The sequence below is a fragment of the Clytia hemisphaerica genome, unplaced genomic scaffold (assembly GCF_902728285.1).
Source record: "Clytia hemisphaerica strain Z4C2 unplaced genomic scaffold, Clytia hemisphaerica genome assembly, whole genome shotgun sequence".
Taxonomy (NCBI): Eukaryota; Metazoa; Cnidaria; class Hydrozoa; order Leptothecata; family Clytiidae; genus Clytia; species Clytia hemisphaerica.
The window spans coordinates 49,147-189,847 of record NW_027104405.1 but is presented as its reverse complement, the minus strand read 5'-3'; the positions used below and the strand labels follow the sequence as shown (position 1 = coordinate 189,847).

Here is a 140,701-nt window from a genome sequence, read left to right as displayed (position 1 = left end):
TTTACCCCCTGAGCATGTTCGTCCTCCTTCTATTTGAATATAAAATGGAATGGTCCATTTAGACTCACTTCTTGATCTGCCTTGTACAAAACATCTGGTGAAATTCACCACGATGACATTATTAACTTTGCTTTAACTTGAGATTCCTTTTCCATTCCTTTAGCGGAAGTAAATGTTGGAGATCTTGAGATCACACCAGTTTCTGCTGCCATTGCTTCTTATCTGGGAATCGACCTCAGTGTGGAAGGGAAAGCTGCACGAAACAGACGCGGCATTTGCATCATTGTTCACGGCGCGCCCTTTTCTGGGAAATCTGCGACTGCCAAAGAATTATCCTTAAAGTACAACGCCGCGCTGATTAACATAGATGAGGTTGTGGAGCAAGCTATTGTCGAGGGAAGGACTTCAGCTGGTACGTAACTCCCACTTTCGCTTCCTTTGTAGTAATTTTTCATAACCCACCCCTATCCAGGTGCGTGTAATCGTCATTACCTTAAAAGTATAACTATTTAAGAGTCACGATTGCGAACGTTTTCGCTTTTGGTTCAAAATTGGTAATTGTCTTTAGGGAATACCCATTAACTTTGTAAATACCTGGTGAAGTAATTACCATTTTTGGAACAAGACCTGCATTGATTTAATAAAACTGGAGAAGGTTTTACCTTTTACAACTCTTTGATAAAAACTTTTTCTTCGTAATATATGATCGCTACAATTGGTAATTTTTCATTTCAAGAAATAAAGTTTGAAATTTACTAGCTCTCTCGAGACGGACCCTTAATATTGTATTTCTAGCACTTCGAGCAAAAGAGCTTTGTGTGGTTGCCGCACGACTCAGTAAGGCAAATGCCGAAGCACTAGCTCTGCAAAAGGAAAACGAAGCTAAAGCTGACGCACAAGCCGTCTTGCAACAAACTGTTCGTAAACCCTCAATGATGACTAACCCGAAAGGCGGCCGCCAACAGAATGTTCAACAGGCGCCCTCCTCTACTGTTTCCACTCCGCCTCACATTCCAAGTTTTGTTTCGAAGAGGCTGGATTTGCCATCGCAGCTGAACGAGAACGGAGAAGAAGAAGATTTTTATAATTGTGTTCTACCCGATGATGTACTGGTGGAACTGCTCGCGGATCGATTACAGGTTTGATGTACCCCTTTCTTTTTTATCGCATCCTTTCAGATCGGAAGATTCGCAGACAAACGCATACACGCAAACAGCTCATGGGTGTCTTTGTATGATTTGCAAATTAGATGTTTGTAGATTCAGTCTGTTGTTGTCAGTAATACCTTACTCACCAATTGGCTCGATTTCAAATGACTTTTTAATGCCAGTATCCTCGTTCCCCAACGAAAACAAGAAAAATACCAAAGAAAATGAAAATTTTTCTTTCAATTTTAGATTTCTGACTGTCATCAAGGAGTTATCATCGATAGCCTTGATTCCATGTTCACCTCTAGCCTGTCTTCAGCGGCTACTATCTTGCTACGGGCCATCAACAACAGAAAATACATCTTTGGGGTAACTTTGAAATATGATTTCGAACGCATGAAGGTGTACAATGAAGAACAGGAGGTCGAGAAACGTAAGTTAGTTCTAACCACATAGAGTTAATAATTTTTCTGCATGTGTGTTGCAGTGGCAACCATTACTGTCGATACTAAGAATACATCGAATAAGTAAAAGTTTTGAGTGTGCCATCTGAAAGCAAGATTCTTTCGAAGATACGACTTACCATTTTCCCTCTCGATATCTTCCATTACCGTTTTTTTGTTGAACAGAAAAACGTTTAGAGCGTGAAGAGAAAGAGGAATGGGCACGACTGGAAGAGATGAGCGAAGATGAATACGATTCCTTACCCGAATACGAACGGAAAAGAATCGATCAAAAACGATTGAATGCGAAGAAAGAACGATTAAACAAACGACGTGAACAGAAGGAGGCAGAGGAACGAGAGAAGAGGGAAAGAGATTTATTGGAAGAAAAGAAATTAGAAGAGGAGAGCAAGTGAGTTCGATTTGAATGTTTATGGGGAAGTCGTACGGATTTACTTTACCCGGGGGATCGGTTCCTTGCATGTATGTATTTAATAATTCATAAAGTTCGTCAAGTTTATTTGGCCAATCAATTTACGAGATTTCTTTTTTGACCTACCTCGGAGGTCCTTTAAATTAACCTGTGTCCGTCCGTCCGTTTGATGCAAGCTTTGCACAGTGATGCAAAATGGTAATGTCCAAAATGTCACGGAGCCCGATTTTCGAAAAAAAATTTCCGGTCGAAAAAATGCCGAAAATATGCCGGTTCTAAGCATTTTTTCGAGATTTTATCATCAGTTTTTTCTGACTTTTTGCAAGGATGCGTATTAACAATGCCCAAAACATTTTGTAGGAAAATCTTTCCCGGCTGAAAATGCCAGCAAATTTTCATTGGATTTTTTCCTTATATTTCGTTGTTTTTTCACACGAAAACATTATTGATAACAATACCCACCATCAAGCATGATTGAATTGTCAATAAAACTGATTTTTGAAGCCGGAGCTTGTTTTTTTCCGTATGAAACAAAAATGTTTGTTTGTAAAATTATTATGTAGCTTTATAGTTCATAACAAACTAGTTGAAACAATAGATCATTGCAACTCAAAATATCATACATTTCTTTTATAAATCTTTGAATTTTGCCTACCCTTGCCTGAAAACGAATTCTCTAGAATTGCTCATAAACTATTTCTTGTATTTTTGTCGAATTTTGATGACCATATACGTTTCTTATTTTACTTCCTTTTCTATTTCCATTCTGTATTTATCATTGTTTTTTTAGCAAAAAGAAAGGACGCAAATCGACAGTGGTGAAAGACACAAAACCCAAGGAAAAGAAAAGTGCTGAAAAATTGAACACGGTGAAAGAAAGTGGAGGCACCGGTGGAGGGTTGAGGTTGTCAGATGTACCAGGCACTATTCGCCCTGAGACAAGCATGATCTCTGAACGGTCTGGTAGCTCTGATGATTCTGGAGAAAAGTAAGTCGTGGTATTTTAATTTTCAATTCAGGTAGTCTTTTTCTTTCATCTTAATGCCAACTTGGTTAGAATTTGAATGATTCACTTTATCTGCTGATATCTATTTTCAACAAAATGTTTTGTTGATAGGAAGGGAAAGAAGAAAGAACGCCAGAAGAGTGGTTTGAAAGACGCTCGGAATGTTTCCGTCATCACACCTATTTGTGAAGACGATAATTTGAGTGAAGAAGAACGTTCCCTCAAAACGTGGTAAGTGGCTATCTGTCTGATTTTGTTTCTATCTGTTTTTTCGAGTTGCCGTCAACATTGGCGCATCTTTTCAAACCTGTTCGAGAAAGATATGATTTCAAATGTTGCGTTTTTTTAATTTTTGTGTTTTCTTTTCGATTTTTAGCTTCCAACCATTCCATAGCACACTACGTGATATTTTCTTACTCTACGACACGTGGGACCGTACTACCGGCAACTTAGCCTCGGCTGAGTCAGAGAAAGGCAATATACCAGAAGCTCACGTCGAAGTGGAGATCCCCGTCGCACCTTCCGTGTCTGTCGCCACAAGTAAGAAGTCGGATAAGAAACATAAAAAGGAAGAAAAGGAAAAAGAGAAAGAGAAAGAAAAAGAGAAACTTAAAGAGGTACGCGCTTTATTTTTGATGATATTTTAATGTTGTTATACTTTCTAAATTAATCCTTTTTATTTCCAGTCCAGATTTTTTACTGTCAGTGAAAGGCCTAATCAGTATTTTCGTAGTTATGTCTTTCGTTATTAAAATTACCATTACAGATCTCAGAATCACCAGCTCCCTCCATCTCCAGTAATGATGTCTGTGATGAGACGGAGAAAATCAAAGATAGCATCGGAATACCCAACATTGTACTGGAAACGAGAACACCACACGAGAGTCAGTGCGATGAAGTCTTCTTGTTTGGATTGTTACCCATTCCAAGCGATGTATGAATTTTATTGTTATTTTTTAATTCAATTATTTAACCACAGTGACAAGTTATCGTTGGTTCAGTTAGAAAATTGCCAAATTAGTTTTTACTCCATTATACAGCTTTGATGAGCTTCAAGTTTTTTTTTCAGATAGAGACAACACCATATCGGCTCTTTTCACACAAGACACAGGCCTGTTGAAAAGATAAAATATTCTTCTTTATTTTTCAGGTAATGGACGGTATCGGAGTTGGTCCCTCAGGACCACCTGTGCCCCCCGAAGCCATCTTTTCTGTAGTCCCTTACCCGATGGACCGAGAGCTTCCAACGATGGGCGAAACACAACGTTATGCTTTCGTTTCCAAGGAACGTGTGGAACCAAACCACCCTTTTAATGATGAACCTTCAAAGTTAGATTTCTCATCTGATGTCTTGGAAAAGCCAGTCGTCGATAAAAAGGTACAACATCTACTCAAAATGATCTATTCTTTATACAATTTCGCAATCAGTTTAAGTAAGAATGGATTGTACGAAACCACACAACGTTCTTCCGACGTTCATTCATTATTGGGACGCTATGCACGTTAGATGGGCTTTGTGCCAATTGGAAGAGTGCAGGTATTTTTTTGTTCTGGAAAAAAGAAAATCCAGAAGTCATTGCTTATTACAAAAAGACATTGATTAGAAATGAATTTCTCTTTGAATTTCAGGAGTCTAAGAAGCGTGGCCGGCAGCCCTCAGCGAAACAAAAAGGGCGCCATAGTGCCATAGTGGCAGCTCCAAGTAAAATCGATTCACCGCCTCCTCTCAGCCCTGACAAAGATGTGATGGCAAGCCACAATGTGTCTAGAGCCAACTTGGATTTGTATAAACACAGATGGGTGATCGCTGCAGGAGATTCTGTTGACCTACGTATCTCTTTCGTCTCTCAAGACCTCGGTCAATTTGATCAAACCTTGAATTTCGAATTGGTCGGCACCCGAAGACGGTACCAACTTTTTTGTCGTGGTATTTGCTCCTTCCCGACTATCAGTCGTGAGCCGAGAATCGTTTTTCCGAACCGAAAGAAATTCAAAAGACCTGATGAGATTGTTCAGAAGAAATTCATTTTAAGCAACGAGATTTACGAGTTTGGACCTCTGCTTGCTGGTAAAAATCGCGAACGTTATCGAGAGGGCAGATACCCAGAAAATATGGAGCTCATTTGCATCAGTAATACCTCCCCGCTGCCTGCAGAAATCACCTTCGCATATCTGAACGATTCTAATGCTACCACCTTCCTGCTGGAACCACCAGCCATGAGTTTGAAACCCGGTGAAAATCAATTTTTACATATTTGGGCGTATCCTAAAACACCAGGGCGTTATGAAGATACCCTTGTTTGTTGTGTGAAAGAAAATCCCGAGCCAGTGTTGTTCAAAGTAGGAGCTGATGGTGTTCGTCCGGAGTTAGAGTTGGACAAAAAAGCTGTGGTGTTCGACCGTGTCCTTCTCCATCGGTGGGTTTATCTTTCCAAGGAATCTGTTCTTTACTTTACTTAACAACAACATGCAATTCAGTGTTTTTAATCTTCAGAAAATATCTTGTATTCATTTTATTCTCGGCCACTCTTCAATACATAGCTAGTTAATTTAATGTTAACTGATTTCGTGCATCTTTCCATCTTTTAGCAAAGAAACACGTACTGTGTATCTACGAAACAGTACACTCTTACCAGTGGGGTGGAAGCTGAGTGGGTTGGAAAACCTTGGGGACGATTTCTCCGTTGCTGATGACCATGGTACCATTGAACCCATGTCAGAGTTTGGATTGCATCTTCATTTCCGAGCCATTAAACCTGTCAACTTAAAGAAGATTATTCGTCTTGAGGTGTGTTTGTTACGCTCATTTTCTGTAAAAATAGATAGCGACAAATTATAATACATACACTAATCTGTATTCTGCCTAACCATCGACTAACGATTAAAGTAAAGTACGACATCTAAACTAAATCTAAATCTAAACTAAATAAAGTAAACTATATATCTAAATGGGGTTTTAGAGTGCCGCACGAAGATATTTTAGTGGAAATTTCATGCACTGAAACTGATTTTTTTTCAATATCATTTTCTTCGTTTCTTTTTGTAGGTATCTGACGCAGACAACGTGATGGGTTTGTCGCATGCAGAAAATATTTCTGTTCAAGCTGAAGCTTATGATGTCGCTCTCGACATGAGTTTCCCTAAAGGTGCTTTCATTTTTTTTGTGCCTGATGTGCTACAAAGTCCTTCTATAGGACTATCCTTCCATCCGTCTATTCAGTTTTTGAGATATGATTAATTCGAGTCACGTGATGGTTAATTTTCTGACATGATGACCATTGATCGTTTTGTAAAGTAATGACACAGTCCATCAGGAATCAGATCTGCTGACTTTCCTTTCGTCACTTTTAGGTGCGGATGGTGGCTTAGACTTCGGTGTGGTTCGCGTTGGCGAAGAAGTCAAGCAAACATGCACACTGAAGAACAAGGGCAAATACGAGATCTCCTTCCATTTCTACTTCGAAGCCACCGAACATTCGCCCACCAAACTAAAGGAACTTTTTTCCATTTGTCCGAGTCGTGGAACATTGATACAGAACGACCGACCCACACAAGTTGTAGTATGCTTCAAATGCAAAGATGAAATCGCCATCAAAGATCAACCTATTCTTAAGTGTCAGGTGAAAAATCATTTAAATGTTTTTTTTTCTGATTTTTAAGATAGCTTTGTTAAAAGTCAGATTTGTTTGTGATGTGCCTCACAACTCTATATTTCAACAAAATACCAGTAAATCTCATAAGATTGATCAAAGTAGAGCAAAATGAAAGAGCCTGGTAGCACTTCTCTGCCGACTATGATTACGTAGTAAAGTTCGCATCCATTTATACAACTTGTAAGTATGGCACAATTCAGACCACGTGATCATCTAAAAGTCGAGCATTTAATGAAATTTCAAGGGGCTAATTTTTTAATTTCCGGAAAGGGCATGACATCGAGTGTGGTAGATGCTTGATATGATCGAGTGGTTTATCGACATTTTAGATGTCAGAATACCTTAGTTCTTCCGTTCTTAATTCTTGATTGTAAATTGTAGATAATCGAACCAACGATGGGAGATCATGGTGAAATCATTGCTTGCATTCCCATCAGGATCAGCGGTCGTGCGACGTACAGCAAGTACTCCATCTACCCTATCAACGATCTGAACTTTGGTTCCATTCTCATCAACACCAAGAAATCTCGCACCCTCACCATCGAGAATAAAGGAGATTTCGATTTCAGATACAATATTTCCAAAGCTACTGTGCCGATCACTATGTACGGCATCCCGAAGTTAAACGCAGCGACACGCCTCATTGCTTCTACTTCTAGACAAGGATCCATGATTTCTGGACGATCGCAACAGATTCAACCTCAAAGATCGAGAAGAGATTCTATGAATAGGTGAGTAACCACTTTTCACAATATTCATTTTATTGAATTCGAAAAATGCATGGACTTTATTTTTGTTGAAGTAAAATGGAATTTAGTTCGAATAAATTACCTCAAAATGCATTGAAAGTTTGAAATTTGTTGTGAAAAGAAATATTAACACTCCCACCCATTATGAAAAGAATTTGTTGGTTAAAGAAATGAAGTGATATTATCTTTGCTTCTTCTCTCTTACTATAGAACTGAGATGCTTGGCGGAGGAGGTGGTGGTGGTCACAACACAAACATCAGAATGACAATGGGTATTTTCACTATCTTCCCAGCCTTCGGTATGGTCAACCCCGGATGCTCATCCACTGTCACAATTGACATGTCGTCCGAAGTTGCCGTCCTTGGTGAAGAGGTAATCAATGTCTATCTCTATCGAAAGGGGGTTGTTTTTACCGTCAACAAACCTTCTTATGTTTTGTATACACTGAACACGACATCATGATATCACCTTAAGAAATATCATAATATTCATATAATCATAGAATGGTGTGAAATCTTGGGCTTGCTTACCAAAATATCCAAAACAGGCTAAAGTATACCACCTAAACTGTGAATTTATTGTAGTATGTCCACTTCCTTCTTCTATTTTCTATACATCCAAATGTATATGATATTGTGTTGTTATAGGAATTCATGATCGATATATCAGAACGCAATCCAAAAGACAAGAGCGGTGGCATCGAGTATCGCTTGTTTGGTGAAGCCTGTCTCCCCAACATCTTAACCATTCCTCAGGGTATCACTACCATCTTCGAAGAACAACGTGTTGTGAAAAACCTCAACGTTTTCCGCTATCATGCGGAAGACTTGAAGCCGGGTAGTGGTGTTTACGGACAGGACGAAAACAAGTTCGTCTTCTATAACACCATTGTTGGACACAAAGCAAAAGCACGCTTTCATGTGTCTAATCCTTTCAAGGTTTGTCCTTTCAATTTTCATATCTATTTACCTAATCAACTTGGGTTGAATACTGATTTAAAAGCTGACTTCGTGTTTCCCCACAATTCGTATAGGCTCGAACCTACATAGCTTGAAAGTAATTTTTTTGCTACGCTGACTCTGTTTTTCCTTTCCCTTACTCAAACTCAACCGCTTTGGCTTTCGAGTTCTTGATGATTAACTGCATCTTTAACCTCCAACAATCATGATGTTTTTATCATGAACTGTTTGGTCAATCTTTTGCAGGTTCCTTGCGATGTAGTCATCAATTTGAAGCCACTTTCTAGCAAACCAGTGCATAGGATTACCGATATCTATGAAGTGGACCCTCAACGAGCATCTATTCAAGCGCACAGCTCTTGTTTCGCCACTGTTTCCTTCCAACCCTCATCTATGCAGGTAAAATATATTTTTGACAACTGACACTCTTTTCTGATACACGAGGAGACGGTATACGTGTAATTTATTCCCGTAATTAGACTTATTCTTGAGAGTTGTTTGCACAACAAAGATTGCACACTTAAAGCTTTACAGAAGGCATTATAATCTGTTACTACTATTTTCAATGTAAGACTCTTTATCTACGAACATAAACCCTAACGATACCTTGCTTTTGAGAATCATTCGAAATCTGTAGACAATCTCATTTTGCTTTTCTTTCAGTCGTACTCCTGTATTTTCGAGATCACTGTTGATGGATTGTCACCAAGCCTTGCCAAACTTCGAGGAGTCAATTTCGAAATCACAGGAGATGGCAACTTACCGCGAGTAAATGTTTTGAAACCTACAACCACTAACAAGAAAGGATATCCCATCATGCTTTTCAACAAGTAAGTCTCTAATTCCGCACCACTTTAAATCCCCGGTGAATTTCCTGTATACAAGCTTCTTATGAAAAAAGTTTTGTTAAGTATTGTTCACTCTAGCATTGCCCTAAAGAATAATACAAAAACAATTTGCGCTTAACTGAAAAGTAGCGATTGGTCTTAACTCTTTTAAAATTGCATCTTTTATAAAACAAATTTACAATGACAATGAGTCCTCAAAAATGCCAAAATAAGAACACTTTAAGAACAAACCATAGCTTGGAATTGCAGAATTGAAAAAAAAAGGGTCAAAGTTGAAAATTAGGTACCTTAATTCCATTAATTTTCGCGCGCCTTTTATTTTCGCGCCTTTAATTTTTGCGCAGCTCGTAAAAATAGAGTCCCAGTGGCACATTTATCATGAAAGGAGGTCCCATTGTATTAAAAGAGCCCTAAGATGAGATTTCTACACGTTCCGAACAATCACTAATTCGCGCACCTTTTATTTTCGCGCGGCCAAGTGCGCGAAAATAGGCCTATTTCGTGCGCCTTTTCTTTTCGCGCACGTATTCTGTGCGAAAATAAAAGGGGCGCGAAAATTAATAGAATTAAGGTACTGTAATACGTTTAAAACAGTTTCATTTTTCCCTTAGAATTTGAACAGGATAACAAAAAACTAAATAATAAGCAAGGCCGAGCCTGAACATAAATACACTGTTTCTTTAAAAAAAAGAATGTAAATAGGTTGTCTTCTCCATTTTCATTGGCCTCTGAGCAAAAAAGAAATAAGTTGTTGGAAAGACTGACGAGTCCTGTTATGATGTGCTGTGGTGTTTTACATTTTTTCCGTCACATGATAAACTATTTACATAGTACTAATAAAATATAATTATTAATACATAATATTATAAAATTTAAAATTTGAGCATATTTGCCCTTTGAATCTTGTTCAAGTGTCTATATTTCAAAAGGACAAGCAAGGTCTGAAGAAGATGTTTTTTCCCTCGCAATCTTTCTTCTTAATGAAAAGACAAACGTTCTTGTATTTGTCACCGTGCTGATCACAAATTGGTTTGATAAAGTCGGGACATGCTGTCTTGCAAAACGCGGCTGAAAAGATACAAAACGTTGCAATTAACTATTACGAAGAGACGATCTTTTAGAATAGTCTCGGGCTCAACAACAGATTGCTGACGTAATATAGGTCTTTTGTCGAAAGCATTATATAGATCGATTACTGTCAGGTGCCCAATAAACGGTCCCGTTTAATAATTTTTTTTATTTTTTCCAACCAAGCCCCCTCCCCCCCGGACCTTATTAGGACCCCCAGTTTATTGATTTCCGAAACTATTTTCAGCTATCAAAGAAGAGACCCTTATTTTGCTCTAAAAAGCCGGATTTTTTTCTATAATTACCTTATTTTTGGGGTATTTGGGGAAATAATGTCCTCCCCCCGGTTATTAGGTCCCCCTCTCAGTTTATTAAAAAGTTGAAGATTTTTCCAACCCCCCAGCCCGTTTATTCCGACCACCCCGTTTATTAGGCACCAAAAAACACCCTCTTGTTTCACCCCCCCCCCCCGTCCAAAAAATGGTATGGCAACTTTGTAAACGCCAATCTATCACGATGGTGAAGGGGACTTACATTTTTTGGTGAGAACAGCACCGCCTCCATCAGACATCATCGCTTTTCCGTGCACCAAACAACCCATCGCCAGTAAAACCAAAAGTGCCAACATTTTGCTCGTCGTCATTTCTTTCGTGTTTTTGAAGTTTAAACTTTGATTGTTCACTGCAAAGTAAATGGTAAAGTAAAACCTAATGTCACTGTGAAAACTTGAATCTTGTTAATTCGAAACCGAACGGAACTTTGTTAATGAGTTACGATTTTACGAGTTATACCATGATTGCGTCTTTTAATTAGACGATAGAAAAGATGATTGAATTGTTATTGCGAGTTTTTTTGAACACGTGACACGAACACGAAAAGTCCTAACAAAATATTAATTTATACGTTCTTGACTCGTTCAAAATCAAACTAAAAAAATTTCACATCAAAACTTCTACTTCCACAAACTCAAAACATAATTCTATACATTTTCCACATATACATAGTATCTTATACTTTTTTGTTCACTATCAAAACACTGACTTTGTTGCTGTTGTTGTCAAGTAGAAAACAAATTCTTATCCAATGAGTAATCTCTAAACATCAACACCTCACAAGTCACCTGATCCCAAACTTTCTTTTGTCAAAGTTTTGTATAGATGACAGCTGACCGACAAACTCGTGTTATCAGAGCCCTCTGTACTACATCTTGTAATTAAGCTTTCGTCTCAAAATATATTTAGTGCCGACGCGACTTTATGATATTTACTTTCTATACTTCAATGAAGTTTATTTCGTTTGACGTTGTTTCAATGTATCTATTTCAAGAGAATGTGTGATCATGTTGCTTTACCTTACTTTACTTAGGGATATTACCCTGGGTGCCGCTATGAGGGGCTTATTTTTTGAAATATTTAACAAAACTTGTTGCCTAGGATTTTCCTATCACGAGAGTACACAAGGATTTTTTTTCATTTCAGTGGTACCTTCCTAAAAAAACTTCCATTAGTCCTTTAGAATTAAAAAAACTGACTAATATTGGTTGCTGCATTCCTTCAACATTATTGAAAAACGATTTCTAGTTTACAGAAAAGCTTATCCTCTCAAAAAATAATACCACAAATTTCTATTTGTTTAAGTGATACTGTTAATGAAAGGATTCATATCTCGTCATGTTAAAAATACAAAATTCTCACGTCATTCTGTGGGTAACTGTAGATGAAAAATATTTATCTATCTTCTCTACTATCGTCTTTTCGTTTGCACAGATCTTCTAATTGCCAGTAATCTTGTTAATCCTAAATCTTCTAAAGAAAAGTTCAAAATACCATTAAGATCATTTTACGGCTTGCCAGATAGGTCAGCGTGTGTTATGTTTGTCACGTTTTGTGACCTTAACCGTCATTTTAGGTATTGGTATATTCCTGTGTCGAGCCATTATATCCCTTCTGTGCTTCTTTCACAGTATCGAATTTCACCGAGGTAAAATTTTGTAAAGAACCTCAAATATGGGTATATTGGACGGAGGATCGAGATAAAAATACCATAGAAATTGCTAACCAATTAACCTTAAATATGTTATGATTGCAACATATATTTTGATTATTTCTCATGACGTCATAGATTGCTGTTGGGTAGGTCGCAGATCTTACCAATTGAATTGAAGAATGACGCATTGTTGCCATGTGTTATGGAAATCAAACTCAATGATCCAAACCAAAGCTTCTCAGTTCGACAGAAGAAGGTAGACAATTCCCTTTTGTTCAAACAAGCTTTTTAAGCCCGGGTTACTAGGGTTGTGAGCTGACGGGGGTTGCTGCGCGTCTTTCGACCTTTGGACCCTTACCGGGACTAAAAAGGAAAAAACAAAGGAAAATTTTGGGAATTTTACGACCCTTAGCGGGACTTTGGAAATCCAAAAAAGGTAACCTTAAGGGCGGCACATACCGTACCCTCCATTTGCCTAAGTACCCCCCCCCCCGGGCTTTTAAGCAAGTATCTGCAGCTTGAATGATCCATACCTTGAACGAATCTAATTTTTCTGTGCATGTTCGAGACCGTTCTGTATGAGTATCTCAAACTCGATTCATTTGCTTTCATTCTCTAAGTGTCATTTTGATCCTGTTTGGTCTAGCCTGCCCCGTTCAACAGTGTGGACAAAACTTCTCGTACTTCGCTTCAGTGTAAAATTCTTTAATTTTTCATGTCACAGGTTTCTGACGATGATGGCGATGAAAAGGATGTCTCAGAAACAGCTCTTTGCACCGTTTCAACAAAGCCTGTCTCTAAAATATTCGAACTCGGTGTGGGTGCATCCATGAGTTTCTTGGTGGAATTTACACCACATATAACGGGCAAGATTGCAGCCGAGATACGAATCACTGTTGTGGATAATCCATTCGAAGATAACGTGATACAATTGGTTGGCGAAGGTTACAAACAGAGTGTGACCATAGATAATATCCATTGTCATGACAGCACACAAACAATGCAACGAGCTATTTCTGCAATTGAATTTGATGGGGATGAAGTCATTAGTAAGTTCAGAAATTCATAACACTTTCATAATGCTTTTTATAATTTGATCGTCATTTTGAATGAGGTGTCTTTCAACAAATCCTTATAAGAAAGTAAGTGATGATACATTGATGATGATAGAATAGCCAAAGGTTGACCTCCGTTTTATATATAGTATATACTGAAGTATGTTATTTACACGATTTTGATTTTTTTCGGTTTTCGATCGTATTCATTCTTCTTTTCTTTAGTTCCATCATCCAATCAATTATTGTTCGGTGACTGCATGATCAATGTCCCGAAAATCCTCAATTTCACGCTCACCAATCACTCTGCGGAGGAGACAGTTCGTTTCTCATGGGAGTCTTTACCTTTTATCAAGTTCTCTCCTTCGCTGGGTCACTTGCGACCGCATTGTGCACGTGACGTCACTGTGACCTATCAGAACGGAGAATCACATTCCATGGATCGGCAAAGTATTCCATGCAAAGTTGAAATCATTGTTCTCGCCCAAAACAATGCCACCAAAAAGGTAAACAAAATTTTAAATTGACACCAGTTTGAAAATTGTTATCGCCGCTCATTATCAAGCATTATCGATCATTACCAAAATTAATCTTTTCACACTCTCTATCTGGAATTCTATAATTGTTTTGTTGATTGATAATTTCTTGTATTTTGCTTTGATAAATTCAAAGGTTTCTTCATTCAAAACATACTTTGTATAACAATTGAATGAATTTCTGCACTGTATGTGATGTGTTTTCACTCCTCAAAACACCTATACAACCATTCCTTTTTTGCCGCTTCATGCTATTTACCGTCTCCGCCTTTCCAGGCTTCAAGCTGGGACAACACCAAACATGTTATCCAATGGGTGGACGATGTTGACACCCCTCCGCCACAACAAACAGCGCCTAAAGTAGAAGTCATTACATCAAATACAGATTCTTTAAAAAATGTGGTAGCTGCGAAAACGAAGAACGTACCCAAGAAGAGGGTGATCAGTGTCGAACCTGAACCTTCTTTCACAGCGCTTTCTGGCAGCACCAAAGAACTGGATTTGTTCGTCTCTGCCAATTGTAATCATGCACGTTTGAAGTGCTCCACTGATCGCGTTTACTTCAAAGATACTTACATGTTGGACACACGATATTATAGGTAAGTTAAACAGGCCTTCCTAAACGAGTTCAAAAATTCAAAAAAATCTTTGAAAATTAAAATTTGTTTTAACTTTCATATCGCATCAAAGTGACCCCTTCCCTTCCTTCTTGCCCCCCCCCCTCAAAAAAAAAATTAAGTCACGTGATTGCTTACCGTTCAAACAAGACGCTGTAATTCACTAGATTCAAAATTTAAACACATGATACATTTGAATGCAGTGTTTTTTTGTTTTGGTTTTAATACTTTTTTTTCGTTTAGCTTTACATTGAAAAACGAAGGAGAAGTGTCATTATCTTACTCGTGGTTAGTGCAAGCAGGAACTTATCGCCCTCCAACACCACAAGATCAAAAAGTGTTATCCAGTAAGAGTAACCGAAGAACGCCAGCATCACGAGCAGGCGACAGCGGTAAAACACAATCGTCACGTGGTCAGGGTGGTGCCAAAAGTAAACAAGAACAAACGCAGAGAAAGTCACGTGTCGAGAGGGACGGACGATCTTCCACCAGCAGCGAAGCGCACCGCCCTTCGACTATGGTAGGGCGTGTTTCTCAACTAGCGCATTCTAGTGACGGCAGACCGACCAGTGCGATGACACTCGCTTATGATGCAGGCTCAACTATGGACCCAACACGTGGTTTGTTTAGTTTTTTGAGATATTTTGGCTTTGTCAGTTGGATATTGGTCAAAATTTTCCAAGAATGGAATTTCGGTTACGTGCGCCTATTAGAAAGCAGTTAACTCACTGACCTTCCTTTGATTAAATATTTTGAATAACTTATTGACCAGTCATCTTCCGGGGTAAAAGTGGCTCAATCTGATTGGATTCCCTTTTTCATTTTATTCTGTTTACCTAGGAACAGTTCGGGGTACAGAAGAACTACCGTTCACGATTGAGCCTTCAGAAGGTCACATACAGAGCGGTGAAGAAGCCACTTTGACTGTCCGATTCTCACCACTAGAAGTGTCCGAATTTAATGGAATATTAACTTGCAAGTAAGTGATCACATTAGCTGGCCTTCATATCTGCGTTACCTTTTGTAATGATAATTGAACTATTTCTACAGTTGGATGATGCAATCATGATTAATAAACTTACTGTTAAAATTTTGAATTTTTCCAATTAAAACAGTTAGAAATACTTACATAACTACATTCATAATATTCAAATTTCTTTTTCCAGTGTTGAAAATCTTTCTCCGCAAAACGAGCGTCCAATCATCGCTCTCCACGGATTGAGTATGCTGCCATGGTGTCATTTCGAACTTACTGAATCCAACTACATTCCGGAGCGAAGAAATCCTGAATTGAAAGGGCCGAACGGATTGGGTGCTGGTACACCTCTTGATCCAAACACCAAAACTTTAGAATTCGAGTTCAGTGGGCTGGCCAATAAAATTACCAGGTAAGTTTTCGTCAAAGAAACTCCCCGCTAAATTTGATAATTGTTTTCATGTATAACTATAATACTTGCCGATTTTGCCCCAACTCTTGCCCCTACTTTTGTGCCTAAAATACCTTGTATAAAAACAAATAATCGTTAAAAAAAGTGGATTCGACTTGTTTCGTTCAAAATTGGATTTTTTTTTTGACAGACGTTTCTTTGTGACAAATCCGACTAACACATCGTACACTTTCCAATGGATACAAGATTCCATGGATGGCACTCTATCTGGCTTGAATGACAACATGGTATGTACCACGCCCAAAGGGATCGTCGAAGCTGGCAAGAAAACTGAAATGGTGTTCGAGTATAAAACTGAAGTGTTGGATTTGGTGGAGATATTCTGGAGATTTGTGGTGGATAATCAAAATGTGTCTGTTCCCTTTTTATTGGTGGCTTACGGTTCGGAACCCAATGTCTCCCTGGATCGATCTCATATCAACTTTAAAGAAATATTGATCGGTACGTTGCATTGTTATAAAGTAGTTGGCAAATTTAGAATAGGCAACACTCTTGAATATTCTCTATATACAATTCCCTGTCAATTGAATGACGTTCCCTCTCAATTTGTTAAAAGGTTGTGCAGCACAGGAGACGTTGACCATTTTCAATGATGAAGAAACTCCAATCACTTTCTACATCGAAGAAGCTTCCCGTCATGCACCGGGCCATGTCGCAAGCCTCCTTTTAGAACCAATGAAAAGTGTTGTGCCTCCCAAATCAAAGTGAGTATGAATTTTTTAGTTTGAATTACTTTGATAGATTTGGATGAAAAGAGTTTTAGATTATGGAATCAATCAAGTTAGTACCATTAATACTGGTGAACTTGGTCTGTACCTAATGATCTGAGTCAAAGCTTTTTACGCCTGGATTTGCTATTTCGTTATCTTATATATGTATGTTATTTTTTCATAGACTACCAATCATCATCACTTGCAAACCAACCAGCGAAACAGAGATGAACTTTAATGTCGTTTGTCGCGTCAAGAAGAAGCGCACACCACTCACCATCAACGTCAAAGCACAGGGATTCAAAGTCAATATGGAAGTGGTGTGTGAAGACTCCAATGGTCATAAAATCAAACTTTCTCAAAGTGGAAATAATGTCATCAATTTTGGAGACGTAAGTTTTTTATTGCAATGGTCTTTCCTTTCGCCCACTCCTAGTCGTGTTCTGATGATATTGAAGTTTATTTTTCTTTCGTACAAAGGTTGAATTAAACGAACGCTCGACGCGCCAAATCTTTATCACAAACATGGGTAACTTCAACATTGATTTCAATTGGCAAATCAATGGGCCATCCAAACCCAGACTGTTGGGTAAAGAAGCATGGAAGCACGATAACCCTCCCGTCACCATTAGTCCAGACGCTTCCAATATCCCCAATAATTGTAAACGTCGTTGTTTGCTCATCTTCTCGCCTCCATGTAAAATGAACCTCAAGAATTGCACACTGGCTTTGAAGGTAAGTGTCACCAGCAGTTTTCAGTGTGCCGCTTAAATGGGAAAGCTCGTTTTAACTTAAAACCATTCGTGTGTTTCCCCCATTTTTGATGGGAAGCATAATAGGGATGCATGGATAGTTAATGAATCGTTACTTTTTACATGCTTTATAAATTTGTTTAATAGTGTGTCATGTCTATAGTTATCTCATTGACGTCTTTTTTAATACTTTGATCATAAATTTTCGACAACAGGTAATGAACGGTCCCACATACAACATTTCACTGGTAGGATCAGGAATCATTCCTGCGTTACATTTCTCCTTCTTACAACACGACTTCGGTGCTTGCTTCATCTACAGAGCTGGTCTTCCTGTTCAAAAGAAGATTTTGACCATCACCAACAATGACACCAAAGATATCAGGTACGCTTCGTCACCAGCTTTGATGATATGAGAACATTTTGAGTGGTACAAAACATTGAGTCCAATGTGAAAGCCCCTTACAACTTGGAACTCAAATATTTCTGCAATTCGAGATCCATACTTCAATATTTTCGCTATTGCTAAAATGTTGATTTTTTCTTGCCCTTTTAGATAAACCACGTCTTTTAGTTGAAATTACAATCAATGAATACCATTTAGATTTGTATAATTTCACTCGATTTAGTGTTGCTTGCGCTGCCGCTTGGTGTAAACCAAGAAATTTTCAACTCTCTTTTTTAGTGTGGAGCAATTGTTTAAGAATACGAATTACTTAGAAGTGGTATCCACTCCCAGTGTGGTGGCACCTGGTGACAAGAGAGATGTGGAGATCTTATTCTATCCACGAGAATTGAAAGTGTACAATGAAACGGTGGCATTTGAATTGAACGGTCTTTCGGTGGTCAATGTGCAGATCACTGGTCGTGCCACCGAAATGAAGGTTCGTCTTTCCGCTCTCCAAGCTTAAACTAAAATTGTGTTGATTTCGATTTCTTTCTTTTTGAGACTCGGAAAATGACAATGCTCTTTCCTGTCCTTTTGGGGACGATATCTGACATTTTTTTATCACTTTTTGCAGGTGGAAGTGGCGGACCCAAAGGAGCGTAAAGTGAACGTTGGAACCATCCAAGTTGACGAGAAGCTGAAGCGCGCTGTACGAATCATCAACAATAGTTTGTCTACCATCGACTTCAACGTGACCATCACTCCTTCACTGCAAGCTCTCCAAAACACCAATGTTCTCACCGTCATGCCCACATCTCAACTCACTTTGAAACCCAACCAAACTACTGATGTTATTGTCGTCTTCCAACCGAGAAAAAGAATTGCCAAGTTCTGTGAAGAGGTAAGTAGACCTGACTCCTACTTACCGTCCACAATAACTGGTCAACGAACAAGTTACATTGATTTTCTTCTCTTTCTTTCTTAAAAAATGTGCATCGTCAACATCAAAACTTTTATGTAGATCTCATTTACATATTTTTTCAAACCTTCTGAATTTTGCAGGTCATTTTGGAGTGTGCAGGAGTTTCCAGCCCTCTATTCACTGTGAGTGGAGCATGCCAAGGTCTTGAAGTGAAATTGGACAGTGATGCCATTCCCTTTGGTTCCGTCATGTTGGGAAGTAAAAGTTCACGAAAGTTGGTCATGTTAAACACGGGCGATATGGGAGCTGCGTTCAGTTGGAATGTGGAACAGTTTGCGCCTCACTTCACCATTTCTCCCGCAAAAGGATACATCACACCGGGAATGGAAGTTCCCTTTGAAATCATTTTTGCACCAACTTTCGTCAATGCTGATATTCGATGTGATGTAAGTCTATACAAAAAATAGAGAGGTTGAACATGCGAAAGTTGATTCTAATTGGAGGGTGGTTGCTAAAGTAGTTCGATTTAGAAGTCCATTTTGATTTATATTTGTTTTCAGGACCTGCGTTGCAGTATCGAGAACGGAAGAGCGTTGAAGTTGATCCTAACAGCTAGCTGCATCGCCCAAGTGCCACAAAAAGAGGTAATTGATTGACTAGTCATTTCTAATATACTAAAACCTCTTACTTTTGCAATCAGTGAAATCAGTCCTTGCAAGACAGAAGGAAATACTGAAGGATACATCTTTCTTTTTCAGGTGGTTTACTTCACTACTCACGTTCGAAACAAAGATACAAAGAACATCATGCTCAACAATAAAACTAACCAGCTATGGACCCTTCGGCCTGTCATCGATGGCGAACATTGGTCTGGTGCCGAGACCTTGATTGTTGAGCCACAGCAAAGCAAAACGTATGAATTGGTTTACAGGCCATTGACGATGACTGCGGATAACAAGAAACATACGGTGAGTGAGAAGGACTTCTTGCGAAACAAATTTATTCAGTTGTTTTTAATTCTATGTTTCTTGACCAAGTATGGACTTGTAAACGGTCCTACTTTGACCTTCTCTGATAAGACGTTCCAAATGAATGGATAAAGATTTAGAAAATCCTTCCATTTATAGGGTTCGGTGTTCTTCGCGCTACCTGATGGTAGTGGCTTGTTGTATTCGTTGGTGGGAAGTTCGGATGCTCCCAAACCCATTTCTACTATACTGCGTGATATCCCATGCAAAATGAATTATACCGAAGTACTCACTGTCACTAATTGGTTACGCAAGCCTCAAAGGTATGTTCCCTTCTTTATTTTTACATTTTGTAGAATATTGCGATCAGATCACATAGAGATATATCTGTTCAACATTCAACATAGGGAGCATTTCTGCAACAACTTTCGTATTCCCCTGTGAAGAACAAGGAAAATGTAGTGGTTGGTTTTAGGATCGGTGACTATCAATAAGCTCAAACAAATAAATCAATGAACATGATTTTCATTTTCAGATTTCGCGTTATTACGGAATTGTTGAAACCAGAGAAGCCAGACCCAGGGACGACGTTCAAAGGGTTGGATTATATCGACATCCCTTCATCCGGAAAGAAGGATTACAAAATAAACTTCTTCGCACACCGTGAGGGAACCTTCAGCGTCAAGGTACTAGGCATTTCTAACAAAAAACTCAAAACTTAAAATAAGATTTTTCAAATTCAAGAAGAAGAAGAAGATGATGCACCAATGGAAGCTATGGCTAGCAGAAGCTGCAATGAACTTATGTTTCGAGATTTCTTTCTGTTTCTAGGTAACTTTTAAGAACGAACAGACGGGGGAGTATCAATTTCATTACATGACTTTCAAAGCTGGTAGTCCTGGCACCATTGGATGTATCGAACTTAGCACGCCAGTTCGACAAGGTGTGTCACACGTCATCACCATTCACAACCCTTTGGCCAGTATGGTCAATTTTCAAACCAACTGCAATGTTCAAGATATCAATCTACCGCCCCAACTGACCATACCGCCCCAATCTGAGGTACTTATAAATTGAATATCAACGAATGAATACTATTTCTGGTGACTTTGTCAATTTATCATTCATTCAGGCTTTTACATTCATAGATACTTGACAGTGTATTTTTAACATATTTATAAGAATTTTAAACGGGTTTCACGTTAATAGGCTTTCCGAAACAAGTTTCATGTTGTTTTTATAAGCAATTGATCGCCCTTTGATCAGGCTCGTGTATGCTTTAGGCTTTCAAAGCATCCAGGCATGGTGTATGTTTATGATACGAATTATAATGCTTTTAATCCACCCCGAGCTAAGTTTTTGTTAAACCACAAAATTATAATTATTTGATTCAAACAGCGTTCAGAGCTTTAGAAGTAAGCCGCGTAATCTTTTTTACTTGACCATTTTCAAACCTTTTTGAACAGAAAAAAATGTATGACTTGTTATTTCAGGCTGTCGTATATGCTAAATAAATCTACAAATCTCAGTCTTTATATACTTTTAAGCTTTATGACTATAAAAAACATGTAGTTGTTTTGTTTCCTTTAAAAGTGTTCATACTGTATCTACCTTTCAGTCTATTTATTATTTTTGTTTTACAGGGTTGTTGTACCTTTGAATATTTACCTTTAAAAGCGGGCGCCAACACCGGCAAGCTTACTTTACAAAGCGTTGACCTTGGCGTTTATTTGTATGATTTGAGTTTAACAGCCACGTCAGCTGCCCCTGAACGCACCGTTCACTTCATAACTACCCTTGGAACCAGTCAACTGCTACCATGTCGTTTCACAAGCTACGCCCGAACACGCGTCGAGTATTCTTCCAAGGTATGTAAATTGTTGTTCTCAAAAGAACTGACTAATTCTCACTTGCTGTTTGTAACTATGACAAATTTTGAATGCGACTAATTTCGTCTCCTTTTTTTTCTTTTCACAGATCGATTCCACAGACTTTCTGGTTGAAAAAACGGTGAACGCGGCATCTGCGGCTTCCAGTGGCAGTGAAGTCAACGTGGATGTTACTTTCGAACCTTCACGCCTTGGTGATTTCCAAGCAAACCTCTCTGTGTCTTCAACAGTGGGCGGTGAATACACCTTCCCGCTGATTGGTCACTGTTTACCGCCTAAACCTCAAGGTCCTTTTACCATCAAAGCGGGTGGTACAACTTCAATACTATTCAAGAATATTCTGACGCAAACTACATCCTTCACATTTCATGTCGATAGTCCTGCATTTTCCGTCAAATCAGGAGAAACGATTCGTGCAAAGAAAAATCACCATATTGTTGTTGGTTTCGATGGTAACCAAGGTGATTCGAAGGCCGTTCGTATGGGCCGCCTGTTGGTTTCGTGCCCACGCATGCGCGATGATGGTGGCAATAGTTTGGTGTGGACTTTTTATTTGAAAGGGGTAACTCCTTAAATAACATTTGAAATATTTTTAATACAGATGTTTATTTTTTTATTTGTGTAAATAGTTTACTTCCTCTATCATTGAAATTTCGCCGCAAACTTTCGAGCAAAACTGTAAAGCAAAGCAATAATCTTACTAGATTTTATTGTTCTAAAGCATTATTTTCAAAGTAATTTTCACTATAATGACAAAAGGTTTTGAAAAGTGTATATTTTTTAATTTATTCACGCGATGTAATTATGTTATTATGCAAACTTAGTGATCGATGGTTTCTTAAGATAATTTTTGAACAGAAAATGCTTCAAATTTTCCTTCTGGGTTGTTTATCGATCTTATTCGAAAGCACAACAAGATGTCCTGGAGTCACTCAAACTCCACCTTTACGGTCGACGGGGACTTTGGTACTGAATGGGAATTTAAATTTAAGCAAGCATAATAAATTGGTATGCGTAAAAATATATTTGATGGAAAATTGAAAATACTTAAAATAAATTACATAGTGAAGTTTTGATCGCAGGTTTTTTTTGTTCCTCTTCTTATTCGATTGTTGGGTCAACTATTTGTCGACTTGGTTACCTGCATAAGTGAAAAACACAATTTTGTTAAGAAACATCCAAAATGTAATCGAATTTCTTTTAAATTTGTACATTTTGCAGATGGGACAAGCTGGAGTTTTTACAGGCTCTCGTTTGATTTGGTTGGTCGTTAACCAGTAATAAAACAATTTTGTTACTTTTTCTAAAGAACGCGTCATAGGCTGCGTTTAGACCAACTGGCATTTGTAATTTGGCATTTGCTCATGAGGGATTCGATTTTAATAGCTTTTCCATTGTATTTTCTGTCATGGCATTTAAGGAATCGTCTTTTTAGAGTCATTACTGAAAAGGTGATTCCCTCAAGTTCAACTTTGACAGATCAAACGATGAAAAGCATGGAATTTCTCAAAAACTGCAGTCATTAAGACTGAAACTTTTTGCCGCAGGGCTAGACTATGGCAAATCTTGCAAATTTTACAATCTGAATAAAAAACGTGCAAATACTTTAAAAAATCAAAAATGTAATTTTTTCTCTTTGTTTTGGCTCCTTTGTTTGATTTGAAATGTTAGAAAAGGGGATTCCTTTGCTCAAGATGGCATTTCAAATGCCAACGAAATGCCAACACGCCGGCATCATTTGGTATTTGACAAACCGAACAATTGCGCGGAACAATAGAATTCAAAAGAATACTGCAAGCAATTACAAATGCCAGGCTGGTCTAAACGCAGCCATATTTATTATTTCAAATGACCAATTAGTGAAACATCTTATAAAAACTCCAGCTTGCAGATAGCTAATTTTCATCACAATACATTTTTTACTGATATAGTACTCTGTTGAAAACGTTCGAAATAAAGATAAATTTCATAATGAACCAGAAGCAGTTTCTGTTATTAAATCTTTCACTCAAGATGTATGGAAGGATCGATTTACTTAATCAAAATGCAATTGATTAACTGGAAGTGACTTACAGTGAGTTTTGGAGTAGACGTGTAAGAAATACTTGTATTTCTGTGCCTCGTTCATATCGGCCAAGTTGTTCGTTTCAAGTTGCATGATAAAAGCATGAAGTTTCTCGAATTCGGACAATTCTTTGAAGTCTTTGCTCAACGTTGCTTTGAGATGCTTGAATTCCACATCACTGGTAGCAAAAGATGCTCTAAGTTCTTCGAATTCCTCCGTCAATGTTTGGTCGATAGCTGGGTCCACAAAAAGTTCAGTGCATAAAGTGTGTTTTCCTGTTTTGAAGTAAATAAAAGAGGTTTAAAACCAACGAAGAGCGCTTTTTTAAACTTAGAATAATGCTATTATTCAGATTATTGTTACCCCTGTGCCACAGACCTACTGGGACCCAAGCCCCACCGGTTGGTTGGGGCCAAATTTGGCAAAAATTTCGTTCCCGGTGGGAAAACACCTGGAATTTCAGCCCCACTGTGAAAATGACCTTGATTTCATCCCCATTGGAAATTCAATCGTTAAAAATTGCACTCCAAAACCTTGGAATCTTTAGCCTCGGAACAATTGCTTATTGGAATTTCAATAGCAATTTTTGACCACACTGAGAAAAATGTGGCACCGGGGCTGTGAGACAGGGTGTATTGTTCTACTCTCCGTCTTGTTGAATCTGGTTGAATGCATAGTTTAAACTGAAAGAAAAAAATGTACCTGATTTGACACGTCGGATTTTTTCTTTCAACTTTTCAGCATTGGTCAACATGACGGCTTCATTGTCGTTGACTTCAATCTTGAAAGCGATGAAAGAGTGACTGTTCTCCACTTTAGCGATGCATTCGTCGATTTGTGATTGCATACCGCTTATCCGGTAAATCATTCCGTTACCTTGACGTATGATGTGATTGAAATCCTCTTCGCTTAATTTACCTGCAAAAAAAGGAATGTTCAAAATGGTTACGAGAAGGATTTTAAGATTACATTTATATTAAATTAGATTAGTTTTTAAATAAACAAGTCACCAGTCGCACCTTCAAGTTCGATGGCCATGGAGAAGGCTTCATGAAAGTCTTGGCTATCCATTTCAGCAGCAGCTTTCAAGGCTTTGAGGGCGGTCAAAGCAGCAGAAAGGTCCTCTTTCTTCTCAGCATCTATGGTTTCAAAGAAAACGAAAGTGAAATACGAACCATTCGATTTCAGCATGCATAAAACTATTTTTTGATAAAAAGGAAATTCTTTTTCTATACTCAAACTCAACTACCCTGAGTGAGTATCAGAGGTTGAGTTTTCAAAGAACATATTAACCTCTGAGGACCAAGTAAAAAGATTTTATCGCGCATGTGTCAATCTAATCGCTGTAGAAAGAATCAAAGATGAAGATCAAATATTACCATATTGATGTCTAACAGACTTATATCAGTATACATGTTTACTATTGACGAATTCTCCAGAAACCTCCAAATGTAATTGAAATGAGTTTCTTTCAAAAGAAATCTTCTACACGATTCCCAAATGTATAACAGTAATTACTAAATTATTAATTATGGTAATGTTACTTCAATGAAATCGAAATAATAGACAAATCTTTATGTTATGATTCTCTATCACTGACTTTTTTTTAAAAGTATTTATGACATTTTCAGTTGCGTTTTGAACGACGAGAATAAAAATCAACTTTGAACTTAATCTAAGATCTTCGATTGTCGTCATGGTTACTTTTCTTTGCGTTGATTGCGCGCTGAATATATGATTTCGGCATGTGCTTTTTACGGTAAAACTCAACATAAAAAAAAACTTGACAGAAATGGATAATGTTATAGAGAAATACCTTCGATGGCCAACTTTTGAAGGTTGAGCTTTTCTTTTCGAATGTGCATTCTCTTGGTGATGGAGTTGAGCCGTTTGACGAGGGCGTGTTTGACAGCAAATTGGACAGCAGCCACCATACCACTGGCACTGATATCCAATTTCAACAAACTCTTCTCATAATTGAAGCGTTCCACCTCATTTGCATAACATTCTTTATCACAGATAGATGTCAATAAATTTTTCAATGGAGGTATTTTCGTTGATTCGAAGGTCTCGAACATAGTTTTGTAGTCCATAAACTTCTTGATACAAGTTGCATCAAAAGCTTAAAGTGATCAAAAGAGAAAATTTCGTTTTTTTATGCTTTTAGAAAGGTCATAGCTGGTATGAAGAAATGGAATAAAGAAATTTCAATTTTCAATGTTTGGGTTAAAGTTCAACCTCATTTGAATAAATCGGGAAATTAGGTCCCACTGCATTAAAACTTTTTTTCAGGCGAACTCACTTTTGCATTTTGGTTTGAGGTCTTCGACACCTTCCCATAGCACGTGAAACTCGCCCTCAGCTGCTTGGAAGTCTTGTTCGTAACATAGTTTGTCTAATTTGCATTCGAAAGCATTTTTCACTTTGTTGTAGTGAACCATGAAGGCGTCGAAGGCTTTCTTTAGCGTTTCCAAATCATGGGTGAGATCCAATCGATCAGCTTTTGTTAAGATGTTTAAAAAGCCCCCTTCGGAAGCGAACCTGATGGTCATTTTCTTAAGATTATCGTTGATGAAAGTGCTGGCTTGTCCAATTACTTGAGCAATAATGGAGTATGTACTGTCGCCAGTTGGATTGATGTATGCTTGTAATTCAGCTTTCGTCCTCTCCACTGCAAAGACAAATGGACGGGTTAACGATGTTTACATTCTCTCATTGGCATAAAATGGGAGAGAAACACAGAAAAGAAGATTCAAAGTAGTTTTAATATAGAAAGAATAGCTAACAGGTTACAAGAAATATTGAGTCTGCGGAATGTACTAAAGACGGGAAACTTGGTAAGAAAAGATACAAACTTGTGAGTGTATCATTGACGTCCCGGAGCATCTTCTTATCGTCAGCAGTGAATGCCTCCAACATGCCTTGAAACGTATTAATTCCATCCATGATATCTACGCAAAAAGAGAAATGTAATGAAAGAAGACTTAATTGACACTTACTGAGGACCATTTGGACATTGATTTGTTGTGAAAAAATATCAATATTATCTTTAAAAAAAATGGCGGAAAGAAAATTCGACAGGTTTGGATCAAGTTCCTGCCAAATTTAATTTATTTCATGTATTTTTCTGAATTCTAACTATTTAAGGGCTCAAAACAGTTCCTTATTAAAACGGTTTTGGCCAAACATCTCTCAACCACAAAATCAAATTCACGCCCAGTTCATTTATTCCAGCCATCACCAAATCAGATTCCCTCTGAAATTTTTTTCGGAGCATCCGCCAAATTAGATTCCCGCTAAAGTTTTTTTTTTTTAATAGGTATCATTCAACTATGGAACCCTTAGATTTAGTCATTTCTAAATTACAAAGTCCATGAAATATTGTATATGATTTTTCTTTTGAACAGATGAATTAGTGAAGTGCGAATTAATCTTTCCTCACAATTCATTTTTTGGAATTTATCAAGGTATGAAACCCTTTTTCGGACTTGCTTTTTTACTATTTTGCATGGATCGCTACTTATGGAAATGTAAAGACAAAGTGTTGCACACTTACCATTTTTGATTGTTGCCGCATCTAAAATAAGCAAATGGTGCACGGTTAGTATATTTGATTTGGAGAACCTCGGGACAATTTTATTTGAAAGTTAAAGCTTATCCAAAAATTAATGAGAAAAAAGGAAGAACATTAATTGGTAAAAATCAAAGTGTATATGATACAGAAAGTCGATTAAGTTTTATTTCAAAAATGAATGAAGCGAAAAGAAAATCACCTCTGTCTTCTTGTCCGAACCCTTGTGCCGCCACTAAGGCCAAGCAGCCAACCAACAGTATCAATACTTTCTCCATTTTGATCATCTCTTGATATCAATTTCTTTTGCATAGTCGCTTTCACGTGTCGAACAATTTTATATCAAATGGCGAACCCAAGGGAAGGAGATTGAAGGTCTTTTCAATATCTATATAAGGTCTTCATCCGCTCTCCTTTCCTTCATTTTCTTCACCAAACGTCACTGTTTCGTAATATTGATCACACCGGTTATCCATTTGCATAAGTCACACAGAAGAGATCTTCACTGTAATGGAGATTGTGTTGCAGGAAGCGGGTGAGCTTTTCATGTCAATAAACATCCAATGCATAAATGAAGAGGTATGGTACAGGGGAAGTGTCTACAATTAAATAGGAGATGTTGCTCATTAAGAAAGCTTATCTATATCTGTATGCCGCTAATTAGCAAAACTTCTTTGATTTCACATAGTCATAATTTCTTAATGATACCACAAAACAAAATACTTTCCCTCATCTACAACCAATAAACTCATCGCCTTACGTTATGTAATGTAGAGTATTTTGACCGAGCCTGTACTGTAATGTTCTTATTGAAGCTCTTGAAAAATCTTAAAAATAACCATGTATGACCTTCTATCGTTGATCATTTGAAGTAGCTAATTTCCTGTTATTTGTAGGGGAAGAAAAGTACAGTACAGTAATTACCAAAACTACACCAGGGGATAACAGAAATTCATGTTTCCGAGGTGAAACAAGATATAGCTTGAATAGGTAATTTTATCAGCTTTCGAATGAGAGGTAAAGTCAATTTTCCTCAACAGCAGAGGATGCAAAGTCCAATTACAGTTGGCGTTAAATCAAAATGAAATTCAACTAACCTAGTAATTAGTTGGTAGATTATTAGCATCATGCTGAGACGGTTTTCTTTTTTTTGTTACATAAAGGCCCTTGCATCCTTTTGCAAAATACCAACAGGAAAAAATAAACTTCTGACACCACTTTGCCAATACTTCAATAATTTTTAATCATTATCAGCTACTAAAATAGAAAAATAAAAAACTACAGATTATCGTAAGTGGGGAAAATTCTTTTGGTTAATAATGTGACAGGATTTTTTTCCAAATGTAAAGAGTTTTCTAACGTTCAGAGAGAGACAAAATATGGATCATTACATAAAATTACACAACGTAAAAAGTACTTATTATATTTGATAAAAATACATAAAAGTTCAAGGAAGATTTTGATTGTATATACAAAATTCAAATTACTAAAAATATAAAGGTCTATTAAAAAAATCAGGAAACAATTTCTATCTACAATGTACAAATGAAGTCTTTAAAGTTTCAAAAAGGACTGTATTCAGACATAAAAAGGTATGGAAAGTCACGACCATCGTGCTATCTATCCTTCTTTGTTAAATTTCGGGTGCGTTATTCAAGTAATAAAACAAGGAATACTCTAAGGTCCCGTATAGACGTCCCCACCCCACTCGGACCCCCCCCGTTCTTATTAGGACCCCCCCCCCGTTAATTAATTTTCCAGTTTTTTTGTTTTTGAGTTGAAGTGTAAATCAGGCTTAAACTATTTAATTAGGTAATTATGAATTAGGTAAAAGGAAAGTTCTAAAAATTTAAGCCCCCCCCTTTATTCAGACCCTCCCGTTTATTATATTTTGCAAATATTTCGGACCTCCCCTTAGAGTACGCCGATGGGAACGTACCGCTCGCTGTAAGATATTATCTTTTACGTAAAAATTGGACCGTTACAAATGAAATTTGGAGCACTGACAGGCAAAATTTTGACGCAAAATTCACCCCTGATATAATTTTGACTTTAATTGGGTTATTTTGCAGCTCTATCAGATATTTTACGATTCTGAAAAAGTAACTTCCCAGTTAGCCAGTCACCCTGTTTGACTCACACTTAAGGTAATTTGAAAAGGAACTTGATAACAAGTCTAGCTAATTTCACACTCTCAGTTTTAAAGGTTTTTCCTGAGACCTATACGGTGTCTCAATTAGCGATCCGTTATCGCAGCCCCTAAAAGGTTTCGTTGCAAATCAGACTCTAGGGTCTTGATTCAAATAAGACCCTTAAGTAGTGCCCATCAAGACCACGTTTGTGTTCTGAAAAAGACTTTTAAGGGTCTGGGTTTAGACACCCATGGGTCTTGTTTGAAACGAGACCTCCGTAATCACAACACCTAAAGGTCTCATTTGATATTTAAGACCAATTAAGGTCTGCTTCTATTCCAGACCTAATGGTCCCATTTGAAATAAGACCCTTCAAAAAGTTCGTTATCGCAGCCCCTAAAGGTCTCCTTTGATATTTAAGACCAGTTAAGGTCTGCTTCTATTCCAGACCCAATGGTTCCATTTGAAATAAGACCCTTCAAAAAGTCCGTTATCGCAGCCCCTAAAGGTCTCTTTTAAAAGGTCTGTTTTAAAATCAGACGCTAATGATCTTCTCTCATACTTCAGGTAATGTACGTAACGAGAGAAGATGGTTGGAATCAATTTGAAAACAATTTTTTTTCAAATACTTCTATTTAAAATTAAGAATTATGAACTGGAAATAATAGATCCAATTTTGATAAATTAAATGTAAAATAATCAGTTACATAATGGAAAACATATAGTAATAATAGTTTTTATAATAACAAAATTTTCTTTTTTATATTCAAAAGTAAATATTACAGCGATCTTAAATATTTTAGCAGCGGAATGTATATCATTTACATAATGGAACATATAGTAATAAAAAATGGTGTATATTACATAATAGTTTATGTAAGTACGACTGTAAACCAGATTGTCAAACAAACGTCCGTGTCCAAGAGTTGAAAATTGAATAGACGTTTGTTGGTGACGGTGACACAAAACTTTAATGAACTGGATAGTTGCGTACTAACATGAAAGCTGGATAGTTGCGTGCTAAAAAATTCAAGAGAAGTGAGATAAAGATCACAAAACTGGTTTTTAGGCCTTTTACTTCATCAAATGTCATCATAGTATAAGAAAGCCGCGGCTGGAATGATAACATCTGAATTTCTGTTATTCTATCTCTGTCGTATTTGATGACTATTTGTTGATCATGAAATCAGTAATGTAGCATATTTAATGGTAAATTTTATTGGTTTGTCGTTAATAGCGTTAATACTTACTTCTCAGTGCGTTTTAGACATTACTGATATGCTCTTGATAATACACTTGCATCATAAAATCATTGTTAAGGAAAAATCAACACTAAGAAATTTAAACAAGCACAAAATGACTGAACTGAAAGAACTCAAAAATTAATGAGGTGCCTCGAAATGCCTTCGCAATATTTCAGTGAAATCTTTTAAGAAATCAATGAAAAAGTACATCGAGATAATACTGTGAAAATTTCAAGCCTGCACCTTCAAAATTTATCATATAAACTGACAGGGAAGTTGTCATCTTGAATATAGTTCTTATAATTTCAATTTTAGCGAAAAACTATTGTTTCCACAAAATACCCCTAAAATATGTCCAAAATTAGTTCAAGTGTTCTATTGGGTACAGATTCAAAAATATCTAGCAACAAAAAAACTTTTTGTGAAGGAAAATAAGAGAAAAATTTCAAAAACTATCTACCAATAATAAACTGAGCATCTTGATGTTCTTATAAAGCTCCGAAAGCTCGGAGACAGAGATGGAACAGTAATTAACTGAAAAGACAATGCGGTACATATTCCAGCCGCGGCTTTCTTATACTATGATGTCATTTAGAAAATTTGAAAAATTCTTTACTTTTGATCCAGCTCTTCAAAGTTTTCCAGAAAAAAAAAACAATTTACCTCAGCAGAGAGTCGATTTTGTTCTGGCCATACTTTAAACAAACGTTTAGAAAATGTGATGGTGGGATTTACAGCGACAGTGACATGGGCTCACATGATGTTGGGTTAGATTCGTTAATGTCGAAGCTGAAAAAAATAATATAATAAAAGATTTAAAACGAATATTGCACAAAAAATAAAATAAAATTTCGTAAAAGCCTAGCTAGTAGGATCAATAAATCCAAGCACAAAATTCGATCGAGCCTCGACAAAACTTTCCATGGGTGTATTTGCAACAATAAAGCTCCATGTTTGTGGAAGAAAAAAGGATTCATCCGATCAAAAGAATAATAGCTCCAGTTGACAAAAAAAGGATTTTAAGAAATTTTATTACACGTGAAGATTGTGTTACTTACTTTTTTTCTTTTTTTCTTCAGCAGACCGTCTTCACCCTTTTGGCTCCAAAATTGTTTTGATTTTATTTTTGCACTTTCCAATTTTGAACTTTTCGAATTTCGAACGACGTTCGAAACATTCGAAAATTCGAAAGAAGTCGTTACACTGCTCTAGATTTTTTAAAGCGCGCGAAATCGAGACCTTTAGAGGTCTTCATAAAAGCCCTTTTTATCGTGTCTATTGGATGTTCACTATCGTGTCTATTGAAAAGGCTTGTAAATGGCAGACCTAAAAAGGTCTTGTTTCAAACCAGTGAGCCTTTAGAAGTCTTGAAGGAGACCTTTTTGGCGACCTTTTACAGCGCGCGAAATTGAGACCTTTAGAGGTCTCCATAAAAGCCCTTTTATCTTGTCTATCGGATGTTCACTATCGTGTCTATTGAAAAGGCTTGTATCAGGCAGACCTAAGAAGGTCTGATTTTCGAATGGACTTAATCGAGACCCTTTCCATCGCGTCTATTACTTCTTTGCTATCGTCAACGTCGTTCCCTCCTGCGTCTTATCAGCTTTTTTATACTAACTGATAGCGCTAGATAATACCCTGGCATTTTCTGGTTTTCGAACGCGTAAGATCGTTCTTCTTTTTTGAACTTTATAACGTCAAATTTTTTTATGACGTATTGTTTTGAGAGAGGGGGAACTCGCATCAGCCAACACCAGGGTATTCTCTGGCTTCTCTGGCGTCAATCAGTAACGTAAATAAAAGCCTGGAATACACGGGGACGAGGTTGTGCTACCGTGTCTATATCTATTAGAAAAGCCTACTCCGGGGAGACCTGAAAAGATCTGATTTTCGGATGGACTTAATCGAGACCCTTTCCATCGCGTCTATTACTTTTTTGCTATCGTGTCTATTAGAAAAGCCTACTCCGGAGAGACCTGAAAAGGTCTGATTTTCAAATGGACTTAATTGAGACCTTCGATAAACCTTGTGAATTCCACTCTTCGAAGGTCTTGTTTTAGCTTACAAAGAGACCCTCTGGTGTATGAAACCAAACCATATTTGAAATGAAACCTCTTAAGGTTTCTTTCGGAAATAGAAGTGTCTTGATTGAGACCTTTCATGATCTGATTGTCCAAGCTGGTAAACCAGACCCGCTAAGGTGTTGTACTGGAACCTTAAAGGTATAGATTCAGACTTGTAAAGTCTCGAATGATATGAGACTCCAAAAGGTCTCATTAAAAACCTTTAAAACTGAGAGTGCAATGACTTACTATTTCAAGTCTTACTATTTCAAGTCTTACTCCATCTACTCATCATACTTGATTTTTCCAAGCCAAATTTCAGTTGTCGTTTTAAAGTTTAGAATCGAATATTGCCATGATATGTAAACATCGACCACAATCTCAGCTATGGCCGATTGAATAACCAATATTGGTGGACAGCTCTACTATAGTATCACGGCCTAAGCAGTTCAAAACACATGTGTTGTGACATAATATGCCTAGATACCGGACCCCATCACTGGAACTTTCCGAACCACTATTTTACTCAAACTTTACTCGAACTCTAGGTATGTTAAAAGTTCGAGTAAAGTTCGAACGAACTATCCTGGACTTTTCCTTGGTCAAACTTCTCCAACTCTTCTTCAATTGAGCTTTTCGAACCTTTCTTCAATCGAACTTCTCGAACTCCTCACAAATTTTTGAAACCTGTTCGATTAAGTTAGAGTAGTCTGATTCTCCAACTGTTCGAGTAATGGGGTCTGGTAGATAGCTTTAAGCAAATCCAAACATCATTATCATCATCCTTCGATGTAGGTCTGTGAAGAATTCAAACAGATTGTTCTGCAATTTGTTGCTCCGAATATGACGGTACTTCATTTTCCACCGGTTCTTCATAAGATGGAGGGTCAGTGTTGAAGCGTTCTAATGTTTCTCTATAAGAAGGTAATCTCAAAGGTTTCATCAAATTCCATTGTTCGTTCACCTCCTCCTCCTCCTCCTCCTCATCTTCGTCATCATTCAAAGGTTGATCTCTTTCGAAAATACGCGCCGCCACTGTATTAATCTCTACGCGGTCCGCGAGACGCTTTTTGACACGCCATGCGATCAAAGCGAAAGATAAAAGCACAAAAGATGAGGCCAACACGATGGTAAGTGTGAAAGATGAGAAGTTCTTCTTTTCCGATCTTTGAGCTGTCGTGGCTGAAAGAAAAGAGATAAAAGTTCACGCAACCAATCCACCATTTAAACCCTTCCAATGCACTCATTGTGCGTTACAGAGGAGCACTTTCTTACCTGTTTCCGGCTCCACACCGCACCCAACATATACAGTTTGTTTGTAATAACCTGTTCCGTATTTGTTGTATGCAGCAACGCGGAACTGTAATTTCCCTGGAACGGGTGGTGAGCATTTGTATCTTCTGCCGTCCATCCTCCATTTGTCCTCCAAGATACGTTGCTCGAATCGAACTGTCTTTCCGTGGAAATCTACAATACATAATCAAGGAACCACTTCAGTGAGTGATTGAGAAAATCCATTAAGTAAGTCAGGGTAAGTGAGAGTTCTTGTGTAGTGAAAGAGTTCTACGACCCTTACGAAACCAGGGAAAAACATTTACTGACAATGTATGTGTAATTTGGTTCATTAGAAGGAAGAGGGGAGACGACATACCATAAGAGAACATACGGTCGTGGGAAGGGATGCAACATGAGTGCCATACCCTATCACTCAACGAACGATAATTGACACAATAACCATCAAGCGGTTCAGCAATTTGACTCCATGTCAACACCACACGATCTGTACATCTTTCTAAGTGCAAATCTCTCGGCTTCGATAAATCTAGTGCAAGATAATTCAAAGAGTTATGTTGATATTTCTAGTTCTAGTTCTTTGAATTCTATGATAATTTAGGCATTTAAACGTGGTGGTTATTTCTATGCTAAAAAATACATGTCGCGCGTATAACACTTTAGTCTGCAGCGAAATAATTTGCAGTGAAAATGACTGGAGAATTGCCGCGATAGGATGCAGATAGGTAAGGAATTTCGTGTAGAATATCACTGTATATAGAGCTCAGTGTTGAGACTGATCAACTATTTTAAAATCCGCAAAGTTATTTAATGTGAGATAATATTTTGCTTTTATATCTTCAGTTTCAATATTTTATTTCATTCGATAATATTCTACTCATAAAACATCTTTTCAACGATATAAAATCACCATTATTCGAAACTACATTATTCGAAGCTACAGGCTTCCACTGAAAATTATTCTCAGACATTTCAAATTATTCTCATTCATTTTAACCGAATCAAATTTACCCAGTTAAACATAAAGACCTACTTTTAAATTGTGTTTTTACTTCAATGACAGGGCTCCATTCGGAAAATCGATATTGGTTGTATGATCGATATTTAACGAAAACGATGCTGCCACCGGCTAAATGGTGACATTCGAATGAAAAAGAATGTTCAAAAGTCATCTCGTCTACACGATTGATGTCTTTCAGTAAAACATCGAATTTCTTGAAGTGGCGTGGACGGTTGAAAGCTCTTTCACACTCTAGAGAGAAGAGAACACCAACAAGAGGTAACAATCCCTCTTCTTCTTCCATCCTCCATTCAAGTTTCAAATGATCGAAGCGAAGCTCTGGTAACTGAGCTACTGACAATATTCTCAAAGCTGACACTAAAACAAAAGATGAATTTTTGAGCTTATAAACCACCCATGTGCTTTGAGACTAAATTGTAGCTTTGAAAACTGTTAGGACATATAAATAACTTTTCTTAAGATCTTATTCCGATAAAGTTAAGAGGTATCTGGCAACCGTTGAGAATGATCGTTACTGTTCTTATGTTAACTTACTGTCAATGGAATAGTTTGTACGAATGTTGTGTAGGTAAGAGGGAGGACCACATCCCATCCTCCTTGTCATCACACAAACACTGACAGTGTACGAACGATCCTTCTCCAAATCAGAAAAAGTTGTTTCCACGTATCTTTCACCTTCAATAGAAATGTTGAGAACAAAACATCTATCAAGCCTAAACCATCCGACTTTTGAGAGGACAGGCAGTGAATTTTAAAGGAAAAATTTAAATGACTAGAGTTCGAAATCCTGTGTAAGGCAAATTTTGGCCTTTTACGAAAGTCTTTGCATTTTTGTCCATCCAACAGGTTAATTTCTTTCTGCATATGAGAGTTATTTAGATAGGCATTGGAAGGCAGCTAAAAGTTAGCAAAAATCAATTGCTAAATTTAATTTTTAAAGTTAACCGCCGAATTAAATTCCCTCTGAAAAAACGTTTTCGGCCATCCACCAATTTAAATTCCCGCCAAAACTTCTTCCTTTAATGTATGTAAGACTTCTTTCAAGAGAGACTTGCCCATTCAGTATTGAAAAACTTTAGAGAGCTTTTTAAAAAGTAGGAAAGAAGGCTGGTGTTGGCTAAACACATCAAAAACCGACTTATTTTTGAATCAGCTAGCCTCTAACAACAATTTTTCGCAAAATTTAGATTTTCAATGTTATTGTCGGATGGACACACTCATATTCTGAGCTTGAGTCGCGTTTATCTACATTTTCAACTTTTAGTTCTAACGTTGCTTAAGATAAATCAAGATCAAAATACTCCAATAGTTGCTAAAACGGCTAAAATTTCTGTTTGAGAAGTCAATTTGTTTGGTCTGAATTTTGTAACAGACCCGAGGGGGGGGGGTACTCAAGGTAAATGACTTACCAGACGTGCGGCATTAAGGTTCGGTTTTTCAAGGTTCAGCTACTGCACCGTAGGGGTTTTTACCAGTGCTGCACTGTAACAGTATCTTTTACCTGTACCTGGACTGTGAGGGTAGTAAATTACCTTTAATTACTAATTTTCAAATGAAAAGTTACCTTTTTTAAAGAAAGGTGCTCCAATGAAAAGGTCTGATGAAGAGAATGATGCACTGTAAGGTCGGTTTAATTTCATAGCTTATTTCTGCACTGTAAGAGTCCGATTTTGAAAGTCAATTTTGGGTCGAACGTATAGTCCATTTCAGAACGAGTGCCCCCCCCCCCACCGGGACCCGTACCAATCGTTCTATACCTGTCAGAATACCCCCTTGAATCTCAGGGGTTCTAAAAGTATGCCTTCTCATTTAATTCACTTATGTTTGTATCCCACGCAATAGGAAAAATTTTGTATTTCTGAAAGTGAAAATGGCGGAAAATGGCCACAAAATTTGGCATTTCAAGGGTTTCAAGAGTATAAATCTTGCACCTCAAGGAAGGGTATTTCAGGGAATTCAAGGGTCGCTGGCCACCATGACTTCATAAAAAACACTTGTGAAAATGCAGGTACCCCCAAACATATCAGGTAGCCCCTAAATTTAAGAAAACTTTTTTAACACTTTCTTTTTGAGGTACCCCCAAATTTCTGGGGGGGGGGACGGTAGACCTTATGTGTGTTGAAGATTTTGCATTCGACATGTGATGCTTACCTTTAGGAGTACTGTTTAAAATATACCAGTTCCTAATACCAATCTCCTTTTCCCAGTTGTTTTCGTTAGACGATAAAACTACTTTGTAACTCTTGACGTGGAAGAAACCGACATTCAAGCCAGCGCCGTGGATAGTGATCTTCTCCCATTGCAATTTAATTGAAGTCTCGTCTTTAGTGTTGCTGGACACTATCAAATCTTTGACTTGTTTGGGAAGATCTGTGAATAGAAGTTACATATCGATAGTCGGAGTATTCTCCATTTTATTAGAAGAAAAAGTTAATTTCTTGGTGTTTGACAGAAGGTTATTGAGCAGAACATTTTCGAAAAAACATCATGAAACCAAACAATAAATGAGGGTTTTCGAAAAGGTGTTATAAATATTAGTGGTATAATACGTATGTGTAAGAAATTTACCGGTAAAAATAGATTGGTTAACTTGAGCTATAAGAAGTCTTCGATTACCATCCCCGAAGCGGTTGTATCCGTAAACAGAAACATCAAGAGTAGTTGATGGCGGTACATCACCCACAAAACAATATACCCAAAAGTGTGTTTCATGATCACGTTGGCAATCACCCGATCTCAATAAAGTAGAATTCAAATAAACCTTCACTTTATAACCTAACACTTTTGCATCTCCATTTTGCCCACGAGTGAGCATGTTGAATCTCAACGTTATGGATTGATTACTTTGACTCTTCAACTGCTCAAGACCTTGCACGGCAGACGGCTGACCGATGAATCCAGCTTTCAAGATGACAGAGCTTGCCTGAATCTTTGAAAAAAGATTTATCTTTGCAATTTGATCACTAGATAATCCAAGTGACTGGTTATATTGGATTACTTGATACACAGCAATCTTATATAAAATATGTTCCAAACCACCAATAAAGGTTTCATTAACTGCATGAACAATTTTTGACTCCGTATTTTCATCAGAGTTACATCGGTATTTAGGACAAAAATCGATAGCATAAGTGAGGCGTGATAGTTGTTGCTTCCAATCGATATGGATGGCAGTTTTATCGCCATTATAAAGTTGACGGATATTCTCGACAGGAAACAGTTGGCCTAAATGTTGACCGAATTATACAATATAATACTGGCTTCTTGACGCACCTTTATTATTGAAAGGTGGTAAGTATGAACTTGTGCTCGCTAAAAAATGTTCTCCTTTCAATCATGGCAGATATTCAATACATGTTTTTTTTTGAAAGAATACCGAAAATGGAAGTTCATATAAAAAAACACTTGACCAGCTGTAACAAAAAAGGAGGATACATACATATTAATGCCCAAGGAAAAATGCCTACTAGTAACATTAGAATTAGTGAATCGAATCATCTAAAATCATGGTAGTCTTACCAACATACGGTTTTAAGGCTTTCAATACTTTAGACATTTCACCATAGCCCCGACCATACAGCCATCCTTGGAGTTTGAAGTAGTAAACATAATTGTTTGAGTATTCAGTAAATGAGTAATATTCAACTTCGTACAGACGCGATGGTTCCAACACTGTGGGATCGATATAGATCTGACCCTTCAGTCCATTAATGTTCGTCCACCAATAAAGCTCATAACCGTGGTAAAAATGGACATGATCCCAAGAAAGTTGTATGGTATTGTTAGAATCGAAGATGAAATTACCCCAAAATCCATGTTTGTCTCCATTTATCAACTGTCGGAAGTTTGTGACTGGTTTCGTGTAATCTGAAACGAAACGAAACGAAATGGGCACAATGCCTCTCGTGATATCTTTTTGCATTCGAAACTGTATAATTTCATTCAGGTCATTCAGAGGTGTTTTTCTAACAAAGAAAGGGAATAAGACATCAGATATAGCAAGAAGAGTGCTTTATCCTTCTAAATTCAAATCCATTGCCTGATTTTTTCTCAAAGTTCCACTCTTCCAAGTTGACCTTTATACATTTCTCATTTTCAGTAATCATAATTTTAGCATAAAGGCTTTTTAAACCTTCTTTTTCTTCCCAGGTCACGCTCTACTTACTGGAAAAATCGGCAAATGATTGTCCTTTATTTTTAAAGAGAGAAAGATTTCACCCTATCGGAAAACTATACTTTGGTCATGAAGGCAGGGGCTTTGAGAATTCCAATTATAAAAATCTCTGCCTAGTTAAAACAGAACAATTATTTTACCCTTTTACCTAATTATTTTTTGAATTTTAAGGGAAGGAAATCATAGAATGAATAAAGGAAAATTAAAAAGTTAAATAGAAATGTTACCTGCTGACAATCCAGTGAGATAGACAAACAAACAACTCAAAAAAGTCCTGGTATGATGGTACATTGTCCCTTTGCTTTATCATAGGTACTCATGTCCTTGTTTTCAGAATGACTAAAACAATATAAGATAAAAATGAAGTAACCATGAACGTATAATAGAAATTAGAGGGACCGTTTATTGAGTAATTTTTTTCTCTGTCATTAAAGTTCAAAAAATCAATTCAAATCGGCTTTCTTTATTATCGAATCATTGTCAGAAAGACAAGCCTGTCTGTTGCAAAAAGAACGAATTTTTTGGCTTACTCAACTTAAATATATCAAAGCTTTTAAAGTGTGAGTAAAATGTGTGACTGACAGGCAGACCACAAAAAAAGTACATTTAACAACGCAAAAGTATGTACATTTAACACTTTTTGGAAAATTCAGCCTTTCTTCTTTCAAGTCTAGGAGATCACTTTTCAATATCATGTGGTTTACACTTACACAAAAAACAAAAATATTTGAGCTTCAGCCTGCTTTAGCCACAATCATATCTCCACGTTGAGGTCTATTGCCCTATGAAATTTCTATGGCTGACTCAAAAAATATGAAGAGCTATTCCAAAAAGTTGTTTTTCAGCATTTTTTACAATATCACACTATTTTTGATTAGCATCAACATATCAAAAATTGTCCAAAAATTCACGGGTTGAATTTTTTGAATTTTCTTTTATTCTTCTTAAAAAACGCTTTAATATGTGGTAGTAAAATAATTATAACTCAAGTATGGAACAGCGATTTCAATGTTTTAGTATGTCATTTTTAATAGATTTCTTGTCTTAGAAATGTAAATATATTTCGATTGATGCAGGATTCCCCCAGTAGCAGCAGCCTTTAAATATAGGGGGTTTTCAACAAAATCTCCAAACTTTTACTAATATGATCAACGATGCTATAATTTTTTCAATAGGGAAATCAATGCAACTTTCATCTTTTCATTCAAAATACGTTGAAATTCTCATTAAGTGAAAATAAAAAAACAAAACAACATTGGCCCTATTAAAAATGAGTTTTCAGAGCTTATTTTGAAAATTTTCATGCATTTTTAAAACAAGTCTACAACTTATTGTCCGAGATTGTGCGTCCAGCTGAAACTGCCCTAGAATCACGATTCTAGCTAGATTATTTACCCCTGTCTTATAAATTTGTAGTTGAGAAGAATATTTTAGTATTGTTAGTATTGGTTATTATTTCATTCTTTAATTGAATCAGTAATAATAGAAACCTTTCATTCCCCCTTTTTATAATTGGATCAAAAGACCTGTCAATCAAAGAAGAATACAATGCAAACAATATGTTCCTATAATCACTGTCCCTTATCAGTATAGACTTTTAAACTCTTATATCAAGATTGCAGGATTTGCAGTGCAGGCCGATTATGCTTTCGTTTTCAGTGGTTTCATTTTCAATTTCAAGCCAACATCTTAGCAACGAGGTGCTTACCCATAGTTACAGGGGTTTGCACAAAAAACTTAACATAGAAAATTTTCCAGTTTCCCCATTTCTATTAAAACAATAAAAAATGAAACATTTCCACCAATTATTCAAAATTAAAATATTCAAGATTTTAAGTTCTTCTTTTATTCAATGACTTTTTACGGCATTTCGTTGACAATCTAATCTCTTGAGCATCAAATTTCCGCTTTCTTCAAAGAATCGAAGATAAGAAAAAGATTGCATTCAAAAATAGAACCCCAAAAAGTGAGGTTTTCAATCACAACCACTTTTTAGCCCACAGCGTTGACATTCTTGTGGCTGCTGTGTAGTACAAAATTCCATAAAATAAGGAAATTGATGAGCTTTCCAAAAATGTGGCCCTCTTCGAAGTTGAGTGATTCAGTCTTGAAATATAAGATGGCAAAGTGAGGGCAGGCTTTGTGGCTGTATGTCATGTGGCTCACTCAACAGGTTAGCTTATATGTGCTGTCCTGCTTTAAAACTTCAATATTTTTTAACCGCTTTTCTTGAAATTGGTAGTTTTAGGTCTGATAAAGATACTTATGGGTTTAATTTGTGGCTGCAGGGTTTTCAATAGGCTTAAAATGTGACTTCAATCATACTTCAATCACTAATTTATCAATTTACACATTCCAGGTTGGGTTTTGTTTTCGAAACATGAATATTTGCAAAGCCTAAAGCAAAACAAACACAATCTGACACAATACAGTGTTATTTTAAGAAAGAGTGTACATTTTGTGGCTGCAAATACCATTTTTTGTAACTATAACCTTCTGAGCTGTTACATTAGTTATTAGTTGGTATTTTTACTCATTGAACAAATTTGTGGCTGCTGTTTTATCAACATAGTGTTTTTCTTGATTTGTGCCGCAATTTTGGCCCATTTTACAAAAAAAAAATTTTCAACCTACAGTACTTCAACCTACTTTAGAACCAATATTTATTGTGAAGTTATGTTTGAAAAGAGTTATTTTTAAAAAGGATATTCAAATTTCTTTTTTTTTGCTGTTTTTGAAAACCTCACACAATTTTTGAATGCCATCAAAAGTGTACATCTCTGTATACCTCAGAATCACAGATTGAAACAAATAAAAGAGGTGGCACACATGCACCGAAAAGAAGGGCCGTGTGAAATGGGGTTGGTGTAATTTAAGATGCACGATCTAACGATTTACGATTCACGATGCGCGATCCATGCATAAAGTATGCTGATTATTCCTAATAATTATCATAAAACTTAAATTATATAACATAATTCTAAAACAATGGCATAATCTTTTATCGCTTAAATCGGTAAATTTATGCAACAAAAAAGAAATGAGTAAGTAATGGAACTACAAATAATTATGTTACTGTTAAAGTATGAAAAACTAACTTACATAATCATAATGTTGATAATGGAAGCTACCCTTGTGAACGTAATCTTACAATAGACAGATAGTGTAAGTAATCAATGCACAAGAAATATTTTTGCTCTCTCTTAATCGAATATAGGAATTTCTTTCTTAAAGCAAATAAAAGAATATATTGGCAAACAATATGTTTTGCGGACCGTAATGTACAAAGCAAAAAACTGGTGCTCTATTATGAGAAAGAATTTTCTTTCGGTAAACAATTGATTGAATATTGATTCAAGTTATGAAAAAGAGAAAGAGTACAGAAGGTGAATGCACATGGTTTTCACTTTCTTTTAATCTATGACTGATTTAAATATAATTTGTATAATCTTACATAAATGATGTTTTCAAAAATAATTGAGTTTAAGCGAATGAAAGTTTGTAAATTGCCTAAATATTTAATCATAATTTGCATAATTACGCATGAATTAACATATTTTATGCACGGATCGCGAATCGTGCATCGTAAATCGTTTGATCGTGCATCTTAAATTACACCAACCCTGTGAAATGCGGCAATCTTATTGGTGGAAATTAAATAAACAGTCCGTGAAGGAGCACCACGAAGCAATCAGTAGAAGAAACCACTTTCGTTTTTGTTGCAGATTTCAATATAAACTTCTCACAGTCCACAGACAACAGAGATTACTTGTCAATGTGTTGTGTCAACTTGTTAACATTGTATTATTGCAAATAGAAAGATAAAAAAAGTAAGACTAACCTAGTTTCTAATCCTGATAGACAGTTAAGTGTTTAAGATAAAAACGGCAATTATAGCTCTTTTTCGCAATTATTGCCAAAAACAGCAATTTTTTTAATGATTAAATGCTGAATATAAGCAAGTGTCTTCCTTAAAGGGCAAAGATGTCAGAGGTGTTTGAAAATTGTAGAATTGCATTGAGGATAAGTAAGGTTTTTCAGATTTTTAAAAGTGATGTTTTCAATTTTTCGTTCCTCGACAAAATGAAAAGTTCTAAAATAATATGTAAAAAGATCCTGCATTGATGCCAAAACACAGCCAAGAGAAAACAAAACCCCGTTGTATGTTTGTGTAGATATGACTCCATTTTGCTAGTCTGTGTCACGTGTTCAATAATAAAATCACTTTTTCCTTCTAATAACTCGGCAATAATTGCCAAAAACGGCATTTTTCATTTATTTACATTTTTAACTTTTCTGCTGATTCAGCATTTCACCAACTGTAGGAGTTTGAGTCTTGACTGCTTATAGTCAGTACTGATCCTATTTTCATGATAGTGCTCAAACGACACCTCCTCCAAACAGTGCTAAGTTCAGAATAGTTGTTTTGGCGAGCACAACAGTCTTTTGAATAACTAATTACTCCACTGCAGTTACCTAGAGACAAGATAATTTATCATGTTTTTATTGGCTGGGGGAAAGTAATCTAGTGTATGTGGAGTAATTAGTTACCGTCAACTGCTCTAACTTGAGACTATCTGACAAAACATGGAACGGCAATTCAGCCACCATTTCACCGGACCTCTCATTTGATTTTAGATAATGAATGCAGCATTAAAAAATACACAATTTCTCTTTCACACCAAGTACATATCCCTCAAACCACTGACCAATCAAAGCAGCAAAATTTCAAAGCAAATGAACTAACGCAGCTCCGCTTGCAGCTCTGCTCGCAGCTCTACTCTACCATTTTTGTTTTGATTTAAAACTTTATAGTTTAAGGATCAGCCAGGTCGTTCATTTGAAGGGCTCTATACATGTTAGCCTCCACTGATGCAAGTTACCTGACTTCATGGTAGGCTTTTAAATTGAAATATGAAAAAAATCCATAGTGGAACACACGCAAATGTATGGAAGGAAGAAGACCAAATCAGTGGTAAAACGATGGAGCGTTTGATGTCACTCACATGGCAAGTAAGTTACACAGTGGTTATTTGTTAATCCCATCAGGCGATATGCGGTTAGGCAGTGGGCATTCTCTTATTCTCCAATCGGCTTCCGGTCATTTTGAATGAAAACAAAAAAGTTAAAAAGGGTGCGCTATGTATCAGAGTGACGATCAGTGAAAGTTCTTGTGACATGTTATGACAGAAAGTATGATTGATATACTTGGTGGAGTTATCAAAACAAATTTGTTGTCAAAGAGATTCAAGAGTAAGTGAAAATACAGGCCAGATATCAACAATCCCATGTTTCGAACACCGCCCCAACAATCTAAGCTTTTAAACTCCTATATCAGGATTAGAAACTAGGCTAGTCTTACCTCTTTTATCTTTTCCTTTACTGTACAACAATACAATGCTGACAAGTTGACACAACACATGTGTACATGTACATTGACAAGTAATCTCTGAGAGAAGTTTTTATAGAAAGCTGCAACAAAAACGAAAGTGGTCACTTCTACTGACAGGCTAGCTCTAAAGCTCTAAAACAGCATCTAATAACATGAAAACCAGAATATGATTCTTCAATGAGAATCAAAATCATAAAGTGCACTTACAAACATCAATTTGTCAGATCTAACAAAATTAATAACAGCACTGTCATCATTGACAATAAAACAAACGATTTTCTGTCAAGAGCCTTGGAAACATTCTAACAACTTCCATCAAAATGATCTATCAAAGCTCAGTCTACCATTTTTAGCGCAGTCCGAGGATTGAGCCGAGAACGCTCCGCGAGCTCCTGCGCGGGTGAAAAACTTCAATCTGTCAATCATTTTCTCAAGCGCAGAGTACGCGAAGCGATTCTGGCTTTACGATAGTGGCCCAAATCATCAATGGATAGTATTCAATTATCATTATCCCTTTATTTTCATTCCTAGAACTTTTGAAAAAAAAAAGGAAAAATAGAAAAGTCGTATTTTTTACTGCTCTATTCACATATGTACTGAATTTGAATATGTGGCGTTTTTTAGCAAACTTTAAAAAACTGATTTTTGTCCCGCCTTTGCAGGACTTTGGCTTAAGTGCTTGAGTGCAGCATAGGGTACAAAGTCCAAACATGCGTTTTCCGTAACTTTTGTTAGGTCTACACTGACTGATGGCTTCCCAGCGCTCCTTCGCAGCTGTTTATCAAATTTCCACCAATGAGGTTGCCACATTTCAAACAGCCCTTCTTTTTGGCACCTGTGGCCTTTCGGTGCCTTGCACAACGGGCGGCTGTAAAATCCCACCCTTCATATATTTGTTTCAATATGTGATCCGTGGCTTAGGTTTTTTCTCATCTTCAATTTACTGAAGAAAGCGGGAATTTGATGCGAGAGTTAGATTGTCAACCAAGTGCTGTAAAAAATCATTGAATAAAAGAAGAACTTAAATCTTATTAAATATTTTCATTATGAAGAATAGGTGCAAAAAAGTGAAACATAGAAAAGTTTCATTTTTCATTGCATTAATCAAAATGGGGGATTTGGAAAATTTTCTACGTTTAGTTTTTTGCACAAACCCCTGTAACTAGAGGCCCGGAAAACCCGAGTTACAAAAACTCGAGTTACAAAAACCCGAGTTACAAAAACTCCAGTTATGACAAATGTGACGTCATAAGTCTTAAATTTCCGCTTTAGATTCAAAAGAAATCTGATGTGTATATATATTTCTTTTGTGATCATCTAGAAGTATTTTCTCTTATACTATAAACTTTAGAATTTTTGCCAATTTGGTTTTGTCTAAAGATAACTCGAAAGTTCGAATGTTGTACTACAATTTCGAGTTACGTAACTTGAAATTTGGAATTTGAAGTTTATTTTCGAGTTACGTAACTCTAAAACAAAATTTTAAAATAATAATTCGAGTTACATAACGACAGAAAATAACTTTTTCGAGTTAAGAAGTCCCCTTATGACGTCATAATTTGAGACTTATGACGTCACATTTGCCGTAACTCGGGTTTTTGTAACTCGGGTTTTTGTAACTCGAGTTTTTCTAACTCGGGTCTTCCGGGCCTCCTGTAACTATGGGCGAGCACCTCGTTGCTAGGATAGCAACTCCAGAAGATTTTTCAAATTTTTTTTTTTTCAAAACCTATCCTATCTTGTAGAGCTTTGAAAAAGAAAGAAAATATCATAGATAAGTGATCAGAGGATAAGTGGTTGTAAAGATATTCAAATTTTAGTGTCAAAAATTTGACTAAAAATGTCAAAAAAAAGGTTAGGAAAATAGCTTGGAAAAATTCGAAAAATGTGTCAAAAAAGAAAAAAAAGATATTTCCCAGGCTTCTTTAATTTTGCATATCTCTTATTGTAGTGTAGCTAGAGACCTGAAATTTGGAGGGAGAATTCTTTGATGGTGTTAGAATATTATTATATATATAGAAATATTTGTAAAATATTTAGTATATTTATAAAAATAAAGAAAGATATATCTTAAAAACATTGTTTGTTAATTATCTAGAAGAGAATAACATTTTTAGTGACTCCCAACATGGCTTTCGACAAGGTAGATCTTGTTTGAGTCAACTCCTTGAACATTATGATACAATACTATCATACCTTGAGAGAGGTATTAATGTCGACACAATTTATTTGGACTTCAGTAAGGCATTCAACAAAGTTGATCATGCAATTGAATCGTTTTTGAAAGGCAGAAAACAATCTGTTGTTGTAAATGGCTTCAAATCCGAAAGTGCCCCTGTCATATCAGGAGTACCTCAAGGAACAGTACTTGGGCCAATTTTGTTTCTTCTGATGATTTCTGATATTGATGATAATATCAGGTATTCAATCCTTGCAAGCTTTGCTGACGATACTAGAATGCTTAAAGAAATCCAAGGAATAATTGACACGTTCAAGTTGCAACATGATCTCAACATAGTTTATGATTGGACTGAGAACAATAACATGAAACTAAATAGTTGTAAATTCGAACATTTGAAATACGGTAAAGATACTGAATCAAAAAGTTTATCAACCTATTTCACTAACAAGAAAACTGTAATTGAAAACAAAAACTCTGTCAAAGATCTTGGAGTGTGGATGAGTAGTGACTGCTCATTCACTGATCACATCAATAAAATGATAGCAAAAGCTAAGGACATTTCTAGTTGGATTTTGAGAACATTCAACAACAGAAGCAGTGATGTTAGTTATGATAACGTTATGGAAATCCTTAGTTCTCCCTCACCTCGACTACTGTTCCCAGCTTTGGTCACCAAACAGCATCCACCAAATTGAACAGATTGAATCCGTACAAAAGAACTTCTTCAATAAAATCAAAGGCCTTAGTGCTTTCGATTATTGGGAACAATTGAAAATGTTGAAAATGTATTCTCTACAAAGGAGGAGGGAGAGATACAGAATTATTTATATTTGGTCGATACTAGAGGGTATAGTACTAAATTTCAGCCACACTGAAGGAGATGGCACTGTAAAAGGTGGTGTCTCGTCTTCAACTACAAGCCGTCATGGTAAAAAATGCCAACTACGAACAATCGAACGAAGTAGCTTTCGCAAATTTATTTGTGAGAGCTTAGCTGTACAAGGTTCAAAACTCTTCAACAGTATTCCCTCTGACATACGAAATATCACTGGCTGTTCAAAAGACTCATTCAAGAAACGACTCGATAAATATCTGTGCTCTATACCCGACGAACCTCACACTACGTCGCGACAAACAAGATTAGGACCCTCGAACACGCCCGGATGCCACCCGGAATATTCCGGGCGTAATCCGGGGGCTAAGATCTATTTATCAAAAACGCCCGGATGGGTTATCCGGGCGGCATTTTTCGAAAACTTTATTTTCGATGTCTCAGTCCTCTAATAATTCACTTTAAAAGTCATCTGAGACATTTGACTAAAAACATGTTGAATTTTACCTAAAATGCAGTTTTATTATTAAAATATATGAAAGCATCAAAATATTTAAAATCTGCAAATTGCCTTTTTTAGGCGCCCGGAGGCGGCATGGTCCGGGCGGCATACGGGCATTTTTGAGAAATCAGGGCGTGTTCGAGGGTCCTACTCGGGCTAGAGGGCAAATTGGTAAAGTGCCAAACGTTTTTGCAACATTTTTAAAATTGTTTTCCGACGGGAGAAAAATAAGTTGCAACTATCGATGAACAAATGTTTCTGGAAATGGAGGAAAATGTAGTTTGAAGGCTGAAACTTTGATTGTTTATCAGAAAAAGGGTGAGGAATTCAAAAATCACAATCGCTAATTTCATTTCTTTGATTTTCATGTAGTTTTTTTCACTTTTTTGCTTCTTTAGCATGGGAACGTCCCAAAAAAAAGTTCATATTTCTACCGAAATGGATTTTCTTTTCATTTGGGGTTTCTCCTTTCAGAAAAACTTATTCTTTACTTATAACTTTTTGTTCCTCTATTTCCAGAGGCCCCTTGAAAATGGGTCCTATCACCTTTTTTGACTCATTTCAACCTTTTCCAAGCTATTTTTTTTCAAAAACAAAAATAAAACAATGCAATGTCTTCTTTTTTCAAAAAAAGATATACTTACTTCAGTATACTTCAGTTTGATTTGATGATATTCATCTGTCCAGCTCGTTGAGCCCAACACGTATAATTTGATCGAAAAGAGCATTTGATTCAGCCAATCTTGTCCTGGAATTTCCCATCATTTTAATTTCCACTTTCACTTTCATACAACACGAAGTCCTATACTAAGTCCTCTAGATTCTTTTATTATACCTATCTGTGTCAGTTTTGTTTGTATAAGTTTCTTCCATCCCTTTTATTCTCTGCCTGACCTGTGCTGTGTGTCCCGAGTGTGTCTGTTTTTTAGAATCTATGCCTGAAATATTCCCTTGCTCAGTTTGTACTAAGAATGTCAGTGAAAAATGTAACTCAATCCAATGTGATATTTGTGACCATTGGATCCACCAAAGAAAATGCTCTGGTCTCACGTTAAAACAATTTGAAGTCCTTTCCCTTTCTGGGACCTGGTTTTGTCCGAATTGCATCAATTACTCCCTTCCTTTTCCTGTTGAATTAAACATTAATAATTCTAATGGTGATGCTCCTGGTGACATGAGTGATAAACTTCGTTCCTTAATATCTGATCTCAACAAGGTCGTCACTAGCCTTAGTGACGAAATTGATGATGAGCTTGAATTTCAGTTTCAAGCTCATAGCTGTAGTTATGTTGACTGCGATGAATTCAAATCGCTTGCAGCCAACACTCCATCTAAATTTTCTGCCTTTCACCTGAACATTGCCTCACTCTCAAAACATTTTGACGACCTTGAAGATTTGCTTGCCCTCCTCAATTCTAAATTTAGTGTCATAGGGATTTCAGAAACCAAAAGCCTTGTTGACACCGAAACAGAAAGTCCTCTCGAAAAAAAAGAGGACTTTGCTATACCAGGTTACGAAAAATTTTTTACACCAACTGAATCTTCTAAAGGTGGAGTAGCCTTATATATTTCACACTCTCTCTCTTACAAACCTAGGACAGACCTAGACCAAGTTTGCTATTCTTCGTGTAGTCTTGAATCATGCTTTGCTGAAATTATCCTACCAAACAGTACCAATATCATTGTTGGTACTATATATCGCCATCCAAAAATGGTTGGCTTCAATCAAGATTTTCTAAAACCTCTGCTTAATAAAATTTCTTCTGAGAAAAAGCAACTCCTCCTTCTTGGAGACTTCAATCTTAATCTCTTAAAATGCGAGGATGATTCAGAAATAATGTCCTTCATGGATATCCTCGATTCTAATCTTATACTTCCACAGATCCTTTTACCAACAAGAATAACTGAGGACTCAAGGACTCTCATTGATAATATTATTTCTAGCCCATCTGATAATGGAACTGTATCTGGCAACATATGCTTTTCCATATCAGATCATCTCCCCCAATTTTGTCTCTTTCCATCATTTGAAGGTAAGTTTCCCGGTAAAGATAATACTTTTTTTCAGCAAGACTGGTCTCGTTTCAACCGAGAAGAATTTATTCTGGATTTTCTTGAAGTTGATTGGGACACCCTTTTTTTGAGATTTGGTCATAATCCAGACTCCTGTTTCAATATTTTTAACGACAAAATGAAAGTACTTGTAGAGAGACATCTACCCACAGTCAAACTTACCAAACGTCAAGTTAGATCAAAAACAAAACCATGGATAACGCCAGGAATTTTGAAGTCAATCAAAAAACGTGACCACTACCAAACAAAACACGCTAAGGCTAAAACTAAGGAGTCCAAAGATCGACTCTATGAATTATATCGTAGATATCGAAATATGATAGTCACTTTGACTAGGCGTAGTAAAAAAAACCACTACATCAGATATTTTGATTTCCATTCTAAAAACTCTAGAAAAGTCTGGTCTGGTGTTCGCGATATAATCTCAACAAGGGCTAACTCAGAATCACCCATTTCAATCATCACAGGTGACTCTTTGACATCAGATCCTGAGAAAGTAGCCAATTCCTTCAATGATTTTTTCACTACTATAGCTGATTCTATTCGTGAAAAAATGCCGCCTTCTTACAATCACTTCAGCAGTTTCATGAAAGATCCAAATCTGCATTCCATCCTCTTAGCACCAACCACTCATCAAGAAATTGCGAAGGTGATTGGCTCTTTCTCAATAAAAAAAGCAAGTGGTCCTCATAGTATTCCTATAAAAATCCTTAAACTTTTAAGACTTGATATTTCTGTGCCAATATCGGCGCTGATAAACTACTCCTTTCTCAGTGGTATTTTTCCCTCTACTCTCAAAATATCTAAAGTTGTGCCTGTCTTCAAACACAAAGGTTCTCCCCTTGAAGTCTCTAATTATAGGCCTATTTCACTTTTATCTAACATTGAAAAAATTTTTGAGAAAGTGATGTATTCACGTCTCTCTGATTTTCTTGAAAACCATAATCAAATCTACTCTCGACAATTTGGTTTTCGTAAGGCTCACTCTACTGAGCATACTCTAATTAATATTGTCGAACGTATCCGAAACTATCTTGATAATGGTGGGTTTGCCTGTGGTGTATTTGTCGATCTACAAAAGGCTTTTGACACAGTTGATCACGAAATCTTACTTGAAAAACTTGATCACTACGGAGTCAGAGGCATTGTTAATGACTGGTTCCGATCTTACCTCACTAACCGCTCCCAGTATGTTTCTCTTGCAGGCTCAAATTCCCTTTTAAAATCTATTAATCATGGAGTTCCTCAGGGTTCAGTCTTGGGTCCTCTGCTGTTCTTGTTGTATATAAACGATCTTCACCGCTGTATAAGAACCTCTGAAACATATCATTTTGCTGATGATGCTCATTTACTAAATTTTTCAAAAACTGTATGGAGTCTTTGTGGGAGGGTTAATGCTGATCTCAGAGTTTTAGTCAGCTGGCTTAATGCCAACAAAATTTCTTTGAATGCTAGCAAAACTGAGTTTGTTATTTTTCGTTCCCCTTGGAGACAGATGGACTGTATTCCAAGAATTAAGCTTTGCGGGAAAATTCTATCACCAAGTAAGAGTGTGAAGTATTTGGGTGTTCACCTTGACAATCATCTAAACTGGAAGGTTCATACTTCTTTCGTTGCAGCTACATTGAGAAGGGCAAATGGGGCAATATCCAAACTTCGTCACTATGTTCCAATTAACATCCTTCTAAACATTTATCATGCAATTTTTGCTTCTCATGTTCGCTATGCTAGTCAACTCTGGGGACTGTGTGACAATACTGTCACACATAGAATTCTTACTCTTCAAAACACTGCACTAAGACTCATGACCTTTAGTGAACCAAGAACTTCTGCCACTCCCCTGTTTGCTGAGCTTAAATTACTCAAAATCTTTGATCAGGTGAAAGTAATGAATATCTTATTTATTCAAAAATATCTCCAGGGTAATCTTCCATCTGATGTCCTATCAACACTTAATTTTGATGAAATTGATCACGAAACTGGCACCAGGAGCAAAGCTATTAAACTACTAAAACTTTCAACGGTCAAAACCACAAATTTTGGACTTAACTCTTTCTCTCGTCTTTCGTCAAAACAATGGAATGAGTTACTAATAAATCATCCTGACACTGATTTTCACAACCTTGATACTGATGAACTAAAATCTTTAGCTACAAAATTCTATTTAGACAAATATCAAGAAAAGAAAATTAACCAAATTTGCTTTTTACAATACTTTAAGTTTCATGTTTCCAATCGTCAGTTGTAAACTAAATGTTGAACAAAATTCTCTTCCTATTCATACATCGTACAATAATTAGAGTAATTAACAAGGGAATCAATACGTGTCGTAAAATTTGAAAAAGAAATTCTATTGGGAAATAAAAAGTTAATCTTTTGATTTATAATTTGCCAATACATATTTGTTAATATGGCGGCACTTCGCAATAATAATAATAAAAGATGATTGGGCAATAAAAGATGATTGCCCCCTCGAAGGAAATTGCCAGATCTCATCGGTCATTTACAAATGTGAAGTTACCGGGGAAAACGTACCCAAAAAGGTCTACTTAGGATTAACAGAAAGGACATTCAAAGAACGTTACAATGGACACAAATCATCATTTAATAATGAACGCTACAAAAATAGCACCACACTCTCGACACACATCTGGGATATGAAATCAAAAGGCGTGATTCCCACATTAAAATGGTCAATTGTTTCCCAAGCGAAGGCATACAATAACATTTCCAAAACATGCCAATTATGTCTGAATGAAAAACTCGAAATCTTAAGCTATAAAAACAAAAAGGAACTCTTAAACAAAAGATCAGAAATTATTGCGAAGTGCCGCCATATTAACAAATATGTATTGGCAAATTATAAATCAAAAGATTAACTTTTTATTTCCCAATAGAATTTCTTTTTCAAATTTTACGACACGTATTGATTCCCTTGTTAATTACTCTAATTATTGTACGATGTATGAATAGGAAGAGAATTTTGTTCAACATTTAGTTTACAACTGACGATTGGAAACATGAAACTTAAAGTATTGTAAAAAGCAAATTTGGTTAATTTTCTTTTCTTGATATTATGCTCCTTCGGTAGAGCACTCTTTGAAGTTACATTTAACTTTCTACATATATTTAGACAAATACAAAGCTGAAGACGAATAATCTTTGTGTGTGTGTGTGTGTGTGTGTGTGCGTAATTGTGTGCGCATGAACTTAGTGTGTTTCCCCAGGGTGGGAGGGGGTGGGTTGTGTAACAGGAAGAACTTTATAGATAAAACACTCAAAGAAATTTCATAAAATAAAAGTAAAAATATTTCTTATATTCATTATTTTGTGTCACTATTAATATTATGATATGATAATCGTTTATTCATTTTTTCTTTAGTTCTGTAATAATTTTTTCATTTTCTTCTAGGTTCCCCATTGTATTAGAGAAATCTATTTTTGCGAAGCGAATATACATGAGCGAAGCAGTTTTGCTATAGTGTGTGCGTACCTTTAAACTCTATATACCAGGGAAGCGCAGAAGGAAAATGAAATTTTAGTTCCCATCTGTTAAATGTAGATAATTATTTCGTTCAAGGTTGTGTTTCTCTTCCAAATATAGGTATCAATCTCGGTTTGGTAGATGGTTTCGTTAATAAAGTTGATCTTTACGGCACCGAAAATGTCCGAGTTAGGGCTTTTTTCCAAAAGAGACATTTCGTCGTTTCCGTATATTTTGTATCTCTTCCTTCACCTACGAGACAGCTGATTGGTTGATATTTTCGTACTATCAGACAACTGATTGGTTGATATTGTCGTTGTTATGGTTTCGATCTTTTTATTTTTATTTATCGAAACCATTTTGTGAATTTTTTATTCGAAGAACATTTACTGGAAGAATTTTATCGACCTGGAAGCTTCTGGAAAACTCTACCAACTAGCTACCAGTTTAGTGAATTTATTGCTCTGCTGTGGCGATTATCATTTGGAAAAATTATATAATCAGTTTCAAAACACAACACATAACTTTGTGCACCAACAGGGAAGTATATATCATATATTTGTTGACTTTTTCCTCACTTTTAGCAGTGGGAAGGAAATTGCACTCCACCTTTAACAGTCATAGTTTTCTTTTCACTTGAGAGAAATTTTTCTTGACACAAGAGTTAAATTTCCCAGCATCCTGTCTATCTGTCTGTTACTATCTGATCTGATTAAGAAATATCAACACCGACAGACCGACACTTTTTAAATAAAAAATTTGACGTCCGACTAAAACAGAACAGTCCTAAATATCCACTATTTCTATATATCTCTCATCGTGTTCGTCAAAATGTCAGGACAATCAAGACTTTTTCCACTAGGGGCTAAAAAATTTGGGCCAAAATGGCCAAAATTTTTTAATTCTGTTATTCAAGCATTATATTCTGTCGAAAGTTTTCGTGACTTTGTTTATAATTTTGACATTAACTGTGGTAACTCAGGAAAGTTAATGATTAGGGAAATGTTTATCGCTATGTCAAATGCACCGATTGAAACATACCATTTGATTCCTTCTTTTTGTCTTGGGATGGATTATGATCACAGTCACTTTCAACAGTTTGATGCTCAAAAATGAAAAAATTTATGATTTAAATCTAAGTTCTGCACCAGAAGAATCTGTTTTTACCATATCTAGCTTAGAGTGTATATTATGTCAAACATTTTATAATGCTTCAGAGAAAACTACATATGAAACTATCTGTCATATTGAGTTTCCTCTAATCGTTTTAACCATCATTCAATAAAAAAGGAAGTTTCAAGATTAGTTAATGCCCCACATGGACAGTTGCTTCAAGACTTGTATGATTCTGCAAATTGTCCATCTCGCACAATAGCTACGAAAAGTAAAACAATTATCAACATATCTGAATATTTGATTGTCTCACTAAAATTATATAATAATATAATTTTAATAATATAATTTTATATATATAAAAGTTGCGAAGCGATCCAGATAGTATAATTATGGATAATTGTCAACCAGTGTCAACATACTTGAAAATGTTCTTAACTTTTGCCATGAACTTTTGAACCTTCCTTGACATGCCTTTTGTAAAACATGGAAAACTTTTTTTCGTCAACTATAAAAATTTTCCTCCACATATCTGTTTAAAATGTGAAAAACCTTTGTTGCTTATGAGTTAGTTCATCTGATCTTTCCAGCTCACCCAAATAGAGACTTATTTGCATGCATAATTTTGCGTTCTTTTAAACCACATGTAGTAAATTCATGCCACAAAAAATGATGAATGAATCTGAAGGGGTGGTACAGTTACTTTCGGTCGGGGTTGTGGATGGCAAAATATGTTGTTCTTTGATTAGTTAGGGTTTGTTGTTCTTTTTTTTTGTTGCTTTTTAATAGATATTTGTCGTTCTTTTTAGATGGACTGGAAATGTAGATTAAAACAGTCTCTTTTCTCCTTTTTGTTCGCATACCTTACAAATGTGGAAATAACTTCTGTCTTGAACTTGGTACCGTGAGATTGGGTAACTTGCATCAGTGGATGCTAACATGCATAGCCCTCAAATTAATGACCTGGCTGGCTGACCTCTAATTAGCAGCCCCAGCCCCCGGCTACTGTAACTTGGTCTAATGTCAACATCCCTCCTCTAATTCAACACCCTTTTTATGGCATGTCGATATTAGATCAACTTACGGTGTTAATTAGCAGCCCCAGCCCCCGGCTACTGTAACTTGGTCTAATGTCAACATCCCTCCTCTAATTCAACACCCTTTTTATGGCATGTCGATATTAGATCAACTTACGGTGTTAGGTACCCGAGAGTATGGGAAACTTTTGTTGTCGACTTAAAGTTTTCTTCCACATACGTTTTTTTTCCCTTTGGGCATTCTTTCAGATTACAAAAATGTTTCCCATAAGATTTTTTTCCCTCCTTGCATAATCTGTTGGAAATTATGAATATGAAATTGCTTTGTTCTGTTTTGAAAGTTTTTTTCTTTTTTTAACATAACATAATGCAAAATGACTTATTTTTTTTGATTATGAAATTTTTTGTGAAGGTGAAGCGTGACGCTACAGATCAAATCTGTGTTTTGACTGGACTCACCGACCTTTATGATTATAAAGGGTACAGTCAAAATGCCCTGAATGTGTTACTGTAGTGTTTTCATCTTACTTTTCTTATATTGTTGTTTCTTTAAACTTTTTGCTATTTATTCTAGAAAATTAAAAATAGAACGGTTGAAGCTTCATTTTTCATCAATGAGAGAATCTACAGATGTCATTTTTTTATAGAGAGGGACTATAAAATTTTTGCGAATGATAGGATATTCGTAAAGACTCCAGCGAATGTATCAAGTAAAACTTCACAAATGCCATTGAATATACAGTGTTTGTATGTCTTAAATCTTTTGCTTGCAACTTGCGAATCGAGGAGGCTCTGGATCGCTTCGCAACTTTTATATATATACGGCTTGTTTTTTTGTAAGGGGTTATCCTGCTGTGTTGCAGCGAAAATATATTCAATTCAATTCAATTCAATTCAATACCACATCCGTTATAAATTCTCTTGAGAACAAAGAGTGAGCGAGTGACCAAACAGATGTTGTATATAAAACACTAGATAGAGATATTCTTTCCTTGAGATATCGGCAAAAAAGCTTCATCTAGTGTTTTATATACGATATCTAATAAGCGACCTCGATTTCAACGTACTTGAACAAGATGTTCCATAAACATTCCTTTTGGCCGCCATTTTTAAGGAACCCTGCTTCTGGTTCACACATCGGGAACACATCGCTCATTATCCAGCACGGTTTAGGTTTGGTTGCTCATTCCCTCATTTGTCATTTTCAGCTTGTTTTGAATCGTAGAAGGGTAGAATTTAAACAAAATGAAGCTTTTGATATTGATATCGATCATTAGTTTTGTGGCTGGAGAAAGCTTGGTCTTGACAAAAGACAATTTTGACCAACATGTAATGGACCCATCTAAAAATGTTTTGGTTGAATTTTATGCTCCATGTAAGTCCTAAATCTTTGTTCTTCTAAATATAATTTTTCTTCTAGTTGTTGTGTGTTTAGGCCAATGGAATTGGATTTCAAATTTACCGTAAGATCCACACTTTCCAAATTTAGCGACTCCCCAGAAGTCAGGCAACTTTCGTTGACGTCAAACCAAATGTTTCATTTTTTTCTATGTATGCTAAAGTGTTCCGGTTTTTACTAAAAGAAAGCCAGTGATCTAAGCTTTCCAGCAGTATACACCGTGAGAGGTCCTAAATCCGACACCACTGCCTAATTCCGACCCCCCAACACTTGCGTTTGGTTTGGGAACGCGACACGTGCGTTTGGTTTGGGAACGCGAAACACGAACGCAAACTACCCATGTCTAAACTTTTCAATATATCTCCAGAACTAACAGATTTTTTGAAATTATGGGGTAAAATGGAGAAATGCGAAAATCGAATTTGGCAAAAATTTTTTGAAAAATGACCCTACAAGATTTGACTATATCTTTTTATTCCATGAAGAGATTACTTTCAAATAAAAAATGTACTAACAATGAATGGGTAATCTTTCTAGAAATCCAAACATAAATTGCATAGCTTTTACCAAAAAATAGCACTTTAGGATCAGAAACAGTCAAAAACCAGCTTTTTCCAATTTTCTTCGAGTTACAGGAATTAATTCCTTGTTTGTTTTGATCTGAAATTTTCAGTAGGGGTGGCCTACATGGTTCCCTTGCTCATATCAGGGGGGCCCGAGACGGGGGTAAGAGAATTAAAGTTTTTAAGTAAAATCTTAATTATCACCCAAAAAAAGTGCCTTTTTTTGTCCATATCTTTTAAATAGATTGTCCCAGCCTTATCCCTCTTTCAGTAAAGCTTCCTATACCTTTTGTCCTTCAGAAAAAACAAAAATATTGGCCTTAATTGCTTGCTTTCAGTTCTTGTAGCCAGTAGTGTGACCCCCTGTATTTCTATTTTGTGACCCCCTGTATTTCGCGCGGGTTTTTAATAGAGATGTCTCACATGACTCAAATCCCGCAGTCTTATTGGACTAGAGAAAGCGAAAGCGAAAGTGAAATCGCGCGATCTGATTGGATGAAAAAAGACCGCGGGAGCTGGAAAAGAATGGAATTCTCTAGAATTCTCATTCGAAAAACAAGATGGCGGCGAGAAAAGCACGTCTTTTGCTTTGGACGAAAGGTTGTAAATTCTGGTTGATTTTAAGGTTTTATCTTATCTCATCTCATTTACTTTAATTAGTAGAGGCTTCTTCAATGTTTGGGGATGGTAAGTCTGTAAAAGTTATTTGTTTTTCGGTGGAAAAAAGTGTTTAAAAAAGCATTTTTTGTGCTCAAGGTTTATTTTTCTTCGCAAATTTTTGTCTTCAATCTTAAATAGACGAACGAGTATTTGACTGATGGTTATGATTTTTTCACAGAACGTAGTAAAACTATTCAGGAACTTAGACCTTTTTACAGAATTTCAAAAAATCTGTTAGTTCTGGAGATATATTGAAAAGTTTGCGTTCGTGTTTCGCGTTCCCAAACCAAACGCACGTGCTGTAATGTCAAGATGTCAATTAATGTAATTAAAAAGTGTGAGTGTTGTAAAAATAATTACCCTTTATTCTGGATCAGTCATAAAACGATAACAGTCTTGTAATAAAAGTGACTTGAACAGGAAAAATACGAAACAACTTGGACTGGTTTCCATCAAGAAACAAACAGACTAAATTGTAAAAATGGCGCAAAGTTGAAATAAGGGCGGATACGGTAGCACTTAATTTGAATAACGAATATCGAATCAATGAGGCGGCAACTATCAACGCCCTCTTTACCACCCATAAGTCCGGATGTTTATTTACAGAAGGCTCGCAATCAAGCCTAGTGTGAGTTTAAAGTAATAAAAACCAGGCTTGATTACGTAACGTTTCAAAATGAGCACGCTCGTACACAGACCTCTTTTATATTTTCGTGTGCTTTGGAAAATCAAAACATCTCATTACTTTTTATGATGTTGTTACTACTGTTGTCATTTATGACGTTGTGCATATTGCAATAAAAAAATATGTTTTGTTATAAGAAGCAATTATTGTTATTTGGTTCAGTGTATCAAATGTCTCAGTTTAGTTGACACTTTGGTATCTTCGTTGCGTCACAGCGAAAGGTTTGTTTTTATTTTAGTTTGTATCTTTGAAAGACCCCATCGGATTTAGGCAGTGGAGTCGGATTTAGGACCTCTCACGGTAACACTGTGGACTCGGGCTAGACAGCAAATTGGTAAAGTGCTAAACGTTTTTGCAACATTAATTGTCTTCTGACAGGAAACAGAATGCCCGCAGAACAGCCGCGGAACGCCCGCTCGGGAAAAAAAATAAAATAAAAAATAGAAAAGTTGTATTTTTTACTGCTCTATTCACATACTGAATTTGAAAGATCTTTTATATGTGGCATTCTTTTGCATACTTAAAACTTAAAAAAACTGACTTTTGTCCCGCATAAGGTACAAAGTTCAAATATACGTTTCCCGTAATTTTTGAAGAGTTGGTTCTATACTGTCAACATAGTCAGCGTTTTGATCATCAAATGTTTTTAAGATTTTTATCCGCAATTTTTCAAGGATTTTTTGCATTAAAAAGTGCTATACAACTGCTTTTGGCACGGTCATGATATGTAAAATAATGACATTACAGCTCACGAACTTGACGATTCGGTTAACCTGACAATTCTTGTCGCCTGAACAAACAGTTACATCAAAATACCTTGAAAATGTCAATATGAAAATTGCGTAATCAGAGAACGTATGTCTCGCTCATTATAAAAAGGCTGAGACAAACTTTGAATAATTGGATTGTAACATCGAGTTAGTCTCTTTTGTTAAGTCACCGGGGGTAAATAAAACAGACCTTGATACATTTATCGTTCGTTTCAACTCGACGATTCGTTTAAAACTCAGCCTCCTAAATATTTGGGGTAGGTAAAATATGTACAAAGAAATTCATACTTTTCCAACCCGGTGAATCTTTAAAAAAGAAGCGAACAATAAACCTTTTTGCTTTTCCATCCGCCATCTTGAATTGTATGCAAAAATACAGGAACGAAAAAGCCGTGGTTGGATTTAGTTGGAAAGTATGCAAAACATATGCAAGTTTACACAAAGATTAAAAAGACAACAAAGCATCTTATAAATATAAATTTTATAATCATTAGAACAGTAAAAGATGAATTTCTTAATCCAAAAAGAAATCTTTACCGAACAACAAAAGCCTTTTAGAAATTTGTTCTTAAAGACATAGCATATTTTGTTTTCATGGCATTAAAAAATTTCACGGAGACGGAGTACACACATTAACTTTCAAAACACGCAAACTGAAAGCAGTAATTATGACGTCACGCATTCAGCGGGTTTAGATCGATGTTTTGATTTGATCGTTTGGCGGTTCTATTCCCAGGAGAATAATTTACCGTCAGCCTTATAAGGATTATTTTTGTACCTTCGCGGGTGATTTTTCAGCTTGAGTTTATGTCTAATGTTATGGTTTTTTGAAGTGCTTGTTCTAAGAGATGGGCGAATTTGACTATTTCTAGTTTTCAAAAGAAGCAAATTTAATCCTTCTTCTACAAGATTACACTTTAATATAATGCCAATTATGCATGTAAGTTTTATATTAATACTTTCTGTTTGCATATGTTTTGCATACTTGCTAAGGGAATTTCACCACGGCAATTTGGCCACCATAATTTTTGCACACAATTCAATATGGCGGATGGAAAGGCGAAAAGGTCTATATAATTACCTTAGTTCCATATAAGCCTCTTCGGTGGCGAGCGTCGTCTACTCTGACGTAATTGTAAAATTTTTGTGATGGGAGTTTGGCATATGCTTGTACTCTGTGCATTTACATTCGTTATAGTGTAATCTTGTTTGGGGAATTATGAAGTTCTCTGGAATTTCGATTGCATTTATTCAAGTTGATTTTTTATGACTTTTAATGGTACTTTTTCTAACGAGTTTGATTACTCTGTTCTCACACTTATGTCTTTTTTTCGCGTCCTTTTCCGTGATTACTTTTATTTATATTTTTAAAGACAGGTAAAGAAGGCATATTGATGTAACTGACAAAGCTATGTTCAGAGCGCATTTTCCCTATGATTTAAGCACCCCCACGACCCCTATATTCAGAGCGCATTTTTACAATGATTTAAGATGCCGACCAACCAATCGACTGTCTCATATTTTGTAATAGTCTGAGAAAAAAAGAAGAAAAGTTTATTATTTTGCTTTCTCTCAAGAAAATTAGAAAAATATTTTTTTGTATTCATACAAAAAGTTTGCATGACAAATGTCATTCTTTTGGTCAATGATGTAGCTAAACAAAAAAACTTCAAAAGAATTCAGCTTCTTAGTTTGAGCACATAATTTCTAAAACAGGCAAAATATCTAATCATGGTGGCCAGCAACCCTTGAATTCCTTGGAAGTCTTGAAACGGCCTTGAATTTTTTCCTGACCTTGAAAATTTCTTAGAAACCCTTGAAAAATCAATATTATTTTAGGGACCCTTGAGGTGCAAGATTTATACCCTTAAAACCCTTGAAATTTCAAATTTGGCCATTTTCAGCCATTTTAACTTTCAGAAATATTAACCTGTTAGGTGCTGCTGGAGTTGTATGAGATTGTGGTCGTGTTACAAAAATACAGGCTGTTTTTAGGATACAAATAATATCTCTGAATATCTATCTGAAACTTTCTCCAGACCTTCCCCATAGGATGCTTATGCCTCAGGAAAAAGTCACCTAAAATTGCCCGCAGCCAAACGCCCACGCCATAACTTCTCCAAAAATCTTCTTGATACATAGAAAGGCTATTGTTTTCGCTAGATGCGAAATTAATGATATAATATGTTATATACAATTAAATTGATATAATAATAGTATACCAAAGCTATTCTGCAAGCTAAATCTGCTCTGAATAATTTTAAAATTGGCAAAGATTTTTAAACAGAGCGCGGGCTACATGTGCTTTTCTGCCAGAAATGGCAGAAATACCTTGAGTGGATAAATTTTGGCGTGGATTTAATTTGGCGATTGGCCAAAATACAAATTTTGGCGAGGATTTAATTTGGCGATAGATCAATTTTGTAAAATTTGACGAGGATTTAATCTGGCTTATTGGAAATTTTTCCACCTGAAATAGTGAAAATTACTCAAAATTATACTAAAAAGTTGTGATTTTTGTTAAATTTGGAGGGGTTTTAATTTGGTGAATTGCCGAATTTGGAAATTTTGGCGAGGATTTAATTTGGCGAATTTTGGCTGAATTCGCCAAATTGGCCAAATTTAATCCCCGCCAAAATTTATCCACTTAAGGTAAATATATTCATTTTTTCACCAAGAGACACTTTGAAAATTCTTTTGATTGCTATAAATTGGCAGTTCACAGCTGGAGTAACATGTTGATTATCACATTTGTGATATTTATTGCTCTGACAGTTTTTTTTGGGTATTTCATTAGGTACTTCATGGATGGGCTCCATGCTTTACAACTACCTGCTACTAATCGCACTGACTCAACTTCAGTATTTTTATTGTCTACTTGCATGCTCAATTGTAAAATTGATAGATAAAAATGCAGCTACAAATCAGACCATTTTTGAAGTCTCCAGCCTGTCCCAAATTTTTAAGCCAGTCTGGAATTGATGCACATCACGCCGGATTTATTCAAGCCTAGTGATCAGGCCCTCTAAAATCAGGGGGGGTACAAAGGCAGGGTACTAACCCATAGCCGGCTGGTGGTGTCTATTTTTGCATTTCAAAAAAGTTAGTACCCGGTACTACTTTAGGGGTGGGGGTGTGTAATTTTCACTCTTCTAGCAAGTACAGGGTACTATTTGGGTACTTTTTCACAGAGTTTTGCTCCTTTTTCAATAAAAAAAGTAGTCTTTTGTAATATTTTGACTTTTTTCAAATATTATTTTTTTGATTTGAAATTTTTTTTAATTGAGAAACTTTTTTTTACTCTTTTGAGAATTTTTTTGATTTTTGTGAAGACAAAACTTCCGAAATGGTCAAGAAGTGTGTTATTAAAATCAAAGGACAAAAGCCTCTGACTTAATCAATGATAGTTTGTTTGAATTATCTGTCCATTTCAGTCAGAAAAACTAACATAGTACGAGGGTAATCTAATCTGTAAAATATAAGATTTTAGGGGATGGTGTCTCTATTTTTTACAGCAAAAATGAAGTAGTACCCGGTGCTAAATATGGGTGGGTGGTACTAAAAAAGAAATTGAGTGAAAAATCAAGTTAGTACCCTATGGGTTAGTACCCTGCCTCTGTACCCCCCCCCCTGCTAAAATCAAAAAAAAAGAAAATAGAAAAACGACAGCGCCAAAAATTCACCCAAAACTGCCCAAAAGGATCAAGTGTGCAAAATTTTAGCCAATTGGACAATTTTTGAAGCTCCTCAGTTATCTCTAGGATTTGACAAATAGTCCATGAAAAAAAATAAAAATGGGCTGCCAATTAGCATCTTTTACCGTCTTCACACAATCACGCAATTTTTTTTCGAAATTCACGCATTCACACAATTTTTCCTCAAGTTTCACGCAATAACCCAATTTTTCAGGCAATTGGGAAAAATGGGAAACATTGGAAAATCAGGAAAACTGCACATGATCGGTGGAAAAAAGGGAGTATTCACGCACAAAATAGCCCGGATTCACGCATTCACGCGATCAAAAAGTGAATTTGCACGTTCACGCAAATTCTTTCAATTCACGCATTCACACATTTTTTTTCCAAATTTCACCCATTTACGCAACCGAAAATGCCAATTCACACATTCACGCAAACCGCTTAGAGGGCCCCTTCAATTTGTTGGTCAATAACTGCAGGTCTTAATGGTCTGAGTAAGAAAGTAACAGTATGTTTTCAGTCATGTCCGTTTTTTTTCAAGAGTAAAAAAATATGGTTGGCATCCCATTCAACAATTTTTTTACATTTACAACTTCTTCATTTCGATTTTAGGGTGTGGTCACTGTAAAAATCTTGCTCCAGTATATGAGAAAGTAGCTGAAACATTCAAGAATGAACCAAAGGTATGATCAAGATTAAAACCTGTGCTTCACTACCACCATGGCTCCGAATGGGGTTCTAGGTCCCCCCAATAAATTTAGGTCCCCTCTAAGTTTTAGGTATTTAAAATCTGAAGCCCGATTTTCAAAAAATAATTTTTTTAGGCAAATTTTGGCCAAAATGGGGTTTTCTGGACTTTTGCTTCATTAGTTTTGTCTTATTTTTTTGGACTGCTCACTACACTTTCTTGCTATCTTGTTATTTGTCCTATTTTTATCTGATTCTCATCATCAGGTAAGTCCATTCAGCATGCTCATTGTTATTTTGATTTTGCACCTTTTTTAGACCTACCCCAGTGGAGGTAATTAATCTTTGTCCGTTCGTTTGTTGACTCGTTCGTCCTTCCCTCTATTTGTCCGTCTGTTACCAGCTTTTCTCAAGATTGGCTCATTAGTTCTTTCTGATTTTTGGCACGAAGATGCAAAATGGCAATGCCCAAAAAGTAGTGATGGTTTTCGAAAGAGAAAAAAATTGGGCAAATTTGGTCTAAAAATCACCCTAAAATAGGGTGACTTTTAGATTTTTCAGATTTTTTCCAGAAAGATAGGTTTTCGAAAGAAAAAAAAATTAGGCAAATTTGGTCTAAAAATCACCCTAAAATAGGGTGACTTCTAGATTTTTCTGATTTTTTCCAGAAAGAAAGAGGGCAATTTGTTCCAAAAAATGGCCAAAACGATTTTCCCCGGAAAATTCTTATTCACCGTAAAAAGCCTTATGTGACTTTTCTCCAAGATTGCTTAAGTCAAAATCATGAGCTTCTGAAATCATGAGCTTCTGAAAAATCACCAAAAGTAGTTTTTGTTCGCTAAGAGTATAGATGAAATAGTACGTATCAAATTTGTTATCTCTTTTGTCGAAATGTTTGGCTACACACATCCAATATTAGGTATATATTAGATATATATCTTGACTAGGGGATACTAATCGTGTATTAACTTCCCGTCTGAGAGTTACCTCCAATAACCTCTGTCAATTGAAATTTTAAATATCTATTCTATAAAACTTACTAATCAAGTTAATTAAGTTTCTAAAACTCAAAAGACGGGGTAATTTCTGGATGGGAATTTTATACACAACATCCATCCCCTAAATCAAAACAACAGAGGGGATGCGTGCAGCCTAGTGAAGTGTTTAGACCTAAACTATAGATCGAACAAAGCACATTCAAAACTCGAGGATAAATAATTCTTCTCTCTGCAGTTCTCCAATGGTTGTGTGTGAAAACAAGGGAATTACTTTTTTCAAGCTAGCTTCAAGCCAAAATCATGAGCTTCTGAAAAATCTGCTGTACCACTGCAAGTAGTTTTTCTTCGATAAGATAATAGATCAAACAAAGCACATTTCCAATACACCTTTTCGACCGTAGCCGCTAATTGTCCGTTTTACCACCCTAAAACCGTCTCAGTCTTTTTTTGCACCTATAAACAATAGAAAGTTTCAAAAAGTATTGGATCGAGTTTAGGGAGATAATATTAAATAATAAAGTGGCATGCACCTGTCCGCGCGGCTACAGTCGAAAAGGTGTATTCAAAATTTTCTTGCATACAACAGTATCATTTTTTCTATCACCTTTTAACCATTCAGTGATGAATGGCGTGCTTTTTATTTCAGTTTTCCTTCCTGCTTCTGTGCTGGACATTATCATCTTTCTTTTCTAGTTTTATTTCTACTCTTAGGTTCCAAATAAACGCCCCCCTGCTTGTTAATTTTTCGAAAATTTTACACCCCCGACCTTATTAGGACCCCCCCCGTTTATTAAGAATATTTTCAGCTGTCAAAGAGAAGGCCCCTTATTTTGCTCTAAATAGCCTGATTTTAGCCTATATTTACCTTATTTTTGGGTTTTCAGAAGTACAATTTCCAACCCCCCTGGCAATTAGGTCCCCAACCCTTTCATTAAAATCTCGAAAATTTTCTAACCCTCCCCCCTGTTTAGTTTATTCAAACCCCCTGTTTATTTGGAACCTTAGAGTATCTGACTCTCATCAGGTAGGTCCATTCAGTAAGTGGCTTGTTTTAATTAACATTACACATGTTACATTTTCTAATCTTTTGGTATTATATTCAGTAACAAACTTGACAACTCCAGTAAGGACACAGTATAGACAACAACGTGAATGATGTAATAATGTCTCTGTTGTAAAAAATTCCTGCTTTTTTTCAGTGTATTGTTGCGAAAGTTGATGCAGATTCTGAAAAAGAAATTGGCTCACGGTAACATTTCTCACTTTATCCCCGTCCCAGTTTTGTTTAAGTAGCTGAAAGATTCTTCAGTTTTCTTATCATTCTGTAATTTGACAAAATCTCATTACACAAGCTTGAAATAGCAAACTTTATTTTCAATAAATTGCAAAGTTTCTTTTTGTCTTTTCAGATTTAGTGTCAGTGGTTTTCCCACCATCAAGTTTTTCTCGAAGACCAATAAAGATGGAGAGGAGGTAAAAGGTTGTTTTTAGTTCATGAAAATAATGTTCAATTTTATTAAATCACAGAAAACTCAACCTTCGAATAACATGGAGAGAAGTAATGTCTAATGTGGATTCATTCTCATCTGACTGATTCTTTATTTGTATATTTGCAATTTATTTCAATAGTACTCTTCTGGACGATCTGAGCAGAATTTCATTGACTTTTTGAATGAGAAATGTGGCACCAATCGTGTGTCAGGAGGTGGTATTGATGATAAGGTAATTTAAATTGAAAATCCACTATTTCTATTTTGTCTCTGAATGTGAAATTAAAACCCATTAGCCATAAGGAGTGATTGGGAACCAAGAAGAATGGATGGGGGAAGGTGGGATGGTTAATAAAGGAGGATGGTTAAGGGAGCTCTGAAAAGGAAGAATCATTTCGAAAGATGTGAAAACTACTTACTTTAATTATAGCATGCAGTTTCATTTCTTTCTAATTAGCGAGTTCTTGATTAGCTTTTGTTGGACCTACCTCAAATAAATTCCTACCTAAATTAAATTAACATTTTGTTCGTTTCTATTTGTATGTTCCTCTGTTACCAGCTTCTTTAAAGATGGGCTCCTTTTTAGTTTTTTTCAGTCAATTAGTTTTGATTTTTGATTTTGGGCAAATTTGGGCTAAAAAGTGCCTAAAAAATTAGTATTTTTTGACAGTGGCTGTGTGAAATTGCTTTATTAGTTTTTTGGCATTAGTCTGCTTTTCGACAATAATTCTTTTTGGGCAATTTGGTCCAAAACCTGTTTTTCAAAAGCATAACATGGCTCCGAATGGGGTTCTAGGTCCCCCCAACAAATTTAGGTCCCCCCACTTTTCAGTAAGCTTCAGGTCCCAGTTGAAATATGTGTACCACCCCCTCTCGCACGCAGATAAAAATAAAACGGTAGAATATTTTAAAACAGAACATTAAAACCAAACAAAAAAAATATTTTTACAATTTCTTAATTATTGTAATTAGCCCCCAGAACTTTGGTGCAGCCCTTCCGGTCCCCCCACTTTTTTAGGCCCCCCCCACCCACTTTTAGGCCGATTTTAGATTTACACCCCCCCCATAAGTTGGGGGGGGCCGGGCCATGCATAACGCCGCCTCCTTTGTTTTTTTCTGATTTTTGGCCAAAAGATCGGGGGCAAGGTACTCTAAAAGATGACTGAAATTATTATTCATCTTGCAATATGGATTCTTGGGAAATTCCCTTTAAAAAATGGTCAACTGGGAAATCACGCTACAATATATTCACCCCATGTAACAGACTTTATTTCCTGGTATGCATCTCACTCATAATCAGAAAGTGCTAATTTGAAATTTTTACCAGTGATGGATAATGATAATTCAAATTAAACTTTAATCGTTTTGATAAAGTAGATCCATTATCCATTATGCTTTATTGGAAGATCTCAGTTGACATAATTGCTTTTCAGATTTTGTCTTGTTTCTCCTAGTGTTTATAAGTATTTGTAACTCATTTGTTCTTTAGCCATTTTTTAAGGTCTTTTCCATTTTGATTAAAACTTCCATTATGAGGTAGGTATAATCAGCATTTCACTTTACTGAATCTTCCATTTGGTTGTCTTATCTTTTTCTCCTACATTCGATTTTAAGGTGCATTGATAATCATTTCTTTTTTTGAAGGCTGGAAGAATCGATGCTTTTGACACAGCTGCAGAAACCTTCATGAAGAATCCAGTATGAGAACACTAAAGATAATATCACCTTTAGCAGAATTGAATTTTTTGAAGATTTCCTTTTCTCCTTAATTGAATTCTTTACTTTCTTTTCATAAACATTAGGTAAAGTTAATAATAGAGTTTTATTAGGCCAAAGATGAGTGAATTGAGTGATTGCTTCGAAAATTCAAGCCTTTATTTAACAATATAAAAATTTCTGTGAGAGCTTTCTACTTTCAATTTTGAAGGATGAACGGGAAAGTTTGATCGCACAATTGGCCGATACTGCTGCTGGTGAAAGTGATCCCGAGTAAGAAATTTTGTTGTTGTGGACGTGACCTTTCAAATTTTTTAAATATATACCGGGTGTCCCATAAATAACTTTTCATGAATTTAAATGCTGATATCTTAAGTTATCTTTTTCAAAGGATATTGAAATTGTTAGGGTCTCTTAAGAATTCATACTTACACGTTTGTGTGAAATTTCAGGAACATTTGAGATGTCAATCAAGAAATATAGGTCAAAGATTATCGCAATGGCTATTACCTGCAGAAAACCGCAGAAGAATGAAAAAATGACGTCAATTTGCAGTTTTTGGACCTACCCTCCCTCCGGGTACCCCGGTGGAGGTCCTATGAATTAACCGTTATCTGTTCGTCTGTTCGTTCGTCCGTCCGTTCGTCTGTTACCAGCTTTTCTCGAGATTGGCTCATTAGTTTTTTCTGATTTTTGGCACAAAGATGCAAAATGGCAATGCCCAAAATGTGATGGAGCCCGATTTTCGAAAAAAAATATATTTTGGCAAATTTGGGCCAAAAACTGCCTAAAATAGGGTTTTTTGGACTTTGTGCAAAATCCTGTCATTAGTTTTTTCTGATTTTTGTACAAAGATGGAGGGCAAGATTCTCTAAAGAATGGCTGACGGATTTTCGTATTTTGGGGAAATTCCCTTTAACCAAATAAGAAAATATAGCTTTTCTCAATGTTGACTCATTATTTTTTTCTGAGTTTTTGCACAATGGTGCAAAATGACAATACCTAAAATGTGACGAAGCCCGATTTTCAAAAAAACATTTTTTTCCGGCCGAAAATGCCGGAAATATGCCGGAAAAACTGGTTTTTTGGCATTTTCTCAAGATTTTATCATTAGTTTTTTCTGAATTTTTGCTCAAAGATGCGTAATAACAATGCCCAACACATGGCCGAGTTCGATTTTTGAGAATTTTTTTCCGGTTGAAAATGCCGGAAATCGCCGTGTTTGCAGATTTTCATTGGACTTTTTCCTTATATTCATTTCTATGTTTTTTACACAAAAACATTATTGATAACATTGCTCACCATCAAGCATGATTCAAATAAAACTGATTTTTGCGACCAGAACTTTCTATTTATTTTTTTCCCTACAACCCTTCCCTCTCAACAATCAATGATGAATTTATTGCGTTATGCATTTTCGCTAAACGCTATATTTTCTGACTGATTTTTTTTTTCATTTTTCTCCTCGCATTGCTATCTAATTTTCACCATCAGGTAGGTCCATTCAGCATATAGCTTGTTAAATCTGCATTTCAGAGAAAGATGGCCCTATTTCTCCACTTTTTAACACATATGAAAAAGGCGGATTCTATAATAGATTACCTTGATTTGACCAGAAAAGCGACTTAAAAAAAATCCGCTTTGTCTCTTTCTTTGATACTTACTATCATACGTATAGCTTAATTAAAAAATTTTCTTTGGTGGCTAGTTATTATACCTACGGTATTAAAGCGTCGCAAGGAGAAAAACTAGTCTTCAAACAAAATGTGGGTTTTTTGAAAATTGAGATAGCTAGAGGAAGCCAAAAAACCTTTTATATCGAATAATTGCTTCGAAATTAAAAAATGTCAGTGAAGAATGCATTAAAGGTATAAAACCATCGGCTACTTTTTTGCGTCACTTTCTGTGGGTTTCAAAATCTATCACGTATCAATGATAGCATAAAAGTTTATAAAATGAGATTGAACGAATGTTTTGCTCTCAAATTTTGACAAGTGGTATAGAATAAAAATCCTATCGTGTGGTAAATATCTCAAACTGATTAAACAACAAAATGTCAGTTTATAAATATTTTTTTGCCATTTAAATTTTTTTTCGGACACCCGGTATTTCATCATTGCAGTGGTCAAATTTCTCTATGGTCCAATATCGAAAAATATAAATCTTTAACCGTTCATTAATTTTTTGACATTTTTTTCAGCTACAAAAAGTCTGGTGAATACTATGTCAAGGTTATGAAAAAGATTCAAGAGAAGGGAAACGAATATGTCACTAAAGAATTAGCTCGTCTTCAAAGAATGCTTGGTGAGATTATTTCTTTGTGATTTTCATTATAAAATCCTAAAAAAGTTTTCTTGTGAGTTTTTAATCACTCACGCGCCTTGATCAGTCTATACAGTCTCAATGATTTTTTAAGCTCTGTTTGGTTCTCCACCCATCATGATATTTCATTTCTCAATGGTTCAAACATATTTCATTTGCAGAAGGCCATATGACATCTGACAAAAGAGACACCATGTTCAAGCGTAAAAATGTCTTGAGTGTTTTTGCAGAAGCAACTCCATCAGCCAAAGAAGAATTGTGATCTTCTACAGTCTAGATTTTTTTATTATGTCACTTTTTTCATTTTAATTCACGGTAATTTCTGTCTGTAAAACTATTTTTCAACTAGCATTTTTTCACCTATTATAATTATTGGAATGCAATTAGGTCATTTAACATTTTTAGCGTTTTGGATCATTTGTTATTTATGAAGTTTAGATAACTAAAATAAATAAAAAATCCTTTCCGGCTTTGTTCTTCAATTTGTTCATTATGCTCGATGATTTTTAAGTGACTTTATTATTTGCGTTTGTGTTTTGTATAAAGTTTCCTTTTATACACTTTGAAGGGTCTGTCATGTTCCATATTTGAAACTGATGAAGGTGTATCTACTCAGATTTTAATAAATTATCTTATTATTTTCAGAACAAAAAAATACTCAAAAAATTGAAGTAAAAAAAGTAAAGAAAACAAAAAAAAATTATAGCACAGTTGAAAAATGGATTTCCCGCAAGCAATTGTTGCAATCGTTATGTTGGCAGTTTGTGTCTTGCTCGGATTGCCAGTCTGGTGGAACACTACCAAAGTTTATCGGGCATCCCTTCCACATTCTAAAATTGAAGAATTAAGTCAACTACGATGGAAAGCTGTTGTATCGGTCAATCTTATTGCGGAAGGCAAGGATATTTGGTATGACACTATCAAATCAGAAGCAGATTTTGATAATGAATCGTTTGAATTTACATTTACACAAATTGAAGCTAGGTTAGAGCGCTCAAATCTGGATTTAGAAAATATGTGTGGACAACTTGATGCTCTGGAAGGGAAATCCACCCTAGCGGTCAATATGTTGATCTTGAATTCAAAAGACGAAGAGTTTTCTTATTTTTGTCAATCCGGGTTTTCTTACATAATATCTGCAACTAAAGAACAAACAGCAAGTTCTATCTTGTCCGTGTTGAAAGTGATGTTCCCTATTGGTGATGTGAACTTGTCGGGTGTTAAATCAAAAACCAAAACATCTCAATCCTTGCCCTTGTCCACTGGTTATGACATGGTGTTCACTTTAGCTGTCGGTGAATCTTCTGCTTCTCAATCATTTTGGGATATTGAAGATTCAATCAAATCTTTGCTAAATCCATTTTTAAAGAAGTTGGAGTTTCTTGGACCGTTCCACGTTTCATCTCAGGTTTTGTATCATGCGGATGTTGGCATCGAACCGAAGTTTTTGTCTGGTGAAAACAATAATACTTTTCATTATTACACCAAACAAAAGATCTCTTTGATCATGAATCCTTTAGAATCGACACTTAACACCTATACTTCAACTGATGCTGGCATCAACTTCATCATCTACGTTCCTCCTCAAAAACATTCTCCTCTTTTCATTAAGAATGCAAATTCCGCGAAAAATAAAGCCTTTCACAGCCCACGTTGGGGAGGATTACAAATACATAATCCCACATCTTATGATAGTCTTGATATCGAGACAAGGGAGCACATGAAAATATTTATGAATCAAATACAACAGTTGAATGGAGTTGATCCTGAGACGTCTACAAAATATTTTCCTAAAAATCAACCAAGTCTTGTTGCCGAGCCAATTCTGAATCGTCTTAAACTCTCGTTTCTGCTGAAACGTTTGAAGACAAGTATCTTTACATTATCATCACTATCCAAACTTCTTGATGAAATTGCCAACATCGTTATTCGTGATGATATCAAAGACCTGATTGAAATTGCTGTTGATAGTATTGAGAAGTCTATTAAGAGTTTACAAACAGGCGACATTGAGGCTGCCTTAAGTTACTCAAAGAAAGCTTACGAATGCTCAGAGAAAGCTTTCTTCGATTGGTCACTCCTTGCTCTGTTATACTTCCCAGACGACCAAAAGTATGCAATATATGTTCCACTGTTTTTACCTATTTCGTTGCCGATATTTTTATCATTTTTCAATGCTGTGAAATTCCTCAGATCCAAGAAATAATTAATTGAAGTAATTAATAAATTGTCCTTAATATTTCATTTTAGAATTTTGCTAATCTGTTTTTTTGTAAAGAATATGACAGGGAAGTTCTTTATCTAATATGTGATGTGTGTGATGTATTATTGAGCTTTGTTAACCGGTTACTTACATTTCTCAGTACAGCCCTCACTAACCGGTCATTATTGTATTAATAATAGGTACTACATATTGTTTGAATCAGTCGGTCCATTTTTCGCATAATTTTGTCATTTCTTACAAAAAAACTTAATGGGTAATAGTAATAGTAATACTACATAGGTAGTAGTTTTGACTTTTTTGATCACTTTTTTATAGACAAAGTTGGATAAAGATTGTTAACCCTTTTTCATAGTGCACCTGGCATATTATTTGTAGTTTCGTTACCATCAGTATTTTTTATTTACGTTCATACTCTTCCACTAGATAAAAACGATAACAATAAGAATTGAATGTAAACAAAAAGAAATGGGAAAACATAAAGATAAACCTAAAGATCATGACAATGGTATGAACTTTTCCATGAATTTTAAGATTTTTAAAATTCTTTTATTCGTCCCAAATAATTCTTTACACTACCGCTCAAAAAGGTTTTCGGATAATGATTTTTGAATAGTTCTTACTCTCGGGTACCTAATAACCGGGGGTTTTGAATAAGTGGGGTGGGTAGAAAAGTTCTCAAAACTTAACAAGTGACAAGGGGGGTTGAAAAAAATGTCCTGGGTGGAAAATCTTTGGAAATGAGGCTAATACAGCAGAATTAGGATAAAAGGGGGAACTTTTAAAAACATTTTCCCAAAAATTAATTAGCGGGGGGGGGTTGGAATAAGAATGTCCTGGGTGGAAAATTTTCGAAAAATTAATTAGCGGGGGGGGGGACGGCTATTAGGTTCCCGAGAGTACTCGAATCCCATGCAATAGGAATATTTTCTAAATGTATTGTTGGAACAAATTTACCGATCAACCATTAAAGTGTGATGCGAGTGGGTAAGAGTTTACCATGAACAAGGATCGATTGCGTCTGAAGTTGTTGCGTTGATTTTTTCTACAGACAAAAGAATTTTGACGTCATTCCTTCCTGGTAAACTCTAACCCAGTCTCTCTTCGTACGTTTCTTAAGAGTTCATAGGTCTAAGAAAACACATTTTTTTTGTCTTCTACATTAGATTCTACCAGCAAGAAGAAGTCAAAGAAACATAAGAAGCATAAAAAGAAGCATTCACGAAGCACGCTTTCTGACGCCGAAGAAATTGACGTTGACGTTGACGTAGATGTCGTTAATAATGATGAGATGTCCTGCTCTTCACAAGACGAAGGGAAAATAAAACTAAAGATCAAATTTGGTGGACGAACCATATCCACCACAGAGTATTTCTCATTTATTTCACTGCGGTCATCTTGAAGATTTGGCAGAGTCTACATGAATTGTTATAATTTTCACTTTGAGAAGGAAAGACCATGGTTTTTACCCCCCCCCTTGAAATAAGGTGGAAGTAAAAAAATGCCTTTTGACAAAGGGGAGATTTTTGTCTTTTTTTTTTACAATAAGGGGGAGTTTTTATCAAGGGCTGCAAGAATTTATCGAAACAAGAAAAAAGGGGGAAATAAAATTTGAAATTTTTTGATTGAATTACCAATCTGTATCCTCTCTTCCCTTTTTCTTTATTGTAAAAATTTGTTTGTTGAAGGGGATTAAAAAACATCTTAAGGGGGGCTGCTTTTTTTTAAGGGGGGACTGGGGGCATTCTGGTAATTTTTGTTCGATTTAAGGTGGAGTTTTCTTTAAGGGCAAAGTTGCATTTTAAGGGGGGAGGGCTGAAAAAGTAGGCAGAAACCATGAAGACTACGCGAGTTCTTATTTCGCTTTAAAGAGGGAAAGGCAACGTCCTCATGTTCGTATAATTTAATCGTATAAAATGGGAAATTTCCTTTATTAGGGTACCGTCAGACAATACCGGTGAACAAGGAGATGATCAAGATGAAGATGAAGAATTGAACAAGAAAGAAGCCAAAAGGAAAGCTCGCAGGTTTCACTCATTTCTCATAACGCTTTTGTTTGGTCTGCTCGTCAGACATTTTGTAGACCCCCCCCCCTCGCACGATGCGGAAGTGTAATTATTATTTTCTTGTTTTTGTACAGTGACAAATTAGAGGAAGATCGTTGGCTGGAAGCTCTTGAGAAAGGCGAGCTGGATGATAGTGGTGGCCTGAAGAAAGTGAAAAACAAATCACTCATGACTGCTAGACAGGTATTTTCTCTTAGTTTAGCAAGTAGCTGAACAACTTAAAGAATAAAAAAAAGGGCCATAGTGTGCAGAGGGGTCTGAACCCCCCCCCCAATTTTTATTTCATCCCCCAGTCATTCAAAACCAAAAACATTGAAATTTGTATTAAAAATATAATTATCAATTGTTTTTTAGTTGTCCTACACCAAATCAATATAAAATATGATAGATATTTTGACCAAACGTTGTTTCCCCGCTATTTTTACTTGACCCCCCTAAAATCTCAAACCCCCAATTTTATTCGAAAGATTTCTTATCCTCCCTATAAAGCACTTCTGGAAAAGTTGGATCCCTTCCTTAAAAAGGAGGGCAGGGGGTCACACTATTTTTATTAAAGCAAACTATATAAGAATATAAGGCTTCGATGGCCAAAATGTTAAGAACAAGTTAAGAACATTTTAAGGTTTTGTGGTCAAAAATACTCACAGAATGGTCAAAATAAGAACATGTTAAGAACATTTTAGGCTTAAAACTCAAAAAGTTAAGAATATCCTAAGGCTTCAAAATTTTTGGATGTTCTTCTAAAACAATGTGTATCTAGAATGAATATCCACTAAATATGTGAGGTTTTTTCAGAAATGGAAAAATGATGATGAAATAGAGGTCCATAAAAGTAAAAAAACTAATGATAAAAGTAGCTATAAAAAGAAGAAAGCAACTCAAAAAAGTCAAGATGGAAAAAAGCAGCAGCAATATGAGTCAATAGGTAATTTCAAAAAACACATAATATGCCCCTAAGTTATCAACCTACACAGGATTTTTGCTATTCCCAAAATTTATATATCGTCTTGTTTGTTGTGTCTTTAAAGTTAAACAAAATAAAAATACTTCACTTGTTCTAGAAAGCGCTGCACGGGGACGCAAAGGAGACAGGGAATTATCTGATGCAACTACCAATGTGTAAGTGAAGAACAAAAAGCATATTATCATTTCTGAAAAAAATAGTAGCGCTTCTTTTTAATAATTCATATGACTTGTGAAAGTGGCTGCCTAGAGACAAATCAGGACAAGAGACTTCTCTAACTCGTCAATCAGACGAACCACTAGAGGAAATTCTTTGACGATTTCTTTGCACCGTAACCAGTCGAGCACGACTAACGTCATACAACTTTTAATGGTTGCATTTCCTCGAGTGTTCAAATAAGGGACAGTTTGTGCTTTTACAACTGCATAAAATGAGAGACATCAATTACTTTCTTCTTCAGATCCTGAACGAACGGAAGAAGAGAATGAAGAGTTTGAAAGGAAAAGGAAATTGCGCGCTAAGAAAAGAAAACAACAAATGCAACAGCAAATCGAAGAGACAAAAGTAAGCCATTTTTCCTACGTCATTCGTCGATCTCTGGAATCAGTCTTACTTCTACTTTAAAAGGCAACCCTTCTACCTCGTTTTAGGAAGTGAAGGCGCCAGTTTCCATTCTTTACTTGAAAAAGGTCGAGAGAAGTCATTGTATTGACGTGTTCTACAGTCGAATTTCCAACTTTCTTCGAACACGCGATCAAGAAGGGCGGAAAGCTGGTCGTCCAAATCAAGTCTTAAATCAGGCCTGTTTAGTGATTTTTATTGATCAATTTTAACAAAACCTTTCCTTTATTTTCTTTTAGACTCAAACAGTTGAGAAGCTGCTTACGAAGACTCAAAAAGCAAGCAAGAAGGATAAAGAGATAAAAGTAATTTAACGTAATTTTCTTGTGTTTGGGAAATGGATTGAAATCCCTTAACAAACATTTTTGATGAACAAGCATAAAAATACTGTGTAACTATATATTGTTTTCTCTCTCCAGCAAACAAGTGGTGAAGACAAGCAGCCACACATTCGATACGTAGATCGTGTTGATGGTCCAATAACCCTCTCTTTCACCCATGAAATGAATTTCCCGATGTATCCAAAGAAGGCTAAGTAAGCTTTGTACTAATTCATCGAATCTCGTCAATGGATAAACATTCTGAAAAAGATTTTGTCTATTTTTTTTCGCTTTGAATTTATTATGAAAGAGTTTGAAAGGAAATAAAGCCTCCATGGGAATCCGATTCAGTGTAAGTTTGAGAATTACTCAAGCATTAAAAATGGCTTTAGCGGGAATCTTTTTTGAATTCCTCGACCTCGTTTTCATCTTCATCATAGTTCTGTAAGCAAATATAATCTTGCTCTTGTCTGGACCCTTCGAACCAGATCTCATAATAGTCGATGTTGCTCAAATTCTTATGTTTAGTGTCATAAAACACTACATAGCAATGGTCGTCGTCGAATGTCTCATTGTTCGATTTCAAAGAGTTGCGCAGGATGTCGATATCATGATTTACGTTTTCCTCTCGGTATTGTTTATGAAAATATCCGGCGTATTGTATCCGCTTGTAATCCCTCCGAATGAAAATGTCTTTATGTTGTGGGCCGGGTGGATCCTCAGTGAAATATTTAGAGATGGGCATTGACACTGTGAAGTCCTCCTTTTGCCTGTTCACCGAGATGCTCTTTCGCATGGTCACCGGGCATGTCCTCGGAAGGCGGTAGTCCCGCTGGTTTTTACCTTTGAAATACTTTTCTAAGCGAGGTTTGGTAGATTTCCAACTATCTTGAAAGGAAGAACCATTCTCAATGGTTGAGACCCATACTGTTTGCGAATAGTGTCGTGTTGCGTAGATACGGTTGTAATCTAAAGCAGTGAATACTGGTCCGTCAAGATTCTTGTAAAATTTCGGTTTGTGGAAGACGTCTTTGTGCTTACTATTGTCATGAACCTTGACTGTTTCGTCGGAGAAGAAACTGATAACGGCCCCCATTTCGTCGATCGCTCTCCTCTTTATGAAATGAGTGAAGAGAGAAATTATTGCACTTCTTTTGATTTATTTCATCTGTATGTTTTCCATCTGAAGTCTTCACACTAATTCCCCTCTTTTTAGTGCTTTGCTCCTTTGGACTAAAATTGCAATAAAAGATTGCGAAGAGAAAATGCTGATTGTTTGATCAGATAAAAGACCTCCTTCATCAGATCTTTTTGCCGTTCAAGTTATCATTTCTAGTGTGTGGTTTTTCTTCAGCTTTTCTGTGCTCTTTTCACATTTTTCTGTTGTTGTGAAAATGGTTTTATTTTGATGAAGTAATAAGGAATAATTAATGAAAAGCATTTCTCTTTCCTGTGAAATGAACTGTGCGAAAGTCCTATTTTTATTTTGAAGAACTTTAAAACTATCTGTTTTTTACTATTCGTTATCTAATAAACTTTTCAACTTCGCAATGGGAAATTTCACCTGACTTCACTCCTCTCTCTTTTTCAAATCATCATTCGATTAGCTAGAACACTATTCTAGTTTCACTTATCTAGTTTTCCAATTGTGATTATGACTGAAAACTGTCCCTCATAATTAACTTTTTTTCAAGCATGTGTGACACCTCTCTTTCGCAGATTGATTGATTATATCTACATACATTTTAATACGCCATTGTTCTAGAAATGGATTACGTAGCTTTTGCATCACTAACCATTTTTTTAAGTTGGCGACAGTTTTCTTTGCTTTCTTCTTCACATGCAATTCAATTCAACATTTGAACATGCACTCGTCAGAGTACTCATTCCTCTTTACTGTTTATGTCAGTTATGCAACAGTTTTAATTTGATAATAGATAAAAGAAAAGAAAAGAAACACAAAGAGGTGCGCAAGACTGGACATAAATTAAAATTCTAAAGTATAGTGCTGGTAGTGCAGTGTAGCAATAATCGTCCTTCCAAACAGGAGTCAAGGGTTCGATTCCAACTGCTGCATTTAACTTGACAAGTTCATTATTTTTGGACCTACCTGGAGGTCCTATAAATGAACCTGTGTTCGTCTGTTACTAACTTCTCTCGGGATTAAATCATAGGAATTATTTGGTTTTTGATACAAAGGTGCAAAATGGTGATTACCAAAATGTGTCGGAGCCCAACTTTCAAAAACAAAATTTTTTGGCCAATTTGGGCCCAAAAATGACCAAAAATAGGGTTTTTTGGACTTTGTTAAAAATCTGTTCATTAGTTTTTCCTGATTTTTGCCCCGCAGGGGCTTTTGTTGCTTCACGTAGCGGACCTGCTCGCCAGAAAAATATTCATGTTTTTTCCGATTTTTTTCGTGATATTTTTTTTAACTTTCGTGCATTTTACACAGAGCATTTGTGAAAGCGAGAAATCGAAAGTCCCGTCTGCACTGCCAGTCCACACAGCTATAAGCTTTCACAAACAACAAACAGCACACAAGATTTTTGCTTGGTTAATATCTTTTTAACGTAGTTGCTCAACTGGATTTACTTGAGGGACATTGTTTGCTACTGAATGAATAACTATCAAACTACTGATATTGGATCAAACCTTATACGATTGTAAGAATGGACGACGGACATCTTCATTCAATGACAGTGTTTTATTACACATACAGTGTTATGCGCTGCTCTACCGAAACCCTACTGATATTATAAACACATAGACAAAAGGGAAATTGACCGTTAATTCATATTATTTACCTATATAGTGACTTCATGTTGAAGGAAATTAAATTGAAATTTTTGGTGGAAATACGAAAATTTCTATCGAAATTCTAAATTCGAGTTAAAAAAACCCAGAGTACTACTACCCTCTAATTATAATGCAATGGATAATTGCATGCGCCGAAAGTAATTTTTCAAAGAGTAAGCCTTGTGCCAAAACGTGCCAAAAACTGGTACCAACATTGAGTTTCTTACAGAAGGTTTAGTGAGTGAGACATGCCAATGAGAAAATACTTTGACTAACATGAACTGATTCATTCTTGTGGACATTTGAAGCACAGTGTTACAGCAAAAAATGGTTGAGCATGGGAAGCAGCGAGCAGAAAAATGTAAACAGAAGCGGAACAAAAGCCGAAAAACAATGGATTATGGAGTATTTGATGCTATTTTGTGAATAATTCTTTACTCCAATATTGAAGCTTAAGTAAACTTTGAAAATGCTGTTTATGTCACTGTGCCAGAACGGTACTTGGATATGTATGTACGCCGAAGATTTTCAGCCTCATATTGTGAAGAGACTCGGACACTCTCTCTACTAATACCACCATGGCACACTGTACCGTATTGATGTTGAACACAGGAGCATACTTTGCTCAAATCAAAACTGAACAAACCTTTTGACCTTTTAGAACCAGACGTCCAATAAAATACAAACACAATGTTGTACCTACCTGTGAAGTGAAAAGTTTTTAACCATGTTGAGGGTGGTTACAACAGGACACGGTTTCTGAAGTTCCCCTGGCCTTTATTTTCAAAACATATGGATTGAAGACAAGATGAATCTGTTTTTATGAAACAAACAAACACACTTGGTGAAATATACCGTGAGATTGGGTAACTTGCATCAGTGGAGGCTAACATGCATAGCCCTCAAATGAAAGACCTGGCTGGTTATTAAAATACAACTACGCAGCTCCGCTCGCAGCTCTACTCTGCCATTTTTGTTTTGATTTAATTTTGTATTTTAATGACCAGCCAGGTCTTTCGTTTGAGGGCTATGCATGTTAGCCTCCACTGATGAAAGTTACCCAATCTCACGGTACAAAGTCTGGCACTACTTTAATTGGATCAGTTTATATTTCGTAGGAATTACCTTAAGAGTATGAATTTATGCGAGGACAAATTAATGCAGGATTAATTAATGCAGGATTATGTGTGCAGTGGTGGATTAGATGATGTTTTAATATTTTCATGGTGACTAACTTTCGCTGAAGGCCCCTTTTCAGATTTTCCTAGGATTTTATTTTATGGTCTTTCGTAAATAAGAACAAAGGCTGTGAAATCTGGGAAATTTTTAATCCCTGAAAATTGATTCAACTGCCAATTTTGAGAGCAACTATCAAATTCATGTCTTTAGTAACCATGAAGAAATTTTATTCTAACTGAAAACTTTTGCAGAAACACGTATGAAGATTGTTAAAGTTTTTCAGATAATTTTCAGTAACCTTTGATACAAATAAATTATATCTACAGTATGCCACCAGTCCAAAGTTACTCACTTTTTAAATTTCAAATCAAATGACTGAAATTGTATTCAATTTCCTTTTGGAATTCACCTTTAATCTGCATTATGTACCTTAAGTGGATAAATTTTGGCGGGGATTAAATTTGGCGAATTTGGCGAATTTTGCCAAATTTCGCCAAATTAAATCCTCGCCAGAATTTCCAAATTCGGCAATTCGCCAAATTAAACCCCCGCCAACTTTAACAAAAAGAGAATTATGTGAAAAATCACAACTTTTTAGTATATTTTTGAGTAATTTTCACCCATTTCAGTGTGACAAAATTTCCAATTCGCCAAATTAAATCCCCGCCAAATTTTACGAAATTGATCTATCGCCAAATTAAATCCCCGCCAAAAATCGTGTTTTGGCAAATCGCCAAATTAAATCCACGCCAAAATTTATCCACTTAAGGTATTCTTTATGGAAGGGAAGGACAGTACACATTCTTATGTTTGGGTTTTCAAAAATGATTTTTATTTGGTGATTGAAGAAAATCAACTCTGATATCATTCTTGTTCTTAACATGTTGCGAAACCTGTAATGGTTTTAATTTAGGTCACTTTGCATCAGAAAGTGTAGATTAAACATGTTTTTTTTTGGATTGACACTTTTGTTATGTATGGATCTTACTGAGAAAATTTTAACCACATCGGCTCGTGTTTCTTAAAACTTTAAACAGCTCTAGTAACATTGAGCACTTTTTATGAAGACTCATTTCACCAATTTATAGTCTGATTATGATTCCCTTGCTCTCTTCATGGCTAAGTTCCTCTGGGCTAATATCTGCTATCGGCGGGGCATTCATAGCGACAGCTACTTGCTAGTTTATATAAAGACATTAAATTAAATTGTGGTGCTAAATATTTTTTGGCACCAACTTGCAAAATTTTAAATTATTCAGTTTTTCTTTCTACATTGCCTTCATTATGCCTTTTATTATTTGTTTTATAAACAGGTAGGTCCATAAAAGTATCGCTTGTCTTTTTCTACAGTAGGTCAAGCCATACCATCTGAGGGCACCATAACTAGTTTTGGAAAGTTCATTTATTTGGGACCGACTCTCCCTAACAGGGGTGGGCTCTTGGGTCTTTTTCCTGATATGGATGTTCTGTGGCAGTAAAGTTAAATTTAAGTTTTGAGTTACTGAAAGGCTCTTACCCCTACTTTGCCCCTTCTTGCTTGCCTGCTAACTGTCAAGCAACTCTCTTTTTTTCAGAGAACCACCGAACATCGTTTTATGCAGTGTGTCAGGTTGTTGCAATCCAAAGAAATATTCCTGTTCGAAAACTAACTTTCCCGTCTGTAGTTTGCAGTGCTACAAGACCATCAATACTATCAAAATGGAAGAGGTAGTCACTTGAGGGTAAGATGAAGAGGAAGAGGATGTAGTCGAAGAGGTATCTCTATCTTTCGTGGCATATTAGGTGCTCTTTCAGCAGGCTTAGTCCTAACGAAAAGGTAACTATTAATCGAAGCTATCAACTGAAAACAAACAACATTCATCTAATGACGTTGCAAGGAGTTTTATTCTCGGTCAATTGCTTTTGGTAAACCAATAAGAATCAACAAACAACAAACAACACTGTACATAATGAAAGGAACCATATCAACAAAATGGACTCGTAGTGATATGTTTCCAAAGTTGTAGATTGTCCTTCTGGCCTTCACAATTACTTGCTATAGATGTTACCCACTAATGATTTAAAATTATGAAAATATATGAAATCTACTCCAAAAAATTGGCAGTCTGTACGTTTTTGCTCTTGATGGAAAAAAGATATTATCGAAAGTAATACCTTGCTGGAAAGATAATATTTAGTGTATGTAAGACTAGGAGAATGTTAAAAAAAATTTGAAGATGAAGATGAACAAATGAGAATGAAAGAAAAGACTTGCTCTACTAACTTGATCAAAAATTTCCATTGTATGCTCATTTTTCTTAAACCTCTATATATTCTGCTTTTTCATCTCTTTTGGATCGTAGTCTCTTGAAAAAGGTCCATCTCGACCGTTTGTTTCAATTTATCGACCATTTGGACCTTTTTTGAAGGGCTGTAGCTTTTGATCTAACAAAGATATGAAAAATCGGCAATTTCCAGAGTTTAAAAATATAAAAGCTAAATTTTGAATCAATCGGGAAAAATCCTAACTTCCTTCATCTTCGTTTTCAATTTTTAGAAGATTCTTTAAAGCTTTCAATTACATCAATGTACTAAAATCTAAAATTAATCCATCCAACATATTTTTATATTACTTTTTCCTGTAGAGCGATGATAAAAAAGTGCAGACTGACAATTTTTTTGGAACAGACTTTAGTTAAGGCTCATTTTTAGCGACCCACCTATTTTTCATGTAATGGGGAATTGTTTATATGAAGGCAATTGAATAAGGGACCAATCTTATCACTTCATTTTATCATTACTATTGAAGTTCCGTAGTGGATTTTCAATATGGTTAAATGTCAGGTCTTATTTGTCTCAAATAAGTCTCTGTCAAGCAAATAAACTGATACTATTTGCTTTGAATTCAAGAAATATTTAAATAATCAAAGATATCACCATGTCGGAGGAGTATGGTATTTTGAAGGTGGACAAGGATCTGGATAAGGATGAGCATATGTTGCCAGTTCACTTTTTGCCTGAAGGAAAGAAAGCTTACGATTGGATCAACGAAGATTTGAAGAAAGACGAAACTACCAACCATTCTCTTCAATACCAGATATTGTAAGTCAAACGAGTTTTATACTTGAATCTTTTCCTAACTCGTCGTTGATAATTCGATAAGTTGTCCTCCTGGCGGTATGATCTGGTGGTCCTTTTGCGGGAGGTTAGGAACCTTTAATGTCGTACTATTTGTTCGTGTTACCTATACTATAGATAATTAAAAGAGATAAGTTGTACGTAAGTATCCCAATTCGTTTCACTTTTTAGGAATCGAGAGGAAGACAAGCCACCGGATACTTGTAAAGGGAAAGCCTCCACAGTAAACAGCGTCGTCTATCACCAAGCACACATCTCATCAGACCTCTCCTCCTCATCACCTATAAACGAAAGACAACTAGTGCACTCCTTACTATCGGGTGCTGAGCGAGGTGATATAGACACAGTGACCAGTATACTAAAAGACCATCCTTTGATCATTAACAAAACGGATAGCGATGGCTACACTGCGCTCCATCGTGCTTGTTATTCTGGACATGACGAAATGGTGTTGTTGTTGATTCAGAGAGGAGGGAATGTTCATAGTTCAACTGATGATGGATGGCAACCCTTACACTGTGCTGTCCGATGGAGTAAGCGGTTACCAAACCTTTATAAGTTTCCATTGATCAAATCTCCTTGGAAGAACATAAAGTTCCTTTCTAGCCAACATATTTTCTTCTTTTCTTTTTCGCAGATAATGTCACGATATGCAAACATTTGATCTCTAAGAAAGCCGATATCAACGCAACCACCAACGGTAAACAAACGCCTTTACACTTCGCTGCTTTGACCATAGACAATAAAGACATTTTAGAGATGCTTTTACTTCAACCAGAGATTGACCTCAACATACGGAACGCTGCAGGGGATACTGCCTACGACATTGCACACCGTTCTGGTGCACAATTTCAACTTTTTGAACTGAAAGACAATGGTTTGAAGATTTGACGATGAGAGATTTTAAGAATTTGGACCAAAGAAGCGGTAGTATTTTAGAATATATACACGAACAAGGTGTATATGTTTTCATCGTTTTTATCTATTTGGTAACATTGATGTTTTCATTTGATTTCTCTCAGTCGAGAATTTGAACTTCTGCTCCTACAAAGATGTACTGCCGCTGCAAATTCTACTTTAGCAGTCTTCTTCTTCATTTCGATCTTCCTCTCTGGAAAGTTAATCACTTATGCCGGGGTTGGTTCATGATCGGAGAGCTGACTAAACCCTACAAAAATTTTACCTCTTTTTTTATTTACATACATTTCTTTTTTAAGCAACCCTATTATTCGGCTCAGGGCTGGACTAAGGATTTTCCAAAAAGTTGCTTATGGATTTTGAGCCAAAAATGTCTAGCAACTAGCAACAATTTTGGCTTTTTATTTCATTTTTTGTCCAAAATACCGTAGGTATTTTCGGTTGCTTTCCCGGTTCATGCTCGGTTTCAGGGCTAGGTTGCTTAATTTTCTAGTCATTTTCAGGGCTGGGCGCTTAGCAACTTGGTTGATTTTAAAAAACGTGTCATTAGTTTTCTTATTTTGTATATTATTAGTAAAGTCGAAAAAAACAGGGTTTATTCGTTCAGTTGCTCCCTTCGGTCGTTCTCTCGTTGAAACGAGCTACCGGGTGCGCCACAAAAGAGTTTCTCTCTTTAAAATTAATTTTGTCGAAATCTAAAAATTTTAAAAGACCATTTATATTTCATTGGAAAGAAGAAGAATAAACTAAAATTTTGACGGATCATCTATCAAATTCGATTTATTAGATCATGAACATATAAACGGCTGGATATCTATCTCCTTTGTATTTTTGTAGAAAGCACTTCTTGCTTCGTTGCCTCCTCGTTAAAAACATAACATGAAACAAAAAATTTTGATGATATTCCTCTTGAGAATACCTTGCTAACAGCGTCAAAACTTCGACGAAAGTCTTTGTTGTTCTACTATTCTCAAGTATCGTTATCTTTATCATAATAAAGATGACAGAGGCAATATCATCGTCAGCTTGTCAAAACTCCGACTCCGACTAATATTTTTAAATTTTGAACTTTTGAGTTAAATGATTTTAGAGAGTGTGGGACTCAAATTATGATATTCTTATGACACAGGTTCTCAGCTTTGGCATACTATTTTTTTCAACTCATAAAGAAATTATTTGAGTGACAAAAGTGATTCAAAAGTTGAGATTCTGCATTTTTAATCATTGAATACACCGAAAGTTTTAGCGGTTCATTTTAGTACCTTTAGAGGTTATAATAATCGCGTTTACCTTTAGATAACAAATTCGTCTCTTTTCGGGAATAGATATATTCCTTTAAGGATTAAAATGATACCTTCTGTGGTACGATTTTAAAAAACACCGTTAAGGTAATTTTAAAACACCCCGTAGGAATTATTTTGTACGTTTTGAGTGATTTTCGGGATTTCCAAAAATTCGAAAGTTAACAAGGTATAATATAGTAACCGTAGGGGCAGGAAAAAAGCCTTCGAAAGAATTCTGAAGATCCCCTCAACGTTAAAGGGATCATTATGTACCTCTTAGGTATCTCATAAACAATAAAATATAATAAAATTTATTCATTCGACGGTATAAAGTAGAGTGTCAAGATTCTCATTCACTCAGTAGAAAGACCTTTGGATGTCGTTTGAAAAAACTTAAGATTTAACGGCAAGACCTTGAGGGTCTTGGCATGAACGAGGACACCGTTAAGGTAATTTTAAAACACCCCGTAGGAATTATTTTGTACGTTTTGAGTGATTTTCGGGATTTCCAAAAATTCGAAAGTTAACAAGGTATAATATAGTAACCGTAGGGGCAGGAAAAAAGCCTTCGAAAGAATTCTGAAGATCCCCTCAACGTTAAAGGGATCATTATGTACCTCTTAGGTATCTCATAAACAATAAAATATAATAAAATTTATTCATTCGACGGTATAAAGTAGAGTGTCAAGATTCTCATTCACTCAGTAGAAAGACCTTGGGATGTCGTTTGAAAAAACTTAAGATTTAACGGCAAGACCTTGAGGGTCTTGGCATGAACGAGCACGCAAGACAGGTCATGAAAGGTCTTTAATTGAACATTTTATGCTCTGTGTTAGAGAACTGTTATAATCCAAGACTCTGATTATCCTAACCGTATTTCCGCTTGAAACGCTTTAAAGCTCAATTAATTTCACTTTTGATAAAAGCTATCCTTTAGCCTAAGGTTGTTCCATAGATGTTATCATAGTTTGGAGTTATGCTACCTTTGAAGCCTCGGGGAAAAGGCGACAAAAATACCTTTAGAGGTAATTTTAATCGCGTCTATGATTCTTGCCTAATCGTGTCTATGGAGCTTCGCTACCTTTGACACCTTAGAGATACAAATTCGTACCTTTTGAGGTATTTTTGAATATTTTCTTTCGGGAAAACAGCCGGCAAAAAAATACCTTTAGAGGTATTTTTAATCGCGTCTATGATTCTTGCCTAATCGTGTCTATGGAGCTTCGCTATCTTTGATACCTTAGAGATACAAATTCGTACCCTTTCTGATAAAATCGATGCTCTTTGAGGTATCATCCCAGAGTCCTGGGACGGAGAGAACGACGGGACGTTGTGAGAAAATGACAACAATCATATTTCCGCGGTATAGTTCCAGCACTAGAAAGAGTAAATTCTCCTTAAAGTCTGAGAGAAACCCAAACTCCCGCCTCTTTCAAAAATAAACTTTTTGATTGTGCCGCTCATTTGCGCTTTGTCTGTCAATCTGACAGGTCGAAGCTCTCAGCCGCAAATTATTTAAAGTCCGAATTTTAGTCGCTCGCTAGATTCTTTATTAACTATTATTTTGCGATGCTGAAGAAATCCAAAAAACTTTTGGTATTGGTCAACTTTCTCCCAAATATTCCTGCTGGAGAAGATCAAAATTCGGTTCAAAAGCACATTGCAACTCTCAAATCACAAACCTATTGCTCTAAGCAAAAAGAACGACTCGTTTGGAGCTTATCCTGCACGATCGACGAGCAAAACTGATCAAGGATCACATATCCGTCAAAATTCTGATTGAAATATACCCAAACCTTGCAAATGGTGAAAAGGTAAGCATAATTCGGCTAATTGGATCCGGCGAGTGGGTCAATAAGGCAAAATTGGATATGGGGACGTGTCATTGGTCAAAGTCCCTTTTTAAAGACTCTTAAGATATCTGACAGGGTCCCAAATTAACTGGAAATAAGAAAAATTTCAGTTTTTCGTTCTGATAGGGTCCCAATTTTATCAAAAATTCATATCTGACAGGGTCAACTTCTCAAACTACAGCGGCACGTCCCCGTCGGCCGTCAAGGTCAGTGCCCCGGGCATCTAATATGTTACTTTGCAACATGCGTATAGAATCATTGAAATATCATTGAAAGTAAGAATATAATGAACAAAAGTTTTACAGAATGTAACTTTCTTTTTCAACAGATCGATGTGCTGTTGTGGGAGTATTAATCTACCGGTACTATTTCGAGAAGATACCAAAAATTACTATGGAATCGAGAACGCGCTCACTCCTCGAATCGGCCATGCTAACCCTGACACTTTTGAGGATCAAGATTTCTTCATTCACCTGAATGGCATCACCATAGGAAAGTCATGAGATCCTCTGACGGCGTTGCCCTATGAAATTGCTGTCTTATACAGAAAAAATGACGGCAGTGAATAAATTATAAAGATTGAATAACCTTACTGAATAGTAGGAAATACTGTATGATTATTTAGGTGATATAGAATAGGCCTACTAATTTTTATCAATTGTAACTTTTATTTAATTTGGCTTTCTTCTATATTTATCAACATTGTAAATTTCATTTAATTCAATCTACAAAAATAAATATAGGAGCTTTGATCTCCCGTATTAACTTTATGAGTTTTTCGTTCAATTAGTATTCGCTTATTCTAGTGAAGAAATGATAGGAAATTCAAAATACCTAGGAGATAAAAGAAAAATACCTTCTTCGCACCATCAATGTAAGTGATGAAAAACAACCCCGTGGGTAAAAACTAAAACCGCTTTTTCGGCACTTTTGAATCCTTTTGGTGGTGTTTTTAAAGCACATTAATGGTATATCAGACTAATTTTACCCTAAAAGGGTCGTTTTGCGGTATCGTTTGAAAACTACCTTTCTGGTGACTTAAAAACACCTTTTCGGGGACAAAAAATTCTTTTGGAAGTATTTTTTCATACCTCAAAAGGTACCTAAAAGTACCTGTAAGGTATCAATGAAAAAATACCTTATAGGTTTTTTTTTAATTTGTACCTTTAAAGGGTCGTTTTGCGGTATCGCTAAAATAAACCTTTAAAGGTAATAAAATGAACCGCTAAAACTTTCAGTGTAATGTTGATAAATATATTGCAAACTAATGAAAAAATTTAAGAATAATTCTTCTGTTAATTACGAGTAATGTTTGAGATCTATCAATCCTTTTTAATTCAAAGAAATAAAATTGTGACGGAATATTGTCGGGTTTTTTATACCAATTTTGAAATAAGCGGCAACGAAGCTCGCTTCAAAGTTATCTGGCACTCAGATGCAGAAATTTTCATCCGACACGCTAAAAGCTCTGGAAGGTTTACGGAATTTTGCAAGACCCCATCAAGGATTTGATACCCCAGGTCTGGCCATCGGAATTTTAGATAAGCTTTGAATGAAGACACAATGGAAGATAGACTCCCAGTCATTTATTCCTAGTTTCCTGATTTTTGTTTAAACTGCCAAGTAGAGTGTTGTTGAACACATCAAAGGATAATAAAGTGCATAATTATATCATTTTTATTTTAAGTGCTGATTGCACAAAAAGGGCAAATATCTGGAAAAACAAAAACGAGAATATTTTGAAATAAAAAAAAAAAACAAAGAAAATTTTATATTTTCGAAAAGAAATGGAATATCTCAAAAAAATGTGTCAAAAAAATTATAGTATCCTAAAGATGTTTTTTTTTAATACATGTCAAAAAGAGAACAAATTTTCAAAACAAGGAAACAATCTCATATATACTGGGAAACATTTTCACAATCCGAAAGAATGTGGATAGGAAAAAATTCCCCTTGCAGAAGCCATTTTATCATTTCCAAAAGTATGCTGCAAAAGCAAAAAATGTCCTATTCTTGGAAACATCATAATTTCCAAAAAAATAAATGTCAAAAAGAAAAAAAGTTGTCATGCCAGGAAATCACATGGAAGATTTTTGTCAAAATATTGAAGAAAATCTCCAAATTCATAACAAAAAGAAAAGCTTTCCACGTTTTAAACCAGGCCAATCTTGCACTTATTTCTACCATATGTGTATTTATGTAAAAATACCGTATGTGTAGATATTATAGAATCCGTAAATCTACTATAGTGTGTAGATATTGTAAATCTACCATGTAAAAACCCATAAATCTACCATATTAGTAGTTAAGGCAGGGCCGGCGAAACGGGGGGGGGGCCATGGCCCCCCCCACTTTTTTTCTAAGAAAAAAAAAACCAACCAACCATAGGTGGCGCCTCCTTAGACACTTACTATTTGGCCCCTCCACTTTCAAAATTGATTCGCCGGCCCTGGGTATAAATACTATCCAGACAATCTAAAAAGAATGACAAATAACTATTAAAAAGCGACACAAAGAACGACAAACCTTAACCCTAAATATAAAAAAACTACACATTTCAAACCCAACCCCAAACCCTAACCCTAACTATCAAAGAACGACATACCTTAAGGGAAGAAATTTTCGCGGAATTTAATTTCGCGAATTTGGGCGTAATTCGCGAAATTAAATTCCGCGAAACACACCAAAATTGTTAAATCGCGAAATTAAATTCCGCGAAATTCGATTTTTTTCCTTCTTCTTTTATTTTTCTGTTTTTGACCAGGTATTACCAAAAAAGATGGACACAATTGATTATTTTAAGCATTATAACGTGTATTTTTTATCAAATATAAACAAATACAAACAACTCCACGATGCTTAAAAGTTAATCTAAGTTGATAACTTCTTCTCAATCGCGAAATTAAATTCCGTGAAACTTTTGAAATCGGCTCATTCGCGAAATTAAATTCCGCGAAATTTGCCATTTTGAAACTCTGATTCGCGAAATTAAATTCCGCGAAAATTTCTTCTCGCGAAAATTTCTTCCCTTAAGGTATTTCTAACCCAAACCATAACTCTAACTAGGTATCAAAGAACGAAACGACATATTTTGCCGTCCACAACCCCGACCGAAAGTGACTGTAGCACCCCTACCGATTCATTCCTCATTGTTTATCACGGGAATTAACTGCGTGTGGTTTAAAAGAACGATGAATTACGCATGCGCATAAGTCTTTATGTTAGAGCATTTACCGTATCTACACATACGGTAGATTTACGATTTTTACAAAAATCTCCAAACTTCATAACGAAAGTTTCCACGTTTTAAATGCACGCGGAAGAAAATCGGTATAAATTAGTATTTAATTATAACTATGTAACACCAACGTTAAATAAATCAGAAAATAAAAATAAAAATAAAATAACATACACATTATGCATATCCGCCGTGGTGTTTGGGTTGTCAGCTTAAAACGTTGGAAATTATAGCCGCAACAAGATTTCCCTCACAAAAAGTTTTCACTAACTGTCACTTACCAGTTAAAGTCATTGTTGTAGAAAAAACACCAAGGAAAATTCAATCATTAATGAATCAATTTTGCTTCATGTTTAATTTTTTAGCACAAAGCTAACCAGTTCAACAATTGGGTGCATACAGGGGGGGGTCGGTAGTAAAATTTCAGACATGTATGAGTATTAAAAGGATTTTTACGAATTTTTACATACCACCACCCAGACTCTTGGAAAAGGTATTTTACTACCCTGGTAGTACTAGCCCGATTTTTGAGAAAAAATATATTTGGGCAAATTTGGGCCAAAAACTATCTAAAAATAGGGTTTTTTGGAATTTGTGCAAAATCCTGTCATTACTTTTTTCTGATTTTTTGTTCAAAGATGGAGGGCAAGATTCTCTAAAGAATGGCTGAAGTGGTTTTTCCTGGAAAATTCTTATTCGCCTTAAAAAACAGGATTTTCGTATTTTGGGGAAATTCCCTTTAACCAAATAAGAAAATATAGCTTTTCTCAATGTTGACTCATAATTTTTTTCTGATTTTTTGCACAATGATGCAAAATGGCAATGCCCAAAATGTGACGGAACCAGATTTTTTAGGAAAATTTTTTTGGGCCAAAAACAGCTTTAGAGGTTTTTTGGGCCTGAATGGTTTAAGTGATTTTCGTATTTGGGGAAATTCCTTTTTACCATTTTACATTATTCAACACACAAGCTTTATTTTTCCATTCTGAATTTTTGTACAATTATAATTGTCACTTTTTTCTTATTTTCATCTGATGTTAATCATTAGGTAGGTCCATTCTGCATGTTGCTTGTTTCCAATAGAAAAGGATTAGTTCTTTCAAAAATATTAGACCTCAAAAAATTCACTTTAAAGAGAAAAACTTGTTTGTGGTGACCCGGTAGATATTTAGACCTAGGGACATTGTTGAAGGATCATTCAAAAAAAATTTAAAAATTTGTCAAATGTCAGAAAAAACGTCGAAATTTTTTTAAAAATTTATTTATAGGAAGATTTCTATCCAGATGAAATTGATTCCTTCCCACCATTAGATTGTCTACTAAAAGTTTTGAGGCTGATCGAGGATATGAAAATGCGAAAAATCCTTTGTTTATCTGCTTTAGTAGTGACGCGTATAAACCCTTCAGGTTCGTGCAACGGAGCATTTTGCATTGAGCAGATAACAAAAAAGAAGATTTTTTTAGTTGCTTAAGGGCTAGCAATTGTTTTGGGAGCAATGGATTATAAGTACATGCACTCAACAACAATTGTTGCTCTTCGAAAACTAGAGGGAGAAGATTTTAAACTGTGCATTCAGAAGGTAAGGTTGTTGACTGAAATGAATATTATATCAATATAATAATCCTAAGGGAGTACGAAAACACAGGATATTCTCTCTAATTTTCCTCATCTTTTATTTTTTTAGAGAATAATACAAAAAATATCATAAGAGGAATCAACCAGGAAGAATTGTTCTATTATACCGTATTTCCTCCGTTTATTGCCGCCCTCAAAAGAGCGCCACACCTAAAATCAGAAAGCGGTGCATATTGAAATTTCCTTGGCTCACTGACGAAAATTTGACTTTTCGATAGTTTCGTATCCTTTCGAACTTAAGGAATTTGAAGAGAGCACAAACTACTTGTAGTAAAGGTGCTCTTTCTTTACACCCGGACTTCTTTTAAAAAGAATCATTTCAATTTTGAAAAGAGCGCCAGCCTCTTAAGATCGCTACACCCAAAATCTTTTAAATTTCAATAGGGCGGCGGCGCTTTTATGAGGAAATACGGTATCTCCGAGTGGACAATGACCTTTTTATTTACATTCAGTAACTGGAAACATGGAAGATATTCAACCGCTCTTTGACAATTCTTATACATTTATAATAACCGAGGAGTTTCCGCCTAGCCCACCCTCCACTCCGCCCTCCACTCCGCCATCACCACGAGTCTTTGGCGTACACAACCAAATAGAAGATGGTCAAATTGAAAAATCGTATAATGAAATGAACAAGGGAAGTGCTCCGATCTCAGAATCTCAAAATACGAAAAGCTCGAAAAACTGCGAACAAAAAACATCAGTGGAGCGAAACGATGAAACGAGGGAAAACGATCATCCGGCAAGCCATATCTGTATACGTACACGATCGAAAACCCTACTGCATAAGCGAAAATCGAAAAGTAAGAAACGTAACAAACGATTAAATAAACCTGAAAGTGTTTTGTCTGGTGGAGACGTGCGCTCCTTGCTACATAGGATGATCTCGCAGTTGTAGTGTCATACAATGACTATTTATGGAAAATGCTCTACTTTGGTGTCATTCCAAATCAAAAGTTTTCTAAAAGATTTAGTGACATAGTTATGTGTGCTACCTCGCCGACTCCGGCGACTTCTCACACTTTGGTCAATGCTGGAACAGACTGGTTCTGGTTTATGTTTCTTTCATGTACACGCATTTTTATAGGCCTATACATTTCATTAATAGCTTTAATATCAGGTAAATGAAATTCTCGAGTGAGGAATCAGACCTGTGGCTTCAACCATCTTCGCACTTGCAAATTAAGATTCTTAAGGTTGAGTAACAGTATAGCTAATTTTTCTCCCCATCTTCAATCACCCCAAAAAAAATTAATCGTATTTATATTATGAAAAACGAAAAGATTAAGTGATCTTGTAAATATTTTTATCATCATTTAAAAAAAAAAGATTTGGATTTTGAATTTTACATATTGTATTTATTTTATGCAAAATCTTTAGAATACTGAAAAATAAAAATAAGAACTGCCTCTGGGAGGAGCTTGGTAATTGATCATGATTGGATAGAAATAAAGGAAAAGTCTGGCAGGAATCCAATTTTGTGGATAGCTGGAAATAATGATTTTTCGAAAATACTTCAGGAGTTTTCTCCACTGGCATTAGAATTCCCCCCCCAAAAAAAAACAAAACAAAAAAAAACAGTTTGATCTGCGATAATGGGTCTTCATGAAGGTGAAGGTTTGAAAGTTCACCCCCGATGAAAGTTTTTTCCATCCTTGTCGAGTATAAAAAAACATCCTAGAAATATCTTGAACAATATATAAAAATCTTTCATCTTCATCTTTTTTCCAGTTAAACATAAAAGAAAAATAAACGATAAAAAAGTCTTTATTGATTTATTGATTATTGATGAAGTGATATGGATCGCTTATCGAATCTCTGCACCGTCAACATCAATAACAACATTGACAAAGCCGTTCTCCAATGGACGTGCATTCGATGTGTAGAGAATGAGTCGTCTGTGCTCATCTCACCTCACGGTGAAATCTTCCGTGACGCTGAACATGTCAAACTTTACTTCCAACGGATGACAGGCATACATTGTGGACTGGGTGACTTCGTTGGATTGCTTGAAGAGCTGCCAGTCATGCATGTGCAATCTGGAGATCAGTTCAACGAACTTTGTTTAAGAATCGTCACACGTATAAAAGGCGACGATAATGGAGTTCAACTCGAAGAATACCTGGAGAAACATCAGGTGACAAACTCTCTGTTGATCTCTGTGGTTGGTTTTCCATCAACTCTCTAAGGGGGGTGGGTACTCGATTTGCGAGGTAACTTATGTAAGACCTCCCCTTCGAGAGACTGAATTTCGAAAATTGCCTCTTTTTTGACTTTTTTACGACCCTTTGAGAGAATTGTTTTTCAAATCTTCAGCCAGATTTTCAAACTGCGTTATCCAAATTACGAAAATATTTGACCCTGTGAGAGAGTCGAATTTTTATATTTAGTGATTTTTTGACCCCGGAGCTTGCATATTATTGAAATATAATGGTTCTGATTTAAACTGCTAAGGAAAAGCTGTGCTGCGATACAGCAAGAGTTACACTTCCCTCAAAGAAGGTAGCCCTGTGATCATCCTGGATCTTCACCAAAACTTACGTGAATCTTCTTTGATTTTGTTTCAGGAGTCCATTTACATCGAGAAGGAGAAGACATTGTCACAGGTTGATTTCAACGTGGGTGACGAACAAATGGAGAACGGCGAAGAGGGAGAAACGCAGGAATCTTCTCCCGGCTATGAACGACTTAATAAAACTGAAGAACAGCATTTTTGTGTTGAATTGAAAGAGAGGAGTGTTTCTCAATATTTCATGAAACCCTGCTTTGTTCGAATAGAAAAATTAAATTATGTCCCGTCAACTGTAGGAGCATCCCCGTATGGGCAAACGCTTTCTCCAACGAATGAACGACCGCATGATGATACCGATAAACCTAACTTGATTGAAAATATTTCCATTTCTACTGCTTCACAATCTCAAACATCGCCTTATTTTCCCATCACATCACCAAAGGATCGGAAGATCACACGTAGAAAAAAAACTAAAACATCGAAAGTTGGTTTAAAGAAACTGAAGGCGGGATTTAAAAAAGGAAAGACTAGACGATTTGAATCTTACCATTTAAAAAAATCTTCATTTAAAAGCGAGCAAACGGGGCTATTTTTAGAAAATATTATTTATAGTGATGTATGTGAAAGGACTAGATCGAAAACAGTTTTCAAGACCAACACTGTTGGATATGGTATGAACAGAAATAGAAAATTTTCTCCGATGAAAATAAAAGAGGAAGGAGAATGTATTGTAAAGCTGCAGAGGAGGGAAGATAAGACTTCTTTGGAAATACAGCCTCAAATTGTGTTGAACGATATTGCCATTAAGAAGGAAGTTGTAGAGGAAAACAATGAATTCATTGTTCAACCAACCGTCAAGTATTTGAACAAACATGATTCGGCCCCATCAAGTGAAGAACCTATTTCTGATAATATTGCCTCTTCATCTACTATGGAACGCAAGGAAAAAATGAGCTCACCTGTCGATGGGTTATTAACGAAAAAACTATCCGTTAACCTTCATAAACTATTTGATATAGGAAAAGCATGCGACGCCTATGCTAAAAGGAAGGTGAATCCTTGTAACATCTCAAAAGAGGATAGTGAAAAAAGAGCCAGCTTTGCCGTTAAACCTGTCAAAGTTGTGATTGAACCATTGAAGAAACAATCTTTAGCTGCCACGACCTTACCTTCCATTGGTTGTCATACAAAGCAAAATATTTCACGGCATAAACATCATCAAACAACAGTGTCAATCAGAACTGGAACAGATTGCATGCAGAGGAGAAACAAACCGAAAAAAAATCCGAAATCCCTCACCAGTAGTCCGTATTTTAAGAACACTGGCAATGGGGATGGGTTGAGAGGGACTTTCAAAAAGTTTCAAGGTAATGAAACGCTTGAATTGGATATCTTCTCAAATCAAAAACCCTAAAAATAGCATTAAGGAATCATGTTTTTTGAAAACTGATACCTCAACAGGGTTAAGCTCATTTTCGGTTCATATTTAACAGACTTTCTCACAATGAAAAACGCATTGTTTAGTTAAATATGTGGCTAAATAGAAATATCTAGCCTCAAATTAGGGTTGAAGGGAGGTTGAAGTCACGAGGTTCACTGCGGGGGGGGGGGGCAGTCAGGCAAATTGACCGACGGGTGCGGCGGTCAAGGGTATGTTTTTCAAAATATCAGAAATGCACTGTAAGGGGGGAATTTTGATAAATGCACTGTAAGGGTGGAAATTTCCGCAAATTTGGGAAAAATTGCAAATTTTTGCTCGAAAATGTTGATTTTTTTTGCTCTAAAAGAGTTTGAAATTTTAAAAAATGCACTGTAAGGGTATGAATTTCACCGATTTTTTTCTGTACTGTAAGGGTGCGATTCTAAAAGCCAATTTTTTCGCCGCACATACCGTCAGTTGGTAAACCCACTGCCCCCCCCCCCCCGGGGGTTAACTGACAGTAAAGTTGACCAGCTTTGGTAAAGTAAGAAGTCTTAAAGATCAGTCAAGGCAGATTGAATAATAATAAGCAGATATTCAACAAGAAAAATCGGATATCGAAAATTATTCAGTCGAGCTTGAGTCGAATATCATTAAAGTGAGACTGAATAATTTTGAAATTCGATTTTTCACGTTGAATATATGGTTTATCGTTCACCAATCAGCAGAAAAGCATTTTAATTTCTCCCTATTTCATTCAGTCTTCATTCAGGCTGCAAACTACGTACGGAAATTTTAGGTTAATTTCAAAACTATGATATTTGAGGTTTTGAAAAAAGAATAAGTTTCTTTATGGGGTTAATATTTTTTTTGGTAAATTTGGTCCATTGATACTAAACACATTAACCTTTTTTGGGTGCACTGGAGCTGATTGGAGAGTAAAGAACTTCATGACTTGTTATAAACCTGACCTATTTACACGACTTTTTGTCTCTGTTCCACCAGTTTTTCTTATTTTTAGTATGGTTAAAAATATGAGGTTTTACAGTTTAACCCTTTCCGTGCCAGCATTTTCGATCTCTTTGCCGATATCGGCATATTGCGGCATGCAAAATCTCGACCTATTTGCCAGAACTTTATTTTTTTACTTATTATGTTGAATTGTAATTTTTGGTCGACTAGAAAGGTATGAAAATCTGAATAAATATTCGAAGTTCAAAGTTTCAGGAAAGTATAGCTTCAAGATTTTTTTGTCCACTTTTTGTCCAATAGAAAAAAATATCCTTTTTTCACCAATTGTTCGTCTTCATTTGGGGAATTTTTAAAAGATTTTAAAGCTTTTAATCCGCCTGCTTTTTTGTCTTACCTTCCAAGGAGTGCAATCCATCTGAGGTTGAATAATTTTATTCATTTTTCCTTACAGCAAAGAAATGCAAAAACGAAATGGGGAGTTATCGATCTACGAAAGTATGCGGACTTCACCAAACCATCACTTTTGTCCCTCCACAATCACCATATAGTTTAGTGCAGGAAAATTTGTACCAAAAACCATGGCAATTACTCATTGCCACAATCTTTCTCAACAAAACTACTGGAAGTGCCGCTCTCCCCATTTTCTGGAAGTTCGTGGAAAAATACAGCGAACCTGAGAGTGTATTGATGGCGAACCCTGTAGAAATAACAAGTAAGTTTAAATTTTTAAGTCTACGGATGTCAAAAGCGCCTTATTATGAAAATTGGGCCATTTCATTTCATATCCAATTTCCAGAGGGTAATCCGAGAAAAATTTGCCATTTTCCAGGGGGTATCCACACATTTTCAATAATTTTTTTTACTTGAAGATGTTCGTCCACCTGTATGGTTTTTTAATGGAACAGCCCATTAACCCTAACGACTGCGTCTTTTTATTTATCCGTGCCTAAAATACCGCGGCTTTTTTACGTACCGTGCCAAAAGATCTCGTCATAATCTTGTTTGAGGGTTCGCGACTGAACGGCGACTGAATGACGAATTATATCGTCAAAAGGTTTATTAAGGGTTCGCTACCATAACTGAAAAACATAAAGACTTGTATACAAAGTTATTATATACATTCAATTTGAGGTTTGTTCTTTTGGGAGTTCCTAAACGTTGACCAGAAATGGCTACCACGACCAGCGACCACGACCGGCGACTAGGTAAATTTGGGTTATCGAGTTTATCTGCTCTCTTCACCGTAGAGAATATCTAAATCAAGTCCTCAGAAAACTAAAAAGTGAACCTGGAAGTGACCAGTCATTTTCTTGACAAAGTGACACTATTTGACAAAAATATTGACAGGGTCATTAAGTATGATGTTTGTAAGCTTTGTTACACTGAATATTTTAATTATGCTGAATGAGATGCCTTTAGTATGAATAGATAAAACTTGTCAGTAGGAAAAAGTTGGGAAGGCCAGTTTTAGAGGGGAGTTTCTAAACATCGACCAGAAATGGCGACCACGACCAGCGACCACGACCGGCGACCAGATAAATTTGGGTTATCGAGTTTTTCCTCTTTCTCCACCGTAGAGTCTTTCTCTTATGATCATTTATTTATCGAATTGAAGAGTAAAGCTCACCCCTGTCTCACCTACAGTGATTATAAAGCCACGTGCAAAACGTGTAGAGCAGCCATTTCAACGTTCTTGGAGCTTGAATAGAGTGTCAATTTCTATCCTTTTGTATTTTCGGCATCAAATTAATTAGTGTCAAAATTTGTGCTGGAATTTATTTAGGAAGCCTTATATTTGATCATCAGATCATTATTTTGTCAAAATAAGTCATTTTGACAATGTAAGGAGAATAGAATAATTGATGAGATTGATATCTCTAAAACTGGCCTTCCCAGCTTTTTCCTACTGACAATTTCTATCTATTCATACTAAAGGCATCTTATTCGGTACAATTAAAATATTTGGTGTAATAAAGTTTACAGACATCACACTTAATTGCCCTGTCAATATTTTTGTCAAAAAGTGTCACTTTGTCTAGAAAATGACTGGTAACGTCAAAAGTCACTTTTAGTATTCTCTAGCTAGAGTAATTCTCAGCCACGTGCTCAGTGGTCCATTTGAAAGCCACGTGCTCAGTGGTTCATTTGAAAGCCACATCAGGACTCGATTTGGATGTTCTCTACGGTGGAGAGAGCAGGTAAACTCGATAAGCCAAATTTATCTGGTCGCCGGACGTGGTCGCTGGTCGTGGTCGCCATTTCTGGTCGATGTTTAGAAACTCCCGTTTTAGAGATATGAATCTAATCAATTATTCTAATGTCTTTATATGTTGACAAAATGACTAATTTCGACAGAAATAATAATCTGATGATGAAATACAAAGCTTCTCAAACCATTTTCAAAAAGTTTTGTGCCGTTAATCATTTTGATGCCGATAATACAAAAGGATAGAAATTGGCACCATCATCAAGTTCCAAGAGCGTCGAAATGGTTGTTTTACACATTGAGCACGTGGCTCTAAATAGATGAGACAGGGGTGAGCTTACTCATGCTCTTCAATATGATCAAAGAGATAGAAAATAGAGGAGGTTGCACGATTTTCTTTCTATTATACTATGTTAGTTATGATCATGAATAATTAATGAGGGAAGAAAAAAGGAGGGAAAGTTTTACGGAACCGACTAAATTGAAACAATCGGTGTTTTATTCAAAAAGATATAATCAATGCCGTAAAAAAGTGCTTGAAAACGAAAGTAGAACGGGCAGAGAGACAAATATGAAAAAATAGCTGCTGTTTTCCTTGACAGCTCGAGTCTTTTGGAAATTTTTTCTTAGATATTAGCTCTCTTGAAATATACTGTTCACTTTCTCACGTTCTAAAGAAAGGTTTACTTCAATGAAAGTCTATATAGCTGCAAATAAGGTAAGGTAAGTATAGGGAGAAATCTAGCACCAGTTGTCAATTTTAGCTTTTTTTATCAGCTAAAAAGTGTATGTTTTTCAACAAAAACCATAATATATTGATATATAAAATATATTAACATAATTTAATCATATAATGAACTATCATCAAAAGATAAATATCTACTAGCAAATGTAGTGAGATCTATAATTTGTCACAAGTGTAAAGGTAAGAGGTATCCTTTCTGTCGTTTATGTATGTTTATTTACTTTTTCTGCTTAATTAATTTTTTGTCGAAATTTCACAAAAAATATGTGGAATTTATCCAAATCAAATCCAGCTAAAATCTAAAAAAAACAAAATTTTAAATAACAATAATCTAAATAATAGAAAAAACCATCAAAACGACCTGCCCACACATAAGTTGAGGTTGGCTGACTAAGACGACCATGATCCAAAATGTAAAATCCAGGATATTCAACAAGCAGCTCCTGCAAGATGAAAAGTGAAAAAGGTCTGATTGAAAGAATAAAAGACTGAGAAAATGTCGGTTTTCTATATTAAAAAAAAAACACCTCTAAAACGTGCAAGGCCAGGAGCACTCACAGAAACATTGATTGCTTAAAATTAAAATTGTACTATTTCATACTAAAAAACCTTTGACATGTTTGAATGCAAAATCATAACAAACCTGTAGTTTGCATGCAGCCCTTCAACAGTTTGAATAGCCAGGTACAGTCTCATTTTTTCTCTCTTCTTTTGCAAGCCAGGTGTAGGTGCCTCTGTTTTCCCACTTTTCAAAAATGTATCTGTCAGCCACTAAAATGATAAAAAGTTATAATTTGGTCACAAGTGAACCTTGTGACTCTAGTACTGAGACACTAAAATAAAAATGAAGTAACTTTCAAAAGGAATCCAGGACAAATAATGAAAATAAGCTAGAGCCTTTGTCACCATCCAAACATTCAGTGTGTTTCACAGCTGAAAAAGCCACTCAAGAAGTTTTGATGTTGAGCCCAGAAAAATTATTCAAAATTTCTGTTTATATCAAGCTAGTCATCAAACTAAAATTATCGAGACCAGACTTGTAGCTATAGTCATTCCAATGTCATTGACAACAACTGAATACCTTAAAGGAAGAAATTTTGACGGGAATTTAATTTGGCGGATGGCCAAAAAAGTTTTTTCAGATGGAATTTAATTTGGCGGTTAACTTGAAAAATTATATTTGGCGGGAATTTAATTTGGCGGATGAAGGACATTTTTGTCCAAAAAACGCCATTAAAAAAAGGAAAAACCTGTTTTAAAGCCTGAAATAGCACACATTTGGGGGAATAAATAGAACAATTTAAATTTGGCGGGAATTTAATTTGGCGGATGACGGAATAAATTAAATTTGGCAAGAACTTAATTTGGCGGATTTCGGCCAAATCCGCCAAATTAAGTTCCCGCCAAAATTTCTTCCTTTAAGGTACATATCATGGGATTTTTATTGTCATAAAAAGGCCATTTTATTTCAGACAGACCTAATTCTCAGACTTTACCTAACCTGATTAGATAACATATATATATGCACATTTTTTGAGTTAATATGATAATCATCAAGTTACCTGAGCTGCAAGTTTAAACGTTCATCATATTTAGTTGATGTGTTCTCTTGCTAATTTGATCATGTATAAAGCCCTGGGGTTTTAGTATTCTCGAACTCCCAGAGTTGTACCAAATGGTTCCAACTGATTGAGTGTTTGTCCAGCTAAAAGGAAAGGAATTAGACCGTATAATTTCAATCATTTTTTTTGAATTTCAACACCTGGTAGTGATAAACATTTCAAACAAATCATCATTAATATCATTTAAGGTATTTCCTCCGGAAATAATAGACAAACCATTGACTTACAAAATTTTTGGTGCCTCTATTTTCATGAGAGTTTTCAAAATTGTTTTGTCCTCACAAATGAAATATATACCGTGAGATTGGGTAACTTGCATCAGTGGAGGCTAACATGCATAGCCCTCAAATGAAAGACCTGGCTGGTCATTAAAATACAAAGTTAAATCAAAACAAAAATGGTAGAGTAGAGCTGCGAGCGGAGTGGAGCTGCGTAGTTGTATTTTAATGACCAGCCAGGTCTTTTATTTGAGGGCTATGCATGTTTGCCTCCGCTGATGCAAGTTACCCAATCTCACGGTAGAGCTTATTTCTATCCAAAGCACATAGATTAATACTGAAGAAATGGACTTTATCCTCCTTATTCTTTGAGTTTATAAAATGAACGGTTTGTAGAAGCTCCATCAGATACCAAACACCTGACTTTCAAACTCAAATATTCCAACACTTCAACAGCTCCCAGACAACAGGAAATAACTCATCACTTGAAGCAGATGGCAGTAGGGAAAAAACAAAAACAAAAGTAATCCAGTGTAGATACCTCGAAAAATAAAAGCTAAAACATGCGAGGCTGATTATCTTGCTTGTTGGCCCTCCTCATCACATTGCCTTTCCAACCTATTAATTTCCTCATTTATTTCACCCAATTCAATAAAACCAATCAATAACAAATATAAAGTCTTCAGCATCAATAATTAGACAAAGCCACGGTCTCTTTTCTGAAATTTTCTCTCCATCAACACAATCTGCGAAACCACTGGTATCAATATCTTATTGTTGTTGTTTTATAACACACTGTGTTGATTTATGCCTAACTTTCTCTTTTTTCCTACTTTCAGCTTGGGTGCCTCTGGGTGCCTTTCAATGCTGATTCAAATTCGTACAAACAACTCTACACTTTTCACAGATTTTCTCAGGATGAACATCAACGCAGCATCATTAGTAATATCAACTCCCAAAGCATTGAATTGAAAGCATCTTCAAAAGAAGCTGTCTCTTTAAGTTTTCTACAGTCCGCACCACAGTCCACAGTTTCCTACGCACCGGCCGCATAATAATCTACACTACTTTACTACAGGCAGCTACAGTAGCTGTTTGTTCGATGAAATTCAAATTCTTCTTCCGTGTCTCTTCCTTCAGTAATAAAAAAAAAACAAATCAAGAAGCAAAATTTTTGAAATTAACCGCCAACTTTTAGCTGATCACGTAAACAAAGTGAAAGACAACAATAACTGCAAGAACTACCTAGTCGATGGTTGAGTACATGAAATTGAAAAATGGGCTGAACTCAAAGAGCCAGACCACAGTGAAAAGACCCAGACCACACTAGAAACTTCAGATATACATACCTCAAGGCATCCTCTACCAAGGAAAATTGTTCCCTATTTGAAAAAAATTGTCCATCTTTTCGATTTCGAGCGATTTCCATCAGTAGGTGCTGTTAGCTACTCAACAAGACAGGCATCTTCTCTTCTTCGATGATAATTTCACTGTTTCCTGAGTCAAAACGTAAACAAATCATTTGATTGGTTGAAATAAATATATCCAAAAGCATTTGAGATGTTTTAAACAATGTAGTACTTGCTGTAGACGTTGTTTTAGTCATAACTCGAATAGACATAACAAAAATAACAGCAGAAAAATCACCGCTTCGACCCGCCATGTTTGCTTCCTTCTCGATTGGCGGCATAACTCAGCTCGCGTCAAAGGCGATTTTTCTTTGTTGCAAAACAAAGGAAATTGAATAGAAAACAAGAGCCGCCCGGCTTTAAAGCAGTTGCGTGCAACCTCCTCTATTTTCTATCTCTTTGATATGATATATTATAAGGAGAGACACTCTACGTTGGAGAAAGAGAAAAAACTCGTTAACCCAAATTTATCTGGTCGCTGGTCGTGGTCGCCGGTCGTGGTCGTCATTTCTGGTCGACGTTTAGAAACTCCCAATTTATTTCCTTCATCTCAGAACTAAAACTAATACAAAAACGTTAGTTTTTAACCATAAATTTAGAAATTTAAAAATTTTCAGTGTTTTTAGCACGGAACGCGAAGACGAGATATCTCGTCATCGGTCGTTAAAGGGTTAACCAATAAAACTAGCAATAAAAGATACCAATAACATAGTTTATGAAATATGAAAGAAACATAAAGAACAAATCAGCTTCGATGTTGTCAATCTTTCTGAATCCTCATCACCTCCAACTAATCACACTTTTAGGAATGTTACAACCCCTTGGTTTGCATAAGAGGAGAGCAGACACTATTTTGCGTTTTTCTGACGAATATCTCAACAAATCATGGAGGTATCCCATCGAACTTTACGGAATCGGTAAATACGGTAATGATAGTTATCGAATCTTTTGTCTCGGACAATGGCGCGATGTCCATCCGGACGATCACAAATTGAACCTATATCATGATTGGTTGAAACAGAAACACGGAATATCTTAGTTGTACTGTGAGTCGAGAAGTCTTACTCTCGAGCACTGTTTTATCCTACTACACTGATCAAGTATCTATAAACAGGTGAAGGAGCATTCTTCTTTGTCGAAAGAACTTGCCTATGCTAATCCAAGTTGTACGCTCTGAATATGGCAATTTTCATAGCATCTGGAAGATATAGTTATTTTTCATTAAAGATTTAATCACTTTTATAATTTTCAATAAGATATTGCATCGGATGAGAATGACTATTTTTCTACGTATAAAAATAATCTTACTTTTTACTAAATATATAGCTGGAAATACTTCACATATCTGTCATACTTTTTATTCTTGTTTTCTCTATTTTTATATGAATTTATTGACAGATTAGACACTTGATGCGTAGGTCACTTATGGCTTTTTGATAGACTCCGACGGTGTTTATAATGGCCCAGTATAATTTGGCAGCTTTCTTTCTTTAGGCCAGCTTCAGTTCAAATCGATACCATCAGATCCTACTCTCTATAATCAATCTGATGGCTCTTCTTTGTGTTCTCTTGCAGATTGAAATTTTTCAAAACATTTAAAGTGAGAGCTACAATGTTCTTCGTGTGCACAGATTTGTTAGAAGCAAACTAACTTTTTTAAATGATCAATTAGGTCAATAAGATCACTAGCCCTGGAGCCACTTATAGCTTTTTGATAGACTGGATGATGCTGATAGTAGTCCGGTGTTATTTTGCAGGCTTAATATTTTGGCTTTGATAGGAAATACATGCAACTAGATCCAGTTCCTTTTCGGAGAAAAAAAAACAACAGAAAACTATATCCAATAGATCAATTTTTTTCAAATTTCGGAGGTATTTTTATGTTTTTTCATAGTTTTATAAACTTTAATGGGGTTTTAGCATATATTTTATTGTTGGACCTACCCCGGTGGGGTGGAGGTCCTATAAATTAACCTGTGTTCGTCCGTCTGTTCGTCTGTTACCAACTTTTCTCAGGATTGAATCATAGAAATCTTTTGATTTTTGGTACAAAGGTGCAAAATGGTGGTGGCCAAAATGTGACGGAGCCCGATTTTCGAAAAAAAAATTTTTGGGCAAATTTGGGCCAAAAAACGGCTAAAAAACGGGTTTATTTTTTCATGAAAGTAGGGTACCATCATAGGTAAAAGATGGCTCAAGCAGATTTTTGCAAAAAAATTTTGTTGGCTCAAAAAACACATGTTTATCTAAGAATCACTATTAATAAGCATACATCAATGTTCTTAGCCATATTATTATTATTATTTTTATTAGTTTTTTTAAGATGAAAATGTCACGGTGGAGCGCAATGGAAAGCTTTTTGGAATATTTTTGGAAAGCTCTCAAAAAATTAGGATTAGAGATATATTGAAAGTATAGGTGATTTCAGTACCTAACTCGAGATATTGAGCTTCAAAAACTGGACAAAACAGCTGTTTCTGGCTGAAAAACACGGTTTTCAAGGGTTAATATCTCGAGTTAGGTACAGAAATCACCTATACTTGCAATATATCTCTTATCTTAATTTTTTGAGAGCTTTCCAAAAATATACAACAGGTCTCCGTTTTCTCAAGCTAAAATTTTCATTAATTTTTTACCTATGATTTTTGCCTGAGACCGTCATATTTGTCCGAAAATCACACCAAAGTGTCCGAAAAAAAATTGCTTTGACCAAAATAATCGAGCGACCCCAAATAAACGAACAAATTCCCCCCTAACTACTATTAGGGGGAAATGTGTTTCATTGTAAAGTATCACTGGTTTTGTTTTTTTTCTTATATTTTTTGAAAACGAAACTGAAAGAATTCAAAATGGCAGTATCCTCTAGTCTACTTCACTGGACTCAGATCATCAAAAAGCAGAGTTCAGTCAGAAGTAGACTTTAGTCTATAAGATCACAAAAAAGAGTTGAGAGAAAAATTTTGACCATCTTGCTGGTCGCCATGTGACGTCATCACTTTTTGCTTAGACTTGAAAATGAAAGTGAAAATAAGAAGCTGAAAGATCTTTATGAAAGATTTTCATCCAAGGATTCCAAAATTCCGAAAATTATCACAACATATATGTACCTGGAATCAATATTTGAGAAGCTAAAAAGAAAAAAAGCTAAAAGAATGACGTCTCATCGGCAATTTAAAATCATCAAAATAGAAAAAAAAGTTGTTTTATTAATAGAGGACGAGCTACAGTATATATATAACCCAAGTGGGGATGATGGCTTTGAGAAAGCTAATAAAAAGCTTTGGCTAGGAAAAAACCCGGGGGGGGGGCAGCTGGGCAAAATGACCGACGGGTACCTTTTCCAAGATGTTTAAAATGCACTGTAAGGGTCGGAAAAACTAGAGATGCACTGTAAGGGTAGAAATTTCAGAAAATTCTTGAAAAATCGAGATATTTTGCCCAAAAATGCTAGAATTTTGACCATTTTTTGCACGAAGAGGATTGAAAATTTGGGGGAAGATGCACTCTAAGGGTATGATTTTCATCGAATTTTGCTGCACTGTAAGGGTGCAATTTTAAAAGCCAATTTTCGGCCCGCACATACCGTCAGTCCGCAAAGCCAGTGCCCCCCCGGGGGAAAAAATCATGACCTTTAAGCAAACTTTTAGATTTCAAGAGATCAAATATCTTTCATACCGATTTTTCCACGGGTAGCTGGGTGGGGTCGAATCCTATTGACGATATGGCGGCAGTCACCCTTTGATACAGTATTTGAATTCAACAGCTAAGAGCCAGGCTTAGAAATTGCTACTGAACCAGACTTTCTCTGAAAATGAAGACGTGCAACACCTCTTCCTCTGCGTTATGCTCTAATTATCTCGATTGTGCCTTAACTTTAAATAAAATCGCTTAGCGTAGTGCTGATCGGTTGATTTGCCTCGGTAACATACCCCGTAACATAGCATCGTTAGTCTTCTTTAGGTGGAAGTGCGGTACTACCGAAGGCTGTTTAAAACATCGAGGAAGCTCAATGCGTGAAGTTTAGTGTATATGATATCTTTTCGAGTGAATACATAAAATGTTTGAGATCGGAGGGCGGACTGGGATCAAAGCAAAAATGGTTATTGGGTATGTAACTAAGTCTTGATTTGTGGTTTTAAATCGCTTCTAATTTCTTCCTAAGTAGCTAGCCACTACCTACCAATCAAATTTAGAATCGTAAATGCAGAATAGAAAAAAATAACCTTTACCCTATGGAGAAAGCATTCAGGGGAAATGCGTAAGGTTTCTTATGAAGGGTAATTCGCTAAAAGGTCCCACTCTTAAGTCAGTTTAGCTCGTGTATTCTACACATATACTGAAAACCCTGAGTGGATTTCTTCTTCCGGGGGGGGGGAGGGGACGAGAAACGTCAAACTGAAATTATCAGATGGTAAAAATTTTGTCGAATTTGGCATGATAATGCATTTACCGGACCGTAAGCTGCATCGGCGTGAAAGAAGAATCTTAGCTTGGTTGGTTAACTGGTCAAAGCACTTTTGAATTGGACTTGCAGTTTTCTTTTCGATAAACATTATTCTAACGAACAAAAGATAAATTCAATACAGGGTGTTCAAAAAAAAGTATCGAGTTCGAACATGATTTTGAGTAGAGGGTCGTTGTGCGTGTTTAACAAAATGTAAGAAAATATATACCAACACAATAATTGTTCTTACAACAGTCATTATGATTAAAAAGAATTAACTTTCTTTACAATTTTCATGACGTTGAAATTATTCAGAGTGGTTTTTTGTAAAAGTTATTCATGAAAAATGTCTTATGACAATTAATATGACACAGGAGAAACTTTGATAAACATTGCAAATTTAGTGAAACTGACACAAGAACTTTCTTTCTATAGAATTTGTACCACTCGATACTTTTTTTCGGGCCACCCTGTATATAATAACGAATGTAATAACGACATTATTGATTTTTTAAATAAAATAATAAATCCTTGCATAAATTATATGATTAGGTTGCATTAGAAGCGTCCAACGCGTTCACTGCAGGGATACCAACATGGCTTATATGGAGCGATGGGTGTTAAAAAGTTCTTCTTTCTTTCCTTTTACGTTTTAATGATATAAATGTCCAAAGTCGTACGAATCATACACCACTAAAGTAAGAAAAGAAAGTTTGATATATTAGATAAATGTCGTAAATATTTGAAGTTAAATAGCTTAGAGTATTTTATGTAAATTCTGTTCAGCTACCCTGAGTATCAGAGGTTGAGTTTTCAAAGAATATATCAACCTCTGAAGACCAATAATATAAATTTTATCGCACATGTGTCAATCTAATCACTGTAGAAAAAATCAAAGATGAAGAGCAAATATTACCATATTAATGTCTAGCATTAATATGTATCAGTATGCAGTTTACTATTTTCGAATTCCCCAGAAACCTCCAAGTGTAATTAAAATGAAAAAATTTGAAAGAAATCTTTTACACGATTCCCAAATGTATAACAGTAATTACTAAACTTTTAATTATGGAAATGTCACTTTAATTGAATCGAAATAATAGATAGACTTTATGTTAGGATTCTCTATCTCTTTTTAAAAAGCATTGATGACATTTTTGAGTTGTGTTTTTAACGACGGGAATGAAAATATCAACTTTGAACTTCATCCAAGATCTTGGATGGTCGTCATGGTTAATTTTCTCTGCGTTGATTGTGCGCTGAATAGAATTTGGAATGGTCGGCACAGGTCAATATATGATATCGGCATGTGCTTTTCACGGTACCTTTGAGCTCGACAAACTGACACAAATATTACATGTGGTTAAGGCTTCAGTCTGTATTTTAAATGTAACTCAAGTCTGTAAGTTCATTGCTCGCTACCCGTAGACTTACCATAAATTCGTGCTGAAAACGCCAGCAAAGCATTTGGATTGCTCAGCATTCTTTAGAAATTTAGTCACTTCATCCACCAAAGCTTGTACTTGTGCACTTTTTTCTGCGAACTCTGGACAGTTCAATAACAGCGGTAAATCTGTAGATTGAATGGATTCGATTTCTGTCTTTTCATCTGTAAGCGCATTTTCATTCTTTTCGAAAATTGACTCGAAAAGGTCTGCTAAATTGTTAATGCCCATGGGACCAGTCACCGGCGGAGCTTCACACATTGCTTTTATACCTCCATCTAAGAAGAGAAGTAGAATTGTTCAAGTTTCAACATTTCAAAATTTTAATTCCTGTCCATTTTGTGAACCACGATAAAAAGGTTATACGGGAGAAAAATGCCGGGCGGTTCAAATAAAAAAACTTTGGTTTTTTGGCAAAGCCTTTGAGCAGAATGAATCGTGAATATAATGTCATAAGAAAGAGAGGAAGGTCTAACTTAATGCGTAGTATACATTCGATTGAAACAAAAGAAAAGAAAGAAGGAGAAAGCAGATCGAACAAATTTTAATCACCTTTTTTTGGCGTATTTTTGCATTTTTGAGTTTAAGTGATCATAATTATTAAATCGATTGTCCAAATATAAAAAGTAATCAATTAAAATCTAAGTTAAGGCCTCGCCAATCTTATGTAGCAAGGTAAACCTTAAAGATCACTTTGACAGCTCTAAAAACGTTGCCAAACATCCGTTTGGTTTTTTTGAACCACCCGGTATATATAGGAGAAAATGGTGCTCATATATTTACTTTGTTTCAAGTCCAACAAATTAGTCATGAAATCTTCTTTAGCCTTGGTAAAGCCAGTGGCTGGAGCGGTGTCATCTGATGAAACCCCAATGAAATCATTTATCTTGGTTTCAAACATCACCAGTACATCTCTTTTTGTGACTGAAGCCAACAATTCGTCTATTTGAAGTTTAAAACCTTGCACAAGATAATAAAGTTCTGATGCTTTATCATAACAGGTGTTGAATTCTTTATCATCGACCAATCCTTTTAAGTGGAGGAGGACGTCGTATGCGATCAAAAATCTGTTAGTTATCATCATTGCGTCCGTGGAGAGTCCTCCTAGTGCTGTTTTGATGCCGACAAGGTCGTTTAATTCACCCGTTGTTCCTTTGTTATCTATAAAGAAAATGAAGCCATAACAGTCGTGATCAACTCTGTCTACAAGAACTGCTTTTCAAAGTCCTTTCTTTTTTTTTCAAAAGCTTACCGTGCTAGAGTATTAATACCGCACATCATAAACTCGTGTTCGTTTGCTGAAAACGCTGAAGATGAATTGATAAAAGTGTTTCAATTGTTACCTTTGAAAGCGAGTCTTTGTGTGTTCACTTTATCACAAGTTTTTTTAAAATCTGATGAAAGAGTATCTATTTCAAATGCGATCAAATGTTTCAAGGTTGCCGTCAACTGGTGAATCCACTGTAATGCATGTTGCTCAAGATTTTCGATCTTGTTTTGCAGAAATTTCTTTTGACTGGCGTGAGTCAAGCAATCCAATTGAACGATGTCTTTTAATTGACTTTTCAACTCTACAATGTTGTTTTCCATGAAGTCTGTGAATCCCATTTTCGCTGCTTTGAATTTTTCAGCGCATTCGTTGGTAAATTCTACAAGAGAATGAAATATAATAGTGGAAAGATACTTTTGAGATAAGTTTTCCGTTTTTCTCTGTTTGAAAAAGTCTGAATCAAAGCTTCCTTAGAAACCCGATGAGGGTTTTAACGATCAAAAGGATTATGCTTACTACTGCATGTGTCACCAATGATTCCGACTTTCTGAATTTCTTTGTGGAGCAATGTCTTTGAGGTGTCATGGAGATCATTAAAGCAGGTTCTTTTCAATTTACAATCCATTGAATGGATAAATTCAAGAAGATAGTCCAACTCGTCATGAATTTCCGCTTCTAAATCATTGATTAATCCCAAAAGCCTTTTCCATGTGTTATGGGAAATCTCCGACTCCAAACTGATGGCTTTAGCTTTAAGCAAAATGATGCACGTCTTTAACTCTTTGAGACCTGCGACGGCCACATCATCTTCAGTAGCTGGCACTCCATCTCTTGCATCAATTAATATTTGTACCTCCATTGTTAGATCATCTTTAGATAGAGGGTCTAAAATGGAAAAGAGCGAAGATATGAATATTGTGATGGAAAAAATGGATTAGATAGGCTCCAGATTTTCTCTAGGATGTAAAATATTCGTAATACCTGTCTAAAAGTAAAATGTGTGCTAGATAGCACGAGTTTGTTTACGGTATGTTAAAATGACATCTTACCATGTTGCACATCCTTGACACTCTTGATGCTATTTTGTAAGCCACCGAAAAGACCTCTCTGGATCTCGATTTCGCCCTCAAGAGTATCTGAAAAAAAAAAGAACAGGTATGTTTACAGCGACGAGAATAGAAGACACAATGAAATGAAGAGGAAACTTATCTATTCAAATCACCACATTCTTGTACGGAGATTCAAATCGAAATAAATCCTAAATTTCCCTTGTATGAAAAGATCTTTGATTTCAAGAATACACATTCACTCAATACTCCTTTGAAATCACAGTTTTTGTTTGAAATCACTTTTTATCGATCACACTGGAGTTTGGTTTATTTCCACCAAAGGGATGTTATCATTATTACCCCCATCTACAACGTCCATAAACTTTTCCACGTCGGGGGTTGGCGCTGCTGTTGTTCTTCCATTGATGCCACCAAGAATAACTAAAAGAAAAATTTTGCCTTTATTTATACTACATTTATTCCGACTAGATATTTTACTGAAAATTTCCAAAAGTCAAAAAAAAAATACAAGCAAATACGAGCCCATGACAAATTAGAGCATTAATTCCATGAAATTGTTTCAATTCAAACTTACGATGTTTATCGTCACTTTTCGATTCGACCCCAAAAACAAAAGTTGTGATACAAACAAAAAATACAAAAACTTTCATCTTTACTGCCTGGTCTGAAAATATTATTTCTAACAAGAGAAGTGTGTGTGTGTGTGTGTGTGCGACCAGGAGTATCTCTAATATGTAATGTAATAATGTGAAAATGGCAAGGCTTATATCTCGCCTTATCTACACTGACTCTAAATATGGAGTATCAATGGGTTACATAAATATGAGAAGTCTATTCTTTGTCCACTTTTGTTTGTTTCAGTGACCACCCGCCCTTTCTATTCCTTCCCATACCCCTTCTTTTGTATTTCAAAATGTTTATAACGATATAGAGGATGGGTTATAAGTAGAGCAGGATGCGGGACAATCTATGCCATTCTTATCGCCTTCTTCTGTTTTGATGAAATATTGAAAAACAAAAGAAATTGAGAAGAAATCAGGGTCCATTGTTATCATGACAATTTGATGACAAAGTATTTTGGAAGTGCTATCCTATTGTCTCTAATTATCTTTCGTAAGGTCGCATGCGCAAGGAAAAGGGTTATCTTTTTTAGGAAAGAAATATAAAAGAATCTTTTTGACAGCTGAGAAGATCCGACTTTGTCAATGCAGAAGTAATCTGAAGTAAAGATTGAACTAATCTGATTTCCTGACCGCTGAAGAACAACGAGTAGAGATGATAAGTGACAGGTTGTTACCAATTAAAGGATTTCTTTGTTTACAACAAAATCATTAATTGTGTAATCAATTTTTAGAAATAAACAATTCGTATGTGATGTTAGCATGACTATGTTTCTATTTCCAATGAAATATTTTTGATCAATATTTTATAATGAATAAAGCCTCTATTTTTAACTTATCGACTTTGCGCGGTATCGCGATCTTTTATTTTTAAAAACATTGAGTTCCCAGGATTAAACACTTCCTGATCAAATAACATATCATTAAATTTGGCCTGGCATTTGTAACTTGTAGGGCCATACCTTTTCCGGTCAATCCCTTCGCAATTGCCTTTTTTAATTAGTCACGTTTACATTATTTAGCTTTCAATCTCTATCCAATTCAACAGACGTCTGTGAAATACCCCTCATTTGTTTAAGCTTTCCAGGGTCACCATCACCGGGTATAAGGTACCATTTTAGAATCTGATTGATTTTGAGGAAACAAATTTGAATTTCTGGCCCAGGAAAGGAGGTGAATTAAAGATGAGTCCAGTGCGTACCCTATGGGCACGGAACGTCTTATGGACATTTAATGGACGGCTTTAAGATCTTTGGACGTCCTAGATGTATATTAGACGTCCAAAAGACGTTTGGGCCCATTGGGTAGGTGTGGCTTTAAGGGAACTTTTCAGGCATCCTAAAGTGGACTGTATGGGCCAATGAGGGAGACGGGCATTAGTAAAGATTTGAACATTTACCAAGTTTCTGAAGTTTGCGAAATTCTGGAAAATAAAACCATTCGTGTCCTATCATAGACAAATGACCATTGTTGTCTTTTTGTCAGATGTGATGAAAGTTCAGTCCCCTGTTGAGGACTTCAAAAGAAACTCTCGAAAGAAATTTGAATTCTCGATAACCTGATAACAGATATGGAGTTTGCTTAACACGACATGCTTACGCTCTGACGATAAGGAAAATCGGAACGGCTTTAGAGCTTCAGTGACTGGACTACAATCAAGATCATAATATTTGAGAAAAAAGGTAAATTCCCTAGGAAGTTTTGAAACCATAATCGATTTGTAAGTGCTCTAAAGTAGGTTCGAAGGGTAGAGTTTTAACTCTGAGTTTTAAGGCTAGACTTATGACTGAGGATCCAAAAGTTCAAAAATAATCCAATATATAGCCTGGAAGTCTGCTAACCCATCCCAAATTGAAATACTCGATTAGATTAAAGAGATAGCTCAAAATCGACTTTCTCGCCGGAACTTTAAATCTTGAAGAACGTTAAGATAACCGGGATTCTAAATATATTTCGACCATGATTGTAGAAAATAAATAATCTGTTATCAGTTTACTTTTCAAGGGATCATATCTTAGTTGAGTCTTCTCTGGTCTCCAAACACAGTGTCTTTTATGGCACAGTATGTCACTTTTTTACTCATTTATTCACCTCTAGTCCGTTCATATTTTTGTCATCATTTATAGGGCTTATAGCGTCTAGTTGTCCTAGTCCTGTTCTCATCTTTAGAACAAAATTGGCATACTTTAGACCATCTGTCCTATTTTAACTAAAGTCTGTCTTGAAAGTGTGCGAACACTTTTCGTTCTTAATAATTTCTCACCCGATTCTCATTTATGTAATGTTAAAAAGTTGCACACCGTTGCAAAAATATTCTGAAGGAGATCAATATAAAAGATTAAAGATTTTTGAAAAATTAAGAAAAAAATGTAGATAAAAAACAAAGATTTTGCATATATTACTTAGATGAAAAATTGGAGTCTTGTGAAGTAGGAGGTCCCTCGGGTGAGTTAGGGCGTTTCTAGATTTTTAAAAATCACAAATCCTAAATTTGCGATCAATAGCACCCATTCTTAGGGATTCACTTATGGATTTTTATTTGACCTATACCTTAAGGTTTCAGGATCCGGTTGTACGTAATTAAATAATAACCTAAAAATTTAATTGATAAGGAAAATTTGAATTTTGACGTCATCAAATTATGACGTCATAAATCGTCAAAATAGCTCTAACTCTGAGCCTGAACCTTTCATGTCAAAAAAGTCCCGAAACACAGTAGTAAACACTTTGTTTGAAACACTTTTTCTGAACCTTTCATACTTTTTTGGGGTGTTTTTGGCAAAAATCATTTACTAGAAACACCTTACCTCTCGAGGTGGTGTGTTTTCAGCATTTCCTGTGTTCCTGGGATTTCAATAAATCAACTCTCAATTTTCCCCATAAAATCAAAGCCAAATGCATTACCTAAAACACCGGCAAGTTTCTGAACCATTTAGTGTTTCTCTGGTAATCAAGGTGTTTTCAAGACGATTAGACAGTCGGGACTTTTTTAACAGTCTGCTTCAAAAGGACATTCGTTGTTTCTAAAAACTTTGAAAATTGAACCATTCGTGTTCAAAAGTGTTTTCTGCAAACCAGGTAAGCAATGTGTTTTTAAAAACATGAATGGTTCAGGCTCTCTTTAAGTACATTTGGAGCAAAGATGCATCTTAATGATACCTAACTTTCCAATTAAAAACATTATTAACTGGGATGTACCTTTCTAGCTCAGGAAGATACGAAAAGTCTGAACATATGTATCTGAAATCAGCGCCATATCATGATCTCAGAGCTTGTAGAGAAATCTTTACTTGTTCATCTTCATTTTTCGATTTTTCAAAGATCTTTGATATTTTATATTATCTTCCACATTAAAAAATCTTTACAACGATGTATACATTTTTAATATAGCATGAATGGTGAAACAGATTTGAATTCGACCTTTACTTTGCTTAAAATTTAGCCTTCTAAGCTTCTTAAATTGTTCTTGTAGTAAATCTTAGTTTTAATAATCAGCAAAAATATACAATTACATGCGATGAAGGGATAAAATGACTGCGTTATTTTGGACTATAATTGCACTCGTACAGTTTGTTAATCTAAAGATTTTAATTTATCAATATGCAGAATATTATAAAAAACAAATGGTAGTAAACAGGAAATTTGAAATAAGTCACCGCCATTTGGCCTGTTCTTTTGTTCTCTTTTGCACTGAGTAGAAGGTTTTTACAAGAAGGAGATGACGATCCCGTTGTTTTACTACAGGTTCGTAAAACGTCCATATGACGTCCATAGCTGTGATTTGTTTGTGTGAGTAGGATGAAAAAGTCACACCGAAATATGAAAATCCCTCATCACCCGGTTGGATTAACCTTCTTTATAACAACAAGAAGTGTTCTTTTTTTTGAAAACAAAGGTATTAAGAAGCGGATGGTAAGGATGTTGTCACTTTGTTGCAATACAAATTATCCTACATGACGTTATGTATTTTTCAAAGTGTCATGCGCCACGTAACTTGTGTTATTTTGATGAAACCCAGAAATCCTGACACTTTTTTCTAATGATCTGTTTGAAAAATCACTTCATTTGCTTTGTCTTCTTTTAACCCTTTAAGTGCCAATGTCGAGTTTATTGGACATGTAATGCCCAGTGTTTGAGTTAGAAATCGTCATTTTATAAGAATTTGATTGGGCTTCATGGGCAAGCAAAAAATATTTAAAAGTGAGTCTTTCAAACGAGATTTTAAGCCAAAAAGTAAAAAAAGCATAAATTTGACAAAAATCCACTTTTTTGAGATTTTGACCATTTTTTGACCACTTTCGGTCAACGAGTGATTCTAAAACCTCAAAATTCGGCACTATTTTACTTCATTATGTTCTCTAGCGAATTGATTGGAAGTTTTACCACGGGCTTGACTGCTTTAATTCTCCTAACCTACCCTACCTTAGCCACTGCCCATCCAGCTCTTCCTAAATCGGGTGGTGCAGAAGGCGCACAAAAAAAGAAAAGAATCTAAGCTATCCAACGAGCTATGGACAAGCTTTCCAACTCCTTCTAAATCAGGAGATATAAGCCTTTAAAGTTTGAACTAGTGATTTTCTTGAAAAACTTAAAAAAGGACCGTGGAACTTAAAGGGTTAAATAGGTAGTTAATTAGTATGATTATTACTTTTAATTGGTGGAAGCTTTTCATTGCCATGCAACTCCTTTTATTTTCTCTTCCGTCTGTTTGTCCAACTATCTCATCGTAACTTTCTTACGAAGTTTTGGCATGGAATTGTTGTAGACACTGGAATAACAACTGACTGATTTTTACTGATTTCCCATGTACAAACCTTGTCCGCAGTAATGATTTTATTGTTCACCCTCCTTTCACCATTAAAATGATTCTTCACAGCATTTTAATTGCATTTCTCGATCTCGAGATCTAGATATCGAAAGCTGACAAACCATACCATTTTTGGGTACTGCTAATTCAGGGCTATCTAGCCGTGAGAATTATTTTATCTGAAAATCCCTCTAGGAAAATGCTGACGTCATCAGAAAACGCCCAAAATGTCGATTTTTCGCTTTAAAAATGCCATTTCTCGGCACCATGTGGTTGAAACTTAACAAGTAACCCCATTTTCTTTATCTACTTCTCACGCTGAATCCGTTGGTAGCCTCAAATATTTGATTTACAGACTTCGAAAAAACAGTTAGTAAAGGGAGGACCCTTTGATAAGTTTTATCGATTAACTAAAAATCGATTCACTGGGAAACTGCAGGAGATTGGAAGGGCAAATCTTTTTGTCAATTCTTACACCCTATTAGGAGCATAATATCAAAAGTTTTCCCTGATCTAAGGGGGGGGGCCTAAGAAAACCATTTTTAAGGTCTTTTCTGAATCTCGGACGCTGGTCTATTATCCAATTCCTAAGTGAGACTTTATAGTGAGGTCTGGTAGCACATAAAAACGTAAGAATACTTCAAATGGTCATAGAAGCACGAAATTTGGCACTGATGATCCTTAGAGGGTCTAAAACTTAATTTCAAACAGTAACACCAAGTTTTGCCACCAGGTCACCTGCCAGATGACGTCATCAGGTGGTTGGGCAAAAAGTTATTTTTTTGAAAATATTCAAAATCTGATGGTTCAAGCGGAAAAAGCATGAAAATCGAGGTATAAAACATGCCTTGAAAGTCTTCTTATTAAAAGTTAGGGAGGTTTAAAGTTTTGTGATGACATCATCACAAGCCATTCCAGGCAAAACTTAAAAACCTCGTAATTTTGAAACAAATTGACCAAATTTGATGTTTTATACCTACATGACCTCACTATTAAATTCTCCTCCGAGATTCAAACTCATCTAGTTAATTACTAATTATTCGTCGTTGTGACGTTTTAAATATGCAAAAAACATGTTATGTATAAGAAATTGAATATTGACACCAAACATTTTGAAACTTCAACCTCAAAAAATCCACCGTGCCACCATGTGCCAGCCACCAAAAGATTTTCATACCACAGTGGAGCTATGAGACTCACGTCTAATATATGTCAATCTTAGCTCTTCTCGGAGAAATATTGGAAAGATATTCCCAATTCAAAATTTTGTGTCATTATAAAGCATTTTGTTTGATTTTACTCGTCTGATGATGATTTCATAAATGTATTCGCTTGGTATTCTAGCATTTATTTTCAAGCTTTTAGCCAGCAAAAGTACGATCCGAAAAAGTTAGAGAACATTTAAGAAGTGTTAATCATTTTTCAAAATCAGAGTCCTTCGAGCCCCCATGACAGTTGTCCTTTGCAGACAAAGCCTGTACATTAATTGTTTTCTGAACCAATAAAAAGACAATACTTCGCTCTCCACTTTTTCATTCGATGTTATCCAGAGTCTCTATAATAAATCCATGATTTTGGATCGTAGGGTCTTTTTATAACGAAATCCAAATTTTTGAGACCTTCGGATGATTTTTGAAATTAAAATTTAATAAAATTTTTTCAAGGGCTCTGACCATAGTACACGCCCTTTTCACAGACCCACTGGAACCTCTTCCCATTGGAAAAACTGACCAAAATATCGTCCCCGTTGGAAAATTATCCTCCAATTTTTTTACCAATGAAAATAATCAAATAAACCAATCTTCACTGCAATATATCATGCTATTTCTCCCACCATCCCAAATGAATTTTCTGACTTCAAAACAAGAGCATTGAAATCCCCAGACAAAAAAATAGTGAAATATTAGTCCCCAACAAGTTTGAGTCCATTATTTTAGGCATAAGACGTTTATTCGGTAAAAAAACACCCCCTTCTCAAAGACCCACTGGGATTCCTTCCCACTGGAAAAATTGGCCAAAATATCGCCCCGGTGGAAAATTATACTCCAATTTTTATCCTAGCTGAAAAATATCAGATAGGGAAATCCGCAGTAAAAAATATTTTGCTATTTCTTTCATCTCCACTGAAATTTTTGCTTCGAAAACAATGGAATTCAAATCCCCGGCCATAAAAAAAAGGAATGTCAATCCCCATCTATTTTTAGTGCGGAACGGGGTCTGGAAAAACCCCACCGGGTCCGTGAGAAAAGGGTACGCAAAAAAAAACATTAAGTAAGATTTGGCTACAAGCTTAGCTATTATTATAAGTTTAGATAATTACTGTAGTTCTCAACAACCTTTAAAATTTTACGCCTAACGGTTTGGAATTATCAGCATTGCTTACAGCTTGGTTCATTGTTTGACATTCGATGTCAACCCAAAAAGTTTAGAAAGGTTTGCACAAGCAAACGAGGCATAAGCATATGTATCTAAGAATGAGTGTCCCTTGATTAAAGTTGAAAGGGGCTCAAAAGTCATCGAATGATTGAAGTTTCATTTGCTGTATATTTTGAGCTTCATTAATACATATCAATATCAATACATAAATTAACATAAATTAACGTTGAAAATAAATAACAAAAATAGAAGAACGTATATAATTAGTAGATTTTTGCGATCTCGTTATCGCCATATTTGATTTCTATTTTAAGTGTCGTCTCCGCCAAGTTTGAATGATGGTCATGATGGTCACAATTACACCAGTTGGCTCTTCTTCCGGAGTTTTCAGAGTCTTTCTTAGGAAAACAAAAAATGAAAGAATAGTTGATGGTTTTATCCCTACTAATGACAGAAAACATCTTTGAAAATGTCAAAGAAGCAAAGATACTGTTCCACTTCTAATTCGAGGTTTTCCAACTCGCCCAAACCAACTGTCACTTGGCCTTGGACTAGGACAGGTACACAATCCTTGACGTCAGCTTGAAGGAATCGATTCTTCAGAAATTCATAACCGGCTTTAGATTTTGTTAAGCTTGCTTTGTAGTCCGAGAAACTGTCGCTCAAGATTGTAACTTCATCGCACGATTGGACCTTTAGCGCTATAAGTAAAGATGATTTTCGTATGTTAAGAAATTGTATGAATTATTCTGCTTGAAAACGATTGAAAAGAAGTTAGGTGTTTACTATAATAAACAATTGATTGTAAAGATTTCATTTGATGACAATAAAACTTACACTGTCCGAGAGCTTCTGACTCTTTATTGAAAGTTTCTTTGACTTTATTGAATTGGGCAGTAGCAATGGTGACATTGAACCCGGCTTGGGCAACGAGCACTTGTTTTTTTGTGGACGCAATACAATCATTGATTTGGATTTTGAATCCGTTGATGAGGTAATACATGGTGGATGCCCGTTTGAAGCAATCGGTAAAGATATCGTCAGTGAGAATGTCCTCCAGGAAAACCAAAAGATCAAACACTTCAACGAAGTCATCGTGGAGTTTGTTGGTGATGGCCAATAATGTTCCTAATTCTGTAACCATGCCGTTCAAAAATGGAACATTCAATTGTTGTTCTGAAAGGTAAAAGAATATGATTTTAATGATGGTTTGCAAGTTCAACAAGACAGTGACTTAATCGTTGGGTTTGATTGAATTTCTCGATATCATTTGATACTTACTTTTTGCGGATATTTTCAAGTTGTTCAAATCTTTACAATCTTGTAAGAATTGGTCATTCAAGTCATTCAACTTATTTTCTACCAATTTCTTCAATTTTGCTTTCATAGTCAACACCCATCCTTTCACTTTGGTGTCAAATTCCAATAATTCTTTGCTCGATTGTTCTCGTTGTTTGGGTGTTGGAAAACATTTTCCATCACATACAGTATCAAAAGCAGTGTACAAAGCACGGATCTTCTCTGTTTGGAAATCATCGAATTTTCCTTGGAGCACCTTGTATTTTTCAGAACATTCTTGGGTGAACACTATAAAAAGAAAAGGTTTGAAACTTTGAGAACCTTCTTAGTTTTGACCTTGATGACGTTTGATAGACTTTGTACAGTTTGACACAATTAGGTAATGTTATGAAACTCACTGGTGCATTTTTGTTCGATGTCTACCATGATTGTGATCTTTTGAAAAAGAGCATTTTGCGCTGCTTTCAGATCGTCATCAAAACACTTTCGTTTGAACTTGCAATCGAACTCTTCCAATAATTCGTTCAAGTGTTTCAACAAATCATTAGTATCTTTCTTTATCAAAGCGATTTCTGACACGAACGAGCCAAATGCTTTGGTATCGAACGTGTGTTGAATCTCCTGAGTGATGGCTTTCAAAAGAATTAAATCTCTTTGGAGCTCTTCCACTTTTGGTTTGGTTTCGGTCAAGATTGTGATGGCTTGACGTAAAGCAATTTTACCAAGGTGAGCTGAAATTTTAATCGAAATGTTGTGCAGGGTATTGAAAAAATGAAGAAAAAATACTTAGATATGAAGTTCCTGAATTCTGTCTAAACTTTTCGAAAATAAAGCCAATGAAGGAAGATGAATACTTACGTCTGCGCAAAGCATCGAATCTGTAAACAGTATTCGCAAGGACTTTATATGTTGAGGCTTCTACTTCAATCGCACTATGCAATGAGTCTGTAAATGAGAAAAATGAATGTTCAAATTGTGTGGCGAAATTCAATAACCATTAACTCTAATGCAAATTCTCCCTTTATGATTTATATTGAATCAATTCTTCACAAAGCATATAAGAAAGTAACGAAGGTTGTGAATTACTTACGCTTATCATTGACTGAAGCGAACTTCGCACTAGATGCTGAAACAGGCTTAATGTCCATGAGCACCACTGAAAAAGAAGAAATATTTCGTTTATTTTAATTGAATACTTTACAGAAATCAAGAAACTAAAAGTACGATCTCTTTAAGGTGTTTGAAAACTCGGGACTTTACTACATGTTATGCTCAGGTAAATGAATTTAACTTACACTCGTCAGCTACCACACAGGCAGACAACGCCATGAAGGCCACACAAGAAACAAGTCTCATCATCTTTTTCAAGACTTTTCGAACGAAGAAATTTTTGTTGAGAGAAACTAGCCACCCTCTTCTAGTGGATGGTTTTCAATTAATGAGTTGGTATCTCATCGCCGTCAACAGTGTTATACAAACTAATCACAATGGCTTAGTTAAAAAGAACAAAAACTTTAAACAAATCTCATTCATCATTAGCGTAATTGGTAACTTGCCGCTCACTAATCCCTTTCTGGCCGTCTTTTATTTCGTATGAGTAGTTGTACTTCTTGATTTACATCCGAAGATAGACGTGTATTTGAAAGCAATTACGAAATGGACGACAACATATCATTAGCACCCAGGAATGACAATCATCACATTCATCGAGTTGTTTGTATTCAATCACATTTCCTGTTTGTTAATTGCGCTCCAATTATAGTATATCCCATTATTATCATAGAGCAATGGTACCTTAAAATAACTTCTCTATTTAGTATAACTGTATTAGACTGTCAATGTTATAACCTCCAAGTAGAGAATTTACCACGAGGATTAGTATATGAGGCCCCCCCAGCGGACCAAAATTTCACGCATTCACGCAAAATTTTTTCGCAATTCACGCATTCACGCAAGTTTTTCTCGAAATTCACGCAAACCCAATTTTTTGGGAAATCGGGGAAAATGTCAAAAATAGAGGTCTTGCACATTTCGCTAAGTTACGTAATTTACGTAATTTCCGCCATTATGGAGTAAAACGTTCGATTTACATAAAAAAGTATGACAAGGCTGTACTCGAGATATTATTCGACCGGATCTGGTCATGCACTTGAGAAAAACTTAACTCAGTAGTGATTTTTTCCTGTAGACCTGACTATAAAACACCGTGTTTGGTAGCGTCATAAGAAGCCCCCAAATAGAAAGCGTTACGTAATTTTTCAACTTTAATCACATGCCATCACGCAAAATATTTGATTCTTCTAACTTGTCACGATCGTTTGGAAAAGAATTTTTGTACAAAAAATAGCTTAAACATTATCAAAAATAGGTCAACAAACTCGAGTATGACACCATGATGCTTAGCTCAGGGGTAAAGAGGCGCAACCATGGTTTACGCGGAGAGGAAATTTTTGCATTTCTGTCACTCGCATTCGGCTAAAAATGCTCTCTTTTAACACCATTGAAAAAGAATGTCTAAATTCGTTAGAGGCAAGGTACGATCGCTTGATAGCTTGTAAAATGAGGTAAAAGAATGAACATTTGTTGCGAGCAAAGCGATCAAAAAAAATTAAAAAGAAGGGTTTTAATCAGGGCTCGCGAATTAATTTCCTAACGTGGAGGGGCCGAAAACATCGTGACTAAGGAGGTGCAACCATGTTTTGCGCCGACAGGAGAAATTTTTTATTTTAACCCTCTGATGTGCTTAAATACGACTCCATTTCAGACTAATTTTGCCAAGAAATCAGGTTATCGAAAGTCTACATCATTCTTTTTATTTGCAAAAACGTGGTGAAGTCATGGCCGCCTCCTGCCCCCAGTGACTCTGGCCCTGGCCCTGGTCCTGGATCACTCATCATGCATAACCATGGTTTTATCTTAAACAAACACGGGGGGAAATAAGAGTTATTTAAGATTCGAGGGCCAATACATGTTTGGCCCGAGCGAAAAAATCTGGAAATTTAAGGTGTCTAGATTGCTAGAAAGCGCATCTAAATCATGAATCGTTTTATAAAATAGAGAATTTGAAAGTTGCTGATTTTTGATTTTGTACACCTTCACCTGGCATCCCTTGAATTTGGAATAGGTGCGCACTTTGGGGTTTTCTACAAACTGTGAAAAGGAAAAATTCACGCGTTCACGCAAAAAAACAGGGCAGATTCACGCATTCACGCAATAGTAATATGGATTTTCACGTTCACGCAAGTTTTTTTCAATTCCCGCATTCACGCAATTTTTTTTCGATTTTCACGCATTCACGCAACCAAAAGAACCCATTCACGCATTCACGCAAACCGCTGGGGGGGGGCCGTGTATGCCCCTTTTCCCTCCAATCTTATTAAAGTGTAAGAATGATGATAAAAGTAGCAACAAAACTGATCAAGCTGAACCACTTCGTTTGTGGTAAATTAAAGCTTTAAATGCAAGACGCAAAATATTACTGTTTTAGTAAATGATCTACATATAGATAGACATACTTATATCTTCAATATGTATAGGTATCCAATCGCTTTAGAAAGGTAATAGTCTTTTCTCTCAGTAATTTTCAAATTCTGTACGATGTTCTTGAACAGTAAAAATAGATTTGGGTTGCAAATGTAAAACACACTTGTCCACTTTAACCCCCTAATGTAAGATTGGATAAGATTACTAATAAAGTAATTTTTTTGCTTTGAGCAATGGATTTGGATTACTTACTGAACATTGAAATTGATGATGCACCGTCTTCCTGTTTATCGACTTTTCATTATTTTCGGTAATCATTTTATAACATGTTGGTGGCAATGTAATACTTCTTCTTTCCACCAGCCGGTGCTTTTAAGAATGTCGCTCTTCATCAAAGAGTAGATTTTCATCCTTTGACCCACGCCCGATTTATTGTACGAGCAACATTTTTATTTGTTCGAATGGGAAATCTCGTTACGCTACCATAAATCCGTATACGGATTTCAAAAAATAATCTGAGGTGATTACAACGGTCTATCTTCAAAACATTTATTAGACATTCAAGCTTTGTCACTATTGTTAGTGATCATTATGTAAAGAACGCAAACGACGAGACAAAGGGAGGATGTAATTTATATAATGTTTCGATAAACCACTTGTCTTTTGTCTTCTTCTCATATAAAAAGCCACCCGATATCTAGAACAGTATGCATTCTAACCCTCCCAGAATCAAAGAGGGTCATTGAAAACAAAATTATCTGAATCGAAATCAAGAGCTAAGAACTTGATTGAAAATGAAAAACTCTTTCACTATTGCTTGCATATTTCTAGCAGTATGGTCGACTGCCTATTCACGTAAGTACACGCTATTTTATTCATAAGGCTCAAATTTACAAAAAAATTGAGAATTCTTTAAGGAAATATTTTTATATAAAATATTTATTTTTAGCCTCAAAGATTTGTTCAGTTTTTTTATTCAGTTAGGACTTTTCAGGTTTTCGCTTTTTTTGTTTTCTTTTTGCATTGAAAATCTTTAAGAATCAAGGCTAGACGAGACTTAATTATTATAAATCATTTCGGTGAATAGAAGTTAATCTCTCCCATCTTCATGACTTTTAACAACCTGTTCGAGAGGTTTAATTTATGAATTTAACTCACTTAATTTTTAACCAACAATTCATATGGTTTATTAAGCCGATTATTGATGATGTTCTTAATTTCTTTTTTTCAGTAAATGGTCTTGACCTGAAAAAACCAAGTAAGAATTATTGCTTCCTAATTTCCCTTCTTCGTCAATGCAGTTTGAGACAATAGTTTTTTTTTTCAGAATCAGTTTCAGAGATTCATTTGAATTCCCCTCCCCTTGTTTTTCATTTTTTGAAAGTATCTTAATCTTTTCCTGATTTTCACCTAAGATTTTAATAACTTTTATATAATCGGTCCATTTTTCCTTTTCGACTGTGGCCCTTACCATTTAATATTTACGAGTAACAAACATTCATTCACTTTTTGAGGCTACTTATCAAATCTGTTTTATCACAGGGCAATTCGTTAAAGCTCTGAACATGGTTAACCAAGAATGCAACGCCGTCAATGTGCGTGCCATGAAAGCTATGATGACAAGTGGGTTTGCATTTTTCTTTTTCATTTTTGCTGACTATTCTTTCTTATGTGTCTAATATTGGTAAAGTTCTCCATAAAGTGAATATAACTTGAAAATACACGTTTTTTATAAGAACATCCAAAATCTTTTAAGCCTTTGGATTTTCTTAACTTCGTGAGTTTTAAGCCTAAAATATTCAAATTCTCAAGCATTTTTGTCCATTTTCCTAAGACCATAGTATAAGAAAGCCGCGGCTTTCTTATACTATGCTAAGACACTGGCTGTTTTGAGTCCGTGAAGTCTTATAATGTTTTTAACTTCTTCGTAATATTTTGGCCATCAAACCTTATTTAGTTTGTTCTTATGAAAAACGTGTATTCCTTCTTTCAGCCGACCCTTCGAAAGTTGACATTGTCAAAACACAAGCAAAAATTGATGGATTGTTGGATGACGTTGAAAAGTTAGAACATGCATTATCCAAATTGAGACTGGGACCGCGTCAGCGCAAAGGACTTACCAAAAAATTGGAAAACTTGAAAAAGAAAGTTCAAATGAAAGCGAACAGCTTGAGCAGTATCACTGAAAATGCTAGTTGTTTCGGCCAAAAAAGTATTTTCAACGCCCATCTTGCAAAAGCTGACAGTTCTTTCAATAACTTGTTGGAGCAATTTGACAAAGTGAAAGAAGAATGCAATGGTGAGCTTTTTGGAATATTCGAATAAAGTTTTAATCTCTCCTTAAAGGTATTGGGAAAAATTGCTGCAAGCAACTTCTTTAGATTAAGAATGAATTTTGTCAAACTTACTTTCTAGTCGGAGAAACTGTCACTCAAGAGCGTAACTAACAGAATACCATACAATTCTTAATATAATTCATGTAACTTCCTTTCCATACTCAGTGTTCTCTAAACCATGCGTACACAAATTCACTCACATCAAAGAAAAGTTCTCCAAGTTAAACATGAATAATGTGCAACCCATCAAAGGAAAAGTGGATGAGCTGAAGACTGCTGGTTGCTTTGTTTCACAAGCAGATCGTGCTGCTTACAGTAAAAAGATGCTAGATATCGAGTGTCGTGTGGAGGGAATGATCATTTTTGTACAATCGGCACTCTCTGACTTGATCAAAGCTGAACTTATGATAGTGTCGGACACGAAAACAACATTGGAGAGTTTGTTGAATGGCAACGTTAGTATGGAAACTGATGGTAAGTGTAGATACCCATTCTAATAAAGAAAGTATTTTGACAGAAGAGTCTAAATCAATTTAAGTACAATTTTCCAGAATTACTACCACAATAAATTGCTTTTCCCTTTAAATCGAATATATTGTTCAAATCAATTAAATCCATAACGATTTTCAAACACTTTGGCCGATGTAGGGGCTTATAGGGGTACGAAATACCGTTTTAAATACCGTACTAAAAAGGCCAATCCCGTCACACCTTAAAAGTAACCCCCAAATATAGGCAAGCTTTTTTTCTAGTTAAAGGAAACAAATTGGACACACGAGCTATTCATCTGAAAATCAAGGATATCTTTCATCAATCGATCGTTTTGAAAAAAAGGTTCATCATTGTGTATGATTGTATCTACGACATCAGAGGCTGGATTGCCGGCACCGATTACGACAACCTCCATGTGGGCGCAAATGATATGTATTGGGGTCTGGGAAACCTTTGTGTTTCAATTGATAACGCTCTCACCCTTTGGGATCGACTTGAGAAAGAAGAATGCTTCAAGGAGGATGTTGACAAGAAGAAAAAGGAAGTGACTCAGTTGGAAACTGACATCAATAGTGTGTTCAGCGAAATTGGTGATACTGGTAAGTTTAATTGTAGTCATCATTTCGTCGTGTTTTTGCCATGATAAAAACACTTTATTAGGTTACTTTTCATTAAATTCATCCATTGAAATCTTTTTCAGCGAGCATGGTGTGCGGTGACTTGCTAAACAAAGCACGAACAGAAACTGAAAAATTAAAAGTAAAGCTGACCGTTTGCGGTAACGAGGCGAATCGGTTGAAAGCTCAGGTCACTAAAGAACTGACTACTGGAGACGAGCTGATGATCATTATGGGAGATGTTGACATGATCATAACGGATATAAAAACGCACAACACACTTGCTGAAAAGAATCATTACTTCTTGAGAATCTTCGACCATTTGTACTGTAAGTACCATCTCGTTTGGTTCCCCTCAATAAGGTGTTTCGGTTAATCAAAAAGTTCAAATCTAGTGAGAATGTTTTCGTATATGTTTGATTCGAAAAGAATGATCTAAAGACTTTATCTAGGGATGTTCTAATATCGCTCTTATTTTTTGGTCTTTTGTTATCCTTTTTTACTTAAATTGTTCTCATAAAAGGAATGTTATACAGGGGGTCCCTAATTAAAGTATCGAGTTTGAACATGCTATTGAGTAGAAAAGTTTGTGCGTGTTATCGCTAATAATGAATAATGAATACACACATAAAAGTTTCTACTCATAGTTGTGTTTCGACTCGATACTTAGGGACACCCTGTACTGATAAATGATATGATTGAAGATTTTCCTTAATTAAATTTCTTCATATTTAAACTGAACCTTATTGGTAGATTTTTCCCTTGAGATTAGTTACAAGAAGAGTTTATTTAACAAGGTGAATCACTTTTTTCTTGTCAGGTTTGGATGATTAAATCGTTGATGGAAGGAGCAAAGACGAACGCTATTTAATTTTATTCAAAAGTTACATTTATATGATTTAATTTTCTCTTTATTGCAATGAAAATGTTCAAAGATGTTATTCCTTTGGCAAATATTTATTTCAAATTATTTTTGGTTAAGACATTTTAGGGCCCTTAGGAACTTCACTCTTTTACCCTATTCGAACTAAGGGGAGGGATTTCTATTCGGTGCGTAAACTAGCGTTAATAGCTTCTCTTTATAGCATGATAACATCTCTGAAAGTTAAGAGTCATAAAAATTGACACATTCTCAGTACCCTAGCTCTGAATCGTCCCTAAAAGCATTGTATGAATAAAGATTTGCTCGCTTATGGCTTCCATACACTACATTGCAAAGGATTTGACCGATTGAAATCCAGCAAAAGGGGGCAGAATAATAATAATAATAATAATAATAATGATATATTTCTGGCATTTCCAAAATTTACATTTGGCTCTTCACCTGAAAATTCTGTATATAATATATGTGCAATGTCTAGAAAAAAATTGTAAAATAACCTGGTAGTATACTGAAGAAAAATTGGGGCCGTATGTGGACAAGCAGATACTCTAAGGTCCCGAATAGACGTCCCCCCCCCGCTTATTAATTTTCGAAAATATTTCGGACCCCCCCGTTCTTATTAGGACCCCCCCGTTTATTAGTTTTTAAGAATATTTTCAGCTGTCAAAGAGAAGGACCCTTATTTTGCTCTAAATAGCCTGATTTTAGCCTTTATTTACCTAAATTTTCAGACCCCCCCGTTATTCAGACCCCCCCGTTTATTATATTTTGCAAAAATTTCGGACCCCCCCTTTTATTCAGACCCCCCCTACTATTCGGGACCTTAGAGTAGGGACGAAGCGGTGGGCTAGTATGACGAATAAAATGATTAGGATTAAGAAGTATAAAGGGTAAAATGTGAATAGTGATAGAGCTAGACTAAAACCTAAACAAATCCGAGTATCTGAGTATGCTAGCTGAGGCCATCGCAATGTGTGCTACTATAAAAAATTAACGAATATATTAAAAAAAAAAAAATACTAACATAATGTTATAAGCTAGACTAGACTAAGGTTCAAGCACTATTGGTGGCTAGAGGTAAAGTAAGCGACAAAATAGATCTAAGAACTCGTTGAGATAGAATCACGACAGAGCGTAAGATAGAATGAGTAAAACTTGCATAGATTGCAACACCGAAGGCTGTGTAAAAGTGTACTGGACCTTGCAAAACACGACCAGTATTTTGACATAAATAAGTGAGCTATCAACTATCTAAATTAAATTAATTGAAAATAATTAAACATCAAATGGAAAAAAAAAAAAAAAAACTTCATAGAACTAGAATATAATAAAGTCATATATATGCACTGAAGAAAATACAGACTAAGTAAACCTAAGAACAGATGGGCTAAATCTAAAATCAGAATGGAGACTAGGGAACCAAGGCTACGAGTAGGGATATTAGAAGAATTGAAGTCAGAATTAATTTAAAACTAAAATGGCGCGTGAAACAAATCGAGAATTAGACTAAAACTAGGTATAAGAAATAATATAACATAGAAAGCACCAGCTAGGAAATAGCGAGTAGCGACGCAGGGACTACAGTTGGTAGAAGAGGTACTACTGCAAGCTCCTAGCTAGGGCTTTGTCGAAAAAATATTTTTTTGTTTCTTGACAAAAGGCTTTGTAAGTTTCTGAGTCACGACAGTTAACAGGTAGTTCATTAAAAATTTTAGAAGCTTCAGATTCAAAGGAACCACTAACATTACAGGTTTCACGCAATTTAGTTCCACCAATTACATCCGTTCGAGTCTTGGCTTGCACATATTTCTCCATAGGGAGGAATTTGGGCCAGTCATTCATATTCACTGATTTCCACGCAAGTTTAGCCAAACTGTATTCGGTCCGTTCTTTGACAGGTAGCCATTTCATATCTATTACGTCAGACTTGCGAGAGTAGCTCTTCCGGACGAAGCTAGCTGTGGCATTTTGGACTCGTTGTAATTGGTTGAATAGATATTGTGGTGCGTTGTGAATTACGGTATTACCATAGTCTATTTTACTCAATACAAGAGATTCTGCCAACTGGCGTCGTACACGGTATGGTAAATATCGTTTGATGAGGGATAGACTCTTCAGCGTGCCATATGCTTTAGTGACGATTTTTTTGACATGTTCATTCCATGTTAGGTTTTCGGTGAAGATGATTCCTAACAGCTTGAATAGGGGAACACGCTCAATCACATTTTCGTTATTTGACTTGATTTCGAATTCAAAATTATGCCTCCTTGCCATTTGAGATGTGGCAAAGAGCATCGATTTAGTTTTTCTGGCGTTAAATATCAAGTTCGAATCCAGCGACCATTTCTCAATTACGCTAATATCAGAGTTCATTTCAGTGACACAATTTTCAAGCTCGTTTGGTTTGGTGTGGCGATATATAGTCGTGTCATCAGCATATTGAACACATTTTGCGGTGGTTTTTGTTGCCATGTCGTACACGTAAATGTTGAAGAGAATGGGTCCAAGTATGCTTCCTTGGGGGACGCCATTAGTAACTGTGAGAATGGATGACTTCTTGTCGTTGATCTGTACGTACTGAAGTCGATTGCTCAGATAGTTGGAGATAACATAGAGTGACTTTTTTGAGAATCGTAGTGTGTGAAGTTTTTTGATAAGAGTTTCAAAATCAACTGTATCAAATGCTTTTGAAAAGTCAGCGAGAACTGCAAGAGTGATTTCGCCTCGATTCATCGCTTTCAGGATGTCGTTTTTGATTTTGATGCAGGTGGTTATTGTGCAGTGACCCTTTCGAAAACCAGATTGATGTATTGATAGTAGTTCTTCACTTTCTAGATAGTTTGTCATTTGTGTCATAATCAGTCTCTCGTATACTTTTGAAAGGATCGGTAATATGGAGATTGGACGGTAGTCGCTCGGATCAGCGGGTGACTCAATTTTAGGAATAGGGCTGATTTTCGAGATCTTCCACTGGCTAGGAAAGACGGATTGTCGAATGGAAGAGTTGATAATATGGCAAATGGGACTACAAATTTCATCGATGGCGAGTTTAATGTATTTCGACGGTATCTGGTCATGGCCGGTTGAGCAGTCGTTTCGAAGATTACATAAGGCTTTACGAACGTCAGCGTAGGAAACTTCGTTTATGTCGCATGGATTGTCTTGTGCAGGTAATTCGTTGATGAGTTGATGTAGGATTTGCTCTGATTTAGGTTTTGAGTTAACAAGTCTCCCGGCTGTTGTGTTGAAGTGGACATTGAGTGTGTCGGGGTCAGCGGATATCTTTTGTGGTGATGGTTTCAGGATGCGATGGATGGTTGACCATACTTCTTTCGGTCTTTTGGAGGATAGTGCGCGTCGGTAAAAACTGGATTTTGTTACTCGAATAAGAGTTTTTAATTCGTTTCGGATTTTACGAAACAGATCCCAATCTTTTTGCTCGGACTGCGGGGAATGACATTTGGTTCGTAAATAGTCTCTTTCCTTTTGCTTCTCGCTGATGTTGAGATCTTTTAACCACGGAGCTGGTGGGCGCGTTAATTTCTGCCTGATGAGGGGTGCGTGTCGGTCTAGACAATCGGTAAAAAGTTTGTTAAATATGTCTAGTTTTTCTTCAGCGGTATCAAAAGCGTAAACAAGATTGAACGGTATTTGTCTGATATCTGTTTTAAATGCTGCTAAATTAAAGTTTTTCTCATTTCGAATAAATTTATATCTGGGTTCAAACCGTGGCTTGCGTAGATTACATATGACGAAGGCAGCATCATGATCGCTCATTTCGTCGCATGGGATAACATCATCGTGGATGACTTTTGAGAATGAGGTAACGATATGGTCAATGCAGGTTTTTCCCTTCCGGGTTGGCTTCTTCACTTGTTGACGTAAACCGAGACGATCGAGGGTATCTTTATATTCGCCAGCAACGTTGTAGTTCTCTTTCAGGAGATCGATATTTGTATCACCAGTAATCACGATTGGATCAGACCAGATGGTGTGAACGTACGATATTAATGTTTCGAATTTTTGAAGCCAAGCACGTTTGTCAACGTCTTCGGAACTTGGTTGATAGAAAACGGCTATAAGAAAGGGACTTTTCTTTCCCTTCACTTCAAACCACTGGTGTTCGATCGTTGTATCTTTCTTGTCAATGTCAGTTCTTGGGCGATGTTTAATGCCGTCTTTGAAGTAGGCTCCCACGCCACCGCCACGTTTACCATTTCTGTTATTGTATCTGAAAGGATGATAACCGGAGAAGTTGAGTTGTCGGATGAGTGCAGGATTGTCAACGAGGCATGTCTCAGAGATTGTTAGGATATCGAACTTGTGTTTTAGGAGCATGGCTTCAAGTTGGGCAGTCTTATTTTTGATAGATTGAATGTTAAGGTGCGCAATGCTGTAGTTGTTTCGGTTGGCATTTAGAAGATCCAACTGGATTTGAGTATCTTGTTGCGCTGGGATATCATTCACGGTCGAGGGGTCTGATAGTAGAAAGTCTATATCGACATTGTTGAACGGTAATTCAGTAAGCAGACAGTCGTGACATGTCCATAAATTGTGTTTGTCTGAGAAGTTTTTTACAGTTTTATAAATACATTTTACGTGAGTCGAGTTGAGACAAACCTTGCATTCCAAGTGGTACGAATTCTTACGGACAGTTTTGGCACAAACAGGACAAGCGAGCGGACCCGGATTAGTTTCGATGTCACCAGAGATGAGGAGTTGAAATGTTGCCGAATGATTTGCGTACAGATGGATCGGTGCACAAAACCTCCGTTTGTTGTTGTGATTTTGACGTCGAGTCAAAAAGTCTTTGTTTTGAACTTTAAATTTCGATTTCTCGTGGCTTCTTCCCATTTGATGTAGAAAGAGATACACCATTACGACGAGCGCAGCTTCTTTCATCTTCTTTAGCAAAAATCAGCTCACTTCTTTTTAATTTGAGTGAGAATTTTAAGAAAAACTAATTTATTTTCACTCTTTTGACGTTAGTTTTCAAAAAAACGGCTTAAGAACCGACGAATTTTCACTAAAATAACTTAAGAGTGCTTAAAAAGCTCTATTTAAGCGTTTTTGAGCTGTTTTTAAGCAAAAAGCGTAAAAACACGATCTGTATAGAACTCAGAATAAGCTTAACTAAGGCTCCAGTACAGCGCTGTTAACTTACCGCGTAAGCCCAGGCGGCTCTTGAGGCTTAAAAACCGGTTTTCTGGAAAAACTACTATTCCCAGCCGGTTCTTACCCCCTATGAATCGCTTTAGCACAATGAAAATATGCTAATTAGAGCCTTTGGAAGTAGCTCACTCGCTTGTAAGGTCGCGTTTTTACGTTTTTTTTCGCTTTAAAATGCCTTAAAACGCTTAATGGCTCTGACCATAGTCAAAAGATTGATTTTAGAATTTGAACATAAAAGTTATGTTTAGGTTCTTTAACACTTTTAAGAAAGAATTGCCTTTATAAATTGCTTTTTAATAAACTCCCTTAAGTGTAATTAAGAATTTAATTGCAAAAATGACACTATGAACTTTAAAAAAACGTTAATAATATGTTGCATTACCTTCTTTTATAAAAAGTGCTAAGTTTTAATGGGTAATTAACCGTTTTGTTTCGAAGTTTTTTCAAACTGTCCGCAAAGAATTGAACTGTTTTAAATTTTTCGGAAAATTTTTCTAAATTAATGCATCAAAAGTTATGGCCGTTTTTCTATTAAAAATTGGGATGAAAAATTGATCAAAAAGTACTATTTTCAAGTTTTTAAGACAAACTAAGCTTTTAGAAAAATTTCCCGAAAATCCATTTTTAGTGCGGTAAAAGATACATCATCTACCGCAAAAAAAAATTTATTTCTTCGTCGAAAATAAGCTCTTCAAAGTTGAAATACTCTTCTTCACAAAAGTCTTCATTTTCTTATTCATCAATTTTTTTCATTCCGAATCTTAAATTTTCAGACTTAAGGATAATTGGCCTAACGGAAAATGTATAACATGCCACAGTTTTGTGTGCTACATAGCTTAAGTAGAGAATTGTAGTTATCGGGCTATTCCAGAAATAGTCTGTACCCCCTATGTTGAGGAGGTGTGACGTCCAGGCTGGTATGGAAAACCAATCTAAAAATTCCATTTAAAAAATTTAACTCAAAAAAGCAATATCATTGAAAAACATTGATCATATAGTCCGGTTTTTTGAGTGTAAAAATATGGTTAATAAATCCAAGGATATGTAATAGCGGAGCTGGACAACGCACATTTGAAAAAGCCTTGTTCTATCTTTGTTGTACCTGACATTAAAATTTGATATGAAATTTAACTTTTTCAATTACAAACTCGTGAGATTTGGATTTTCTTTTAGGATTTTAGCCAATGATTCTGCTACTGCATTTATCCTTCACGATTAAAAACATTTAATTAATTAATATCAAGAGGTTCTGTAAAACATTGGTGAATGACAATTGAAAAGAAAAACATCGTTTTCATTAGTAAAGCACTTTTTCATTTGAAATACCACGCTATGCGGGGTGCCTCAATTTCTAACTGCTATTTTCAGATAGCGAGTCGGTATGTCTGATTATGGAAAAAATTTCAAGTCAATTGAAACAATATTTATCAAAATATTTACATCCGAAATTTTAAAGAGAAGTCATGAAAACTTCTCAAATTCATAACACATGCTGATAAAATTAGATTTCATTTACAAGAAAGCTTTTGGGGTATCTTCTGCAAATATTATTTTCATGAAAAGCGGGAACATCATAGCAAAATATGTGCAAACGTACTACATGAACACTTTGTCTGATTCATTTTTCTTAAAAAAACAGAACACTCAAGTGACAGAGATGGATTTCTATTATGAACAGTTTATAGAAAAGACAAAGAAGCAACCTGCTAAGGGATTCTTGTCCTTTATCCAGCTTCGCTAGTAAATATCCCTGATAAATCACTAAAATCGGTAAATAATATGGTTTTTGCCACCGCAGGAAGCCTAAAGCTTCCGAGGATGGCATTCATAGCTTCATGCATAATAGACCAGGCGATGACTAACGGTCGCGCCACCTTTCGATAGAAAAATTCTCTTATTGATTTTTGACGACTCCAACATGTAGTATTAACGAATCCGAGGGGTTTACGGGCCAAATCGGTCCCGTTTGGGTTCCTCAGGGGGTCCTTTGAAGGGGAGTGACAGTTTAAAAACAAATTTTTGTGCCTGGGGTAGGTCACTGAAAACTTTAATATCTTTTGAACTATTTACTCAATGGTGCTGAAATTTTACAATTATCTTGGTATATACCTATTTATTTTATATGCAAATTTTCCAAAAAAATTTTTGACTACAGTACATTTTACAGACCAGAATTCCGAATTATTCAATTTTTTTTGAGAATTTTTCAGAAAAATCACCAAAAAGTTTTTTTACAGACCTCAAAACTTTAAACAAACTTATAATTTGAGGTTTTTTAGGAGCCCTAGGCTATAAACATCAGATTTGGACACCTAATTTGAAGATGAAGTCCTTCAATGTCTCGTACAGAGGCCTATTTTATCAAATTAGGTTATCCCGGCAAGTCCGGGCAACTTTTGAATTCTCCATGAATTCCAAGAATATCGTCTAAGATATAATTCACTTGATATTTTTCAAAGCCTTTGAAATCTTTTAGTGCTATCCAAGTATTAAACGTGTAGTTGTAATGGAGGCTTATTTTGAAAAAAAGTAAATTCAATCTGGCGTTATTTTACTACCAAGATTTGCATGTGATAATGTCAGCCAAAGTACTGAGAAAGAACATTTTTGAAAAGTTCAGCTCTTTTACAATGAAAGAGTGGCCACCTGACCCTAATAAGCTTGATTCAACTGAGCTCGAGCCACCTGAATCTGTAGTACAGTTTGTCGAGTCTTTGCTTCAACCATCTAGTGAACGTACACCAAATATAAACAGAATCGCAAACTGTCTAGCGCAAGATTGTGTACAATGTTCTTCAACGTAAAGTAACCCTTAAAAAGCAATTTCTTTTGGGACTTGGACTCCATAGCTTGTCTGGATCCAGGCAGATCATTGACATTTTGTTTCGATTAGGTAGCTGTGTCAGCTACGATTATGTGTGCAACGTGGAGACTGTACATACGCAGTAGCTGCACAAGAGAAAGCAAAACTGGGCTTCGCTTTAACCTTGCAGCCAATTCTTCGAGAACTCATAATTTTCTCTCACTTTTTGGTGGACAACTTCGACGTTCTAGTTGACAAGCAGTCAGGAGGAGGCTCCATTAACACTACCCGCATGGTTGCTTTCCAGGGACCAAATCAAAACGCGATAAAACGAACCACCAAAGTATCTGTTCCAAAGAGGAAGAGTCGAAAACTATTCATAGAGGATGTAAACATCGAAACTGTGCCCATCAACAAGAAAAAGAAACCACCTTCAACCTTTTCCGAAAGAGCTGAAATAACTCCAAAGTCAATTGAGTTTAACACAGCCTTCTTGAAATGGGTTTACCTCAGAAAAATATATTCAGTAGATCAAACCATTCCAATATTCAAGGGTTTCAAACTTGAGCATCCAAAAACCAACCCTGAATCCCTCTCGAAGACAAGCGAAACGTACTTAACTCCGTTAAATTCAAAGGTCACTGATTACCGAACCATCCAACACTACATGCAGTACCTTCAGAGTCTGGCTGAACAGGTTAACATGAAACTGGTCAACATCACCTTGGATGTCGGCGCTGCAATCAACGCCTACTTGGTAATCTGGAACAACCCAGTTCTGTTTAAAAACATAATCATTCACCTTGGAAGCTTCCACTTTCGTAAAGAAAACTTTCAGGTACATTTTATTTCTTTTATGTTTGCCGATTTCTTCGCACCATGTAACTTACCATAAAAAATATTATGTTTTTCTTAGAAAATAAACGAACATACATTAAATAATCCAGGATAGTAATATTGAGCTCTAATTTCCTTTGATTCAGGTCATTGGATCGCTTGTCGCTGGTTCCGGCTTCGAGGACGCAGTATATGAATCTGGTCTTTGTACATCTGGTAGTTTGCACGGTGCACTTGCAGGATCGCACTATAATAGAGCATGGCACATGCAAAGTACATTCTCTGAAGCGATTGAACGTCTCTTCTTAACAAGATTCCATACAACGAAGAAACCTAAAATCCCGGCCATTTTGGACGAGATCACGATGACAGAACTACCAGAAAATCTCACAATTGACGATACAGTACTAAATATGAACTGTTTCGTGAATCTGCAAGGGAAGGAGCACTTGACAAAACAGCCCCGTTTTGGCTTCTATACATGGATCTGATGAGATATCAAGTCACGGCCCACACCGCTATCCAAGAGAATGATATTGAAACGTTGATGTATTGCTGGGAAGAGTTCATCCCGATGTACTTCATCATGAATAAACGAAACTATGCTAGGTGTGCATCTTCGTTTGTTTATTTATTGCTATAAAGTACTTTTGAACTACTTTCCTTTATTTCACTTACTTGCTTATTCGTAATGAACTAGATTTTGGTGTTTCCCTTTGAAAACGATTTTCAACTATCACTAAGAGGATGTAAGAAACAAATTATATTCTACTTCAACCTTATTACCGGACCAGCCACGTCATTTTATCTTTTCGTTTCTGCTAGGTATGGTTCTTATTACGTTTCTCAAATGGAACACCTTAAACAGACACAACCAACTGAGCAAAATGAATTAGTGAAGAATGGATTGTCTATTCAAGCTCAAGATCGGTATCCATTGGCCACTGCTTGTGATCAACGAGGCGAACAAACCATCAACAGAGATGCAAAAACTGCTGGTATGTCAAAACTTTTTATGGTTCGTGCTAACATTGTCTTACGAAACTACTGAAAGATTTAGTTTCATTTATATTTGTCAGGTAATAAGGAGAGTTAGTCACAATGCTAATTCATTTAGAAATTCTTCTACAGAAACGGCCGTGTAAGCACTTGATCAATGACTGTGTAAATTCTTCTAAGATTCCCAAAATTCAAATTTTCAGGCGAAGTCAAAGGCTACTCGAGTTATCACAACAACGTCACCAAATGGTGTTTGAATCGACCGAATATGGCTCTAATCACTAGAAATCTTTTAGATATGGCAGGTTTGTCCGGAAAAAATGATTATAAGCCTCTTCGTCAAAAGGAAATCCAGAAATCGGAGGTCCACGTCACCAAAATCATCGATGATCTTGAAAATGATTATTGGAGTCCTTTCAGTGTGTTCCTTGAGGAGGAAGAAGTTTACAACCTCAGTTCAGGGAAGAAGTATAATGGAGCTGTTCTGAGCAAATTGATCGACATCAAAAAGCAAGGACAGCTACTAATGGACACATTCTGGAATGAAAGAATTCAATCCGGCAAAACACCATTTCATGCACCAATCCACAAAGAAACACCAACACTATTCAAACAGCAACAAGTGAAGCGGAAGAAGAAAGACCATGCGAAAGATGTCATTAGAGTCAATCGAGACATTCTTGGAAAACTTCTTTCCGTTTCCTCAAAGCTCCAGAGCCATGTCGATTTCCGAAGCGTTTTATGTTACCCGTTGTGTCCTGTTCCATTAAGCCTAGCTTTTCCAGATGGAACGAAAAGAGGAAATACAAAAAGCCAGCTTATCTGATATCATCCTACCATCCGGTATTTCAGATCCTGGGGATCGAACATGCTGCACATTGATTGTTGATCTATTCGCTCAATTTCGGATAACAGCTAAAGGAAAATCCAAATCGTTCGCTCAACTTATCACGAAACTTCTCTCCTCTCTACCGAAAGGTCACAATCGGGTTGACCTCGTTGCTGATTGTTACCGAGAATTCAGCATCAAAGCTGGGGAGAGAGAGAAACATAGAGCATCGGAATCCCAGAGAATCTTGATCAAGTCTTTCAACACATTGATACCGAGTGACTTGAATGGATTCTACTCGAATGGTGAGAATAAAACACAACTTATCGAGTTCATCAAAGCCAACGCAAAGAAATGCCTGGACATATTAAACTGCAACGCCATCATTATGTCTGGAGATGAATATTGTGAACAAGTAACGATTGAAAACGTGTTGAATGTGGAAAACCTTGTATCTAACCAAGAAGAAGCAGATACCAAAGTCGTTCTACATGCAATGGACGCCCTGGAATGCGAAGGAAATGTCTGCATTCGTTCTCCATCAGGAGATACAGATTTCCTTGTGATTGCTCTTGGTTTGCTGGCTGGAAATTCTCGTGTTTTAATAGATACAGGGAACGGTGATGGGAGAAAGAAGGTCTGGCTAGACTCAATCACTTTAACACCAGAGCAGCAGAATGCTTTGATCGGTTTCCATGCTTTCACTGGGAATGATTATGTCTCAGCCTTCTTTCGAAAGAGCAAGCAAATATGTTGGGACAAAATGAATGACGTGAACAACGATTGGACCGAAATCTTCGCCAGTCTTGGAGAAGAAAAATCCAACTTTGAGAAATTTGTCTGTCACTTATACTC

General features: G+C 36.0%; 11 protein-coding genes and 2 long non-coding RNA genes across 14 annotated transcripts in view; 7 read left to right on the top strand and 6 right to left on the bottom strand.

Annotated features, from left to right (window-relative positions):
- Window positions 1-22,333, top strand: part of LOC136819984 (hydrocephalus-inducing protein homolog) — a 46,691-nt gene extending 24,358 nt beyond the window's left edge. The window contains exons 41-80 of one of the 2 annotated variants that reach the window (XM_067076218.1): window positions 164-412; window positions 796-1,139; window positions 1,398-1,581; window positions 1,778-2,003; window positions 2,815-3,012; window positions 3,142-3,261; window positions 3,407-3,647; window positions 3,797-3,964; window positions 4,181-4,408; window positions 4,660-5,447; window positions 5,620-5,818; window positions 6,077-6,176; window positions 6,382-6,650; window positions 7,065-7,414; window positions 7,643-7,805; window positions 8,081-8,371; window positions 8,639-8,791; window positions 9,056-9,222; window positions 12,430-12,550; window positions 13,019-13,343; window positions 13,575-13,855; window positions 14,162-14,484; window positions 14,746-15,122; window positions 15,343-15,481; window positions 15,669-15,890; window positions 16,081-16,391; window positions 16,507-16,654; window positions 16,845-17,052; window positions 17,141-17,395; window positions 17,628-17,797; window positions 18,098-18,296; window positions 18,435-18,701; window positions 18,863-19,168; window positions 19,283-19,366; window positions 19,481-19,690; window positions 19,850-20,013; window positions 20,226-20,376; window positions 20,522-20,752; window positions 21,334-21,558; window positions 21,668-22,333. In XM_067076218.1, the coding sequence (XP_066932319.1) occupies window positions 164-412; window positions 796-1,139; window positions 1,398-1,581; window positions 1,778-2,003; window positions 2,815-3,012; window positions 3,142-3,261; window positions 3,407-3,647; window positions 3,797-3,964; window positions 4,181-4,408; window positions 4,660-5,447; window positions 5,620-5,818; window positions 6,077-6,176; window positions 6,382-6,650; window positions 7,065-7,414; window positions 7,643-7,805; window positions 8,081-8,371; window positions 8,639-8,791; window positions 9,056-9,222; window positions 12,430-12,550; window positions 13,019-13,343; window positions 13,575-13,855; window positions 14,162-14,484; window positions 14,746-15,122; window positions 15,343-15,481; window positions 15,669-15,890; window positions 16,081-16,391; window positions 16,507-16,654; window positions 16,845-17,052; window positions 17,141-17,395; window positions 17,628-17,797; window positions 18,098-18,296; window positions 18,435-18,701; window positions 18,863-19,168; window positions 19,283-19,366; window positions 19,481-19,690; window positions 19,850-20,013; window positions 20,226-20,376; window positions 20,522-20,752; window positions 21,334-21,558; window positions 21,668-22,153 (9,641 nt within the window). In that variant the 3' untranslated portion in view covers window positions 22,154-22,333. The remainder of the gene's footprint in view (window positions 1-163; window positions 413-795; window positions 1,140-1,397; window positions 1,582-1,777; window positions 2,004-2,814; window positions 3,013-3,141; window positions 3,262-3,406; window positions 3,648-3,796; window positions 3,965-4,180; window positions 4,409-4,659; window positions 5,448-5,619; window positions 5,819-6,076; window positions 6,177-6,381; window positions 6,651-7,064; window positions 7,415-7,642; window positions 7,806-8,080; window positions 8,372-8,638; window positions 8,792-9,055; window positions 9,223-12,429; window positions 12,551-13,018; window positions 13,344-13,574; window positions 13,856-14,161; window positions 14,485-14,745; window positions 15,123-15,342; window positions 15,482-15,668; window positions 15,891-16,080; window positions 16,392-16,506; window positions 16,655-16,844; window positions 17,053-17,140; window positions 17,396-17,627; window positions 17,798-18,097; window positions 18,297-18,434; window positions 18,702-18,862; window positions 19,169-19,282; window positions 19,367-19,480; window positions 19,691-19,849; window positions 20,014-20,225; window positions 20,377-20,521; window positions 20,753-21,333; window positions 21,559-21,667) is intronic. The other variant, XM_067076219.1, reaches the window with a different exon arrangement.
- Window positions 9,944-10,991, bottom strand: LOC136819986 (uncharacterized). Its single transcript, XR_010848511.1, has 2 exons — window positions 10,843-10,991; window positions 9,944-10,308 (listed from the first exon to the last, which is right to left on the bottom strand). It is a non-coding gene; the product is annotated as an uncharacterized lncRNA (long non-coding RNA).
- A 251-nt stretch (window positions 22,334-22,584) lies between the features above and the next one.
- LOC136819985 (uncharacterized) lies at window positions 22,585-27,796 on the bottom strand. Its single transcript, XM_067076220.1, has 9 exons — window positions 27,418-27,796; window positions 27,201-27,221; window positions 26,500-26,595; window positions 25,947-26,315; window positions 25,461-25,766; window positions 24,664-24,783; window positions 24,347-24,562; window positions 23,653-23,919; window positions 22,585-22,720 (listed from the first exon to the last, which is right to left on the bottom strand). The coding sequence occupies exons 1-9, from the start codon at window positions 27,500-27,502 to the stop codon at window positions 22,701-22,703; spliced, it is 1,500 nt and encodes a 499-aa protein (XP_066932321.1). The 5' UTR covers window positions 27,503-27,796; the 3' UTR covers window positions 22,585-22,700.
- Window positions 27,797-30,109: 2,313 nt separating this feature from the next.
- LOC136819996 (uncharacterized) lies at window positions 30,110-39,507 on the bottom strand. The gene is made up of 10 exons (XM_067076230.1): window positions 39,370-39,507; window positions 38,488-38,835; window positions 37,537-38,193; window positions 37,120-37,338; window positions 35,503-35,643; window positions 34,981-35,325; window positions 34,306-34,476; window positions 33,930-34,121; window positions 31,255-33,836; window positions 30,110-30,367 (listed from the first exon to the last, which is right to left on the bottom strand). Exons 1-9 carry the CDS (start codon window positions 39,431-39,433, stop codon window positions 33,463-33,465), a joined length of 2,511 nt encoding a protein of 836 aa, XP_066932331.1. The 5' UTR covers window positions 39,434-39,507; the 3' UTR covers window positions 30,110-30,367; window positions 31,255-33,462.
- Window positions 39,508-56,849: 17,342 nt separating this feature from the next.
- LOC136819983 (uncharacterized) lies at window positions 56,850-71,227 on the top strand. Its single transcript, XM_067076216.1, has 9 exons — window positions 56,850-57,132; window positions 64,145-64,215; window positions 66,417-66,466; window positions 66,627-66,690; window positions 66,847-66,939; window positions 68,352-68,405; window positions 68,635-68,696; window positions 70,624-70,727; window positions 70,907-71,227. Exons 1-9 carry the CDS (start codon window positions 57,003-57,005, stop codon window positions 71,005-71,007), a joined length of 729 nt encoding a protein of 242 aa, XP_066932317.1. The 5' UTR covers window positions 56,850-57,002; the 3' UTR covers window positions 71,008-71,227.
- A 167-nt stretch (window positions 71,228-71,394) lies between these two features.
- Window positions 71,395-72,989, top strand: LOC136819982 (GPI transamidase component PIG-S-like). The gene has a single exon (XM_067076215.1). The coding sequence runs from the start codon at window positions 71,464-71,466 to the stop codon at window positions 72,949-72,951; it is 1,488 nt and encodes a 495-aa protein (XP_066932316.1). The 5' UTR covers window positions 71,395-71,463; the 3' UTR covers window positions 72,952-72,989.
- A 403-nt stretch (window positions 72,990-73,392) lies between these two features.
- On the top strand, window positions 73,393-83,675 carry LOC136819979 (INO80 complex subunit B-like). Its single transcript, XM_067076212.1, has 9 exons — window positions 73,393-73,474; window positions 74,133-74,334; window positions 74,904-74,993; window positions 75,107-75,215; window positions 76,094-76,151; window positions 76,457-76,560; window positions 76,857-76,922; window positions 77,037-77,152; window positions 82,490-83,675. Exons 1-9 carry the CDS (start codon window positions 73,435-73,437, stop codon window positions 82,632-82,634), a joined length of 930 nt encoding a protein of 309 aa, XP_066932313.1. The 5' UTR covers window positions 73,393-73,434; the 3' UTR covers window positions 82,635-83,675.
- Window positions 83,676-83,759: 84 nt separating this feature from the next.
- LOC136819980 (ankyrin repeat domain-containing protein 49-like) lies at window positions 83,760-85,107 on the top strand. The gene is made up of 3 exons (XM_067076213.1): window positions 83,760-83,996; window positions 84,204-84,565; window positions 84,670-85,107. The coding sequence occupies exons 1-3, from the start codon at window positions 83,833-83,835 to the stop codon at window positions 84,921-84,923; spliced, it is 780 nt and encodes a 259-aa protein (XP_066932314.1). The 5' UTR covers window positions 83,760-83,832; the 3' UTR covers window positions 84,924-85,107.
- Window positions 85,108-94,689: 9,582 nt separating this feature from the next.
- Window positions 94,690-105,404, top strand: LOC136819977 (uncharacterized). Its single transcript, XM_067076211.1, has 4 exons — window positions 94,690-95,097; window positions 95,528-96,839; window positions 98,316-98,576; window positions 104,871-105,404. Exons 1-4 carry the CDS (start codon window positions 94,759-94,761, stop codon window positions 105,101-105,103), a joined length of 2,145 nt encoding a protein of 714 aa, XP_066932312.1. The 5' UTR covers window positions 94,690-94,758; the 3' UTR covers window positions 105,104-105,404.
- On the bottom strand, window positions 101,114-104,112 carry LOC136819978 (uncharacterized). The gene is made up of 4 exons (XR_010848510.1): window positions 104,005-104,112; window positions 102,378-102,520; window positions 101,459-101,586; window positions 101,114-101,258 (listed from the first exon to the last, which is right to left on the bottom strand). It is a non-coding gene; the product is annotated as an uncharacterized lncRNA (long non-coding RNA).
- Window positions 105,405-108,564: 3,160 nt separating the features above from the next.
- On the bottom strand, window positions 108,565-113,036 carry LOC136819988 (uncharacterized). The gene is made up of 8 exons (XM_067076222.1): window positions 112,868-113,036; window positions 112,633-112,713; window positions 112,273-112,359; window positions 111,740-112,108; window positions 111,297-111,602; window positions 110,737-111,114; window positions 109,943-110,231; window positions 108,565-109,201 (listed from the first exon to the last, which is right to left on the bottom strand). Exons 1-8 carry the CDS (start codon window positions 112,941-112,943, stop codon window positions 109,192-109,194), a joined length of 1,596 nt encoding a protein of 531 aa, XP_066932323.1. The 5' UTR covers window positions 112,944-113,036; the 3' UTR covers window positions 108,565-109,191.
- A 7,208-nt stretch (window positions 113,037-120,244) lies between these two features.
- LOC136819987 (uncharacterized) lies at window positions 120,245-122,959 on the bottom strand. The gene is made up of 7 exons (XM_067076221.1): window positions 122,691-122,959; window positions 122,486-122,551; window positions 122,254-122,340; window positions 121,794-122,126; window positions 121,378-121,683; window positions 120,934-121,272; window positions 120,245-120,797 (listed from the first exon to the last, which is right to left on the bottom strand). Exons 1-7 carry the CDS (start codon window positions 122,752-122,754, stop codon window positions 120,541-120,543), a joined length of 1,452 nt encoding a protein of 483 aa, XP_066932322.1. The 5' UTR covers window positions 122,755-122,959; the 3' UTR covers window positions 120,245-120,540.
- Window positions 122,960-125,585: 2,626 nt separating this feature from the next.
- LOC136819990 (uncharacterized) lies at window positions 125,586-129,273 on the top strand. Its single transcript, XM_067076224.1, has 8 exons — window positions 125,586-125,733; window positions 126,110-126,136; window positions 126,421-126,501; window positions 126,872-127,177; window positions 127,380-127,688; window positions 127,967-128,305; window positions 128,407-128,652; window positions 129,144-129,273. Exons 1-8 carry the CDS (start codon window positions 125,673-125,675, stop codon window positions 129,155-129,157), a joined length of 1,383 nt encoding a protein of 460 aa, XP_066932325.1. The 5' UTR covers window positions 125,586-125,672; the 3' UTR covers window positions 129,158-129,273.
- Window positions 129,274-140,701: the final 11,428 nt, after the last annotated feature.

What these genes read in the sequence shown, in the direction of transcription:
- LOC136819980 (XM_067076213.1), top strand. Translation starts at nt 83,833, where the DNA reads ATGTCGGAGGAGTATGGTATTTTGAAGGTGGACAAGGATCTGGATAAG. An exon ending in TCTCTTCAATACCAGATATT is followed by an intron (nt 83,997 to 84,203) that starts GTAAGTCAAACG and finishes TTCACTTTTTAG; the next exon opens with GAATCGAGAGGAAGACAAGC. An exon ending in ACACTGTGCTGTCCGATGGA is followed by an intron (nt 84,566 to 84,669) that starts GTAAGCGGTTAC and finishes TCTTTTTCGCAG; the next exon opens with ATAATGTCACGATATGCAAA.
- LOC136819977 (XM_067076211.1), top strand. Translation starts at nt 94,759, where the DNA reads ATGGATCGCTTATCGAATCTCTGCACCGTCAACATCAATAACAACATT. An exon ending in AATACCTGGAGAAACATCAG is followed by an intron (nt 95,098 to 95,527) that starts GTGACAAACTCT and finishes ATTTTGTTTCAG; the next exon opens with GAGTCCATTTACATCGAGAA. An exon ending in GACTTTCAAAAAGTTTCAAG is followed by an intron (nt 96,840 to 98,315) that starts GTAATGAAACGC and finishes TTTTCCTTACAG; the next exon opens with CAAAGAAATGCAAAAACGAA.
- LOC136819987 (XM_067076221.1), bottom strand. Translation starts at nt 122,754, where the DNA reads ATGATGAGACTTGTTTCTTGTGTGGCCTTCATGGCGTTGTCTGCCTGT. An exon ending in CTGTGTGGTAGCTGACGAGT is followed by an intron (nt 122,552 to 122,690) that starts GTAAGTTAAATT and finishes CTTCTTTTTCAG; the next exon opens with TGGTGCTCATGGACATTAAG. An exon ending in CTTGAAAATATCCGCAAAAA is followed by an intron (nt 121,273 to 121,377) that starts GTAAGTATCAAA and finishes TTTACCTTTCAG; the next exon opens with AACAACAATTGAATGTTCCA.
- LOC136819982 (XM_067076215.1), top strand. Translation starts at nt 71,464, where the DNA reads ATGGATTTCCCGCAAGCAATTGTTGCAATCGTTATGTTGGCAGTTTGT.
- LOC136819983 (XM_067076216.1), top strand. Translation starts at nt 57,003, where the DNA reads ATGAAGCTTTTGATATTGATATCGATCATTAGTTTTGTGGCTGGAGAA. An exon ending in GGTTGAATTTTATGCTCCAT is followed by an intron (nt 57,133 to 64,144) that starts GTAAGTCCTAAA and finishes TTTCGATTTTAG; the next exon opens with GGTGTGGTCACTGTAAAAAT. An exon ending in AAACCTTCATGAAGAATCCA is followed by an intron (nt 68,406 to 68,634) that starts GTATGAGAACAC and finishes TCAATTTTGAAG; the next exon opens with GATGAACGGGAAAGTTTGAT.
- LOC136819979 (XM_067076212.1), top strand. Translation starts at nt 73,435, where the DNA reads ATGGGAAAACATAAAGATAAACCTAAAGATCATGACAATG. An exon ending in CACTCATGACTGCTAGACAG is followed by an intron (nt 75,216 to 76,093) that starts GTATTTTCTCTT and finishes CACTTGTTCTAG; the next exon opens with AAAGCGCTGCACGGGGACGC. An exon ending in AGCAAATCGAAGAGACAAAA is followed by an intron (nt 76,561 to 76,856) that starts GTAAGCCATTTT and finishes ATTTTCTTTTAG; the next exon opens with ACTCAAACAGTTGAGAAGCT.
- LOC136819996 (XM_067076230.1), bottom strand. Translation starts at nt 39,433, where the DNA reads ATGTACCATCATACCAGGACTTTTTTGAGTTGTTTGTTTGTCTATCTC. An exon ending in TAACCAATCTATTTTTACCG is followed by an intron (nt 37,339 to 37,536) that starts GTAAATTTCTTA and finishes TTCTATTCACAG; the next exon opens with ATCTTCCCAAACAAGTCAAA. An exon ending in TTTAAACAGTACTCCTAAAG is followed by an intron (nt 35,644 to 37,119) that starts GTAAGCATCACA and finishes TTTCTATTGAAG; the next exon opens with GTGAAAGATACGTGGAAACA.
- LOC136819990 (XM_067076224.1), top strand. Translation starts at nt 125,673, where the DNA reads ATGAAAAACTCTTTCACTATTGCTTGCATATTTCTAGCAGTATGGTCG. An exon ending in CATGAAAGCTATGATGACAA is followed by an intron (nt 126,502 to 126,871) that starts GTGGGTTTGCAT and finishes TCCTTCTTTCAG; the next exon opens with CCGACCCTTCGAAAGTTGAC. An exon ending in CAGCGAAATTGGTGATACTG is followed by an intron (nt 128,306 to 128,406) that starts GTAAGTTTAATT and finishes AATCTTTTTCAG; the next exon opens with CGAGCATGGTGTGCGGTGAC.
- LOC136819988 (XM_067076222.1), bottom strand. Translation starts at nt 112,943, where the DNA reads ATGAAAGTTTTTGTATTTTTTGTTTGTATCACAACTTTTGTTTTTGGG. An exon ending in TGTCAAGGATGTGCAACATG is followed by an intron (nt 112,109 to 112,272) that starts GTAAGATGTCAT and finishes TTTCCATTTTAG; the next exon opens with ACCCTCTATCTAAAGATGAT. An exon ending in TTTGTTGGACTTGAAACAAA is followed by an intron (nt 110,232 to 110,736) that starts GTAAATATATGA and finishes TTCTCTTCTTAG; the next exon opens with ATGGAGGTATAAAAGCAATG.
- LOC136819985 (XM_067076220.1), bottom strand. Translation starts at nt 27,502, where the DNA reads ATGATCAAAATGGAGAAAGTATTGATACTGTTGGTTGGCTGCTTGGCC. An exon ending in CATGGCCATCGAACTTGAAG is followed by an intron (nt 24,563 to 24,663) that starts GTGCGACTGGTG and finishes CTTTTTTTGCAG; the next exon opens with GTAAATTAAGCGAAGAGGAT. An exon ending in CGTCTACTCCAAAACTCACT is followed by an intron (nt 22,721 to 23,652) that starts GTAAGTCACTTC and finishes TCACTTATGCAG; the next exon opens with GTAACCAAGTCGACAAATAG.